This window comes from Mustela nigripes, chromosome 4, assembly GCF_022355385.1.
Source record: "Mustela nigripes isolate SB6536 chromosome 4, MUSNIG.SB6536, whole genome shotgun sequence".
Classification (NCBI taxonomy): Eukaryota; Metazoa; Chordata; class Mammalia; order Carnivora; family Mustelidae; genus Mustela; species Mustela nigripes.
This window is the reverse complement of record NC_081560.1, coordinates 75,772,163-75,916,341: the sequence shown is the minus strand read 5'-3', so window position 1 is coordinate 75,916,341 and position 144,179 is coordinate 75,772,163. Positions and strand designations below refer to the sequence as shown.

At 39.8% G+C, this 144,179-nt stretch overlaps 2 protein-coding genes across 8 annotated transcripts; one reads left to right on the top strand and one right to left on the bottom strand.

Moving 5' to 3' along the window:
* The first annotated feature begins 43,375 nt into the window (after positions 1 to 43,375).
* On the top strand, positions 43,376 to 87,671 carry DMTF1 (cyclin D binding myb like transcription factor 1). Of its 4 annotated transcripts, none has more exons than XM_059396930.1 (18): positions 43,377 to 43,504; positions 53,616 to 53,738; positions 55,139 to 55,255; positions 56,996 to 57,118; positions 61,664 to 61,758; positions 65,691 to 65,805; positions 67,063 to 67,139; positions 72,411 to 72,568; positions 73,712 to 73,744; positions 74,650 to 74,759; positions 76,668 to 76,896; positions 78,139 to 78,290; positions 79,550 to 79,759; positions 82,333 to 82,418; positions 84,684 to 84,839; positions 85,359 to 85,733; positions 86,269 to 86,416; positions 86,596 to 87,671. In XM_059396930.1, exons 3-18 carry the CDS (start codon positions 55,147 to 55,149, stop codon positions 86,703 to 86,705), a joined length of 2,286 nt encoding a protein of 761 aa, XP_059252913.1. In that variant the 5' UTR covers positions 43,377 to 43,504; positions 53,616 to 53,738; positions 55,139 to 55,146; the 3' UTR covers positions 86,706 to 87,671. The 4 variants fall into 4 exon arrangements, with proteins under 4 accessions (XP_059252916.1, XP_059252913.1, XP_059252914.1 ...); XM_059396931.1 differs by having other exon boundaries at positions 53,599 to 53,738; XM_059396933.1 differs by lacking the exon at positions 79,550 to 79,759 and having other exon boundaries at positions 43,376 to 43,504.
* Positions 87,672 to 87,761: 90 nt separating this feature from the next.
* Positions 87,762 to 108,106, bottom strand: TMEM243 (transmembrane protein 243). 4 transcript variants are annotated; one of them, XM_059396934.1, is made up of 5 exons: positions 107,692 to 108,080; positions 106,720 to 107,027; positions 90,758 to 90,808; positions 89,680 to 89,784; positions 87,762 to 88,371 (listed from the first exon to the last, which is right to left on the bottom strand). In XM_059396934.1, exons 2-5 carry the CDS (start codon positions 106,795 to 106,797, stop codon positions 88,249 to 88,251), a joined length of 357 nt encoding a protein of 118 aa, XP_059252917.1. In that variant the 5' UTR covers positions 106,798 to 107,027; positions 107,692 to 108,080; the 3' UTR covers positions 87,762 to 88,248. The 4 variants fall into 4 exon arrangements, with proteins under 4 accessions (XP_059252917.1, XP_059252919.1, XP_059252918.1 ...); XM_059396936.1 differs by lacking the exon at positions 107,692 to 108,080 and adding an exon at positions 107,490 to 107,662; XM_059396935.1 differs by lacking the exon at positions 107,692 to 108,080 and adding an exon at positions 107,302 to 107,483.
* Positions 108,107 to 144,179: the final 36,073 nt, after the last annotated feature.

The window sequence follows — 144,179 nt, the reverse complement described above, 5'->3', positions numbered from 1 at the left end:
GCTTCCCTCCCTTTAATCTGTACAAGGCCACTGTGAAATAGGTGCAATTATTATTTGTATTTTTCAGATGAGAAAATTGGATTGCCTTGCTTTATATGTGCATGCACTCACAAATAAATACCCACACACATCACCAGTCAGGTCACCATTATGCCTTACACTTATTTCTGAGTCTTTCTGACTTGCCAGGTAGTATTTTTTTTTATATCTGACACGGCCACCATGTACTGATTTTGTAGAATAAAGCACAAAGGAAAATACCAATTTCCATTTCAAAAAATCTCTTGGGTGGGACCCCACTCTTGCTGCTATATACCTCCTAGTCACCACTGATTACTTTTTCCCTTTAAATATGCTATTTTATAGACTTCCATCTGGATCTAGCTTGTTTGGCTTTGTGATGGGCACACCAAGGTATGTGTCCAGAAGTTTGACCAGTGGGGTGTTTCCTACTCCAGGACTAGGCACTCTTGGAGGCAATGTGGGAACAATTTTCAGTAGCCATCTCATGTTGTAATAATAGAAATGTAGTAATAATAGATCAGGCTCTTCCGGGCATTTGAAAGCAGACCTGACTCCTTTGGAATGTTTTCTTTAAAAAAGTTGATCAATTTTTCTATACTTAATGCCAATGACTGTGTCAGCATTGCTGATTCGGAGGCTAATTACATGATTTCATAGCTATTCTGGGAAAACATGAACATACTGGAAATAGAATGAGGGAGGGTATGAGAGTGTTGACCTAAAAATGGAGACAAGCCAAACTGTTAATGACTTCCATGGTGCTCAGCAGAAATCATCTCTCATGGTGTGTGTTGATATAGTTAGAATCTAGGAATTACAGATTTTCAAGTTACGGATCACTTAACAAGTGGCTATAAGAAGTCATCAAAATCCTAGAGGAGACCACAGGCAACAACCTCTTTGACCTCCATCACAGCAACTTCTTGCTAGGCATGTCACCAGAAGCAAGGGAAACAAAAGCAAAAATGAACTATTGGGACTTCATCAAGATAAAAAGCCTTTGCACAGCAAAGGAAACAGTTGACAACACCAAAAGACAACCTACAGGATAGGAGAAGATATTTGTGAATGTCTATCAGAGATAAAGGGGTAGTATCCAAGATCTAAAAAGAACTCATCAAATTCAACACCCAAAAAACAAATTATTCGGTCAAGAAAAGCCTGAGTCAGAAGGCATGAACAGACATTTATCCAAAGAAGACACACAGATGGCCAAAAGACACATGAAAAGATGCTCAATATCACTCCACATCAGGGAAATACACATCAAAACAATAAAAAGCCACTTTATACCTGTCAGAATGGCTAAAATTAACAAATCAGGAAATGACAAATGTTGAGAGAGAGAAAGGGGAACCCTCCTACACTGCTAATGGGACTGCAAGCCAGTACAGCCACTCTGGAAAATGGTATGGATATTCCTCAAAAAGTTAAAAATAGAACTATCCTATGCAATTGCACTACTAGGTATTTACCCAAAGGACACAAATGTAGTGATCTAAAGGGGTACCTGCACCCCAATGTTTATAGCAGCAATATCCACAACAGCCAAACTATGGAAAGAGCCCAGATGTCCACCGACAGATGAATGGATAAAGAAGATGTGATATACATATGTATACACACACACACACATATATATATATACCATGTGGTATTATTAAGCCATCAAAATGATGAAATCTTACCATTTGCCATGACGTGGGTGGAACTAGACAGTATTATGCTAAGTGAAATAAATCAATCAGAGAAAGACAATTATCGTATGATCTCATTCACATGTAGAATTTAAGAAACAAAACAGAGGATCATAGGGAAGGGAGGGAAAAATAAAATAAGACGAAATCAGAGAGGGATACAAACCATAAGAGACTCCCAACTCTAGGAAAGAAACTGAAGGTTGCTGGAGGGGAGGTGGGGAGGGTAACAGGGTGATGGCCATTAAGGAGGGCACATAATGTAGTGAGCACTAGGTGTTATACGCAACTGATGAATCACTGAACTCCACCTCTGAAACTAATAATACAGTATATGTTAATTAATTGAATTTAAATAAAATTAAGTTAAAATTTTAAAAAGAAGACATCTCCTCTTATAATTAAAAAAGAAATTAAGGTCTGCTTTTAAGATAGTCATTATTCAACAACATTTTATCGACAATTTTTAGCTTGGTCCCTATTTGAAGGAAGTACAGTGTATCTCATATAAAAAATTACATGTAAAGACATAGTAATCTTTGGAAATCCTTCAAAATTAAGTCAGACATAATAGAAGTTAGGGGACATCTGGGTGGCTCAGTCAGTTAAGTGGCTGCCTTCGGCTCAGGTCATGGTCCATCGTCCTGGGATTGAGACCCACATCGGGCTCCCCGCCCAGCAGAGAGCCTGCTTCTCCCTCTCCCTCTGCTTGCCACTCTGCCTGCTTGGGTTCTCTCTCTATCCCTCTGTCAAATAAATAGATAAAATCTTTTTAAAAACAACAACAACAAAGAGGATAGAAGTTAGGAGAGATGAGAGCAGAACAACTCACAAGGGTTAAGGAACTCAGACCAACCAATTTATGTGGCTCCTTCCCAGGCCAATATTTATATACATGTTTTAAAATGTACATGTTAAATAATTTACATACATGTTAAATTTATATACATGTTAAATATTTATATACATGTTAAGTTATATAACATGTTAAATACATGTTTATTACATGCATTCTTAAAGTAATTAAATTGTTGAATCCATTAAGCAATAGGTATATATGAGACAAAAACCTACTCAAATTGGTTTTAGCAATAAAGGAGTCTATGTGATCAAAGGCTCCATTTTCTCCCACTCTGTCTTTTGTAACATAAGCTTTATCCTCAGAATCTATATAATGGCCTTCCAGTGAAGCCTCATGGTTTCACTGCTGGTGACAGTAATACAGACACAATAAAACCAACTTTACATGTTATATCTCAGCATTTAGTACAAAACGAATATATTCTCTGCCATTTTCCACAATTGAATTTTTTTTCTTTACCTTTCTTTTAACAAGATAGCTCAGCAAGTGTGATCTTAGATGTCATTGTTCTGATCTGGTTATACACCCATGTCTGAAAAAAATCACTGTGGTTAAAGGATGGGATGCAGAGATTGGCTTAAGTCAGCACAGCCCACATGTTCCAGAACAGAGTGATGTACCCAGCTCTACATTCATGAACCTCCAGATTTCCATTAGCAGACACGTTCCCTCCTTCCCCAATCTTTAGCAAGATTGGGATCAACACCACTCATTTAAGATTTTTATAACATTAGGCCTCAAAAGAGAAGGGTTGATATTTCAATCACCACTCTCCCAGGAAGTGTCTCTTTTCACATAGGAATCAGTTATCTCAGGGGCCAGCCCTTCATACCACAGAATCATGGGAGAGACTGTCCTTGTAAGTCCTTATTTCCTCCAAAGAAATGGGTTCCTATTGGCTTATCTCTGAATAACTTTTAGTCTGGACAAAAGGTAAAAGTTCTATTTCTTGATCCAAAGAAAGTCAGTTATATTCACTTTTAACTTTCTGATAAGTATAACAAATTAAAAAAAGAAAGATGGACAAATCACAGGCATACAGCTAAATAAATTTCATTAAGTGAATATACTTTATAACCAACATCCAAATCAAGATATAGTACATGACTGTCAGCCCAGAAGTCTCCCCTCAAGCCCCTTTCAGTACCTAACCTCTACCCACCAAGACTAATCAGCATCCTACCTTTTAACATCACAGATTGATTTTGCCTCTACTGACTTTATTTAAATTAAATCACATAGCATCTATTCTTTTCTACCCAGGCTCTATAGCTCAACACTGTTGTTTTAGGTGGTTAAAGTTCCTTTCATTCTTACAAATATATTGTAAGAAAGAAAAGCGAATGGTGAATTTATCATTTCACTCACAGAAATAAACGGGATGCATTTTCAAGTTATATAAGCATCCCTCAAAGATGTGGCATGAGGTTTGATTCCAGAGACCCAAAAGACTTCCAGGTAGCCAAACAGTGATAAGCATACCCACTCTGATTTGACCCTGACAAAAAGAACATTTAGAAGAGCAGCCAGATACTATACTAAGTGTTTTATGTGGGTTTTTTAATCTCCACAACTTTATGATGCTTTATATTTAGTAGATGAAGAAATTGAGATCTTATGTTATGAAACTTGTCTAAGGTCACAGAGGTAATCATATTACAACAGTGCAAGATTCTGGATATGAATCCACTGTCTCTGGAGCTCATGTTCTCAGCCACTAAGCCATGTTCTCCTCTGAGACACAGAATAAAATAATTCACATTATTCAATGTAATGTGCATATCTATCTCCAGTATGCTACAAATACTACTTCACATCAATAATAATAATAAAAATAAAAATATTTTAGATGACTTCTCCTTACTGTAAAAAACATTGTCTGTAAGTTAAAGGACGGTATTTGATTAAATTGACCAATATGTTAAGGAAATTATAGACTTGGTTTGTAGCCTATAGTGGGCATTTCCTCCTTCTTTCTCCTCCTATAGAACCACAATTTTCATTCCAGTGTCTTACTTCTCTCATTCATTCCATATATTTCATGTATATACACTGATGGGTTTAAGCCAAATGGTACACTCCATTACCTGGCCACAGTAATTAATTCAGGGAAGGGCTCATGAGGCAATTCACATCAATGAAAAAAGAGATATTTGCTGGAGGTTTTAGGGAAGAGAGCATCCTTACTTTCCTGCTGAAGCTACTTGAAGATATACTTTGAATTATTTTGATCAGTGGGTGTGTGGATGGGGGATCTAGAACTGTAGCTGTTTTTCTATCATAAGGAGAATCAGCCCAAGAAAAGAACCAAGACACGAAGGAAGGAAAAGCCAAGAGAATCACTGATGAATAAAGACCCCTGATAAAACCACATGTGGAGGGGCACCTGGGTGGCTCAGTTGGTTAAGCATCCAACTCTTTATTTCAGCTCAGATCATTATCTCAGGGTCATGAGATGGAGCCCAGTTTCGGGGCTCCATGCTGGGCACGGAGCCTCTTAAGATTCTCTCTCTGCCCTTCCTCCTCCCTTTTTCTGTCTCTAAACAAAACAAAACAAAACAAAAACAAAAAACAGGAGTGTTTGAGTCCCCCCTCAACACCACATAACGAAGTCTCAAGACCACACTACTGTGGTTCACTGATAAATTCATCTGACACTTTCAGTTGTATCTTCAACGATTATCCAACTAACTGCCCTGCTGCAAAACTAACACTCTCCATGTATTCTACAATCTTCTTTAAAACATACTTACTAAGACCCTTGTCACACTTTATAATCATCGCCAGTACCTCCTCCTTTATGCCCACACACTTCTTTTCCCACCAGTTGAATTATGTTGCCAACAAATCAGTCAGGTTTGCTCAAACCTGCTTATTCCAGTTGAGCTTATTACTATAAACATATAACTCAGATGGATATCACCAAAAAAACAATTAAAAATAACTGAAAAAGCAAAGCTGTTTTAATACAAATTAAGTTAAATATTTCAGAAACTCCAAGTAATAGAATTATACCGTGTCCTGCACTTTAGTGAGTCAATAAAGGTGAAACTCTAACAACTACTGCCTTTGAATTACAAATTGAACAGGCACTCCAAAAGATAGGTGAAGAAATCTCAAAAACAGAGGAGCTTCCTCACCATTCATTTTATAAGTAGTTTCAAGTTTCCATCCCATTTTTAGGAGACATAACTGGGAATCAAAAGTGATAAAACTACTGTGTTATCATGTATGTCTGAAAGAGATTACAGAACTCCGATCATGAGACCCATGTGGGGGAAAAAGAAGGCCATAAGTCTATTCCAAAAACTTGACAAAAGTATACATATTTACATTTTAGGTTTGAATTACACATTTAATATGTTAATTTTTAAAGATTCCCTTAAAAAAGGGAAAAGAAAAAAATTAAGAAAAGATTCTAGATTTTAGCCATATTGTTGATTAGCCAACGGCTATATCAGGTAAGAATGTTTCTATGTTTCTGCCATTGTTCAAAAGCAAGAAAAGTTGTGCAGTGTACCAGGGTTCCCCGCAAGTACCTTGGGTCCAAAATGAGATGGAGAAACTAAGTGGGATTACCACAAATAAATCCAAGTTTATACTGAAAACAATGCTAGCTTATGGAGTCATAGCATCTTTTATTATCTCATATGCCTAAGAACTACAACAATGTCACAATAGGTGATCAAAATATTCTCGTTAAACTATTTTTCCTGGAAGTATTCTAATTTTATGGAAGACTGTCCTTTCAGCTGTGGGATATTGCTAAATGATTGTCAATGATAAATCATTCCTTACTATCATACTCTAAGGGGTCTAAGATAATTCCTTATCACTTTTTCAGAAAACTAAAGAACAAGATAAAGTCAACAAAAATATATCACACTCATTCGCTCACTCATTATATTCAACCTCTCTATTAGTCTTTAGTCCTGTCCAGATAAAATCTTTCCAATGGGCTAATTATTCTAACATGCTCAACGTTCTAATTTCAGTGAATTGTCTCACTTGATATTGAACTAGTTAACAGCTACAAATTATTTGTCTATATTTCCAGGAAAGTGCTGTTTAATTTATTTTTATTTTATTCTGAAAAGTAAAGGTACATAAAGATACTACTACATTTTTTGCTATGTACAAATTACTAAAGTAAAATGCTTTTTCTTTATTGTTTTTATCATATATTTTACTTATTTTTTCTAGTTAATTTTGTCCACTAGTTAAATGTTTGAATTAAAATTTAAAGTTCTGGGATAGATAATTCTCAAAGTAACTAACATAATATTGAATGTGGATAAAATGCCATACCCTTACGAGGAACAGTACACAATGCATGCATCAAGGGGCAGGCCAGAAAGCAGAATGGGCAGACCCTAGCCCAGCTTCTGCCCTCATGAGCTTTCTTGATTCTAGCATAACAAAAATAATTCATGACAACTTGTTACTATTGAATGACTATTACTTTAGATGGAAAGTTTAACTTTCTCAACATTAACAAAAGTACAAGTCCACCTGTTCTTGCAGTCATCCCACATGGATTTCTTTCTCGTGGTAATGTTTAGGAGTTTCATTTCTGACAGTAATCTAAGTGTATTCTCCCACGTGAGTATGGAATGTGAACCTTTCAAATACCCAAATAATCATCATCAATGATTTAAGCCAGCAAATATTTTACACTTAGATGATGGGAAACAGAAGCCTACACAATTTAATCATGGTCATAAAATGTCACTGAATAGTACAGCAACATAGCCAAGCTAATTACTTCGGCAGTACAGATTATGACACTGAAGAGAGTGGGTGGTAATCTACATCACAGCCATTAAAACCGTTACACATGATGATTCAGATGTTTCCATGGAGAAAGGCTGAGATAAAAGGAAATTACCCAGGTTTCTCTTATCAACATGGAGTCAGAAATTAAGCAAAACTCAGGGGAGGTTGCCTAAATTAAATAAATAAGCACATCAATTTCCTACTTTCTCACCTAACTTTGTGAGAGAAATCCCAACCCTCAAACCTAAATAGGAGCTAGCATAGATCCTTGCTCAGAAGAATAAATTTAATAATCAAGTGGAATAATAAACTTTAGGATCTGTGGACTAGACAAAACAGAGTGGCATTATCAGACCCAGCTCCTTTCACAAGGGGGGAAAAAAAAAAAGAAAGAAAGAAGAAAAGCAATTTCAGGCAAACTGGCATCTGAACTTTTTTCCTAAAGTAAACAAATAAATAAAATTACATTAAAATAAATATAAAAAAGAAACAAAATTTTCAAAGCACACACCTGTTAGGAAATTCTTCCTTTCATCTAATTTCCCCTGGTGGGGTCATAATATCCCTCTGTTTCCTGCTGATACTTTCACCCTGAAATGGAAGCAGGAAGGAGACGGTGAAAGTACAGAGATACTAATGTGCCACTAATACTGACACACTTGATTAATCTGAGTTATATAGGCCAGAAATCTGAAGAAAATGTGCTCACAGGCATGGCAGTGGTTGGAGGAAAGATGACTGGGGAAGAGGGGTGAGCTACCCATTTAGCTCCTGGTGGGCTGGCATTACCTTGATAAATCCCTCATAGGCTTGGCTCAAGAGCCTCGAAAGCTCATAAACTTGATGTCTCAATTCACCATGCATCATCCCACTAATCCAGCACACAAAGACTGATATGTAAACTCAATTTCAAGAAACTGATTTGCAAAGAAAAGCGCTCACTGTTACTCATTGCTATGGCCCATGTACTCTTTACCTGCAGGACCACTGTATGGGCAGCTAGATTATAATCAAAAGGTTTCCTGGGGATCATAACCTCACAATGAGTAGTATCAGTTCTATACTTCCTCTAGGTCAAGGACTCTTTTCCCTGGATATAGTCAATCTTTGTCCCCGTGATCTTTCTTTTTCTGAAATTTCAGGGCTAGCCAAAGCCCCGCACCATCTGACTGACGCTATTTTCTTAAGCTACTAAATATATTCAATCAGGTTACAGTTCAATGTTACCTGCTGAGCCACCATTCTTTCGCTTTAGAGAAGATTTTGCTATTCTGTCCTGTGATCCTTTTAAACTTTTAATTCTCAACAGACAATCTAAAGTCTGACTGAAGAGGAAAGGCATTCACCTTCACCTTCAAATATTCACAACACATAGTAATGTTGAATTTTTAAAATTCCTCTTTAGTTAGCCTTTCTTCACACGTCTCCAAAGTGTCATCTGGTCAAAAGACTGTTTCAAGCAAGAATAGCTCTGTGAGGGAAGGGGAGGTGACTGAGAAGTGTTAGTATTCGGATACTTGGATATGGGAATACCAATTTATTTTAGCCATTGTCAGTTCGCAGACCAACCTGTCAGAAGCTCAAAATCATATCTAAAATAAAAGTAAGGACAAGAAAACTAAGATGAGTCAGAAACAAAAAAAAAGCAAACAGAAACCACAGTTCAGCAACAGTGAACCCCAGAATAGGCTCGGGCAGAAAATGGGTGCTGGTGGGACATAAAAGAGTCAGAGGAGAACTGGGGTTGCCTCATTGGACATCCCAGAGGGTACCTTTCATACCCCCATGCACTGTAAATGCTGCCTGCGACACTGGCCACACACATGCACAGCATCTTCAGAAGTTCTAGATCCCAGATCTCAAGAATAAGGAGAGCCAAGGGAACCAAAAGGGGAGGGCAAAGCAGGCAGGATAGAAGATGGGAGGCCTCTGCACTAAGAGGCCTTTAAAAAATTAAAACTGTCTCAGGGAGCTTTTCTATAGTTCTGGCAAGATAGGAAACACATTCGTTTTTTGTTTTTGTTTTTGGTTTTGGTTTTATCTATTTATTTGACAGACAAATCACAAGGAAGCAGAGAGGCAGGCGGGGGGGGGGGGGGCAGGCTCCCCGCCGAGCAGAGAGCCCGATGTGGGGCTCGATCTCAGGACCCCGAGATCATGACCTGAGCTGAAGGCAGAGGCATTAACCCACTGAGCCACCCAGGCGCCCTGGAAACACATTCTTTAAGTGGGACTGGTCTAGGACAGCAAATTGAAACAAGTTACACACCCTGCTCATATAGGGAGGGGTAGGTGGGGAAGATGGCAAAGCCCAAGAAGTACTGTTTCCAAGTTACACACTTGATGGAGGATGGTGTTTCCAAACATATATTCCAATACAGCCAGGTGCACCACTGAGAAAAAGCTTGGGTAGCCAAGAAATATTTGTGAAATGAGTAGAGTGTGTTCCCCTGGTGGGAATTTACAATTTTCAATAATTTATAACAATTCACATATAAAAGGCTCATCTGGTTGTTGGTTGTTGTTTTTTGTTTTGTTTTGTTTTTTTAATATGGAATTTCTTCCTGTGACATGAACAATCTGTGGAACATGCTTTAGGAACAGACAATTACTGTCATATGAAAGAGCTATTTAATTCTCCTTCAGGACTGATAGTACATATAGGTTGAGAAATACTGTATTTCTAACCAAATAAGATGAGAGATAAAGAGATCAGGTGAGGTAAAGTGGTTAGGGAACGGCTTAGGCTGGTCGAACTGAGGCTCAACCATAATGACAAACCATTAGGCTCTCAATCTCTCTCTCTCTCTTTCTTTCTCTCTGCCTCTCTCTCTCTCTCTCTCTCTCTCTCTCTCTCTCTCTCACATACACACACATACTCTGGAACTGCACAGTCTACAAATGCTATATGGTCCTACAAAGTCATAAAGAACTTAAACTCTATCTTTTTATTCTGCCATTCTTTTTTTTAAATATTTTATTTATTTATTTGACAGACAGAGACCACAAGTAGGCAGAGAGGCAGGCAGAGAGAGAGGAGGAAGCAGGCTCCCCGCTGAGCAGAGAGCCCAATGGGGGTCTCTATCCCAGGACCCTGGGATCACAACCCAAGCCGAAGGCAGAGGCTTCAACCCACCGAGCCACCCTTATTTTGCCATTCTTAACTCGTGGTTTCCATGCTCCAACTTACATAACAGGGCATAAAGTCAGCCCACCACCAGTTTTTTTTTTAATTGAGTTAAAATTTATATACAGTGAAATGCACAAATCTTACATGTACAGTTCAATGGGTATACTGTTAGAACTAACACCCCAATGAAGAGAGAAAATGTTTCCACAATGGCAGCAAATTACTTTGAGTTCCCACTCTATTCCATTCCCTATAAGCAACCACTGTTCTGGTCAGTTTCTGTAGGTTAGTTTTTCATGTTCTTGAACTTCATATAAATGGAGTCATAGAGAGTATTCTTGGCTGTATCTGGATTCTTTCATTCAGCATGATGATTTTGAGATTTATCCATGTGATAGCATATATCATTTGTTCTTTCTTTCTCCTTAAAAAAGCATGTTTGTTGTGCAGTACTTTATTGTATAAATATACCACAGTTTTCATGCACTATCCTATCAGGAGATGTTTGAGCTATTTCCAGCTTTGAGCTTTTATGAATAAAGCTGCATAACTATTCTTGTATGAGTTTCTTTCTGAAGACATGTATTCACTTCATATTCACTGAGAGGCCTGGAAACAGCAATATTCCAATAGTTATAACCACACCTGGTACCCAGCTATTGATTTCTAAATACCATCCTGCACTAAAATATCACAGTGGGAAATAGATACAAAAGTAATCAGGGGTGAGCTATATCATGTTAGCAACTTACTCTCAAATGGCTTAGGAAAAAAGTTGATTATACTTACTGCCAAGTATTCTGTCAGTTTGAGATTGCTACTATTTTACATAAAAAATAAAACCAGGGAGAAAATCCTTTACACACAGATTACACTTAAGTCTTTAGAACACCATGAATAAAGTTTCTAGTACATATTAACCTGCCAAGGACAGGTAAGAGCACATGACAGGAGATAACATTAAATAAGAGATGCAAACTTCTGGCCCAGATTTATAAAGATTGTTCCCAGCAGGAAGACAACTATGACGTTATTTTGGGTCACTTTAAATTGTCCAGTCTTCATCTCAAAAATTTCAGATGTTCCTGTCTTCAAAGTTGAGTTTAAATCCAGTTTCTGATTCTATTCTCATTGTGCTGCTCAAAGAAGGCAAATAGAGATCTTTGATCTCTTTGGGTATAGGTCATCTAAATCCAGTTCTCCAGTGGTGGTAGGGAGAAGCAGGGGAGAATAACAGATGAAAAGTAAAGCAGGTTATTCTTTTTTTTTTTTTTTTCAATGTAATTCTGTCCCTGCTTTTCAGAACATTCTTCCTACCTTCCATTTCTTCCCTAGTGAAAACCCAAAGTCACCAAAGTACCAAAATATTTGGGCAATGTACAATATGGTAGAAGAAAGAGAGAACCATCATATTTCCCCCTCCCCAACCTAAGAAAGTATAATGACATAGCCCATATATTATATAACTTTTTCACATATTGTAAGAAGTCATTCACATTATGACTTTTCATGTGAATATTTGAAGTACCAACATTTCTAGTACTCTCTGATGTATTACGTAAGATCCTCGTTCTAATTTAACGTCCTTCCATTTTTGTCAACAGCTCATCAAAGTACTGACAGCTCAAACAGGCAGCATATGCTCTTCATTCATTCTTGCCCCAAATAATTATTTGAGCAAACAATTATTAGTTGCTAATTTACCATTTGCCAAAAGATATTTTTATTCATTGATTTAACTATCAAATCCCTTGTTTGGAGCTCAAACTGAGGTACTGCAACATGGGATAAGTACCCTTTATTCCTAAAGCTAAATCTCTGTCTTTCTCCCTCCCTTTTTCACAGCCCTCTACTTCTGCCAGACACGTTATTATTTCCTCCTATTGCATTCTATTGCATCCCTGTTCAGCTGTTAAAAACTCTCTGTACCTTCAAACTTTTCCAGAAGTATTTTTTTGGTTATAACAACATAGTCAACATCTGGCTTTTCCCTGATGATATCTTCAACCTTGAAATCTGCCAAAACAGATTAATTCTTCTTATTCCTTCCAACTCAAAGAGGGTTAAACCTTAACTTACTGCCCACCATCCTTCAGTTGTCCTCATGCAAACTTCCCTTTCTGCCTTCCATATTTTATGCAATCTGCTTCTGTTACATGTGCAGCCCAGTCAACATCAGCCTACACTGATAGGGACACTTCACTGCAAATACCTCCTGGTCATCAAAGCTGAAACAATTTGAGCAAGAAAATAAAGATCAGTATTAAATTACATCATGAGTCCATACTGATATGGACTCATACAGATACAAATAAATTATTGAATAAATTACAGTTGACCCTTGAACAATATGGGTTTGAACTGCATGGTTCTACTTATATGTGGATTTTTTCTCTGATAAATATGGTACTGCAAATTTACTTTTTCTTGTGATTTTCCTAATAATACTTTCTTTTCTCTAGCTTACTTTATTGTAAAAAAAAACAGTATATAATACACATAACATACAAAACATGTCTTAACCAACTATTTATGTTATCAGTCAATAGTAAGCTATTAGTAGTTAAGTATCTGGGGAGTCAAAAGAAATACATGGATCTTCAATCGTGTACCTCTAACCCTCACATTGTTTCAGGGTCAACTATAATAAGTGAGGAAGAAGAAATAAATCTCCCATGTAGAATATAATTCCAAATAGTTTACATAGACACTCTACCTTCAAAAAGGGGGAGAATAATAATCCACTCCTTAAGTGTGGTTTGAGCATGGCAACTTTCTTCCAGAATATGTGGTGGGGGAAGGGGCAGGAGTAATGGGTAATAGGACAGAAACTTTACAGGGAAGAACCTGATAAAAACTACCTCAACCAGGTGATCAAGATTCACATTAACAGTGGGAAGCAGTGTACCTTTGATATAATATGATGAAACTGGCACTTTATCTTTGCGGTCTTCCTTCTAAAAACCCATAATCTGAGTCTAATCATGAGAAAAACATCGACAAATTCCAATACATGGGCATCCTACAAAATACCTAATCAGTACTCCTCAAAATAATCCAGGTCATTAAAAACAAGGAAAGTCCAAGAAAATGTCATAACTGAGAGGGGTCTATGAACACATGACAACTAAATGTAATATGGCATCCTGGATGGGGCCTTGGAAGAGAAAAAGGACATTAGGTAAACTCTAATAAAGAAATCTAGACTCTGCTGGGAAGATGGCAGAGTAGGAGGGCCCTAAACTCACTTTGTCCCACAAGTATAACTAGAACATTCATATCAGCTTAAATAACTCCCAAAACAACCTGGAAACTGGCAGAACAAACTCCACAACTAAAGGGAGAAAAGAGGTATCATCAAAGAAAGTAGGAAGGAGGTTGCCTAGGTGGTTCACTTGGTTAGGCATCTTGATTTCAGCTCAGGTCTTGATCTCAGGGTTGTGAGTTCACGCCCTGTGTTGGGATCTGTACTTTGCATGGAGCCTGCTTAAAAACTAACAAACAAACAAACAACAAAAATTAAAAAGATTTAAAAGAAGGTAGGAAGGCTAAAGACATGATCTGAGAGCAAAATGGGCCAGGACCACCAGCAGTGGGTAGGGAGCCCTGGCATGGAAAAAAACAAACTTTCACATCAGAGAATGAGAATGCACAAATGAAGAGGATGAATCCCTGTAACATTTCCCTTTGAAAGTGAGGGGGGGGGGCGCCTGGGTGGCTGAGAGGGTTAAGCCTCTGCCTTCGGCTCTGGTCATGACCCGCATTGGGCTCTCTGCTCAGCAGGGAGCCTGCTTCCTCCTCTCTCTCTCTCTCTCTGCCTGCCTCTCTACCTGCTTGTGATCTCTGTCAAATAAATAAATAAAATCTTAAAAAAAAAAAAAAAAAAGAAAGTGAGAGGGGCTGCATTTTGTGAGTTCTTACAACTAGCAGGCCTTAAAGCCCAGAACTTTAAAAATCAGAGGGCTGAGGACACCTGGCTGGCTCAGTCAGCAGAACATGCAAATCCTGATTTTGGGGTCATGAGTTCTAGCCCCATGTTGGGAGTAGAGCCTACTTAAAAAAAAAAAAAAATTGCTGGGCTCAACTCTGGGAGAGCCTAAAGAGCTTTAGGAAGTGCAACCCCAACCCCTAAAGAGACAGCACCACAAACAAGCTGGGCAGATACAGCATAGAACCAGCAGTTTGAAAAATGCCTGGGGAAGATGGAAGAGAGAGTGATTTGTTCAGCTCAGGGCATGGCCCAGAGAGATAGGGATCAAAAGGAGATCCCTCCTGGAACAAAGGAGCTGGCAGGCACCATTCCCTCCCCCACCCACAGCATAAACAATAGCCACCTCTGGGAATCAGCAGAGTGCCTACACTGGATACATAACTTACATACACCAAGTCCCACCCCACCTCCCACCTCCACATCACCTGCCTCACCCCTACTGCCCAGCTGTGCTTCTGTGGATCTGCCCTTCCCATGCATGCTTCCCACTGCTGTGGGCCCATAACACCACATGTCCCAGCCCATGTATCTTGCAGGATGGTGGTTCCAGCAGCAGCAGGGGCAAGTCTCATTTCATAAGCAGACCACCACACATCTTGTTAAAAAGTACTCCACTTCTGCTGGCAACCAAACATTGCCCACAATAGGCAAAGAAAACCTCAGCAGACAACTAGGTTGAAGGAAAAAGAGGCCAAGAATCAACAGAGAACACGTGCAACACATAGGAGACATTCCCCAAGGCACCAGGCCTTGGGGAACAGGGGAAACTGCAATGCAGGGCACTATAGTGATGTCGGAAAAAAAGACAGGAGAAAAATTATTAAATTTCCTTACTATCTACAGCCCATTGACAAGACCTTGAAACAGGCAGAGTGACGTTCTTCTAGGGATTCAGCTGCCTCAATGTTAATATTTTGCTAAAGGCAACAGGTAATCTTAGACCAACCCCCAGGATCCTGTAAATTTACTTTAACATATAAAAATTCATTAAGAAACTTTATCTCTACCCACCCCTGCAAGATACATGCTGGCAATCATCCCCCAAGGATATGACCCACTGATATACAAGGCTTTCATGACTCAGGTTTTATTAGCCAGTAATAAGTGATCCTTTCCTAACAACACCTAGCCTCTTAAAGGCCCTGGAAATCTTGCTTCCAAAATTCCTTAGAGACTTATGCTATCCCTAACTCCCTTCCAACTTGAAAGTACATAATGGACCAGTCCTCATGAATCCAGTACAGCTCTTTCTGCCCACTGGTCCTGTCCCTATATTTCAAAAACAAAAACAAAAACAAAAACAAAAAACACGTTTTTGCACTGAAGACATCTCAAGAATTCTTTCTTGGCTGTTGGCTTCAAACCCTAATATCTTTCCTACAACATGTAAGACCTCTTCTTCATAAGGCTATTATGGTTAAGAACAAGAGAAAAGACTGACTTTCTTAACACATAGAAACAGACACAGAAAGTCAGACAAAATGATGAGACAGAGAAATGATGAGACAAATGAAAGAACGGGATGAGGGGGCAAAAGATATAAGTAATATCCCTGATAGAGAATTTAAAGTAATGATCATTGGGGCACCTGGATGGCTCAGTTGGTTATGCTTCTGCCTTTGGTTCAGGTCATGACCTCAGGGTCCCAGGATCAAGCCCTGCATAGGGCTCCCTGCTCAGCAGGAGCCTACTTCTCCCTCTGCCACTCCCCTTGTTTGTGCTCACTGTCTCTCTCTGTCAAATAAACAAATAAAATATTTTTAAAAATAAAGTAATGATCATAAAGATACTCACTGGACTTGAGAAAAGAGTGGACGACAACAGTGAGACCATAAACACAGTGAAGAAAAAGAACTAAGCAGAGATCAAGAACACAATAAATGAAATTTAAAACATACCTGATGGAATAAATAGCAGGCTAGATGAAGCAGAGGAATGAATTAATGACCTAGTAGACAGAGTAATGGAAACTAACCAAGCTGAGCAAAGGAGGCAAAAGAAAGAAAATTACACAAATTGAGAATAGTCTTAGGGAACTCAGTGATTCCGTTAAGCATAATGCCATCCACATTATAGGGATCTCAGAAGAAGAAGAGAGAGGAAAGGGGGCAGAAAATTTATTTGAAGAAATAATAATTACAAACTTCCCTAGTCTGGAGAAGGAAACAGATACCCAGATCCAGGAGGTACAAAGATTTCCCCCCCCACCCACAGAAAAATCTCAACCCATGGAGCTCCACACCAAGACAAATAGTAATTAAGATTTCAAACATAGTGATAAAGAAAAAATTTTTTGCAGCAAACAAGGACAATTACAAAAAATGGAAACCCCATAAGGCTATCAGCAAATTTTTAGCAAAAACTTTGCAGTCCAGAAGAGTGTGGCAGGATATATTCAAAGTGCTGAAAGGGAAAAGTCTGTAGCCAAGAATACTCTATGCAGCCAGGCTATCACTCAGAATAGGAGAGATAAAGAATTTCTCAAAAAAAAACACTAAAGTTCATGACCACTAACCCAGCCCTGCAAGAAATATTAAAGGGGACTCTTTGAGAGGAAGGTAAAAAGTATAAGAGCATAAAAAGTAAAAAAAAAAAAAAAAAAAAAGACAGTAAAAAGAACTATTTCTATAAAAATTAGTAAGGGGATTCATAAAATAAAAGGATATAAAATATGACCACACATACCTAAAACATAGGGGGAGAGGAATAAAGATTGGGTTTAAGCTTTAGCAATGATCAACTTAATATAGATTGTGATTTGCAGAAGATGTTATATATAAACCTAATGGTAACCACAAATAAAACCCAGTAATATATATACAAAAAATAAAAAGAAAGGAATCCAAGTATATCACTAAAGAAAACGAACAAACAATGAAAGAAAGTAAGAGAAGAAAGGATCAGAGAAACTCTATAGAAACAACAACAAAACTCTGTCTGTCAAATAAATAAAAATAAAATCTTTAAAAATGGATATATATATATATATATATATATATATATATATATATATAATTATTTTGGATGAAAATGAACTAAATTCACCAAACAAAATACATAAGGTAACAGAGTAGATTAAAATACAAGACCCATCTATATATATGTGCATATAAGAGACTCATTTCAGGCCAAAAAACACCTGCAAATGGAAAGTGAGGGAAAACAGTCATCACGCAAATGGGTGTCAAAAGAAAACCAGGGTAGCAATATTTATACTGGACAAAATAGACTTTGCAACAAAGACTGTAATAAGAGAGAAAAAAATGACACTATATAATAACAATAAATAATAAAGGAGACAATCCAACAAAAGGATAAAGCAATCGTAACTATTTATTGCACCCAATACAGGAATATCCAAATACATAAAATATTTAATGACAAACATAAAAAAAAATCAGCAGTAATACAGTAATAATACGGAACTTTAACACACACTTACATTGATGGTCACATCATCCATACAGAAAATCAGCAAGGAAACACCAGACATGCTGGACCAGATGGATTTTACAAACATATTCAGAACATTCCATCCTAGAACAGCAGAATACATATTCTTTAGAAATGCACATAGAACATTCTCCAGAATAGATCATCTATTAAGCCACAATACAAGTTTCAACAAATACAAAAAAAGTCAAAGTCATACCATGTATCTTTTCCTGACCACAGTGCTATGAAACCAGAAATCAACCACAAGAAAAAAATCTGGAATGGGCAGAAATACATGGAGATTAAATAATATGCCACTAAACAATGAATGGATTAACCAAAAAATAAAAGTAGAAATCAAAAATTACATGGAAACAAATGAAAATGAAAATACAATGGTCCGGGGTACCTGGGTGGCCCAGTCATTAAGTGTCTGCCTTCAGCTCAGGTCACGATCCCAGGGTCCTGGGATTAAGCACACCTCAGACTCCCTGCTCAGTGGGAAACGTGCTTCTCCCTCTCCCACCCCAATCCCCACTTGTATTCCCTCTCTTGCTAATTTTCCCTCTCTGTCAAATAAATAAATAAAATCTTTAAAAAGAAGAGAAAAGAAAAGAAAAAAACCCAAAATCTTGGGATATAGCAAAAGTGATTCTAAGAAAGTAGTTTATAGCAATACAGGCCTACCACAAGAAGCAAGAAAAGTTTTAAATGAACAACCTAACTTTCTACTTAAAGAAACTAGAAAAAAGAACAAATGAAACCCAAACAATAAAATCCAGCAAAAGGAAGGAAATAATAAATATTCAAGCAGAAATAAATGAGGTAGAAACTAAAAAACAACAGAATAGATTAATGAAAGCAGGAGCTGGTCCTTTGAAAAAAGCAACAAAGTTGATAAGCCTCTACCAAGACTCATCAAAAACAAAAAACAAAAACAAAAGAGACAGAGAAGATCCAAATAAAGATAATTACTAATGGAGGAGGAGAAAAAGCCACCACCACCACAGAATATTATGAAAACCCATATGCCAACATATTGGTCAACTTCAAAGAAATGGATAAATTTCTAGGAACATATAACCTACCAAAACTAAAGCAGAAGAAATAGAAATTTTGAACAGATCAATTACCAGCAATGAAACTAAAACAGTAAACAAAAACTTCCAACAAACAAAAATCCAGGACCAGACAGCTTCCCAGGTGAATTCTACCAAACATTTAAGGAAGAGTTAATACCTTTCTCCTCAAAGTATTCCATAAAATAGAAAGGGAAGGAAAACCCAAATTCATTCTATGAGGCCAGTATTACCTTCATACCAAAACCAGATAAAGATACCACAAAAAAAGGAGAACCACAGATCATTAACTCCAATAAGCATAAATACAAAACTTCTCAATAAAATACTAGCAAACCAAATTCAAAAATACATTTAAAAAAATCATTCACCAAGATCAACTGGTATCTATTCCTGGGTTGTAAGGATGTTTCAATATTTGCAAATCCACTAACATGATACACCCTATCAATTGAAGAAGGACAAGATCATTTTGATAGACACAGAATAAGCATTTGACAAAGTACAACATCCACTCTTGATTAAAAAAAAAAAACCTTCAACAAAGTAGGTTTAGAGGGAACATACATCAATATAATAAAACCATATATGAAAACCCACAGCTAAAAATCATCCTTAAAGGGGGAGAACTGAGAGCTTTTCCTCTAAAGTCAGGAAAAGACAAGGATGTCCACTCTTAGCACTTTTATTCAACATAGGACTGGAAGTCCTAGCCACAGCAATCAGACAACAAAAAGAAATAAAACGCATCCAAACTGGTAAGGAAGGAGTAAAACTTTCACTATACATAAAGGACATGATTCTATATATAGAAAACCTGGAAGACTTCATGAAAAACTGCTAGAACTGATACACAAATTTAGTAAAGTTGCAGGATTAAAAAAGTCAATGTATAGAAATCTGTTGCATTTCTATACACCAATAATGAAGCAGCAGAAAGAGAAAATAAGAAAACAATCCCATCTATAATTACATCAAAAACAATAAAATATCTAGGAATAAACTTAATCAAAGAGGTGAAAGACCTGTATTCTGAAAACTATAAAACACTGATGAAAGAAATTCACAAAGAAATGGAAAGACATTGCATGTTCATGGGTTGGAAGAACAAATATTGTTAAAATGTCTATATTGCTCAAAGCAATCTACAGATTTAATGCAATTCCTATCAAAATACCAACACATTTTTCACAAAACTAGAACAAACAGTCCAAAAATTTGTATGGAAACACAACAGACCCCAAATAGCCAAAACAATCTTGAAAAAAGAAAAACAAAGCTGAAGCTATCAAGTTCTATTACAAAGCTATGGTCATCCAAACAGCGTAGTATGGACATAAAAATAGACACATAGATCAACAGAACAGAATAGAAAACACAGAAATAAACACACAATCATATAGCCAATTAATCTTTGACAAAGGAGGAATGAATAACCAATGGGAAAATGACAGTGTCTTCAACAAACGGTGCTGGCAAAACTGGACAGCCACATGCAAAAGAATGAAACCGGACCACTTTCTTTCACCATACACAAAAATACACTCTAAGGGATCAAAGACCTAACTGTGAGACCTGAAACCATAACAATCCTAGAAGAGAGCACAGGCGGTAACATCCCAGACTTCAGCCAAAGCAACATTTTCCTAGATATGTCTCCTCGGCAAGGGAATAAAAGCCAAAATCAACTACTGGGACTACATCAAAACACAAATTTCTGCACAGTGAAGAAAACAATCAACACAACTGAAAGGAAACCTACTGAATGGGAGAAGATATTTGCAAATGACATACCCAATAAAGGGTTAGTATCCAAAATATAGAAAGAACTGATACAACTCAACACCCCCAGAAACAAATAATCCAGTCAAGAAATGGGCAGAAGGGGCGCCTGGGTGGCTCGGTGGGTTAAGCCGCTGCCTTCAGCTCAGGTCATGATCCCGGGGTCTGGGATTGAGCCCCACATCAGGCTGTCTGCTCTGCAGGGAGCCTGCTTCCTCTTCTCTCTCTCTGCCTGCCTCTCTGCCTACTTGTGATCTCTATCTGTCAAATAAATAAATAAAATCTTTAAAAAAAAAAAAAAAAGAAAAGAAAAGAAATGGACAGAAGACCTGAACAGAGATTTCTCCAAAGAAGACACACAGATGGTCAACAGATACATGTAAAGACGTTCATCACTTACCATCAGGGAAATGCCACCCCAAACTCCAAGGAGGTATCACCTCACAGCTGTCAGAATAGCTAAAATCAACAACCCAACAGACAACAGGTGTTGGGGAGGATGTGGAGTGAAAGAAACCCGGGTGCAATCTTGGTGGAAAAGCAAACTGGTGTAGCCACGGTGGAAAACAGGATGGAGTTTCTTCAAAAAATTAAAAATGGAACTACTGGGTGGCTCAGTGGGTTAAGCCTCTGCCTTCAGCTCAGGTCATGATCTCAGGGTCCTGGGATAAGCCCCACATTGGGCTTTCTGCTCAGCAGGGAGGCTGCTTCCCTCTTCCCCCTGCCTGCCCCTCTGACTACTTGTGATCTCTTTCTCTGTCAAAAAATAAAATCTTTGGGACGCCTGGGTGGCTCAGTTGGTTGGACGACTGCCTTCGGCTCAGGTCATGATCCTGGAGTCCCGGGATCGAGTCCCGCATCGGACTCCCAGCTCCATGGGGAGTCTGCTTCTCTCTCTGACCTTCTCCTCGTTCATGCTCTCTCTCACTGTCTCTCTCTCAAGTAAATAAATAAAATCCTTAAAAAAAATTCTTTAAAAATAAAAAATGGAACTACCATAAGATTTAATAATCACACTATGGAGGATTTATCCAACAAATACAAAGACACTAATTCAAAGGAATACATGCACCCCTCTGTTTACTGCAGCATTATTTGTAATAGCCAAACTATGGAAGCAGCCTAAGTGTCCATCAATAGACGAATGGATAAAGAAGGTGTGGTAAATATATATATATATATATATATATATATATATATATATATACACACACACACATACATACACACATATACACAATGGAATATTATTCAGCCATAAGAACGAATGAAATCTTGCCATTTGCAATAACATGGATGGAACTAGAGAGTATAATACTAAGTGAAATAAGTCAGTCAGAGAAAGACAAATACCACATGTGGAATTTAAGAAACAAATGAACAAAGGAAAAGATAAAGGAAAGAGAAACAAACCAAGAAACAGATTCTTAACTATAGGGAACAGATTACCATTTGTTAACCAACTGTTAACCTATCTCCCCTTTACCAGAGGGGAGACAGGTGGGAGGATGGTGAAACAGGGAGTGGAGATTAAAGAATGGACTTATCATGATGAAATAAAATAGGACAAAATGATAAAAAAAGAAATCTACATAAAGTAGGTATTAGCTAATAAAAATGTATCAATATTGGTTTATTAATTTTACAAAATATATCATATTAATATGTTATTAATAAGCGACACTGGGTGGGGGACAAATGCGGACTCTGTACCATCTTTATTTTTCTATAAATTTAAAAATGTTCTAAAACATAAAGACGATTTTCTTTTTTTTTTTTTAATTTTATTTATTTCTTTGACAGAGACAGATCACAAGGAGGCAGAGAGGCAGGCAGAGAGAGAGGAAGGGAAGCAGGCTCACTGCCAAGCAGAGAGCCCAATGCGGGGCTTGATCCCAGGACCCTGGGATCATGACCTGAGCCGAAGGCAGAGGCTTTAACCCACTGAGCCACCCAGGCGCCCCAAGACTATTTTCAAAAATACAGTTTTTGGCTACATCTAGGATTTATCTCTATGTCTGTGCCCTTCCTTCCTCACTGTCTACCAATTAAAAGTCTAAATTTCTTAGCTTAGTATCCAAGGTCCTAGCTGACTGCAAAATACTGTCCCCTGGTAATTTATAATTCTTCCTATCAAGCGGTGAAATCTTTTCCTCTAACTCATATATGGACTCAGTGAGTGACTTACTTATGTGAAACAATTGGAGGCTTAGAAAGTGCTTGAGCATTGGGTCTTACCTTCTTTGCTGCTCTTGGAATGCAGTTGCTAGATGAAAAAGCCCATGGTAGACAGCTGATTTGACAACATGGGGAACTGAGACACATCAGCCATCAACCTGGACATGTGAATGAAGTCATCCAAACCCAGCTGATCATTCAGCTGACTTCATCTGGATGAGTAAACCCAAGGAAAACCGCTAAAAAACTAACCAACTGCTGCCAGCCCCAACTGCAGACCCATATAGTAGCGAGTAAATAATTGTTTTTAACACATTAAAAGTTGATTGTTTGGGGGGAGGGGCAGTGGGTGGTGTTCTTACATGACACATCAACAAAGATGAACCGATGCATGCTTCCATTAACTTAACCCAGCCAAGTCACATTTCCAGCTTTGCTTTCCAGAATTCCCCTATGCGCCTCCCAAACTGCATGTTTTTATTCCTTAGAAATTATTTGCACTTTCCTAAATATTTCCTAACAACATCTTCCTCCACCTGAAGTGCCTTGACTCCCATATCTCCACCTAAAGAAATAGCACTCATACTCCCCTTGTACAGAATGTTTCATATATAAATAAAAAGAGGATGAGAAAATTTGGCTCACCAAAGTTCCTCTGAGTATTCTTAAGAAAGGCCTTGGTGAGAAGGGAGGGAGCTTGAAGGGCATTGCAAGGATTAGAATATAGACTCAGCTGCAGAAAGAGAAACTCAAAATATAAGTGGATTAAAAAGAAGACAAGGGGGCGCCTGGGTGGTTCGGTGGTTAGGGCCTCTGCCTTTGGCTCGGATCATCATCTCGGGGTCCTGGGATCGAGTCCCGCATCGGGCTCTCTGCTCAGCGGGGAGACTGCCTCCTCCTCCTCTCTCTCTCTGTCTGCCTCTCTGCCTACTTGTGATCTAAAAAAAAAAAAAAAAAAAATCTTTAAAAAAAAGAAGAAGAAGAAGAAGAAGAAGACAGGAATGCCTGGGTGGCTCAGTCCGTTAAGCATCAGCCTTGGGCTCGGGGTCCTGAGATGAAGCCCTGTGTTGCGCTCCCTGCACAGCAGAGTCTGCTTCTCAATCTTGCTCTTCCCCTCCCCCTGCTCATGCTCCCCCTATTCTCTCTTAAATAAATAAATATAAAAAGAAGATAAATGTTTACCTCTCTCTCAGGGCATAGTTAATTAAGGACTGCCATCGCATCAGTATATCTGGTTGCTTTACTATTCTTGACATTCTTAACTGCAGAGTTCAAGATGACACTTAGCGTCACATCCATATCCCAGCCAGAAGGAAGAGGGAAAGTGAAAAGGAAGGCAGGCTCATTCCTTTTGGGAGGAAAAACCCAGACGGTGTATACTTCAGTTCTTGCTAACATCACATTGGCTGGTGATGGTCATATAATTATACCTGGCTGCACAGGAAGCTAGGAGACGTATCGCTACCTTGATATTCAAATATACTACTAATACTATGGATGAGAGGAGGAACAATGACAGGGATCAGTAGTAGCCTCTACTGCAAGTTAGATCATAGCCTGCTAAATAGCTATGTATGAGGCAAGAAGAGAAACTGGCTTTGCTCCTAAAAGGTAGGAAAGGTAGGAAAGAAGAGGAGAGGAGAGAAAGAAGCCCGAGAAATGGTGGAAGGCTAGGACTCCTCTCTGAAACTTTTAACTCTCCCACAAAGCCTCTTAATTCTTGGAAAGAGAAACCCTGTGATAACGGGTGAAGAGATTTGTTTCTTCAAGGTAAAACAGAGTGTATGTCTGGATGCATGAATGAGAAGAAGAGGGAGCCGTGGAAAACTCTGAGAACATGCAGGAGAGTATGGAAAGGTCTGAACCTAAGTGGACTTTGGAAATGAAGCAACCTTACATTGATTTCACGAGATGGGAGATAGGAGGCCCCGGCATGTGAATACCCCACCACAGCTCCTCTTAAATTCCACAACTTTTAAACAAACAGGGTGCTAAGAGCAGAATTAAGCACAGTTAAAAAAAAAAATAGCCAAAAAGAAATCAGTATAATTCCTAATTATGGTACTTATAGCAACTACAAAGTTGGCAAGTTGAAAGCACCTTACTTAGACTTAACATAGTGTTGAGTTTTAACTCCTGGAAATAAATAAGTATGAATCACTTTTTTTAACTGAAAACTAGGCTAAATGTAGCCATCGCAGATTTTAAGAATTTCACCTAAATTTTTTTTCAACCACATTTTGTGTACTGACACTAACACATCAGTGAAGGAAACAGGATGGACTGGCCAATTTCTATCTTTCCAAATGGACTCCGTAATAGTATTGGAAATGACCCAGCAGATGGACAAACTGAGCATTTCTGACAGACTGCCACAAGACTAATTACAAAACAATTCATTGCTGAAGAGAATTCATCACCATTAGAAGCTGTCATGGAGAAAGATTATTTAGAACCAAATAAACATAAACCAACAGTCCTCAGGAAGCCCTATGTGAGAATCTAGGTGTCATTTTTCACAGAAAGTGATCTTTCTGTGTTAAAAGTGATCTTTCTGTGATGTTAGCCAGGTACAATACAAGAAGGCCTTCTTAGAAGAAATTCCTTGTTGAATAATATAGTCCTGTCCTATGTAAGCTTGCTGGGGAATGTCATCAAAGATATGACCACCGATTGACCCATGGGCAAGACCCTGGCACCTGGAGGTTCCTCAACCCTTCTCCTATCCTTAGGATGTGGGTTTTGCTTACCTTTCAGCTCCCACAGGCTGTCCTTAAGAACAGAGGCTTGAGATAGGGATATGGCATAGAAAACACTTACATAATATATGTAACTGAGCACAGGTAGGCCCTCTTTCTAAACTTTTAAAATTTGGAGTGGGGGCAGTGCAGGGATTCATTCATCTTGCTGCTGCCCAACACAAGCCTCATAGGTAAGTTCCTTTTGTTTATTAAAACTGCCACCTACCAACCTGGAGTAGTCTGCCTCCTTGGTCTCTCCTTATCCTCCTCCTACAGGGGCCAGTTTCAGATCAGACCTGGGAAGCTCCTTAGTGAGTTTGGAACTAATAAAGCTGTGTGAAAACAGAAGATGAAAATGTCTGATCAGCTGGAAATGCAGAACATGATTCTGTCCTATTTGAGGTTGTGATGGGTATTTCAGTGTTCTGCCCAGATCTTCAGGTTATCTCTATGTTCCCAATTACCATCTTTCCAGTGCTGTAAAGGACTCATGTGGATACATCTCTTCTTACTTTTTGGGACCCAGAAGTATCTCTGTAGTCTTTGGAACGTGCTCTGCTGAGTTGCTTCTCTCCTAAAAATGCTGGTAGTTTCCAGGTACATATTTCCTTCAGTTGCCATTTTCTATGGTAGAATGTTGTAAATTAGAATTCCAGTTCTGGCTATGAATTCTGTATCTCCCAAATTCCAAAATCCATCATTCATAAATACAGAACTATAACAGGTATACATATATTGTGCAAATTTTTATTATTTATGTAAAATCAAATAGCACTTAACATAAATTCTATATGTCAAGTATTCTTTAGTATAATAATAATTTTGAGCAATTAATGGGCTGTTGTTTTTTCCTAAAATTTCCCATACCTACTCTCCTTCATAAAGGCAACTTTGACAGTTTTCTCTATATTGCCTCAGAAGAGGAACATACCTATAGACTAGGAACATACCTATAGACTGAATGGATTTGTACAAATATATATGAGACAACACTGAAACCCAGAGTCTTATCTTTAAGAGCCAAGAACTATGGAGGGGAAAAAAAAGGTTTGGGGGATTCTGAAAACTTTCATTTAAAAATTAACAGAAGAGCCTAGACCACCTAGGTCAGAGTTTACATCATGAACCAGAGCATGGGAAGAATGTTGTTTATATAAGAGCTATTTTCCCAACCAAAAGGAAATGAAAATTTTGACAAGAGAACAAGCAGTAGTAGGTGAGAAAGAACCTCATACACTATTCCCTTCTCAGAGTCAAAATCCTAGGTCAGAGGATGAGAAAGAAATAGAAACACCAGAAAAATTGGGGGGGATCCCAGAAAAGAATGGAGTAGCTTCTGGCATTCTAGGGTTTAGTCCAAAATACTCCATGTTCTGATTAGCTGGCACTGAAGAAAAACATTTACTCCAAACCACAGTGGCTTAAAACAACAATAATCATTATATTATTGCTTATAGTTTCTATGGATGAGGAGTTGGGGAATGACTGGCATAAACAGTTCTAGCTTGCAGCTCTCTCATGCTTTTTTAGTCAACTGTAAAAATGGATGGAAGGTATCCTCAAATCCCTTCAAAAGGTAGAGCCCAATCCCTACCCCCTTAAGTATAGGCTGACCTGAGTGACTCATTTCCAGTGAATAGAATAAAATAGAAGTGACAATGTGTAACTCCTGAAACTAGGTCATAAAAGGCATTTGAAACTTCCTCACTCTCAGGTCTCTTGTATTTAGGGAGGCCAGTTGCCATGGGCTTAAGGACAATTGAGCAGCCCTATGGAAAGGCCCACATGATAGGAATTGAGTCCTCCAGCCAAGAGTCAAGAATGGAGCTTCTCGCCACAGCCTTGGGAGTGAGCCGTCTTGGGACCAGATGACTGAGCCCCACTGAAATCTTGCTTGATTGCAACCTCATAAGATTCCTTGAGGAAATCACCCAGCTAAGCCACTCCTGAATGCCTGACCAGCAGTAACTAAGAGGTAATAAATGCTTGCTGTTTTAAGCTACTACATTTTGGGATAATTTGTAATGCAGCAATAGATACCTTTTGGAGAGGAGATTGGAGCAGCAAGAGGCTCTCCAGTCATACTTATCTTTTTACATGGTGCCTCTTCATGTGTTTTTTCTGAATGGGCTAATTTGTGCTTCCTCACAGTATGGCAGCTAGACTGCTTATATGGTGGCTGTTTACAGGATGGCTGATGGGCTTTGGATGACCTATCTTCAGAAGTCACATAGCACCACTTTCTGCACACTCTATTTGTTAAAATATCCACAGAAGCTATGCCATTGCAATGGAAGGAGTCCCTTCTCTTGATGGGAAGAGTGTCAAAGCTGTATTGTGTGAAGAGCACGTTGGATGAGAAACACTGTTACAGCTGTCTTTGGAAAATACAATCTTCCACATTTAAGCCAAGTGCCACATCCAACAGGGCATGGGAATAGTAGATCAATGGAGTTATAAATGTAGGGGTCATCAGTGTATAGAGAGCAGTTGAAGTCACTGGAGTGGATGAAATCACTTAGGAAGACAGATTAGAAAGAGAAAGAGATTACCGATCACTATGAAGAACTCTAAAATTTAAAAGTCAGGCCAGCCAAGAAGTGCTTAGAGAGATAGAATGAATTTCAGAGCAACTTAAAAGTACCAGCCATTGCATGCTGTCTAAAGTCATTTATGATGAAATATAACAAAATATAAACCTTCCTAAAAAAATAAACAAGCAACTAAAATACCTTGTTGAGAAGGAAAAATATATGCATAGCAGATTCATGCCTATAGCTTAAGGAGTGTCCTTTAAGTTTTTAATTCTTTCTTCCTATTGTTCTTGCCATTCAAGGAAATCTGTACTTATTATGGCCAGTAGTATCATTATTGCTTCAAGTATAACTCTCTGCATCATGCTAGGCTAAATATTAGGTAGGCATCTAGTGTTGATACAATAAAAGACTGTGTTCTTCATTCCTGGGGGGAAAAACACATGGACTGGAAGAACACACATTGTTAAAAAGTCTATACTACCCATCGCAATCTATACTTTCAATGCCATCCCAATCAAAATTCCACCAGCATTTTTCAAAGTGCTGGAACAAACAATCCTAAAATTTGTATGGAACCAGAAAAGACCCCAAATTGCTAAGGAAATGTTGAAAAAGAAAAACAAAGCTGGGGGCATTATGTTGCCTGATTCCAAGCTTTACTAAAAAACTCTGATCACCAAGAAGACATCATGGTACTGGCACAAAAACAGACATATAGACCAATGGAACAGAGGAGAGAACCCAGATATGGACCCTCAACTATATGGTCAAATAATCTTCAACAAAGCAGAAAAAAATATCCAGTGGAAAAGACAGTCTTTTCAATAAATGGTGCTGGGAAAATTGGATAGCTATGTATAGAAGAAGGAAACTCAACCATTCTCTTACACCATACACAAAGATAAATTCGGAATGGATGACAGGCCCCAATGTGAGACAGGAATCTATCAAAATCTTAGAGGAAAACATAGGCAGTACCCTCTTTGACATGGGCCACAGAAACTTCTTTCAAGACGTGTCTACAAAGGCAAAGGGAAAAAAAGCAAAAATGAACTTTTGAGACTTCATCAAGATAAAAAGCTTCTGCATAGCAAAGGAAACAGTCAATAAAACAAAGAGGCAACCCATGGAATGGGAGAAGATATTCGCAAATAGCACTACAGACAAGGGCTGATATCCAAGATCTAAAAAGAACTCAAAGTCAACATCCAAAAAACAGATAATCACGTCAAAAAATGGGCAGAAGACATGAACAGACACTTCTCCAAGAAGACATACAAATGGCTAATGGATACATGAAAAAATGTTCATCATCATTAGCCATCAGGGAGATTCAAATCAAAACCACATTGAGATACCACCTTACACCAGTCAGAATGGCCAAAATTAACAGGACAGGAAACCACAAATGTTGGAGAGGATGTGTAGAGAAAGGGGAACCCTCTTATCCTGTTGGTGGGAATGCAAGTTGGTACAGCCACTTTGGAAAACAGTGTGGAGATTCCTCAAAAAATTAAAAATAGAGATACCCTATGACCCTGCAATTGCACTACTGGGTATTTACCCCAAAGATACAGATGTAGTGAAAAGAAGGGCCATATGTACCCCCAATGTTCATAGCAGCAATGGCCACAATCACCAAAATGTGGAAAGATGCCCTTCAAAAGATGAATGAATAAAGAAGATATGGTCCATATATACAAAGGAGTATTATTCCTCCATTAGAAAGGATGGATACCCAACTTTTGTATCAACGTGGACAGGACTAGAGATTATGTGGAATGAAATAAGTCAAGCAGAGTCAATTATCATATGGTTTCACTTACTTGTGGAGCATAAGAAATAACAGAGGACATTAGGAGATGGAAAGGAAAAGTGAATTAGGGGAAATCAGATGGGGAGATGAACCATGAGAGACTGTGGACTCTGAGAAACAAACTGAGCGTTTTGGACGGGAGGGGTTTGGGAGGATGGGTGAGCCTGGTGGTGGCCATTAAGGAGGGCACATATTGCATGGAGCACTGGGTGTGGTGCATAAACAATGAATCTTGGAGCACTGAAAAAAATTTAAAAAATTTAAAAAACACACACAAAGTATTAGATCTCCAAATTTAAAAAAGAGTATTCAAAGAAGGAAGTGGTAGTCATTTCAGGAGTAAAGGCTGCTGAAAAATTAAGTTAAGTGATAATAGAATAGTATTCATTGGATTTAGCAACATGAAGGCCATTAATGATTTTCAGTGGCATGCTGGAGGCAGAAATCAGACTACAGTGGTTAAAAACATAAAGAAGGAACAGGCACAGTGCTGGGAGGAGACAGATTAAAAGTACAAAAAAAAAAAGGAGATTAGCCTTGAATAAGAGACTGAACACCTCTAGAATTGTAGAGAAGGAGGTTAGATTAACACAGATGACCATATAAGTGGAAGCAGCTCACCGAGGGAGTTCATACTTATAAGACTCCATAAAGGTCATTTGTTGAGAGAGAGGTGGAATAAATGGCTATTGGGGTCTGAGGAGCTCTCTGAAGGCTTGTTACTGAAGAAATGATAGATACATTCCTTGCAAAACTGTAGAGTATGATCTACATCTTTAAATTTCTCATTAGGAGGACTGAGTTTCAGCTTTTATTTGTTTAAACAACAATAAGAAGTAAAATCAACCATTTTGTTTTCTATTTAGTTTTTTAAGTAAAATATCTAATATTATATATTACTACCAAGTCCAGATGAGAATGGTAGGAAAACCCTGGTCATTTGTTGCATCCTACCAGCAGTTATAAGCCACTTATCCGAGGAAAATCTAATTTTTAAAATTTTCATCCAACTGACTACTTTCTCAAAATGTAGTTACAGGGAAGGGAGAGTAGGAAAGGCCTAAAAGCAAAAACTTCACATTCATTTTTCTTTTTAGCCACTGCAAGAGACAGATTGCTTATAGAGTACTATATTTACTATGACCTTTTCAAATAACATAGTTATTTATAACATTATGTATGAGATATTGTTGCGTCGTATATTTTTCCTGCAACTGGTCTACAATGGCAAAGCAGCATGGGTTCCTTCTCAAAGGAGATACTTGTGAAAATTTATTATAGGCTCAAGATCAAGAGTGTTCTCTCTCAATAATGATTTCATGGCAGATGGCTCTTTGGCAAAGGAAAAGAAAGAAAAGACTGCCACGTCATATGAAAATGGGCTCTTGTTCAAAAAAAAATAGAGCTTATCCAGTTATAATGGAAATAGAGAAAGGAGTTTCACCTTCAAAGAATGGCTGTAACAGCCTTAAGTCTTACTATACCAGGTTGAACTAACACAAACCAAAGTTAGACATAAATGTAAATTTCTGGTAAGAAATAAACAGCGGAGAAAGACATTAGTGATACTGTGACTGTGGGAGCCACATATCTTCCTTATTCTAGGTTTGCTGGTATCAGTATAATACTGCTACAGTGGCTTCAATTCTAACACAGGATGATGTGTAATAATATTTTTCACCAGTCTGAACAGATGGCCCACAGAGCTCTGCTTTCCTAACCCTGTTATTCCCAATCTCATTAAATTAAAAATTATATATTACATGTTTCTACCGGGTCTGCCCACTTAAGATGTAGTCATTATAACAAAGGTATTATGCTCTGGAATTTAATTTGATATGGCTATATTTAATCCATTGTAGATGTTCTTAAATTGGGTAGGTATTAAAAGGCTAGGTTGGTATTTCAGGTAATTGTTTTTGGAGGAATTGCTTCTTTGATAAACAGTGTTTTCTGTTGAGTTTGGATTTTAAGTCTAACTATTTCAGGCCAAGACCGACCTTTAGCTTGCATCTGTTTACAGGCATCTATTGTACACATGTTTTAAAGTATCCAGTGAAGCTTAGTAGCAGGGGTTTCCTCAAATAAGTGGCCATATCAATTTCTTCAGTGCATAATGTCCTTTGCCCAGACACATGAAAACAGGACTATTTCCAAGGAGTTTCAGAGAAACAAAAAACCCAAAACAATGCAATTTATAATATTCCTTTCCATATCTATCAGAAATAGACTGAATTTTGGAAGGCAGTTTAAAGTAAATTAAAAAGGTATCTAAAAACAAACTACCTGTTATCTATTTTTATTTCAAGATAGGTATTTTTTTCCAATACAAATCTTAAAGAGTACTTTTTTATATCCTAACCCTCTTCACTGAGATACAACTGTTTCCCTAATAAATCCTACTCGCTAGTCAAATAATACGATTCTCTCTTGTTTTTTCATTTTTTTTTCTTTTTAAAGATTTTATTTATTTATTTGTCAGAGAGAATGAGCACAGGCAGACAGAGAGGCAGGCAGAAGCAGAGGGAGAAGCAGGCTCCCTGCTGAGCAAGGAGTACCATGTGGGACTCGATCCCAGGACTCTGGGATCATAACCTGAGCCAAAGGCAGCCACCCAACCAACTGAGTCACCCAGGAGTCCCTTGTTTTTTCATTTTTTTGTTGTTATGACGGGCAAGACAAATAATACTGGACATTTTGGAGCACTTACTATTTGCCAGATATTGTTCTAAGTGCTTTGACAGGAACAAATAATGTCCAACTGTCTATACTGCCCAAAGCAATCTACAGATTTAATGCAATCCCTATCAAAATACCAACACATTTTTCACAAAACTAGAACAAACAATCCTAAAATTTGTATGGAAATACAACAGACCCCAAATAGCCAAAACAATCTTGAAAAAAAAAACAAACAACTGGAGGTATCACAATTCCAGTCTTCAAGTTCTATTACATAGCTATAGTAATCAAAACAGCCTGGTATGGACATAAAAATAGACACACAGATCAACAGAACAGAATAGAAAACACAGAAATAAACACACAATCATATAGCCAATTAATCTTCGACAAAGGAGGAATGAATAACCAATGGGAAAATGACAGTGTCTTCAACAAACGATGCTGGCAAAACGGACGGCCACATGCAAAAGAATGAAACCGGACCACTTTCTTTCACCATACACAAAAATAAACTCTAAGGGATCAAAGACCTAACTGTGAGACCTGAAACCATAACAATCCTAGAAGAGAGCACAGGCGGTAACATCTCAGACTTTGGCCAAAGCAACATTTTCCTAGATATGTCTCCTCAGGCAAGGGAATAAAAGCCAAAATCAACTATTGGGACTACATCAAAACACAAATTTCTGCACAGTGAAGAAAACAATCAACACAACTGAAAGGAAACCTACTGAATGGGAGAAGATAATTGCAAATGACATATCCAATAAAGGGTTAGTATCCAAAGTACAGAAAGAACTGATACAACTCAATACCCAAAAAAACCAAATAATCCAGTCAAGAAATGGGCAGAAGACCTGAACAGAGATTTCTCCAAAGAAGACACACAGATGGTCATCAGATACATGAAAAGACATTCATCACTTACCATCAGGGAAATGCCACCCCAAACTCCAAGGAGGTATCACCTCACAACTGTCAGAATAGCTAAAATCAACAACCCAAGAGACAACAGGTATTGGTGAGGATGTGGAGTGAAAAAAACCCAGGTGCAACGTTGGTGGGAAAGCAAACTGTGTAGCCACGGTGGAAAACAGGATGGAGTTTCTTCAAAAAATTAAAAATGGAACTACCATGGGCACCTGGGTGGTTCAGTGGGTTAAGCCTCTGCCTTCAGCTCAGATCTTGATCCCAGGGTCCTGGGACCAAACCCCACATTGGGCTTTCTGCTCAGCAGGGAGACTGCTTCCCTCTTCCCCTCTGCCTGCCCCACTGATCTCCCTGTCAAAAAATAAAATCTTTAAAAATAAAAAATGGAACTACCATAAGATTTAATAATCACACTATGGGGGCACCTGGGTGGCTCAGTGGGTTAAGCCTCTGCCTTCAGCTCAGGTCATGATCTCAGGGCCCTGCGATCGAGCCCCACATAGGGCTCTCTCTGCTTGGCGGGGAGCCTGCTTCCCACCCCCACCCCACCTCTCTGCCTACTTGTGATCTCTTTCTCTCTGTCAAATAAGTAAATAAATAAAATCTTTTAAAAATAATAATAATCAGGGGCGCCTGGGTGGCTCGGTGGGTTGGGGCCTCTGCCTTCGGCTTGGGTCATGGTCTCAGGGTCTTGGGATCGAGCCCCGCGTCGGGCTCTCTGCTGGGCAGGGAGCCTTCCTCCACCTCTCTCTCTCTGCCTGCCTCTCTGCCTACTTGTGATCTCTGTCTGTCAAATAAATAAAATATTTTTTTAAAAATCACACTATGGAGGATTTATCCAACAAATACAGAGACACTAATGCAAAGGGATACATGCACCCCTCTGTTTATTGCGGCATTATTTATAATAGCCAAACTATGGAAGCAGCCTAAGTGCAGCCTAAGTGTCCATCAATAGATGAATGGATAAAGGTGTGGTAAATATATATATATATATATATGTATATATATATATGTATTTGCATATATATATGTATGTATTTGCATATATATATGTAGACACACACATACATAATGAAATATTTATTCATAATAATGAAATCTTGCCATATGCAATAACATGGATGGAGCTAGAGAGTATAATGCTAAGTGAAAGGAGTCAGGTAGAGAAAGACAGATACCATATGACTTTACTCATTATGCAGAATTTAGGAAACAAAAGAAGTGAGCAAAGGAAAAGAAAAACAAACCAAGAAACAGACTCTGAACTATAGAAAACAAATGGTGACCAGAGGGGAGGATGGTGGGGGGACTGGTGAAATGCGTGAAGGGGCTTAAGAGTACACTCATGAACATTAAGTAATGTGTAGAAATGTTGAATCACACTATATTGTATGCCTGAAACTAATATAACACTGCCTGTTAACTACACTGGAGTTAAAAAAACTTAACAACAATATTAAATACAGAGCTGTATGTAATTTAGAAGTGCTTTGATGAAGAAAAACCAATAAGCATTGATCCACCTTTCCTAATATTTGCAATTCACACTAATTTGATGATGCCAAGTGATTTGATTCATATTTTGTCTTGATCCCTCTTTAAGTTAATAATGAGGAAGTTTTACAGGCAGTTGAAACAATTCAGTAAATTGGTACTTTAACCAAGAGGGTTTTTTTTGTTTTATTTTTTTACAAAGACACATTGAAAAAAAACTACTATAATGTAAGCTCCTCCATTAGAAAATAAGTTCTTTGAGGGCAAGGACATTATGTCTCTTGATCCCTACCATATTTCTTCTGCCTAAAATAGTGCTCAGAAAGGTCTGCAGAACGAAGCCAGTGAATAAGTGTACCACAGATGCACAAGCGCCTGAAAGCTAGAAGCCACACACATTCCTTATTTCCTTCTCATTTCTTTCACTGTGTATTCTGTGCAAGGAAATTAAAGGTGCACTGAATAGGGGATACATCAATGACAAGTCTTTGAATGATAGAAAACCTTTCACATTTGGATTTCAAAGCATATCCCTTTGGTTTTCCTATTGATGAGGCTTATCATTGGTCTACCATAGTGTAACAGGAACAAATTCAAACCACAGAATTCCCCGACTCTTGAAGCTACTATTCTGGAAAGAAAAAAAAAAAAAAAATCTTGCTAAACAACAGGGACATCTGCTGGTTAAAATGTAATGAATGCTTCTACCCTTAAAATATTGCATCCAAATGGACAAGGAGATTTGGGCAATAAAGTAATTCTGAACCTTCTGTTAGACAAATGCTCACTTTTAGAGAAGTCTGTTAACACAAAAAACAAAAAACAAAAAAACTCCTTGCACTATAGTAATAATAAAAGGTAGTATGTATTTTATTCCAGAGTTACACAAATAGTGATGCTATCTGAAAAAACCAAGCTAACGGTGGTCAGTAACTATTGCCAAAGAAGAGAAATGACTATCTTCCTGATGTTCTGGCTTAAGACACTGTTGCTCAACTCAACAAACATTTAAGAGTCTATTAAGTTGAAATACTGCGCCATATGCTGACAAACTGAAGCAGTAAGGCAAAGCAAAAGTTGCAGATGGTCCAGCCACTCCTGGGCATATGCTGACCTCCAATCTTAGAGGAGAGGACTTAAAAATGAATTAACATTGCAAGAGAGACTGAGCCTACTCCTTACTAACACTGTGCTCTTTCCCTTTTATAAACATTATAGAGGCCAGTTGCTTTCTACAAATACACTCTTTCCCATATTAACTCGACAAATGTTCTCCCACCTTTTACCCCTATGTTCATTTCTTGTCATCTTTCAAGTCTCTCTTCAAATGTCTTCTCAGAATGCTATACTCTGAACACCCTATGGAAAGCTCACTTTCAGAGCATTCAATTTGTGTCCTCCTTATAACTTGCAAAATTGGCAATGATTTCCTGGCTTATTGGTATATCTTCCTTCTTTCTCCTATGACAGACTGTAAAGGAACGGGTCTTTGAATCTGGGTCCAGACATTCTCCCAGTTATTAGTCAAGTAACTTAACTGTTTTATTTTGCACAAAAAAATGTCAAGGACAGAATGAAAACTTTTATCCTCACTTGCTGGGAGTACCCAAAGTCTTGGTTCTCCATTTTCCTAACTGAAAGAGAAACCAAATTTTTCTAATATTCCATTAGTAAGTCTCAATAAAGACCTACTGCAAGAGAAAAGGTGAGGAGCGTATAAAGAGGTGGTGGCTAGACTGAGAGATTTTAGAAAGTGTGGAAATGAGACACTGATCCAAAAGGCAGGGCAGAAAAAGGAGTATTAGATGGAATACCATAAGCCCCGGAGAAAAGCTTAGAGGAGAAATGTGAGATGGAGGAGGACCTGGAAGAGCCTGATGTGTGGGCCTAATTAGGGACAGTTTGTTCTTTCCCCTATTAGCATAGGAATCCCCATCAGATGCCCAGAACTTCTTGAAAGCCTTCCAGTGTAACCCACAAACTGTATTAACATGACTCAGAAACTGGGTAGAAAGAAAATGGACTACTCAGTAATTGCATTTTTCATATACTTTGAACAAAAGCTCTTGCAAACATCTCTTTCACATCATCCAAGATACAAGAGGATCACGGAACCACAGAGCCTGTCTCTCAGTATATGAAACACCTTTTGTACTCATATATCATCCTTTCATAAAAGAAAGCTAATTTCATCAATATTCTATCATGATGAGCTTTAAGAAAGTGTTATAAAAAAAATCTAGAGTCCAAGAGAGTTATTCATAACTAGCAAATGCAGCAAATACCGTAACTCTGCTGTAAATACTTTTATAATATAACTTCTATTTGGGATAGGACTATTTCTCATGATTTTTCTCAAAATATTTAATTCCTAATTAGGTAAATCCTAGGATAATATTAAAAATCTCTTGCATTCTGTAGGTACACAGTTACAAAGTACTAAGGTAGAAATAACCTAGAACCTAACTACAGAAAGTTGCCCTAGTTTTCAAATTACATTATAGTAAGTCCTTACAATGATTTTGCAAGTTAAAGATAATATGGTGTTACTATAATAAATTTATTATTTTTTTATTTAGTACTAAAAAAAATTTTAAGTACATCCATTTCTCCACCCTATACCCATCACCTCTGACAGCTATCAATTTGATATCTATACCTATGCTCTTCGGGTTTGTTTTGGGGTGGAAGGGGCATTTTGTTGCCTTTTTTTTTTTCCAGTTTCCACATATAATCATATGGTATTTGTCTTTCTCTGACTTATTTCACTTAACGTAAAACCCTTTAGGTCTATCTGTATTGTCACAAATGGCAAGATCTCCTTTTTTTATGGCTAAGTAATATTACATTACCACATCTTCCTTATCTATTTATGGACACTAAGGTCATTTCCATAGCTCAGCTATTACAAGTAATGCTGCAATTAATATGAGGTGCATGGATCTTTTTGAGTTTGTGTTTTCGTTTTCTTCCAATAAACACCCAGAAGTGGAATTGCTGGATTATATGGCTATTCTATTTTTAGTTTTTTGAGGAACATCCATACTGTTTTCCATAATGGTTGCACCAATTTATATTCCCACCAACCATGCACAAGGGTTCTCTTTTACCAACATCTTCATCAATGCTTTTTTTTTTTTAATCTTTTTGATAATAGTCATTCTAACAGTGTGAAGTGATATCCCTTTGTGGCTTTGATTTGCATTTCCCTGTCTGGTGATGTTGAAAATTTTCTCATGTATTTGTTGGTTATCTGTGTCTTCCTTGGAACAATATCTATTCAGATCTTCTACCCATTTTTAAATCAGATTGCTTTTTTGCTATTGAATTGTATGAGTTTTTCACATATTTCGTGTATTAGCCCCTTATCAGATACATGATTTACAAATATTTTCTCCCACTCAGTAGGATGCCTCTTCATTTTATTGATGGTTTCCTTTGCTGTACAGAAGACTGTTAGTTTCAGATAGTCCCATTTGTTTATTTTTGCTTTTGTTTTTTTTTTTTTTTGCTTTTGGTGTTAGGTTCAAAAAATCATTGCCGAGACGTATGTCAGGGAGACTACTGCCTAGGTTTTCTTCTAGGAGTTTTATGGTTTCAGGTCTTATGTTCAAGTATCTAATCCATTTTGAGTTAATTTTTATATATGATGTAACATAGTAGCCCACTTTCAATCTTTTGCATGTGGCTGCTCAGTTTTCCCAAAACTATTTATTAATGAGCCTGTCCTTTAAACTTTGTATATTCTTGACTCCTTTGTCATAAATTAATCGACCATATATGCATGGGTTTATTTCTGTACTATTTTGTTTTATTGATTTATGGGTCTGTTTTTAATGCCAATACCATACTGTTTTAATACAGCTGTGTAATACGGTTTGAAATCGGAGAGCATGATGCCTCCAGCTTTGTTCTCTTTCTCAAGAATGCTTTGGTTATTTGAGGTCTTTTGTGGTTCCACACAAATTTTAGAATTCTTTGTTCTGTTTCAGTGTAAAATGCCATCAGAATTTTTAAGGGATTTCAATGACTCTGTGTATTGCTTTGAGTAGTATGGACACTTCAACAATATTAATATTAATCCTTCCAACCCATGGAATATTCTTCCATTTATTTGTTTTAAGTTCTTTCATTAGTATTTCCTAGATATCAACACACAGGTCTTTAACATGCTTGGTAAATTTATTTTTAGGTACTTTACTCTTTTTGATGCAGTTGTAAATGGAACTGTTTTCTTAATTTCTTTTTCTGATAATTTTCTATTAGTGTATAGAAATGCAACCAATTTTTATGTGACTTCGTATTCTCCAACTTTACTGATTTACTAATTCTAATAGTTTTTTTATAGTCTTCAGGACTTCATATATATAATACTATGTCATCTGCAGATAGTGTTTTACTTCTTCCTTTCCAAATTAGATGCCTTTTATTTCCTATTCTTGTCTAATTGCTCTGGCTAAGACATCCAATACTAGGTTAAATAAAAGTGGTAAAAGTGGGTATTTCTGGTCTTGTTCCTGATCTCAGAGAAAAAGCTTTCAGTTTTTCACTGCTGCGTATTGGTTAACTGTTGGCTTGTCATATATGGCCTCTACTATGTTGAGGTACATTCCTTCTAAGTCCACTCTGTTTTTATCATAAATGGATGTTGAATTTTCTTTTAAAATTATATATTAAACTATTATTAAAATTCATTTGTCTTGGGGCGCCTGGGTGGCTCAGTGGGTTAGCCACTGCCTTCAGCTCAGGTCATGATCTCGGGGTCCTGTGATCGAGTCCCGCATCGGGCTCTCTGCTCAGCAGGGAGCCTGCTTCCTCCTCTCTCTCTCTCTCTCTGCCTGCCTCTATGCCTACTTGTGATCTCTCTCTGTCAAATAAATAAATAAATACATCTTTAAAAAAAAATTCATTTGTCTTCCCCAAATATTTACTAACTGACTTTGGAAAAGGTAGATATGAAAGAAACTCAGCCAGAAAGGGAGAATTAATTATGAGGATGGGCTTGACTTTTTCAGGGAGTTAACAGCAGAGTGCAGCAGAGTGCAGGCTGCAAATTTTTGCAGAAGACAATGGACAGACTGTTATTCAGATACCACTCTGTCTTGCCTTGAAAAAGAATCCTAGATGATTATGCTTTATTTAAAATGTAGCTAATTAGGAGCCACTTCCTCATAAATGTTAATGTTAACAATTTTACATATGTAGTTATTATTTCATTAAATGAAATAATTGAGAGTAATTGCTTTTCTGGCTCATTTTTAAATGCTTACTACACATGTCAGGCTCTGTGCAGTGCATACCTACATTATTTTGGGAGGTAAATTTTATTATTCCCATGTTTTGAAAGCAAATGAAACTGAGCAGTGAACTATCATACCCATTACTAAGCAATTAAGCCAAGATGCATACTCAGGTTTAACTTCAACATCTATTCCCCAATACAATCCTACCTCATGGTTTTGCTTACATATTACTTATGTACTCATTTAAAAATGGAGTGATATATGTAGTAACTAAAAGGATACAGAGTACCTCATATAGGTAATAAAGTTAGATGGAATAAAATGCTGCTTCTGGCATTTATTTTTGAAAATTGGTCAAACATGTCCACAAAGATTGTTGCCAAAGTGTACTTTGTGAAGGGCAAAAGAGTACTAGTTCGAGCATGGGCTGTGGAGCTGAGGATTCAATTCTGAATCTATTGCTTAACTGCTGTGCGACCTTGGACATTTTTTCACTTGTTTTTGGTTGTCTAAAATAGGATTCATTTGTAATAACTGTACTGATGCATCTAACACCTGTGAACATTAAATGAGTTTAATACAGGTGAAGCATTAGACACATAAGCACTCAAAAAATGCTGGCTCATGTTGTCCAAGTCCAAAGGCTTATTTCGCACTTCCATTCTTTCTTTTTTCAAAGAGACCTTTTTTTTTTTTTTTTCTTAGAGGTGTTTAAGATGCACAGCAAAACTAAAAGGTACACACTTCCAATATACTACCTGGTCTACACATGAGTAGGCTCCTCTATTATTAACATCACCCACCAGAGTAGTACATTTATTACAAATGAAGAACCAACAATGAGACATCATTTTCACCCAAAAATCATAGTTCACATTAGGGGTTCACTATTGGTGTCGTAAATTTTGTGGACTTTAATATAGAAGCATTTTTATCTACCATTTTAATATCAATATCCTCTGCTCCATCTATTCCTCTCTCCAGCCCTAAATCTTGGCCGTTACTGATCTTTACTATCTCCAGTCTTCCCCTTTCCATAATGTCATATAGTTTGAATCATACAGTATGTAACTTTTTCAGATTGACTTATTTTACTTGGTTATGTGCATTAAAGCTTCTTCATATCCTGTAATGGCTTGATAGTTCATTTCTTCCTAGCATTAGATAATATTCTATTGTATGGATGTACCACAATTTATCCCCATCACCTACTGAAGCACATCATCGCGTCTTTTCCAAGTTTTAGGCAATTATCAATAAAATCACTATAAATATCTGTGTGCAGGTTATGTGGACACAACTTTTCAACTCATTGGGTAAATATCAAGGAGCAGTTGTTGGATTTTATAGTAAGAATTTTTAGGTCTATAAGAAACCGCCAGGGGCGCCTGGGTGGCTCAGTGGGTTAGGCCGCTGCCTTCGGCTCAGGTCGTGATCTCGGCGTCCTGGGATCGAGTCCCGCATCGGGCTCTCTGCTCAGCAGGGAGCCTGCTTGCCTCTCTCTCTCTCCCTCTCTCTGCCTGCCTCTCTGTCTACTTGTGATCTCTCTCTGTCAAATGAATAAATAAAATCTTAAAAAAAAAAAAAAAAAGAAAGAAACCGCCAAACTCTCGAAGTGACTGTAACCTTTTGCATTCCCACTAGCAATTAATGAGAGTTCCTGTTCCACATCTTCACAAGAATCTGGTGCTGTCTGTGGTTTTTATTTTAGTCACTCTAGTAGGTATATAATAGTATCTCTTTATTGTTTTACGCTCCTTTTGTGAAACCCAACATTTATGACTGAGAAATTCTTTCACCCCAAAGAACAGCATGGTTATGTGGACTACTGCTGAAAACTATGTACATCTGGGTTAAAATCTAAATATTTATGTTTCTAAGCCCATTTCATTGTGCAGTTTTTTACCACCACACCCCCATGTTTGTGAATTACTGTCTCTTCCACAAAGTCTTTTAACAACATTTTGTAGTCAAAGGAAACCACAACTGCGTAGAAAAATCAAAACAGGCTAAGATAATCGGGGGGATTATTAAGTATTATTAACCTCATTAGCTACTTAGGACCAATTTGGGAGTACCTTTTCACATTCTCCATAGCCTTATCTGACCTTTACGGACTACATTACCCTTGTGACAACATAGTTTGAGTCTACACATAGTTGTTGGAAGCAAGAACATTAGTTAAGTCTAACTTTTAAACTTCTGTCAACTCAGTACAGAAAGACTACAAGAATCTAGTTTCCGAAACAAGTAAAAATGAGGTTGGAATCCTATATAGTGGTAACAGGTTCGGACCATTCCACCATAAGATTTCCAAGGCCTTGACTCTTTAAAAACACAATCTCTGCCTGGGTCTCACGGAGCTTCTAAAACACTGGTCCAGAGGATGGGCCCGAGTATTGGTCCTTCTTAAAAGTTTCCCACGCAACTGAAGAGCAGCCCGCTTAGAAAAAAAAAGTGGTTTAAGACGGCCTGTGCCCTAGAGGAGAATCTTATGCTCACAGAGGATGCTTTTGACTAGAACGGCACCACACGCCCAAAGCGCCTATATGGTAATGCACACTGTGAGGAGCCAAACAAAATACCCGGCTTTCTTTTGCATCTAGACAAGGCTCTTATTCCGTTCCACGCCCGGCCGTACTGGCTCCGGAGCACGGCGAATTTGCGAAATGCCAGCTGGGCCCAATTGCCCCCCTGAGCCAGAAAGACCACAGTTACGCCCAAGAAAGATGGACCTCCTTCACAGCATCAGCGGCGGAACTGTAGATACCGCGATTTCCTATGAGAAAAGAAGGGCGGACCACAAAGAACCACCACACAACCGGTACCAAAGCTCCCAAAACTCGGGACTTAGAGCGCTCCGACTTGGCCGGAAGTGACGCGAGCAGCCAACACGCAGGGCAGTCCCAAGGGAGAGGAGAGCGGGAGGGGGAGCGTGCGGGGGCTGGGGGCGGGGCGCGGCCGTAGCTCCGTTTCCGGTGGCTCGTCGCGCTCGCTCACTCCAGCTGCAGCCACTCTTGCCCGTGGCTGCTTCCTCCATCCTGGTATTTTTTGGAGCCTCCATCCTGGTTCTTCCAAAGTGCCCGGACCCAAAACAGGAAGTAAGTGCGATGGAACCTTCAGGTCCCAACCGCCGCCAGGGCCGCTCCGCCCAGTGGAGCCTGTCCGGCCCCCTTGCTGCCAGCTTGTTCCCGCCGGCCGGCACAGGCTGTGGGCACTCGGGCACCGCGGGCGGGGTCGGAGCTGGGCCTTCATGACGCTGAAGCTGCAGTCCCCGCACGCTCAGGCCAGGGCCTCCCTCTCAGGGCCCGGCCCGCCTTGGTGGCTCGGGCTACAGAGTCGGGTAGTGAGCGGCCGCCGAGGCGCAGCAGCGATCCGGCGGGGGCGGAAAATGGCGGCGGCTTCGGTGGAGCTAAATGGCGCCGGGACCCCTGGGGGTGGGGTGGGCCGGCAGCTTCGGTAGAGAATTGGGCACGAGCATGGGGAGAGTAAGGAAGCCTTAGTTGCTTTCTCGTGGTGTCCCTTTTGGGGTTTTTTTGGTTACCTTTTCGGTTTTATGTGGTCTAATGAAGGAGAGGTGGGCTTGAGAGAGTTGGGCGGGTCTCGTCTCCCCCCTCCCCCCTTTTTTTTCTTTTACCTTGTTTGCGGCTTAGACTCTTCCATGTTTTGGGATTCGTTCTAGCTCTGCTGTTCAAGCCCCATGCGGAGGCAGGCGAGGTTGCTGGCCGCGGTAACTCGGTCAGCCTCTCTTAAAACGAGGCACTTGGACTGACTGCGGAGGGGAGAGTGTCCTAGTCGAGCAGAGAACCGTAAAATGCGTCTGCAGAGTAGTAGTTGTCATATTTTGCTGAGTCCTGAGGAAGTTTTTAAATTTTTTTAATCTTCTTGTCCTTTACAATAGACTTTGTTTTGACCCAGTCTCTGGCGTAGATTTGGGAGGAGAGGTGGCCAAGGGCCGTTCCATGCAGTTGAATGATACAGCATCTGTTTTTATAATAAAAATACTCGGCGAAGATGAGGAGAGGGTGATAATTATATGAAATGTGAGTCAGTAGTCCCTCTCTTTTTCCACGTTTGAATCTGGAAATTCAAATTCAAAAGCAATTTGATTCATCGTCGTGTTCCTCTTGACAGTAGGCGAGGCTGCTTGTTGGGACATCCGACAAAATTCATCGTCTGTAGGGGGACTTTCGAATATGCCGGGTTTTAAGAATAGAATAATACCATTCCGAAATGTTTTTTATCTTTTCCTAATTTTATTTTTATTTTTAATTCGTGCAAGGCGATTAACCATTTACAGCTTTTAAGCTCCAGCCCAAGTAAGAAACTATTCTTCCATTGTGTTGAAAGTTTTACAAACGAGGTGTCTTCTTTTTCTTTTTTAAAGGTTTTCATATTTTTCAATGGTGGTTTGATCCGGCTTTAAAGTTGTTTCTAATAATCTTTTTAGTATTACTGTTTTGTTTTGTTTTGTTTTTTGTAATTTGAATAATTACCACCACTTTCACATTTAAAGATTCTTTGGCGATAAATACCAAAAACTTAGCGTTTTACTCTGGTGGTGTAGTGATAAAAGCATTTATTAGGTTAAGATTCAGAAATGTAGTTAAGATTTAGGAAAAAATAAATATTCAGTTCCTTCCCAAAAAATAGGCTGTCTGAGAAAAATTTGGGATGAGAATAGTTCACCAGGGACAAAACAGCTTGAATTTGTATGGAAAAAAATTACAGTTATGAAAAATACATTTCATGTTTATCTCATTATTTTTACTTCCATATACTTTTGTGCCACCAAGAAGCTAATTTTTGTCTTTTTAAAATTTTTAAATTTTTTCTACTAGTTTAGTTGCTAGGCTTACCAAAAATACGCTTTTGGGGACTGATCGAGAATCTGCCTTTTCTGCGTGACTATCTGACTATATTTGATTGCAGTTGAGCTAGATGATGGGGCCAAATGCTATTGCCCTGTCTTCATCAGTAAGTACCGGGCATTGCATACTTGCTTAGAACTTTAAGTTCATACTTTGAGCAGTTAGACAAATAAATACATATCGTATAAGTATTTTCCTCAGAACGTAAAGATTTAGAAATATTTTGAGGGGAAGCAGTCACAAGAATGTTTTGGAGTTAGGATTTGATCTTGGAAAGCAGAGTATGGCTGGGATGTGGTTACTAATAGAGAATTCTATCTAAAGAAGGTGGATGTCCTTGAATCTTTTTTTAAGTTCCTTTTTTTAAGGTTTTTGTTTGTTTAAGACAGCAGGTTTATTTGATTTCACCCTGAGGCAATGGGAGAGAGAAGTGTCTTTGTAAGTTTAGATATTGCTGGTTAGAATTGAAATACAAACAGCAGAAGCTTATTTTTCTTTTTTTTATTCCTTTCATTTATCTCTCCAGCATCTACAGACCCTAGTTTTTATTAACGTTGTAATAAAATTGTATGTTCTGACAATAACTCCACCTTATTATAAACAGTTGGCTTTTGTCATGCTCCATTAAGTACATTGGCTTAAGTTAACACCTGTGAGGATGAACACAGTAATGTGAAACACTAGCATCCCTAGGGGTTTACAACCTGGCATATTGATGTTAAAAATTGAGGAGGGCTGGGAAGTGTTTTTTGAAACACTGAGCTTCTAGATCATTTTGAACATACATTTGTAATTGTTGCAGGGACAGCAAAACTTTAGAACACTAATGAAGTTTAGGAAGAGTTGTACTTTTTATGTCTTAGATGCTACTAATGGGATGTTTATGTTCTCAAAATGGAGCTCTGTTTTTAATAGTCAGTCTCCTCTTACTGCCCTAATCTGTAACTTTTTTTTTCCATATAAAAGGTTTGCCTAGCAATTGGTGTACCTCTAAATGCTGTGCAATTTCAGTTCCAAAGCTTTTTTTAATCCTCAAATGATAGGAAATGACCTGAGAAAGTTAATAACTTTATTGCTTTGTTAAATGATCATTTATTAAATGTATGTGGTATTTGTTTGCTTTCATATCATTCTCCCCCTTCTTTTCCTTTTGTGAAGAGAATTCTTGTAAGAGAAATCACAAATAGGTTTGGTTTTGCTTTGATTCCATAAAGATAAATAAAAGAAGGAACCTGTTTATCATGTCTGCTGCTTCCAGTTTGTGGAAATATATCCCATTCCATGACTGAATTCCAGAAAGAAGTTGTCAGGAAAAAGCACACTGGAGATAGTTTTTAATTTTTTTTAAGCTGTCATTTTGGTTAAGTACACTCTTGTCAGGCCCTTCTTCCAAGCACTGGATTGTCTACACTAATCTTTATTTACCATCACATACTATGTAGCAAAAGAAATGCCCATTATGTTTATGTATTACTGCTTATTTGTATGTTACTTTCTGTCAAGAAAGTGTGCTTTAAAACTAAACATCAGTGTAAATCAGAGGACTATGGAGATAATTTGATATATTTCCATTTAAAGAGTTTCTGATGGTTCCTTGCATAAAGTGCTCAGTTTTGAATGGATAATATTTTTAAATGTAGCCAGATACACATGATTATAAGCTCTTAAATCATGCAGTTCATGAAAAAGTCTTTCTTTCTAATCAACAATATGATTTTATTGTCAAGCCATGTATGAAATGCTGCACTTTGAAATGAACCATACTACCAAGTAATTTTCTTTGATAATAACATTGTTTTTCAATAGTTGGTTAATTGTGGGTGCCTGGGTAGCTCAGTCAGTTAAGGGTCTGCCTTCTGCTCAGGTCATGATCCCAGGTCCTGGGTATTGGGCCCTGCTCAGTGGGGAGTTTGCTTTTTCCCTCTCCACCTGCCGGAGTCTCCCCCAGCCTGTGTGCTCACTAACTCACTCACTCACTCTGGCTCTCTCAAATAAAATTTAAGAAGAAGATAGTTGGTAGTTGAAATCATCAGCTTAAGCAACTAAAGCCTTTTATAATAAACTGAACAAATAATTTTGACATGGTGTGTAGTCCTATTTTGCCACCGCAAAACTAAGCTGTTAGGATCATTAGTTACCTTAGTCTAGTATGCTTTATGTTCTTTATAGCTTTGCTTCTCAAAGCTCTTTATAGCTTTGCTTTTCACAAAGTGTATAGAAGAGCAAATCCCCAGGGGCCTGGAACCACCGTCCAGAGCATTCAACCTCAGTATGAAGTGTCCTATTCTGTCTTAAAACAGTATTCTGCATCTTTCTCTTCTGCCAACGATCTGTGTACCCATGTTCAAGATACAGGCATTTGATCTTGATTCTCTTTCACTAAGACTTTCTAATTAGCAAAGAGTTTTATTTCAAAATATCTTAAAACATATCTTTTAATTATTACATACTTCAGAGGAAATCCACTTTATAAGCATTTCCTAAGGCATTAATTACACGCAATGATAGATGTGGTGGTGGTCAGTACGGGGTCTTCATAATAGCACAACCTCAAACAAAAGTTCATTTATAGGATAATGGTTAGAGAAATTTAGATGGCATGCACCCATTGAAAATGCTATGGAAAAATAAGTAGAACTCTTGGAAAATACTCCCAATAAAGTAAGTGCAGGAAAAAGTTCAAAAGATGGGACAGTATGTTTGGAAGATCATCACAAAATGTTACAGTGGAATATATGAATAACTTTCCTTATATTGGTTTAAGAAAAAACATCCGAAAATTAAATGTGGCCGTAAGCCAGAAACCCTGCATCTGTGTTTTTCAGTCAACTCATTCAATAAAATTTTAGTGTTACAAGTTCTGTAGCTTGCTTGATTTCCTTGTATAAAAGTATCTTACAATGTTTAGTCTTATCATATCTTACAATGTTTAGTCTTATCATATCTTTCAGTGTAGAATCCCGACTCCAAGCTTGTAGGGTCAGCAACTTTTAGCTCCTGTGCTTTTCATGATCTCCACTAAAATATGCCCTCCCACACTTAGATAGTCAGAAACGGATACAAATTTACCTACAAAACTAATTCCCAAACTAGGGAAAAATGCATTTTTCTTGATCGTGGTTTTTGGAAAATCTTGACAGTTTACTTAGCAAATTAGGACCATTAAAGGTATACCTTAGAGATACTGCCAAGTTCATTTTCAGACACTGCAGTAAAGCAAAGGTAGCAATAGAACAAGTCAAATGAATTTTTTGGTTCTCAGGGCATGTGCAAGTTAGGTTTATACTTACTGTAGTTCATTTAAAAGCATGCAAGAGCATGTCAGAGCCAATGTGCAAACTTAAGAAAAAACTTACAAAATGTTATCATCTGAGTTTTCAGCTAGTCTTAATCACCACAACCAATATACAGGTGTTGGGTGCTTAGGGGAGATGGCCCCCTGGGGAGTTGAAAATCCCTGTAGAACTTTTGACTCCCCCCAAAACTAATAGCCTACTATTAACCAAAAGCCTTACCACTAACAGTCAATTAACACTTATTTTGTATGTTTTATGTATCATATACTGTATTCCTACAATAGAAAAATGGAAGAAAACACATTTACAGTACTGTATTGTAAAAAGTCCACATGTAAGTGGACACATGCAGTTCAAAGTGTTGTTCAAGCGTGAGCTGTAATAATGAAAAAATTGTAAATAGTGTGAGAGTTATCAAAATGTGACACAGATGCAAAATGAGCAAATGCTATTGGTAGTGCCAATAGACTTGTTTAACACAGGGTTACCATAAACCTTCACTGTATTAAAAAATTTAATGTATAATAAAATGAGTTATGCCTCTGTGTAGATTTAGTGGATGGAAATACCAGTCCTAAAATAATCCATTGAATGTGAACTTTACATCAATACTGGAGTGAACAGGATGAAGGATTTGTTTCTTTAATTAAATTCTGTATTAAGTACCAGATCCAGAGTTGTTCTTTCGTTCTACATTAAATAGGGTTCTCTTTCATTGGGAGCTCTCAATGAACATGAATACGTTTTTCATTTAAATGTGAATGTAAGTATTTCATTATAATATTTTATACTGCATTTCACATGTTCTCTTGATTTTATTGCTATACTGTCGGTATTTAAGAGACCCACCAAAGGATGGATGGAAATGTACTAAAAAGCCATTTCACCAGTTAAGATGGCTGTTAAAATTGTTTCCCTCTTCTCGTTTCTAGTTAGTATAAAAATAGTACACATGATATAACCCTTTATAGAGAATGAAGGGAAGATATCTTTCTGATAGATTTCCCCTATAAACCAAATAAGGAACAGGTCCAGAAGTTAAACATAGTTTCATGTATAATGAATTAGAATGGAAAGCACTAAAATACTCAGCTTTGTACCCTACTATCACAAGTTTATTCATCAACATTTCTCAGATACTCTCATAGTCCTGTCAGAATACAGTATAGATGTGCTTTTCTAAATAACAGCTTTCTAGATATTACTGTACCTAGTACTCTCACTTGCCCTGAAAGCTAAACCTCATAAAAGACCTGTTTGTCTTGTCTCCCTACTTTGAATTCTCTACGTATTCCAGTAGGGCTGCTGTCCCCACTATACCTCAGATACTTTTGTTAAGGCCATCAGTGTTCTCCATATTGACAGATCAGATCGTCACGTCTCCATGATCTTCTCTCTTGCCATGGTTGACTACTTAATGCTCCTTGAAAAACACTCTGTGTGTCTTAACACCTTAGTTTTCCTTCTCCATCACTAGCTGGTCCTTTTCATTCTCCTTTGCTTGCTTATATATAGCTTGATTTCCACCTGTTAAAGGGTGCTCTGAAACTGGAATCTAAGCTGTTTCACCAAAGCTGTCTGGGTGATACTATGTTTAAAAATTATTTGCCGGGGTGCCTGGGTGGTGCAGTGGGTTAAGTCCGACTCTTAGTTTCAGCTCAGGGTTGTGCAATTGAGCCCTGCCTTAGGCTCTGCACTCAGGTCAGAATCTGCTTGAGACTTTGTTTCCCTTTCCCTTTGCCCTTCCCCCGCCTAAATAAATAAATAAATAAATCTTTAGAAAATGTATTTGCATGACACTAACTTATTTGTCTGATATGTCTAATCCTTGTTGAATTGCAGCTTCTAACAGTCAATGTGATATCTTCATTTGAATACCTTATAATGTTAATTATTCCTACTAATAGTAATAAAAATACATAATACACATCATGTGCCCCCCAAACTCAATCAGCTGTCCAAGCCTAAAGCCTAGGAGTAGGTTTGAGATAGTTCCCCTATCCTTAATTTATGTCATCTCTTCATTGAGCAGATCCCGTCAACACTGCCTCCAAATATATCCTTTGTTCAGTCTCCTTTCGTTGCTTGTTGTCAGTAGTCCAACAAGAGTCCTCTCTTAGACAACAGCTTATCTTCATAACTTGCTTATCCACTCTCCATTCTGCAGTCTAAGTGATCTTTTAAACATGTAAATTATATTCCCCAACTGAAAACCGTCCAAGGATATTTGGAAGGCCGAGGGAGATCTACCCCTGTCTTTATCTCCAACCTTAAATTCAGCTACTCTTCATTATGGAAAGCCTCTGCCATACTGGCTGCGGGGCTTTGGGGGTTTTGTGTTTTTGTTTTTGTTTGCTCTGCAACAGGCCAAAGCAGGCTCCACTTTAGGGACTTTGCTATTATTACTAATCAGCTTTCAGTCACATTCTTGTAGTGGTGTCTCCTTATCTTGCTGAAGCCCTGCAAAGTAGCCATTAAAGTACTGTTCGGTGTTGATTTCTGTAAAAAGAGTATGTGTAGCAGGAAGGGCTATGTTGACTTACATAAGCATCAAATAACTGGAAGGAAGCCTGAGAAATTGATAAGAATTTACTTAAAGAAGAGTTTATTTACTTATAGGGGACCCGGTGACTAGGGAACTGGAGCAGGAAGCAGACTTCCCTGCATAAGCACCTTCATCTTTTGAATTTTGAAGTATGTAAATGTGTTACCTATTAAAATTAAATTTCAAGTAAAACCAGATTAGTTTCTTAAATATTAATAAATAACATTGACCTCCTAGTTCTAACTACAGTGGAGAGTGGGAGAGGCCTCAGGAAAGTGAGTCAAGATCATAGCTAAAGAGACAGTTAATAAAAAATATGGCCCAGTATCCCCAGTGCCTGGAGAGTGCCTAATACATTGTAGGTAAAGGATAAATATTTGTTGATGGAACAGATACGCTTGTTAATTTGCAAAGCACCTTAGAACCATTTACTAAGCTCAAACCTCAGTTGCCAAATTTTTAAAAATGAACCTAGATTTCTGATTTAAAGCTAGTACACTGCAGAGGATTACCTGTAACCAGTGGTTGTCAAGAATTTAATACTTTATTTCAGCTAGCCATTTCGGACTCCTTTTTTCTGGTATTATTTTACCGTATCTCTATATTGTCTTAAATCTACCTTTATTTTTTCTTAATTTAGACTAATTTGGGTCCTGGTGAAATTGATGAAAACACTAAACCATTGACTACTTTGCACCTATCACATGAGCTCTTGTGCTGTTTGTTTTTTGTTTTTTTTTTTTTTTTTTGCTTCATGCTTTCTTTTTATTAAAAAAGAAAAAAAAATGGTTGCCAAGAATAAAGTTCTACCTCAGTGGCTTGGATATAAATTCAAACAACTTTTCTTGAAAGGGAGACTCAAATGGGCAAGAGTCTCATCTTTGTTTGCTGGTCTGGAGTTGTTATTAAGGGCAGTGGTCTGGTGTACATGTCCTCTCAGGTATCCAGGAACTGGTCAAACAGCAACTAGTGCTCAGGTGTCTTCCTTAAGTCACTTAATGGCCCTGGAGCCTGGGGTATTGTCCCCAGTGTTCGGAGTCTGAGGTCTTGGAGAATGTTCCTGAGGACCTCGTCTGGTCACTCCTTAGTTAGATGTTACCAGTTGTGCTGGAAGACTTCAAAGAAATCATTAACTCCTTGACCTCCTTTACAAGGAGGACATACATTGAGGCCTGTATAAGGTAGGGGTACAGGTCCTAGCAAAATTAGAAGCACGAAAAAGAACAAAAGAAACCCCCCCCCCCCCATGAGGTCCCTTACAGTTTCCCTGTCTCAGTGTTACTTAAAGAAGAGTTCCAAGTTCTGGGATGCCTGAGTGGCTCAGTCAGTTAAGCAGCGGCCTTTGGCTCAGGTCATGTTTCCAGATCCCGCTTGCATCTGGCTCCCTGCTCAGTGGGGAGTCTGCTTCTCCCTCTGCCTCTCACCCTGCTCTTGTGCTCTCGTTCATGCACCCTCCCTCTCTTTCTCTCAAATAAATAAAATATTTTTTTTTAAAAAAACTCTAAATTTTTACTACATAAAAGATTCTTTTATGTAGTAATTTCCACTAATTAATACTATTTAAGGAAATAGAGTATATAAACGTTTGAGTATGTTTTAAGGAAATGAAAACTTAGGAACAGCGCAGATGTCCAGAGATAGGGCAATTATTAAATAATGTCATGTTTTTTATGAGGTTTAAGTTTACGTGATTCCGAAAACTTCAGTTAGATACCTAGTTTGGTTTCATCATACTTTTTAATATGAATAAACTCTAAAAAGCAGGATATAAATTGCTTACACACTATAGTGTATACACATTTATAAACACACAGAGTGAACTCTGCTTTTGATAAGTTTGTGGATGACTTTTTTTTTCCCCCACATTGAATTTCTCCATCTTCTGCAGTAAAGTATTACTAATCAACCTTTTAAGAAAATTTAATGGATTCGGGAATAAGAACAACATTGGATTCAAGAGCTTGCTTGTAATTGACCTTTTCTGGCTCAATTGTTTAGGGTTTCTTTTTTTCCACAGATCCATAGACAGGTTTGTTTACAGATACACAGTTTTTAATGCTTTAAGATGAAATACAGTATTATGTATAAAGTGGTATTAGTAAGTTATATAAAGAAAAAATATAGTTCCTGGTAATATTTGTGGTATTCTACACCCGGGGTTAGGTTACACATACTCTGTCTGTAGTTCATAGAGCCAGTAGCATAGTTGAATCTCTTTTTTTTCTGAGAATATTTGCCTGTTGAGGGACAGCTGGGGTTGAGAAACTGCCTATAAATAAGTACAGGATCTCATCATTTCTGCCTTTCACTGGGGAATACTTTCAGAGGCTGATTTGATTTCTAAAATGAAATCTATTTAGAAAAGAATTCTGGTTTTTGTCATTTCATTTCTAGTCGAGACATCACGGAGACTTGAGGCCAGAGTGTCATGAGTGTATTGACAGAACACAATTGTGTGTTCTTATTTAAGCCTTATTGTGTAGCGCTTTTACTTTTTCAGAGTGTTGCAGAGGTCGGAATATGGGAGAGAAGCAGTCTGGATAACATGAAGGTGATGCTGGTGTCTAAGGGAAGGCTACTTGATTCTGTGGGAAGGGCTATACCTGATTCATCTATTTTCTAGGTAAGCCTGCCTTTGTTCCAAGGACTTCACCTGTGTTTTGCAAATTCTGGTGTTAACTAGATCATGAGTTCTACTTATCTTTAATTTTGGAAATGTCATCTTTATTATTGTTAAATGATTGATGTCCATTAAAACAGTAATTTGTAGAGTAAGACCTGAGTGAATCATTGAATCTTTACCATGTGCATGTCAATGGATTTTGAGTTTTTCTGCCAAGGGAAAAGACACTTGAATAAATGGCAAAAATGTGAACAGACTAAGATGTTGTATATAGGAGCCAAATATTGAGAGATTAGTATACATTAAAGCTTATGGCCTCTGTTACTTAGTTGGTAAAAAGTAGGTGGACAAGACCAAAATTGAGTGTTGAGGGAAGAACTTCGTTGAGCATTATAAGGTGAACCCCAAAGACTTCAAACAGGCCCTTGATTTTAATTCAGTACACTTCCTCCTGTCAGCCATCAAGTATTTGTATTGTGAGACTGATCATTCAGTTTGTCTGAACAAGAGGAAAATAATGTATGTGTAAAATAGCAGTCAAGGCACTTTAAACAAAATCAGTTCTCTATTCCAAAAAATGGCTTACCTCCATATCCATTAAAAAAAGCAATTTGGGGCGTGCCTGGGTGGCTCTGTGGGTTAAAGCCTTTGCTTTCGGCTTGGGTCATGATCCCTGGAATTGAGCCCTGCATCGGCTGCATCAGGCTCTCTGCTCAGCAGGGAGCCTGCTTCTCCTCCCTCTCTCTGCCTACTTGTGGTCTCTGTCTGTCAAATAAATAAAATTAAATCTTTTAAAAAAAAAAAAAAGGCAATTTGGTCAGTGATGGATGTATGTGCTTATTTAATATCATGGAAAAAAACATGGTGGGGATAATTCCACAGTGTTCTTAGTTTTAAAATAATAATAAAGCTTAAATACTTGTAAGAAGTGTTTTGGAAAAACACTAATTATTAGATTTATTGTAGATTTTCTAAGATACAAGGTTTAATGAATCTTCTGAAAGAATCAGAAGTTAAACACCTATTGAATATATCACAAAATTGCCAATAAATAGTGGTGAGAGTTTCGCTAATGAGACATAATATTTTATGGATTAAGACAGCTTGGAATAGTCATTTTCATTGGACATGGTGAAACCAAGTCCATTTGAAAAAATAAGTGCTGTAAGTTTTTAATTAGAGAAGTCAGATTCTTGCAGATTATTACATCTTACTCTAAATAGTGGGGATAACCTTTTGAAAAACAGTTTTTGAAGTCTGAACTGTCATTGCAGTTCACATAAAGAATACTGTAGTGAATATAAATTGGGGGGTGTTTTGGTGGGGAGGAGGAGGAAGTTGGAGGCTACTCTCTGTTTGTATTTGTAAATAATGTTTTAAATACGAAATCTGTTCCACAGATTTGAGTATGAGCACAGTTGAAGAGGATTCTGACACAGTAACAGTAGAAACTGTGAACTCTGTGACTTTGACTCAGGACACAGACGGGAACCTCATTCTTCATTGCCCTCAGAATGGTAGGAGAACTTGCTGATGTAGAATTGTGGATTTTTTTGAATTTCTGGATTTTAGGTCACCTTTGATCCCTGTTACCCAGATAGACAGATTAGGCCAGGGTGGTAGAAAAGGGGGTTTTCTCTTTGGATCATGAATTAACCTTAATTTATATATATATATTTTTAATATGTTTGTATTTTTAGAATTTACTGTAAATTTGAACTTTCGGTCTTGTAGCTACTTTATGAATGAGTACAATCTTATGAGCCTACAAAGATGATGATTGATTAACTGTAATATACTTCCTTTTCGATATCATGTGGTGCCCGCAGTGTATGTAGTACATTAGAAAATATAGAAGTAGTCCTGTCAGGTTTTTTGCTGTAGTCTATTAGAGGATTCTATATGACTATTTGAATAAGATTTAAGATGAATATCTGTAAAAAGCTAAGATTCCATAACCTTGAGGCTTGTGATTTTGTTGTCACTTCTCTACTATTCCTTATTTGTATTTATTTTTTATTTTGCTTTAAGTTTATCTTTGCTCAACCTAGGTTTTATCTTCTTTTCTCATTCAATACTTAATTTCTGATTATTTTATTCAATAGATTTTAGTTACCACCTACCTATTAAAATGATTCAAACTTCTTTTTTCTGAATTCTTTGTTTCTCACAGACACCTTAAATTTCACATGTTCCAAACTGAATTCTTTTACAAAATTCCCAGTCCTAGTTCTCTCAGTCAGCTTCATTACTTCATATCCCAGATCATAAATGTGGGTAGGAATAAACCCTGCTCTCATCTCCTATGTTCATTCCATCATGAAGACTTGTTGATAGTATTTTGTTTCTTGAATCCATCGCTTCCTTTGTCTCAAGTCACCCTTTCTTAGTTCAGAGTCTCATTTCTCACCTGGGAGGCCCTCGTAGCCTTTTAATGCATCTCCCCACTTGAATTCATCTTCCCGACTGCTGATGACCTTGCTCATTATACTCAGTGGTGCAGTTTTGTTTGTTTAAGTGTCCCATGGTTCTCAGAGTACAGTGATGGACTCCCATCATCTCCGCTTTCCTTCCAACCCCCACTTCCTGCCTCATTTCATAGATCTGTGTCCCAGCAATTCACAGCTGGCTTTTTTCCTTACAGACCTTAAGCTTTTCCTACCTTGCTGTCACTGCAAATAATTATTCCTAATGCCAGTAATAATCATTTACACCTGGCATCTGTTCATTCAAGTCCTTTCCAGTTTAAGACACCTTCTCCAGGAAACCTTCCTTCACCTGTAGTTTAAATTAGCTGCCTCTCCCCTCATTCCACCTGCATAACTCTTAGAACAGTATTTTGAAATCGTCGTTTTAGTCATCTCCTACACTACCCTGTGAGTTTCTGGACAGGAAGAGTATCTGGCATTGTTCTGTTCCCAGCACCTAGCACATAGTAGGCATTCAGTAAATATTTGTGAGTGGTTTAAAGAACCAGCCCTTGTTTTTACGTGGGAATTATTTGGAAAAACAGGTTGTTAGCACAGAAGCGTGATGTTTAAAAAGTGGCACCCCGGTTCTCATAGTTCTTGCCATAAGAGTAGGAGCTGAGGTTCTGCACTGGGAACGGAGAAGGCAGTGTCATTTGGAGTCCAGCCTGCATAATTGGATTAACTGAGCAGATTGATAAGGTGGTTTTACAGTTACTTATTGGAGACTTTGGGTTTTCCTCATTGGTTTGAAGATTTTGAGATTTTTGTTTTATTTTGTTTCATTAGAAGCTGATGAAATAGACTCAGAAGATAGTACTGAACCTCCACATAAAAGGCTTTGTCTGTCTTCTGAGGATGATCAGAGTATTGACGATTCTACTCCTTGCATATCAGTTGTTGCACTTCCACGTAAGTCACCATGTGTTAAGAACAGAGTTCCCTTTTGAAATCAACTTTCAGCTTGGGAGAGCTCTAATTGGCATTTCAGGGTAGACTTAGACCCATTATTTTTCTCTTTGTTTAGTCAAAACAACTCTTAACTAACATGTAATGAGTGGGCACGGCTCTAAATGCTTTTACATATACTGCCTATTTTAATCTTCTCAGCCTTTTTGTTTTTAATTGTTGTCATCCTCCCCACCCCAAACTTTTGTAGATGTTTTCTCCTGCTCCTGCTCTCCACCATGAAATTGTAATACCACAGATACACTGTTTTTTTTTTAAGTACTGTGTTATGTATTATTGTTTTATTAATAAAGAGAATGCTTTTTTCACCCACACCTTGCCCAGAAGCACGTATGCCCTTGCCCTCATTGAGAAAACATGCCGTAGAGTAGGTATTATGACCCCTGTTTTATAATGAGAAAACTAAGGCACAGAGAGGTATGAGAACTTGTCTAAGGTCATACCCAGCCATTCTGGTTCTTGAGAAATTTACCTTTGCTCTAGGTATCAAGCAAAATCACATCTTCATTCTGTTGGAAAAAACGAAGATTAGGTTTTCACCATGGCAAACCTTGCCTTCACAAAGTCTATGTGCACTTTTTATGTCCAGTTTATTCTTACTCAGTTAAATAGAAAAGAAACCATTTGCTATATTAGTTTACTGTGAGACTTTGTTCCAAGATATTGTTAATGTTAGCATTACTAATACTTACTAATATTGCTTCCAGTGACATACACAAACATAATGTATTTCTGATTAAATGATCTTTCCTTCTAGTGATGATTCATATGATTTTTAAACTCCTGATTTGACCATCATTAGGTTGTGATCCAGTCTTAAAACTTGACTGGCCTATCTGTACACATACAATCCTATATGGACATTTTCTAAGCTAGAATTTTTTAAAACTCAGATATAATTAATCTATAACATTATATTAGCCTCAGGTGCACAACACAATAATTTGGTATATGTATATGTTGTGAAATGAACATAATAATTCTAGTTAAAATCTGTCACCACACATAACTACAGGGTTTTTTCCTGTGATGAGAACTTTCAAGATCTGCTCTCTTAGCAGTTTCCAAATATATGTTTTATATATTTATATATAATATATAAATATTTATATATATATAATATATATAAAAAATATATTTTAGTCACCATGTTGTACATTACATCCCCAGAGCATAAAGTAAAACAAAAATATTTATTTTACTAAGCCAGAATTTTTGAGGGAATTATGACTGGTTAACCCATTTGGTTAAAGTTGAATACTTTGGTCATGATTTTATGTTCAAACTACAGTTGATATTTTGTTCTGTTTTATAGTGTTAGACTGAATCCTTCACACACTCACTTACTTAACTGGGTGGAATAATCTAGCTGTGCTGACCTAAAAGCTCCTGACTGCTTCATGTGGGGTCTTAGCACCATCATGTTTGGAGGACATTCTAGAACCTAATATTCGTAATAAGACTAAATTTATGTATGAAACATGGGCTTTAAGTATTGTTCTCTAATTTGGTAAAAAACATGTTGATAACATCAACTTGGGAAAACTTCTCCATTAAAAAAAAAAAGTCACATAAAAACATGAAGTTCTGTGTCCATCACCATCATGTGGGACTGACTGAATGGGCAAGTCATTGTTGTTGGAGTTCAGGGAAGTAAATATCATTAGCTCTTAAAGACTTAACTTCAAATTTTATTTTAATAGTTAAGTTTTCATTATATGCTTTATAAAGCTGATAAAAGTTTATCTGTCTGCTCCTTAAAAATCCTCTTAAGTCTCATGTTAATTATCCTATATCACTTACTACTTCTTACTGCAATTATGTACCACCCCCATGTACTCCATTCCCTATTCACAGAACTCTTGGTGATTATTTAAATGATTGTTGCAATATCTTAGCCTCTTCTACCTTTTGTTCTCCACACTACCTTGTTTATTTCTCCCATTACCTCCTTTGCTGTTACTTTGTTTGAAGTCCATTTGTGATCGACTTCCAGCACTGCTTCCTATCTTTCCAGATTTCTTCCTCTAATACTCTTGAATGCTTGCAGTCCTTTGCCCACTAGGACCCACTGATCTTAGCACTTTTGCATTGTTCTTTTTCACTTGTACCTTTTGTTTCCTCCATACCCAACTTGTTACATGGTTAATCTTGCATTTACCTGCAGATCCTTTTTTCCTTCTCTCACTTCATTGCCCTTTAGTGAAACCACAACCCTGGTTAAATCTGTGGCTATTTATGTCTACACTGGTATAGCCAATTGGAAAACAGCACAAACAAGCTAAGTGATCTTACTTTAAAGTCATGATTATTAACTTGAAGTGGGCTCATACTGTTGCCTGTGAATCACACCACACTTACCAATGATGTTTCTTCTCCTGCTTAGAAATTACTGTTTTCATACATTCCTGAAACCTCCAGTGTTTTCTCCACCTTCGTTAATCTCAGCAGATAACCTTGCTTCTACTTCCTGAGAATATTGAAGTAGTCCAAATAAGTTTCTGCAGATTTCCACTACTACAAAATACACAACCACATTTAGCTATGTCTGTACATTCTGTCTGTCTTCTAGCTAAAGCCCGTCCTTCGCTTAACTAGATCTCATCCCTTTGACCTACTCAGGGACATTGTTGCTGCATTTCTTCTCCCTCCTTTAAATCAACAGTTTTTCATTCTCCACTGGATCATTCCCACCAGCACTGCAAACCTACTATAATTTCTTCTTTAAAAAGTCCCTGGGATGCCTGGGTGGCTCAGTCGGTTTAAGTGTCTGCATTGGCTCAGGTCACAATCTCAGGTTCCTGGGATTAAATCCTGCATGGAGCTCCTTGCTCAGTAGGGCGCCTGCTTCTCCCTCTGGCTGCCACTCCCCCTGCTAGCATACGCACTCTGTCTCTCTGACAAATAAAATCCTTAAAAAATAAAACAAAAAAAATCTCATTAGCCCACTTTGGACTCCCATCTAACTTATCTCCTTTCCTTTAGAGCAGAATACTTTGAAAGAATTGATATACTTACCTCCATTTCTTCCTCCATTCTTCCTAAACCCACTCCAATCAGGGTTTCACCTCTTAATCATTTCATCAAAACTTCTTCCCATGTCTCCAGAGACTAGCTTGCTGCTAAGTACAGTGGTGATTTTTTTGTTTGTTTCAGTCTTCTTTACTTGAGTTATCCATAGTTTTTAATAATATTTATCACTCCGTCTTTTCTGGAACATTTTGTCCTTTGGTTTTCAGGGAACACATTCCTGTAGTTTCTTCTACCTCACTCTCTGTGCCTTCTGAGTCTCTTACGCTGACCTGTTCACATCCCCGGGCTGTAAATTGGAGCAGTCCAGGACCCAGTTCTTCTGCTGCTGCTATTTTGTTTCTTCTCACTTTCTAGAATGTATTTCAAATCCTGTCTCAGGTGATGATGCCAGATTTATTCCAGTCCAGAATTTATCTTAATTCTAGATGTTCAGCCTCAAACTAGTGTGTTTAAAACCAAGCTCCTGAAACTTCTTAAATTCTAACGTTTGCTTCTTCTGCAAATAAAAGTTCATTAATGTCAGGTACATTCTTCCACTAGGTCAGATTTTTAAAACTTTCATAACATCCTGGACGTTATGGTTTCTTTCATGTTTAGTTTATCCACAAATCCTGTTGGTTCCCAAATCAAAATATATCCACAATTTGAACTACTCATCACCCCTCACTTAAGTTCTGCCCTGGTCCAGTCACCAACTTCTCTTACCTGGATTATTGAATTAGCTTCTTAAGTGATCTCACTGTAGCCCTTCCTGCCCTCAGACTGTTGTCTCCTTAGGAGCCAGAGTGATCCCATTAAAATAAAAACCAGATTGTCACTCTGTGTCTTCTAGTAGTTTCCTCTCTTAGTGTTAAAGCCAGAGTCTTTACATTGGCCTTCAAGCCCCCACACAGTATCTTAATGTTCTTGTTTAGCCTTCTCTGGTCACACTGCCCTCCTTATCATTCCTTTGAACAGTCCAGGTCTGCCCCTATCTCAGAGTCTTTGCTCTTGGCTTTCCTTCCGCATGAAGTGTTCTTTCTCGAGATAGCTGTATGACTAGTTCCCTTTGTCATTTGGATTCAAATCTTTGTTCCTTTTCAGTTCCTAAAATTTAGTCTTTTCAGACTAAAATTTCAGTCCCCTTCCCCAATACATTCCCTTTTCTGCTTTATTTTTGCTCATTATTCATCAACATTTGACATAATAGGCTCATTTTGTGTCTTTCCCCTACTAGAATATAAGCACCACGAAGGTAGGACTTTGTTTCATTTGCTTACTGCTGTCTTCCTGTTACCCAAAGCAATGCCTAGTATGTATATCAGGTACACAATAAATTTTTGTTAAGCATATATGGCAAGGAATATATTGGGAAATTAGATGATCACATATTTTTTCCCATGAATTTCTTTCCTTTTTTTTTTTTTAATTAGAATCTGCTACTATTCTGGAGTTGAATTGTTGTTTTTCTTAAAGTTTCAGAAAATGATCAGAGCTTTGAGGTGACCATGACTGCAACCACAGAGGTGGCAGATGATGAGATTACTGAGGGAACTGTGACCCAGATCCAGGTATAGTGAGTCTTTTTACTGACCGCAAGAGGATTATCCTTAACACATACCTTAGGTGGTAAAATGATGAGAACATAATTTGTCTGACAAAGGACAGAATTGAGGTAAGAATTATTATTTCATTCAGGTTTCCAGTCCCCACTTATACGACTCTCAGAATAGTAGGCAAAGATAGAGTTTGAAAATTCATTACCTGTAGAGTGGTTCACATCTGTTGAGACAGATGGTGCACGTGCATTCTTTATCTACATAAGATGATCTCATTTGAGCTATTAAATAACCTTAAATCTTATCTTACCAGTTATATAAGATATTGGTATAAAGCTTTTTAAGTGTTACCCAGCAGTATCTCTGGTGACTGATTTAGAAGGGCTACATATGTGTTGCTTTTTAGTATGAATGGAAGCTATTCATTTCACATGGATTTTAATTTTAACAGTTGTAGTCCCTTTTGGTCCTTCTAGGACTAAGATACATTTTACCCTGAGTTAGGTGGTTGGATAACAAGCAGGTCCTACTGAACTTCTTTGTATCTTATATATGACTTGTTTCTGGGAAGTGTAATCAGAATTCTTTGCTCTCTTAGATAGCCTGGAGCTTAAATCTGTTTTACTTTAAAGTTAACGTCTGGGGGCGCCTGGGTGGCTCAGTGGGTTAAGGCCTCTGCCTTCGGCTTGGGTCATGATCCCGGGGTCCTGGGATCGAGCCCCGCATCGGGCTCTCTGCTCAGCAGGGAGCCTGTTTCCTCCTATCTCTCTGCCTGCCTCATCTCTCTTGTGATCTCTGTCAGATAAATAAATAAAATCTTAAAAATTAAAAAAATTAAAAAAAAATAAAGTTAACGTCTGGCTGATTGTGCCTTTCTTTTTAGTATCTTGTCCTTTTGCTTCATTTCTTTATTTAATAACATATTTTTGAAGTAGATAATAGAGACATTATTAGGTCATTATTTTTCCAATGACCCTTCAGTTAAGTGTAAAAGTTACGAGTTGATACATAAAACATCAAAGAGTGAGGAAATCTCCAGTGGGTGCACTGTGAACCTTCTTGACAGGGAGCTTCACAGTGGGTCTAGAATGACAAGATTTCTAGAGGAGTGAGTCTTTCATGTACATCAAACAGTTTTGAGCCTGCCTACAGATCCTCATAATCTCCTCTTGGATTTGAGTGGGTGATTTTTTTTTTTTTTTTTTAAAGATTTTATTTATTAATTTGACAGAGAGAAATCACAGGTAGACGGAGAGGCAGGCAGAGAGAGAGAGAGAGAGGGAAGCAGGCTCTCCGCTGAGCAGAGAGCCCGATGCGGGACTCGATCCCAGGACTCTGAGATCATGACCTGAGCCGAAGGCAGCGGCTTAACCCACTGAGCCACCCAGGCGCCCCTTGAGTGGGTGATTTGGACAAGAATTTTTTCTAAGTCCTCTGAAGCTATAGAGCACGTTCTTCAAAACTGGGCTTGTCGAATTCATTTCCAATTCAAAGACTGTATAGTCTCACTTTGTTTCATTTTCAACACAGTAAAAATAGCTGTGTATATATACATGTGTGATTTGGTTTACAACCTGCTTGTTAAAAGATTGGGCAATGGCAGTGTGAGACAAATTATAGGGTTGTTTTGTTTGGGTTATTTCTTAAAAGTTAATGAGCTATAATTTGTTATTAGCCTCTTGGTTTATTATTACCATTTTAGTGTATGGAAAACGTTTAATAATTTCTAATACTTGTTTCATAAAAATACCATTAGGTTTGTGAGTGAATGCATAGTTCAGAGTTCAGAACGAGCCTGCTTTTTGTGGTGTCCTGTGCCAAAGCAGGTGTAACTGTTTCACATACCGTTGTAGTTAATGTACTGTCCATTTCAGCATTGATAATTAGAAACTCAAAAATTTCCCAATATTTACAGTGCTTTGTGGCTACAAGAGGTATTTCATGGGGGAATTATTTAGATTTCCAAGTCTGTGTATGTTACAGACATAAAATCCTACAACTACACCAACTCAGAAAGGCTGCATGTCAAAAACAGCAGCATACTAAACATATCTGAGTAATTTTTTAAAAATGAGTTTATAAAGTAGTGAAAAATGGGAGTAAAATACTGTAAAACTTAATAATATGTATATACCAAGTATAGTTAGACATTCTTTGAGGAGCCTAAGTCATCTACAATACTCCATTCATTTGCTATCGGATGGTGTTAAGTTTCATTGCTAAAATTTAATAATTATTGGCTTCATTTGATGGCTGTTTACATGTTTACCATTTACGTGTTTAGTCTTTGTATGTGGTAATTGTATTTCTTCATCAGAGTAATTTGAGACAAAAAGCATTAGGCTTTGTCCAAAGAGAACAGTTAATCAGCATGACAGGGATATTCCTAGGTTCAAAGAGTGGGCTGTATATTTAGATTCACTTTGGGAAATGGTGGTTTTATTTTTTTAACAAGCTGATTAATATATAAGAAGATTATCTCAAGAGAGTATTTTCTACATTACATTTCCTAATAGTGGGTATTGTTTATATGAAGGTCTTCTCACAGCAATCTGTCACCCTTGATGAATAACCTCTGTGTCAAATCATAGACAGTTGGGATGTTCAGAATACAAGAGACCTTAGACATTATCTGTCTAGTCTGTCTCTGTTCTCACCTTTATAGAGGTAGCCTTTTGATCTTTAAAACAAAAAAATCTAAAATGTATGACAGATAAGCATAGGGTGACAAAACTTTTCATACTTACTCCAGTGACTCTAGCTTTTTGTCCATGGATTTAAGAACACTGCTTTTTTTAAATACAACACATTCATTATTTCCAGATTAAAAAAACAACGAGATAACAGTAGAGAGGTGTCTTTCCTCCTCGTTGTACTTCAGCTGTTGACTGACAGCTACCATCTTCCCAAGCAGGATGATTTCAGTGCCTCTTGAAATTAGAAATTCAGTTTCTGCCTACTCAAGAAGTAGTCCAATGTCTGTTAGGACTTACCTCTGGCCAGTGACATAGCTTAGTTGACCAGTCTGGAGACTGAACTGAGCTGAGTGGTCACTGGGCATGTGACTGTCTTCCTGGCCTACATATGATAGGTGGGCTTGTCCCCCGAATGGTAGCCCTGTTGCCACATCTTCCTTACTCATACGATAGCTGTCTTTAGCCCAAGGCCAGCTCTCTTAAGCGGTTTTGTTCCTGCAGAATTTGCTAGATCACATATGTCTGTAATTGAAAATGTACCTGGTGTGATAATCGTATAAATATATTAAAAGCCACTGAATTATATACTTTAAAGGGTGAACTTTATGGTGTGTGAATTATATCTCAATAAAGCTATTAGTTTTTAACTACACGTTTCTCAGTAAAGACTGCTTTAACTGCAATAAGAAGAAGAAGCGATAACACAGTTCTTTGAGAAGAAGGTACATTGATGAGGTTAGGAATCAGTTCTAGAGGCTGGCTAAAACAAACCTGTCCATAAAGAGACCGTGATTTTGCTATGTCTTCTGATTTGGCCTATTAATCCTTTAAATTTAGCAAGAGATTAACATTACAGAAGACTATATTCTGGCAGCAAACTACCTTAGGGACCTGAACAATCATGACAGTCAAATGAAACCTTTCTATTTTGTTATATGTATGAGCTTATTTTACATATATAAATAAACAGATGGCTTTAGATATCTTGTATTTCTTTAAGTACTTACTGGAATTCTAGCTACTATTCTATAGAAGTCATGCCACTAGTACGGAGTTAACTTACTTAAATGAAGGTCATATTTTGTTAATGCTGGCAAGTTTGTTTTCATACTGTCATAATAAAAACAGGAAAAAAAATTGTTTTTCCATAGATTAGAGTTTTTATAATGTTTAGTATTGCAGATAAAGATGAATCAAGTTGTATTAAATAAAGCTATACTTCCCCCCCCCCCCCTTTACTCCTTCAAGATTCTACAGAATGAACAACTAGATGATATATCTCCCTTGGGTAATGAGGAAGTTTCAGCAGTTAGCCAAGCATGGTTTACAACTAAAGAAGATAAGGATTCTCTGACTAACAAAGGTAAGAAGTAATGTGAATTTCAGTGTCCATTGGAAAAAAAAGAGGAGGTAAGAAGAACTCGGAGTCATCAGGATTTTGAGGACTTCGTAATTGTGATTGAGTAGTTAGAGTAATTGAGTTTTTGTGATTGATTAACTTTGGCTCTGAATGAGACCATGAAACCCAACATTTGTTTTTCAATGGTCATAATTCTCTGAGATGCAGTAAATCATAAACAAATGCACAGGGGTGGCATTTAAAAGAAAGTAGTTACTTCACATGGGAGTGGGAAGTCAAGTCTTCAAAACTCTTGGTCTGATAAGCGGCTTAGAGGTTTAAATTGTTTATCGTGCTCTGGAGTTCATGAGGATTGGTGGGGAGCTGCTACAAGAAAGTGGGGATTATGTTTACACCACTCTGAAGTTAAGGAAAGGAATTGCATTCATCCACTGCATAGTAAATACTCATTATAAATATATTATTTGCTTCATATCCAACATAGTATGTTTACCTTGTTCTAGAATCATTTGTGCATGCTCTTTTGCCCATAAAATTTATTTTTTTCATTGGCGAATTTTTTAGACAGTTTTGAGCATGATTTGGCTTTTTGTAATTTTCATATCTTTTAGCTTGCCTGTATTGCTCCAAGAATAAGACATACATAACTGAGAGGAAGTAATAAATTCTTACACTTTTACTTATTATTTTCTTTATTTAGTAGAATTAAGTGTTGTTCATTTGGTTTTTGGGTTTTTTTGGTGTTTTTTGTTTTAGATTTATTTATTTATTTTAGAGAGAAGGAGAGTATAGGAGAAGGGGGGGCAGAGGGAGAGGGAGACTGAATCTCAGAATCTCAAGCGGATTCCACACTGAGCACAGACCCTGACAGAGGGCTCCATCTCACGACCTTGAGATTATGACCTGAGCCAAAAACAAGAGCTGGACAACTTAACTGCCTGAGCCACCCAGGTGCCCTAGGAGCGAATGTATTCTTTCTTACAAACCAGAGGTAATGGGGCACATAGCAGGCTTAGTTAGTAGAGCATGTGACCCATGATCTCAGGGTCAGGAGTTCAAGCAAGCCCCACCTTGGGCTTGGAGTCTACTCAAAAGAGATTACAAAAGCAACTATTGGGGATCTTTCAGATTTCAGATGAATAAAAAAGTAGCTATATTTTGTTCCCATAGATAATTTATTTAATCACAAAGCAAATTTGCAGTATTTTATTCCTCTTGAGGGATAACATTTTCTATAACATTGTTTCTTTTCCCTTAAAGGACATAAATGGAAACAGGGGATGTGGTCTAAGGAAGAAATTGATATTTTGATGAACAATATTGAACGCTATCTAAAGGTATCTTATGGCATTTTTTGTTTGTTTCACAAATTCTTTCATTGCCAATTGCAAAAATCATCAAAGCATCATTGTATATACTTTATAAGGAGCTTTTCAGTAGTTTTTCTAATGGATGATTGGTTAATGTGTCATAGCTTCATAATTTTAAGGTGTATAATTATAGCCTATTTTTAAACGAATTTCAAATTTTTAGTTTAACACAACTTTACTGTGTTAGTCAACACCTGAAATTTAGGCAGATCCTAATAGCTTCTCAGAATCTTAAAGCCCTGTCTTTTCAAGCAGCCTGTAAATTAGTTTATGCTTATATTGTCTAAAGTCTAAGATTCAGGTCTTCTTTGAGTGTATTTACAACATGGGTCTACCCCCTTTTTAAAAAAATGAATAATTTTAGTTCATTTTTCCATTGAGGCTTATATGTGGTTAGCTAAGTCATCCTTTTCATTAAATGTCTCTTGAACATAGTATTTTTGAGGTACTGGAGATATGAATTGCTATAATACACAGTGTTGGCTTTTAAAAGCCAGCAATTCATTTGGGAGTGTTAAAAGCAGGTGAAGAGTAAGGCTTTGTACCATGTGATACATGTTGTGAATTCTGCATGAGATTGGAGAAGGAAGAGTATATTCTTAGGGTTAGGACAGTTATGGAAAATATTTGGAAGAGCAAGGATTTAAGTGGAGTCTTTTTTTTTTTTTTTTTTTAAGATTTTATTTATTTATTTTGACAGAAATCACAAGTAGGCAGAGAGGCAGGCAGGGGCGGGGCTGGGGGAAGCAGGCGCTGAGCAGAGAGTCCAATGGGGGGCCCAATCCCAGGACCCCAAGACCATGACCTGAGCTGAAGGCAGAGGCTTTAACCCACTGAGCCACCCAGGCGCCCCTATTTTTTTTTTTTGAGTGGAGTCTTCAAAGGAAGAGAACTTGGGCTAGAATGGGGCTGGAGGGAGCATGAGCAAATGCTGACCACCAAGGAGTCAAATGAAACTCAGAGCACATTAAATTAGTCCCTTTAACTTGAAACAAGTAATTATCTGGAAACTTGGCTTTGAAGTCCAGTCCAAAGAAGTAGAACTGTCTTACAGAAAATGAGAAAAACTAGTAACTTAGTTGAGTGAGGGATTGGTGGAGTAGATCTGTGCTCTTTTCAAGGGACTTTTTCTAGTAATTTGCTGACCATTCCCTTATTGGAGTTAGCGCATGTTTGAAATACAGACCATCAACATTGTTTGGGAATGGGACGTGTACAGCATTATTTAACCATTCTATTGTTTGATACTTAGGTGGTTGATAAAATTTTTCACTGCTATAAATATATTGGTGTCTAGAATGTCCATATTCCTAAACCTGATTTTAATCTGCATTGTTCCTGAGCTAAGCTCTGTAAACTCTAAGGAGTAAATTAAAAAACTTCAGTTCTTTGTTAATGAATAAAGATCCTTCCCACCAAACTAATATTTTTAGGAGAAACACAAATGCAGTAACCACTAAAAGTGTATGTCCACTGGCCACATAAACTTTTTAGTTAAAGCTTGAAAAATGCTGCAGGTCTATATTAGGGAGTAACAAATGATAAGAACTCTGAACTTTCGGAATTAAGCTGGTTTCTTGTCTAGGGGATTGGAGTTGATGGTTTTCAAGGACCCCTTCAATTCTGAGTAAAGAGCGGGAATGTGACTGATGCGAGATCTTTGAGATCTAAATCTTTTAGACTGATTTGAGATTGCTTGACTGGATGAGATAAGGACTTTGTAAAACTAGAGTGGTGGAAGAATTGGCAGATAAGCAGATGGTCGGTAAGGACACCTGGTGACTGGATGTCAGAGAAGAGGGAAAAGGAGGATTTGGAGTAACTTCAGGGTGTTTTATTTTGGATGCCTGGGAGAAGGAGGAATGGATTGGCAGAGATAGGAAACGTCCAAAAAGGCATACTGATCTTGGAAAAAGATACCTGGTTTGATAGTTGATCATGGTTTTTATTATGTGCTGCTGTTTAAGAACACTGGAGCCATATATATATATATTTTTTTTTTTTTTTTTTAAGATTTTATTTGTTTATTTGACAGAGAGACACAGCGAGAGAGGGAACACAAGCAGGGGGAGTGGGAGAGGGAGAAGCAGGCTTCCCGTGGAGCAGTGAGCCCGATGTGGGGCTCTATCCCAGGATCCTGGGATCATGACCTGAGCTGAAGGCAGCCGCCTAACAACTGAGCCACCCAGGCGCCCCATGTAGAGCCATTTTTAAACCAATTAATTAGACATCAGATAAATGAAAGTATGATACAAGTGGAAAAAAAGACCAGAAGCATTTTCATCTCAGTATATGGTCATCCTGCAACACAGTGCCTTTCATATATTTAGATTTTAAATGTTAGATTTAATTATTTGCAGAACTGGAATAAGAGGATTTTAAATTCTAAAATTTTAGAAACTTGGGGCATCTAGCTGGCTCATTCAGTAGAGTGTGACTCTTGATCTTGCAGTCATGAGTTTAAACCCCACATTGGGTGTAGAGCTGACTAAAAAAAAAGATTAATAGGGGGCGGCTGGGTGGCTCAGTGAGTTAAAGCCTCTGCCTTCTGCTCAGGTCATGATCCCCGTGTGTCCTGGGATGGAGCCCGGCATAGGGCTCTCTGCTCAGCGGGGAGCCTGCTTTCTCCTCTCTCTCTGCCTGCCTTTCTGCCTACTTGTGATCTCTGTCTCTCTGTCAAAATAAATAAATTAAAATCTTTACCCCCCCAAAAAATAAATAAATAATAGAAAAATAAAATGTAGAAACTTTTTCCTGTGAAGTTTTATGCATTTCAAGGAATGTATAAAATGCACATCCGTGTAATTTTACCTCTTTTTGAAATTTATGTAAATAGTTTGATCCTCTGGGTGTTCTATAATTGGCTTCTATTGTTTATTATTTTGCTTTTGTGATCCATACCTGTTAATTTTTTTTTTTATTTAGCTGTATTTCATAATGCCAGTATAGATACTGTAAGTTATCCATGGGCAGTTAATGGTCCTTTGGGGTCTTTCGTTTTTTTGCTATGAATTTAAACAAATTTGATGGGTGTGAATGCTACTTTATTATGGATTTTAATTTGTATTCCTCTGATAACATACTTTTATATGCTTACTGGCCACTTTCTAGGTTTCCTCTTTGAAATTCTTGTTCGTTATTTGATCAGTTTTTTGCAGGGTTATCTTTTTCATTCTCTAGACATTCTTAATGTATGCTGGCTTTTTGTTTATTTGTCTGACAGGTATCTTGTCTCAATTCAGTAGCCTATCTTTTCCTTTTCTGTGGGGGTCATTTGATGAAAAAGAATCTTAATTTCAATATCAAAATCATTTTTTACATTTATATTTTACATGGTTATTTGGAAATCCTTCTCTGCTTCAAGGGCATAAAGATATTGCCCTATATATTGTCACATAAAAGTTCTATAGTTTTGTCTTTCATGTTGATTTTTTTTTTTTCCTAAAGCTCTGAGATAGGGTTTCACTATTGGGTTTTTTTTGTTGGTTTGTTTTGATTTTATTTTTGGTTTTATATGGAAGGCAGTTGTCCCAGCATTGCTATGGAATGTCCGTCTACTTCCAATCTACAGTGTCCATTTTGTTCCAAATCAAGCTTCCACAAATCTTTGTAGGTTTCTAATTTGTTACCAGATTCTGTTTGTTGATACTTGGTACTAGTATAGATGACACTACCTAGAGAAATCACAGCATCTGATAGGGCAAGTCTCTTTATGAATGTCTTGCCCCTTTTTGACCCTTTGCTTAGAATCGAGTTGCAGAGAATGGAAAACTGTTGGAATTTTTATTGGACTGCACTGAATCTGTGCATCAATTTGAGGGTAATTAACATCTTCACAGTATTCCATTTTCCTGTAGAGAACACTGTATACTGTCTGTTGTAGTGGCTTCCTGTTTAATGCCTTTGGTACTTTGTTTTCCTCCATAAAGGACTTGTATAACTTGTCTAAGATTTAGTCCTGTTGCTTTTAATTTTGGTGATACTGTAAATGAGAACTTTTAAACGTTTTTTGATCTTTGTATAGAAATGCAAATAACTTTGTATATTGATTTTGTAATGAGAATTTGCTACTCATTTAAGTTTCTACATATATAACACCTGTAAATGATTTCTCTTTTTCGACCTGTGCTTTTTATATATTTTCTTTTATTAGGTTATCAGCAAATCCAAATTCACTAGGAGTGTAATTATGAATGTTCTATGTTACAAATGTTCTTTCCACATCTATAGCTATTTACACTTTTTCCGTAAATTTAATAATTAATGCTATAATAATATTTTTTTTAATTAACACAAAATTCCTGGAATAAGCTTACCATCTGTATCCATCTGTATTGATTACTGACCTTCTTATACATTGCTGGTGCTCAATATTTTAGGGACTGAGGGATCTGTGTTAGAGAACAAACTTACCTAAAAATTCTTTTCTGAAACTGTCCTTGTCTGGTTTTGCTGTTGAGTTTATAGTAGCCTAATAAAATGAATGAGGAAGTGTTCCCCCTGTTTTTTTATACCCTAGAATAGTTTAAAATCAGAATGATGTTTCTCTTGATTGTTTGGTAGGATTTACCTATGAAGTCATGTGGGCCTGGTATTTGCATTGTGAAAAATTATTAATAACTATTAAATTTTCTTGGTGGTCTGTGCTTATTAGATTTTCTATCTCTTCCTGAGTCTGTTTTGGTAAGTTGACTTTTTCTAGGAGTTTATTCATTTTATGTAAGTTTACAAATTTATGGCCATAGAATTTTCATAATGTTCAACTGTCTAATCTCTGTAGCATCTCTACTTAGGCCCCATTTTTTCATTTCCAGTGTTTTGTCTTTTAGTTTTGCCATAGTTTATCTTTTCATATTTTATTAGTCTTTAAGAGTCTTTTCAAAGTACCATTTTTTAGCATTGTTTATAGTTTCTGTTACTTATTTGATTCCTAATTCTGTTAATTTTATTCTTGTGATTTTCTTCTTTCTTTAGATATTAATTTTTTTATAATTTTAAAAGGTGTTGACACAACATGACTATGAATTTAGTAGTTTATTTTTGGAGCATTTAAGTATCACTTTATTATCTCTTGAAACATTTTAAAGTTTATATTGACTTATTAATGAATTAGCAATACATTATTTTTCTAAATGCCATTGATGATCTTGAAAATAAAAAATCAACTTTTAAAAAGCATAGTATATCCATATGCATTTTATCAGAAATCCCTAAATCAAAGAAATGTAACCCATTTAGGCACGCGGAATAAAAGATGCTACAGAAATCATCTTTGAGATGTCAAAAGACGAAAGAAAAGATTTCTACAGGACTATAGCATGGGGTCTGAACCGGCCTTTGTTTGCAGTTTATAGAAGAGTGCTTCGCATGTATGATGACAGAAACCATGTGGGAAAGTATGAAAACTTGTAATGCTGCATGTTTTCATGTAATTAGGAGAAATATTTAAAGAGCTATCTTTTTTAAAAAATATGAGCAGAATTTTAATTGGGAACAGCTATGAATTACTGTTTGCTGTGTTAATATTTTTTTTCCCCAGGTCCATGTTGTAACTATGGAAATCTCATTATAATAAGGCCTCTTAGAACTTAGAATCTCAATCACCTTATATGTCAGAGTTTAGACTTAGCTATCTTCATTCAAAGTCTGCTATATAATAAAGTCACATTATAATAAAAAATATTATAGTGGGTAAAGATTTAGGAGGTGTGAGGAAAAAACCCCTCTAAATTCATTGGTAACATCATTCCTATTTTTTTATAGTATAGCATTTCCTAGGTTAGTGACCCTTTTTTTATCTTTTTAAATAAAACCAGAATGGAAAATAAATAAATTTCTAAATACAATGCCTGGATTTCTGTTATAGGTAACATTTAGGGGAAGGCATCTTTTTTTTTTTTTTTTCAGTGCAATGATTCTTTGGTGTTACTGACTTTTTTAATTTCCCTTTGGGAATTTTAGGTAGTCATAATATGGCTTATTAGGTACTGCTTTTAAAAAGAACATTGCATTGGCTGTATTGAGTACTTACCCTCTAAAGAAAAAGAGCCTTTACATTGGAGCAAGAGTCTGGGAGGTGTCGATGCTTGGGTAGGGGAAATGAAGAGAAGTTTTTTAAATTTTTTGGTGCCTTGTAACAGTTTACTATAGATTTGCATTTTGGCTCTGGGTTACAGTGTCATACATAAGTCTTTCAGAATAACTACAATATTAGAGGGCCTGAAACCAGTTTTCAAATAAAGGAAGACTTAAAGTGGAATAGGAGCAAATACATTTTAAGTGTTGAATTTTCCTAGAGAAAGATGTACATTGCTCACTTTTATTATAGCTAAAAGTATTTTTTTATAAAAAAGAAGATAGAAGCATCAGTTTTAATTTTTAGTAATTTACTTTGAAGTTGGTTACTTTAAAAATATTATCAGTGTGCTAAGTGACTTAACATTTGGGTCCCTAAGTAAAATTCTGATTTTTATTAAGTTTTTTTTTTTTAACATTCTTTGTTTTAATCGATCTTTTTAAAAATTTCTTTAAATTTCTAGATATACACCTGAAGAAATTGAAAAGCTCAAGGAGTAAGTTAAAAATATTTTTTTCTTTCCCTGAATTTTGATAGTTGGGTTTTAACTTTTTTAATACCTTTGTTTTTTCTAAACTTTTACTTTGAAACTGTCAAGAGATTTTTAGTAGACTGGTGTAATTTAATCCTGCTATTAAGCATGCTTGACCATAAAAAGAAATGTTCAGGTCCATACATCCACAGAGTAGCCACGCCCATAAATTTCGTCTTTTCCTTAGTGAGTTGCTGAATTAAGTGTGTCCTCAGACCACTAGTAAGGGTTACAGAAGAGATTAGATGGCCATTCTTGGTGGCCTGAAGACTAAATACTGGGCTTAGAAACCAGGATCAAAACCAGGGCTGTGCTACATGCTTAGTTTAGAATGGTGACTTAGCAAATGTTGCACTTAATGTCTGGGCGGACTCTTACTTTATGAAGGCAATTTTGCAGGAAAAACAATTCTGCTTTGTTGAGTAGGGCCCTAAAGTATGGGTTGATGGATTGTATGGACCATGGAAAAAATTGAAGGTTGATCCTCTTTATGGTGATAGCAGCTTGGGAAACTTTTTCAGATGTCTGAGAAGAGCTTGTTAGGCGTGCTCAAAGGGAACAATCTGGGGATTGCCTGGGAGATTGTGTCAGTAACCTGAGGGGAAATTTGGTCTTTTTTGAACACATATCCAAGTTACTTATTTCTTCTCTGACCCAGGAAAAAGGCAATTGCTGCCTGTTTTTTTTTCACCCACAGACAACTGTGGACCCCAAAAAAAGGCCACACTTTCAAACTTTGGCTCTCAAAGTATTGCTGCCCACAACTTCCAAACCAGTCAAATGGGAAGAAGAAGAATGAAGAATAAATGATGAAATTAAAAGGGAGAAAACAGTTGAACCCAATGCTGATTGGCAGACTCTTGTTTTAGGCTCCGGATAAAGCATGGCAATGACTGGGCAACAATAGGGGCGGCGCTAGGAAGAAGCGCGTCTTCCGTCAAAGATCGGTGCCGACTGATGAAGGATACTTGCAACACAGGTACTATGAGCGCTGCCGCGGGGCCACTCTTGTCTCCATCAGAGCTTCCCGCCCCTTCTCATACTGCTTTCTCTTCTCTTCCGGAAAGCAATTTGTCATTCGCTTGAGTATTTTCTAGTCTTCCTTTTTCTTCGTGCCTTGTAGGCCCGAGTAAGCCTTCATTTTTCTGCCTTTGTGCGAGGTGACATTGTTCACAGGGACACATTGCCTCCGTTTCAGAGGTTTTAGATGTAGCATGTTTCCATTTTGTAGCAATGCAAAACTGCTCCAGTTGGGAAAGTTTTTATTATTAAGGCTTACATAACAGGAAGTTTTAATTTAAACCCATCTAACTGTTGAGCTTCTGTAAACAACACCTTATCAACTTCATGTTACTAGAAAAACCTTTAGTTCCGGCAGTTCCCAGCTTAAGTTACCTTTCAGTGCTATGGCTCTGTTTTGCTTATTTCAAGCAAGTAAGTATATTTTTCTATAGAAAAAAACTTGTCATTAGTGTTTCAGTCTCTGGTACAGACAACAAATGCCTATTTAACTCTTAGTATATACAGATGCACTGATGATACTGTTAATCCTAACCTCTGTGACCAATAACAGTATTGAGGCTCTGGCACCAGCTCTCACATAACTTTCTGAGCTTGAGTTTCCTCGAAAATGAAGAGGTTAGAATAGGTGATCTGTAGTTCTCATATATGAGAAGGAAAGTAAGATAGTTCCATTTTAGCATTAAAATTTTCTGAAGGAGCCACAGTCTGTGCTCAGTCTTTTAGTAAGAAAAGTGGTTCTCAAGTTAAGCTTAACCTTCCTGGTTGTATGTTTTCCGTTTTCACCTCCCTACCCTGCCAGAGTGGAATCGGGGAATATCTCCTGCTTAATCATTGACTCCACCAGCCCTGTGACCTGCAAGACAGAGAGAACATAAACCCCTCCAACTCTGTCATTCTGTGTTAATGACAGCTTAATGAATGAAACAGGAATAGGAGCTCTAGATAATAGAATTAGGCCCAGAGTTTTTAGGTAAGGCACTGTGAGTACCGTTTGCTGCCATGCTAAAGTAGAAGCAGGACTTTGTCTTGAATATATGGTATCCAGAACTGTGCTTAGCGCATAATAGAAGGTCCAATAGGTATTTGTTGAATGAATGACTCCCTGATGCAAGCACACAGCTCTTTTGAAATTTTCTAACCTTTTTAGCTACTAGTAACAAAATGGAAACAGAAGTGAAAGGAGTTTTAAAAAAAAAAAAAAAAAACACACAAAACTGTTTTTATGCTCAAGTTCCTTAAGAAAAGACCAAGCGGATCATTTGGTATCATTACTGGTTTATGGCTTTGGGAAAACCTGGAGTAAAATCATGTGTGAATACCAGTCTCCGACTTCTGTGCTGTCATAGTTTCTTAGAGTTGGGCTGGTAGGGAAAGGAGATGGTATAAACCTAGTTTCCATTTTACTAAAGTGGGTAGGAGCCCATAGGAGTTGCTCCACTTGTCTCATCATTCATTCCTCTGGTGAGGGATCTCTTAGCCACATCACTTCTGCAGAGCAGGGAATTCTAGACAAGACTAAGGAAAAATTTTGTGAGGTTTTGTGTCCATCTTGCCACCATGAAGCTCTTCCCACTTAGGTTTAGTGCATCTGACAGTGTATAATTCTTTCTAGGTATGTACTGGGTAGTTTTTCTTTCCTTAAGGAGTCAGTCAGTTTTTCATCAGGATTCTGTATTTGCTTTTGTATCAAGAACCTTCCTGGCCTAGTGAAACGTAGTTGTCTTAGTAGATACGTGCAGTGTCCTTCCCCAGAGTCATTCAGAAATAACTTACTGGCGGCGTTCTTGCGTACTTCCCATCAGGGCTGCATCTGATTTGCAAAATAGAAGATAGCAGTAATAGTCTGATGATCTCCTTCTTTCAGGGAAGTGGACAGAAGAAGAGGAAAAGAGACTTGCAGAGGTGGTTCATGAATTGACAAGCACTGAGCCAGGTGACATAGTGACACAGGGCGTGTCATGGGCAGCTGTGGCAGAGCGAGTGGGTACCCGCTCAGAAAAGCAGTGTCGTTCTAAATGGCTCAACTACCTGAACTGGAAACAGAGTGGAGGAACTGAATGGACCAAGGAAGATGAAATCAATCTCATCCTCAGGTTTGTGTCCTAAGTCCTTTAAAAGCTGCTTAATAGCAGTAGGTGGCTTGATTGATGTTTCCTCTTTTGGTTTCCTTAGAGATGCCTAATGTCTGAAAAGCATCCTTTCCATAGAGAATGGGTCCACGGAGGATCCTTCAGACCCTATGCATTTCATATTGAGCTCTTTTGTTTTGTTTTGTGTTTGTTCCTTTTTAGTGGATTTAGTGCTCGTGCAAAGTACCAGATTGAAGGCGTGGAGACTGAAGTCCTCTCTCTCCCCACAGAACAGGTATGGCACAGACAGTGGCATTGCAGCCTGCCACTGTCCACCAATGTGCCTCAGTGCTAGCAGAGGGGCACCGTGTGCAGGGGAAGAGGGCTATTCAGTCTCCATGCCCTTCAATCTTGGGTGACTGTGCTAAGATTGCCAAGCAGGGGGCCCAGGTTACAGTTACCCCACACCTTCACACTGGACCCAGTCAGGCGCTTCCATGTCATACGTATCCAAAAATAGCTTTAAGGTAATAATCCTGAGCTTTTTTTTTTTGACTTTTTTTTTCTTTTAAGTTAGTTAGTACAACCATTCAGTGACTCGAGGCAGAAATACCAGCAAGGACATGTTTGAGACATCAAAGTAATAAAAGCTCCTCCCTCCTGAAAATCAACATCATCATGACAGTTGAAGCTGGAGAACAAATATAGATCACTCGTACCCCAAATCTTGTGGAACTATTAAATTAGTGGTTTTTGTTTTGGTTGCTGCTGGAGTATTGTTTTTGTTTTTATCATTTTATTTTGGGTTTTGTTTTTAATATACTTGTTTCAACTAGTCATCTGCAAATAGCTCATTTCTAAATGTTTTTATTTATTACAGATAGGGAAAAGATCAGATCTAGGAAATAACTTGCTATGGCACACTGTAACACATTACAAAACACTTTTCCACTAACACTGTTCTTACCCTGTTCTAACCTTTAGCTACTCCCTTGCCTTTACAGTGTTTCATTGGCTTCTGACCATTTATAGTCTGGCCCATTCCTTGTACCATTAACAAAAGGCTCTTGATAGTGCTAGGTCATAGCTCCTAGCTGTGGGGGCAGTTCTGCACCCTTGCAGTCCTTTCCCATGCAGTTAACAGTAGCATCTCCATGACATAAGCTGCTGTCCCCTTTATTGCCAGTGCCATCATGTGTAGTCAGGGAAGGGTTCTTCCAGAGAAATAAATTAACATCTAACAGATGTTTATTTTGTAACCTGTAGGATAGCAGAGCTTGATGTAGCTGATGAAAATGACATCAACTGGGATCTGTTAGCGGAGGGATGGAGCAGTGTCCGTTCACCACAATGGCTTCGAAGTAAATGGTGGACCATCAAAAGGCAGATTGCAAATCATAAGGATGTTTCATTCCCTGGTAATGTATTTTTTGCTTCTTAAGTCCTTCCCTTGTCTTACCATATTTACTCCTCAGGACTTAGAGGTCAGACGTTCTTTGCCTCAGCTAAAGAGATATGAATCTTAGTAGATCTTCACTGAAACAGCTCTATTTCTTTGGCTAACTGTCTTTCCTTCCCTTGAGAAGAGTTGATGTGATGTGTAATTCTCAAAGCACCTAAGATGAAAATAGACATATTTACATACATTCTTGTTCTCATACAACTGTGCAGAAAATGATTTTACATATTGTGTACAAAAATGTATTTCTGAAAACTTAGGTTTAAATCAACTTTTAAGTGTTGAAGAACTTCACATAATTGGGTTTGTCATTCAGAGATTTTCTTCGGTGGTTTTATAGTATAAAGACTGTAAATTCATAATTCATTAATGATGTAAATCTAGACATCCTAAGTTGGGTTTGCTTAAAAGTGAGGCACAAGCATGTTTGTCCCTTCATTGCCTGCTTTGCACTCTGGTATGAAACTCGGATGTACAGTTCATTTAATTAAAGGCAGTCAAATTCATGCCCCTTGATATAGTGCTCCAACTTCCATTTCTCCAAAGGAAAATTAAATACTGAAGAACTGTGGCTCTATGAAAATAAGATTTTTTAAAAATTAAGTCCATTATAAATAAATCTAACATTAAAACCAGAAAAGTGAATGAATACTAATGTGACATAAACCCACCCGTATTGCAGTTACCACCTGAGAGGACTGATAGGAGGGGGGCAAGTCTAGATTTGACTTTCCTGCACAAGAATTCAAGGTGGTTACATATTACTGTTTGGAAAAGATGAGCCTGCTACTCTCGAGTTGTGAGTTCAACTCACAGCCAGCTGACTAAGGAAGTAAGCTACTTTGCATTAACAGTATTCTCCCAAAATAACAAGAATTTTATCCTGGAGCCCTAAGACATAACAAAGGTCTTATTTTCATGTTCCTCACAATGGCGCCTTTTTTTTTTTTTTTTTTTTTTTTTTTTAATGTATCTTAGGTGGCAAGAATAACATTGTGTTAGGAATTTTTTAAATTTCTTGTGATGGATAATGTTTCCAGAAATTTCCAGACAGGTTATAGCTTTAAAATATTTTTATTGTTATTTTGCTGAGATCTCACATGCAGTGTGCAGTTATTTATTCCAAATACTTCCCCTCCTTACCCCCACCTCCCCTGCTGCTTAGATGGTGGTCTGTCGGAGAATCAATGTTCTTTTTGTCTACCCATCTCCCTTCAGTCTTAATAAAGGGTCTTAAACAGTTACATGAGAATCAAAAAAACAACCCAACGCTTTTGGAGAATAAATCAGGATCTGGAGTTCCAAACAGTAATTCCAATTCCAGTGTACAGCATGTTCAGATCAGAGTCGCCCGCTTGGAAGACAATACAGCCATCTCTCCAAGCCCCATGACAGCCTTGCAGATTCCAGTCCAAATCACTCATGTCTGTAAGTGTCTATTGGAGACTCCTTGCTCTTGGACCTCTATGATTTGGTAATGGCTCTAATACCTTTCATTCTTCCAGAATGTTGACAGAAATTTGTGCAGTTTGACAGAGGCAGTCTAAGGCATTTTATGTTCATTAGCTTAATTAATATTTGCACAAAAGATGAGTGTGTGACAGAACTTCCCAACCATAATAAACCATTTTAAATCCTCTTACTTTTAGAGTTCACAAAGAATTAATGATTAATAGACTACTACCTAAAATCACTTGGACAAGGAAATAGAGTTCCTAAGGTGGCACATCATTTGTAATAATTAACCAGAGACACACAGATTGGGGGTGGATTTGAAGTCATGTGTAGAAGAAATGAATTTGAGGAGATTGAGATTTTCTTCAAGAAGAGCCAGTTTTCCTTTGGGAACTATTTTATCCTTTTTTTTTTTTAAGCCTCTGATATTTTTTCAGTTTAATGAGATTATGAGAACCGAATAGTTGTTACGGGGAAAGGATTTGATAGTTCTGCCTTTTTTCCCATGACAGAATAACAGAAAAGAAGTGCGAATAAAATCCTCAGAACCAGATGATTCTTCACTTTTTTCTCGTTTCTTTTGTCTACCTAAATGCTCTGCCTATGGAAGGGACATTGCCAAAAGTATACCAACTGCTGTATGTTATTCTCAACCAGGGGATTATTAGCATTTTGAGTATATAACTGATTGTTGGCAGTGCTGTCCTACACACTGCAGGATGCTCAGTGTCCCTTGACTCACCCACAAAATGCCAGTAGTGCTTCCTAATCATTATGGCAAATAAAAAACCCAAGGATTTCCAAAGGTACCCTATGACACCATTTTGAGAATCAGTGGGCTGCCTCTTGGTCATGGTGACACTACATACACCCATATATCCAGTGACTATCAAGGTTACCTTGCAGACCTTTAAAATGATCATGCCTGTCTTAAAATTCTAATTCAAGTTTGGTTATTTGCTTTAGCTTTCTACCAGTGTAATAAAGCATGAAGAACTTTTTTTAGCCCTCTGCTTACTTAACTTTATCACCTGAAGAATTGCAAAAACTGGTCCGATATAAATATGCGAGCTACTGTTGGTTATAGATTGTGCACAGAGATTGTTAGAACTTCCCTTGGCTGTTGGAGTGACTGTACTTACTGGGAATGCAGACACTGGTACCTTAATATTCACAGGATGGTTTTTTAAAAATATGTAGAATAATTTTATTTCTTCCAGCAAGAAATGTTAGTAAGAGTTTTATACCGTATCAGTTATTCTTTGCATTTAGGGTTAAATCTCATATGATTGTTCCTTCCTTTGTTAGGAGTCAGGGACTCACAAACTTTAGAGCCAGAATAGTAAATATAAACATGTTAAACTTTGCCGCCCACATAGGTCTTTGTGGGATTTTCTGGGTTTTAAACAATCCTTAAAAAATGTAAAAACCAAAATAATTAAAAATGTAAAAACCATTCTTAGTCTTTGGCCACAATTTGTCCCTGCTCAGTTTGCTTACCCATGACGAAAATTATTTATCTGGAATCCCTTTAAATTATTCTAGGTTTGATCTTAAGATTCCATCAACTAGAGAAATAGTAACATGAATCAAGTGCACTTTTTTGAAAGGTGTCTCATATCCTTCCCACTGAGAAGTATTTTAAGAATAAACACTACACATTGCAAGATGATTCCAAGTCATTTTTCACATGGATTTATCTAGAGGTGCAGTTGAGATCCCATTTCATCCAGTTACTCTTAATTCCTTATAACCTTGATCGGGTGTGACCAACGCTGTTCAGTCTTCCAAATGTGTCCTTCTGAAATAGGACTACCTTTGTTTTGGGTTTTTTTTTTGTTTGTTTGTTTGTTTGTTTGTTTTAAGATTTTATTTGAGAGAGTGGATGCGCACAAACCAGGGGTGGGAGGGGGTGGATTGCAAAGGGCAGACTCCCTGCTGAGCAGACACTTAACCAGCTGAGCCACCCGGGGGGGGCCCTGGAAATATTTCATGTTTGTGGTTCCTCCTAACGACTACATGAGGTAGGCAGGACAGATAAAGTCTCTGAACACTAACACTAGTAGGTTCAAAGCACGCCATTGGCTCAGGTTTACATGGCCCAAGAGTAATGCTGCTAAACTGAAGCCTGGTGTTTGGGGACTCCTGTTCCAGGAACCTATACTGCTTATCAGAATGTCCAGGAAATTTTATTTTTTTACCAAGTTCCTGTTGACTTGTAAATTAGCCTTAGTGTATTACTCTCACTTCTAATACTAGAAATATTTTGTGATCGCTGTCAAGGGTTAGCAGGTACTGTCTCTGAACAGCTAGTCAATTCTGCCTTTACAGTGCAAAAGCAGCTGTGGAACATAAACAGGTATGGCCATGTTCCTGTAATACTTTTCACAAAAACTGGTAGTGGCTGGATTTGGCTTTGAGCCAGCCCCTAATGGGTGCCATCCCAGATAAGATTGCTTCTCATAAGAAATTTAAATGGTTTCTAGGCAAATTATTCACTATGAGATTATGTGTTTTATTTACTGTTGTCTTTGTTCCTACCACAGCTTCAACAGAGTCCCCTGCTGCTACTGTTGACTCGGAAACAATAACACTAAACAGTGGAACACTACAGGCATTTGAGATTCTTCCAGTGAGTAACACTTCACAAAAGAGAAAGTGGTCATTTTATGCATAAGAAAAACCACTGGTTTTAGCACTGTTATCATATGAACAAATGAACTAAAAACATGATTGGCATTCAGTGCAACTATGCCCATGTTTCTGCGGCCAGATGATTAAATGAGGACATACATCAAGACTTTCCCTTTTTTCTTCCTCTGTATAGGTTTAAACCAATAATGTGCTCTTTTTACATATGAAAAGTGACAGGGCTTAATGAGGAGGGTGCATGTATGCCTTTGTATTGATAAACAAATACTATATATAACCAAAAAGTTTACTGTACTGGCAGCCCTTGGGGATACAGAATTTAAAAGTCCCAGTCCTAAATAGTGTAGCTACTTTACAAAAGAATCTTGAAGTTCCTAGAAAGGTAAAAAAAGTATAGTTAATATCTGTGCCACCAATTCTAATCCAAGGTTTACGTAAATGAAAAGAAAACATGTCTGCATAAACGTGTACATGAATGTTCCTCTTCCTAATAATCAAAAAGTGGAAACCCAAATGGCCATCCACTGACAAATGGGTATATAAAATGTGCTGTCACCATACAATTAAATCAGCAGTAAAAAAGAAAGTACTAATACATGCTCCAAGGGTGAACCTTGAAAATGTTATGCTAAGTGAAACTAGCTACAAAATACCACATAGTGTTTGATTCCCATTTATTTGAAGTGTCTAAAATAGACAAATCCATAGAGACAAAAAGAGGAATGGTTGCCTATGCTAAGAGGTTTGAGGGAGCAAAGGGCCAAGATTGCTAATTTGAAGAAAGGGGGTTTCTCATAGAATAACTTTTTAAGTCCTCAAATGGTAATACCCAGAATTAGCTTATTTTTCAGGAAAAAAATATAAAGTAGGTTTTATTTAAATTATGTCAAGGTTTATTTGCTGTGAAAAACAGGGGGCTGTTAGTACAAAAGTTTATCCTCTGCACAAGTTACATCTCATGAGGATAGCCAGTGTGGCTGAAGGTTCTCTTTTAGAACAACTTTGGAATTTCTGCTAGCAGTTTACTTAACCAAAGCTTCCGCTTCCTAATCCTGTAGTCTCCACATTAGGGATGTATAATAGTCTTTGTCACAGGTTGATAACTTTATTTTGTCACCTCCCCTCTTCCCCCTGGCCAAATAATGTAATACATATATTTAGAGTATGTGTTCAGGTTTTTACTTACTTGGGTCACAAATATTTAAAGATTTCCATCCTAATTTATTAATAAAGGATGATAGTACCTCAGCTTCAAAAAAAAAAAAATCATGAACATTAGAGGAACTTAAGTAAATTAAGATGCATATATATAAAGTATTTACTGTCTGACCACATCTAATTTACTGAAGGTTGTGTTGTAAATGATCAGCTTTTACTTTTATGGAGAGGGAGGAAAGAAACTGAATCTTATTGTGTGCCAGGCGCCATTTACTAATAATTTGTAGTGCCCACAACCGCTTCCCTGAGATAGTTATTTATGCCTGCTTTAGCAATAAGGTTCATTGAGCTGGTCCCAGGAGAGCTGTTGTAACATCAGTACACAGGACCACAGGCTCTAGGATTTCAACATCACCCTTTAAGTGCAAATACCTTCCCTTTGGGATAGTAGGATAAACTGAACTCAAATTATCAAATGTAGAAGCTTATGGCGATGAAGGGCTTATTGGCATTGAATAGTTCTGTTACAGTTCTGTGAAACATAATAAGATAAATGTATTGTCCGTCAAATACTTTTTGTCATTCACAACACTAATTACTATCTCTATACATTTCTCCTTAGTAGAAGAAGTATTTCGTAAAATTTTACTATGAAAAAAATCTTTTCAGCGCTGCTGTAGTAGTAACTTTTCAAAAATGGAGAGAGTGGCAGTTCTTTATGTTCTAGGTAGACATGAAGGAAGACTGTGTGTGAGTTACTGCACTGGACACAGTGGCTTATGCTACCATGTCTTGGTGCCTTGAAATAAATGGCTAAGACAGTACCACAGAAATACATGGGAGTGAAGGGCAGGATCAAGGTCTGGCCTTGCCTCTCTGTTAAATCTCTAAGACAAATATAAGGACGTAGGACAAGTCAATATTATACTCTTCATTTTATTACTTGAGGGCACCTTCAGGATTGGGAAGTACATTTGTGCCAAGTATATTAAAGACCCCATTTTGGATATAAACCTAGACTTAATAAATAAGCTTATTTACTCAGTCTGTTGCACCTGTGTCATTCTTAATTTTTTTTTTCCTTTAGTCTTTCCATTTACAGCCCACTGGCACTCCAGGTACCTACCTACTTCAGACAAGCTCAAGCCAAGGCCTTCCCCTCACTCTGACGGCTAGTCCCACAGTAACCCTGACAGCTGCTGCTCCTGCTTCTCCTGAACAGATCATTGTCCACGCTTTATCCGTATGTTACGTCAATTCCTTAATTTTTCTAGTTTCTGTAGAGAAGACTGTATGATGTCACAGAAGCTTTTTGTTTTTAATACCATGAGAGAACCCAGATGCCTTCAATAATAATAGGTCTAGGGGGAAAATGATTATGTTCTCTGTTTAAGTGTTTACCTACATGTAGGGACCAGGACTAATTGATAACAGAGTTTAAGAACCAGAACTAATGTAGTCCATGTATTTAAACAATTTCTCCTACTGCTGTTGTCTCAGGAACATAGTTTTACACCATCACTCTGCCTTCACTGAGGCATAACCCTTAATCCCATGTGTCTCCTTCCATGAGATGGAATGATGGGGATGAGGGGTCCTAGAAAAACAGTGGTAAGAACACTGCAGTTCCAGAGGTAAGAGAATAGGGGAGGGGACAGTAGGGTATCACCTGTAAATTATAAATGATAATTGTCGCTTATAACTAAAGTCTGGTAGGGATTTTCTCATTTTGCCACTGATCGTTTTCTTTGACATTTTATAGCCAGAACATTTGTTGAACACAAGTGACAACGTCACAGTGCAATGTCACACACCACGAGTCATCATTCAGACCGTTGCCACAGAGGACATCTCTTCTTCCATATCCCAAGCAGAACTGACAGTAGATAGTGATATTCACTCATCTGATTTTCCTGAGCCTCCAGATGCCCTAGAAGCAGACACTTTCCCAGATGAAATTCATCAGCCTAAGATAACTGTAGAGCCATCATTTAATGATGCTCATGTATCCAAATTCAGTGACCAAAATAGCACAGAACTGATGAATAGTGTTATGGTCAGAACAGAAGAAATCTCTGACACCGACCTGAAACAAGAGGAGTCGTCTTCTCCTTTAGCCCGTGCTTATGTTACTGAGGTAAGTTGCAATTAAGGGAACAGCCTTCTTGCTTGAGCCTTAAACCTTCAGTTTGGAAAAAGCCTAGCAATAATTTATGGGGTGGGGGGAGAGAGGGTCTCCATTAACTTCCTTTTTCCTCTGGACACAAAATCAAATGCATATTCCACCTGTGACCTCACAAGTATGAGATAGCTGTGTTGCACCACAGCCTTAGCACCAAAACTTTTCCCCCATACCCTTCCAAAAGATTGAGAACTGTTTGTTGGGACCTATGGAACCATTTTCAGGAGAGTGGTTCATAGTAGGTCTTTGTGGTACAGGTTAGTAACCTTCCTTAATAACCTTCCAGCATAACAGCATTGTTCTTCTACATTCAGGCTTCTGTTAAGTTCTGTCTTGTGCATTTTTCAGCTTTAATTTTCTTTTCTTTATTAAATGGGATAATGTTTGAATATGAAGTCCTTTTAAAGCTAAATGTGTGTGGAATCTTTGAAGAAAACTAAGAAATAGGAGTCAGATGTCTTTTTTTTTTTTTTTAATTGCCACTGTTTAGGATCTAGAGTCTCCTACCATAGAAGAACAAGTTGATCAAACCACCATAGATGATGAAACCATCCTTATCGTTCCTTCACCACATGGCTTCATCCAGGCATCTGATGTTATAGATACTGAATCTGTCTTGCCTTTGACAACACTAACAGGTACTATAATAGAATTCCATCATGTGCCTGATAAATCTTAAGGGGAACATCAGGCTACTTGATCCAACAATAACTGGTCATCTTGTTAGATTTTTGTACTTTGATAGGGTACTTACTATACCTTCTTGAGATGCATTAGAGAATACATGTAAACTTACTGAACACTTAACTCATTACAGATCCCATACTCCAACATCATCGAGAAGAATCAAATATCATTGGATCATCTTTGGGCAGTCCTGTTTCAGAAGACTCAAAGGATGTTGAGGATTTGGTCAACTGTCATTAGGTAATTCTTCAGAGACAGGTAGCTCAGGCAGAGAAGCCACACTGTTAATTACAACATCTCCAAAGAAATAGGAGCAGCACCCAAGAGGCTTAATTCACCATTCCTTTGGCTTTTAAACAGCTTCAGTGCTTAAAGCCACATATATGTTGCTGCTATGACTTTTACCTCCTTAAACTATACCATCTGAGGTCTAGTCTTAGGACAGTGTGTAGATGAACTGAGTATGGAAGTCTTAACTGCATAGATCCCTGTGATTCATGTTAACTGTCAGCAGGGAATTTCATTCACTTCAGCTACTGAGAAAAGTTTACAGTCACCAAAGCTTATCTACTCTGTTTTAAAAGCAGTCATATTCATCTCTAAACACCAGACATGGCTCTATCCAGTCTCAAGTAGGCCTGTTCATATTTCAGAAACGTCCCATCGACATGGCATAGAGCTTACCAGTGACACTCAAAATGTTAAGTATCGTTAGTTTAAAAGGTGACCAGCATCCCATACAGAGACCTAGGTGGGGACTGTGTGGCCGTTACTGTTGGTTTACCCATTGCTGGCAGTGGGAGCTGATTCAGGCTGGGTACACAAAGAAGCATTACAAGATTTAAGAACATTCACTACAGGTTTTTATGACTTAGAAAGGGCATATGGAAGAGAATAGCAACACAGCTCACCAGAAGATAAGTCAGAACCCACTGTTGTCAGTTTACAAAGTTAGCACTTTGAAGTATAATTAAACTAAATGGGACAGGAAGGTTGCCTACCCTATACTATGACTCTTAGATGTTTTGCTATACAAATTACCCAGGAAACAGTTGAGGGAAGGTATTCAGAGTCTGCCCCTCACTTTAGTGCATTAGCTGGTGGGGTGCGACATAACTTCTCCCTCTCAGGCAATTTAAAAAACAAACAAACAAAATTTGCTTCGGTTATAAAAGGAAAGAAATCAAGAGTCATTCCTGTATTAGAGAAGGTAAAGCCAAAATTAGCCTCTAGGGTTTTAATGAACATGACCCCTATAGGAAAGTCACCCCAAAAAAAGAAAAAAGAAAAAAAAAAAACCTTGTATAAATTATTTTATTTATTATTGTAATTAGATCTTCACAATCAAAGTTGTCTTTTCACCATCTGTGTTTTGTTAATGTGAAATTGTAGTTATAAGGAAAAGTTGGTTGCCTAGGGAACAATAATTGTATATTCAGTTTAACAGAAATAAAAGAATATTTGTCTTAAAATGCAAGATTGTTACATAGCTTTTCGCCATGCACTTACATTATAAAAATGTCCAATTTCAAAAGTGAAAATTGCTTGTGCCATTTGAGCTTTAAGGGTTGGAATGTTTTAGTGCAACACCACCTCCTTAAAGAAAAAGCAAAGCAATCTAGGATATGTGTCCCCTGCAAGAGGGAATTAAAGATTTACAATTAACATGAAAATCATGTATCAGACTTGTGCAGGAGATTCTTCAGCACAGCTTACCCAGCTCTGATTCACAGTCTCGCGTATAGCTTTGAAGAGACCTGGTCAGTATTTCTCCTTGGCAGCCTCACCTCCCCACGTCATGGAAGTACAGGTTCGCACATATACATAACATGATGATAGAAAATAAGATATAGTAAATTAAATTTCTAAATTTCGGTTCTAAGTCTCCTTGTCGATACCAGTAGATCTAAAAGAAGAAAAAATAAGTAACAGTTTAAGTAATAGCCACTGGGCCTGGCATGAAAATTCTTAAATACAGCGAATTCCTTCAACTATGACCAATTCCATCCATATATACCTCCCCTGCCCAAGCAAGACCATCTTTACATTAGTCTATATTTCTGAAACTAATGTGGCCAGAATGCAGTTTTTTTCTTTATAATTCTAGTAGTACCAAGTTTCCACATTCAGGATCATACCTATTCCTGCTTTCTCAGCTATTGTTTTGTTCAAACCAGTAGTCCGTCATCCAATCACTAACAAGCCATCCAAGAATATCTGCCTCGTATGTCTGTTTTAAATGGATTTGAGTAAACGGTAGAGCTCTCACATTACTGGAAGGGATGGCAACATTTACATTCTTACTGATTACAGAGTCAGATTGCCAATACACTAGGTTTTTATACAAAACTAGATCATGTTAGTCACTCCTGGCTTTAGCTGGGAGTAAGAAGAGCCATCTCTGGTAGCTTTGTTTCAAAAGCTCCAGAAGTGCATGGTCCAACTCTTCCTAAGAGCAAAGGAATAGAGCAGAAATGCATTAGATAAGCACATTACAGTGGTGATTTAAAGCCTTTGTGAGTTGTGAGTCAAAACTTGCTTTTAAGGGTGTATAGTATGGGTTCTACCTCTCTTTGAGGGAAATAAAACATTAGCCAACTAATGAATGACTAAACAACTGGCAAATATCTAAGTGAGGATTTATCACCATCTTTGTTTTCTTTATATAAAGGAAATGCATCTTTATGGTAAAACTGCACATTCTTGGAATAATGACAAAGCTATAGCTTAAGATTTCCCAGGAGAGTCTTGGTGTTAATTACTTTCATTTGGGGAGATAAGCAGAAAAATTAAAATAGACTTAATTCTATAATTAGAATTAAATCGGGAATGGTGTATCTCTTCCCTTTAGAGCAGTAATGGTATTTGCCACATCCTCCTGGGCCTTTATGCAGTCCTTGAAGGAAGATGAATTAGGTCAATTTTAAACCAAAGCTTTTGGCCACCCAAGTCTTAACTCCCCGCCCCCCCGTCCCCCCGTCCCCCAGCAAGCTTTCAAAGGAACAGTGTCCCTTTAGAAATAATGACTCCTGATTCTAGAAACTAAGAAATCTGTCAGTTAATACTGAGACTTCTGACATCCTTTGCATCAAGGTGGGGACGGGTAACTAGATACACCCTTTCTTACAGACCCAAAGCTGGGAATCAATCCTAGGTATACATTGCAATCTTCAGCCCTCAAGGATACTCATTTTAAATTCTAAATAGTACTCACAAGTATGCAGGCAGTAATACTACTCAAAGAGATGCAGACAGCAAAAAATATATTCAACGGTTTTGGAGGTAGTTGAGGGAAAACAAAAGCACTGATCAGCGTGACCTGTATGAAAAGAAATTGTGTCAGGCCTTGGTTAGACTGGAGTTTAAACTATGTCCTATTATAAAACACTTAACATTGTAAAATAGTATCTACCACCAGGTTTGCCTTCTGGGATGTTAATATTTATTTAGTAAAGTATTTGTAAATCTGTTCCAATATGTTACTTGTTTTTAGTACTTCCTTTTCTATACTTTTCCTCTACTGTAAAAGGAGACAAAACATCATGCTCATAAAACTAGCTAAGCTCAAAATAACTTCTTTACAAAAAGATTAGAAAGCATTTAAACCTCATTCCCAGTATTAAGGATTACACTGGGAAAAGTTCTAACCTTTATTAGGTTATTTTGAATACGCCAGCAACAATTAAAACCAAAAAGGTTTTTGAACATTTTGGAAAATACGGAGATAGGTCATTCTTTTTCTTAAGAAGTCATTGAAACTTCATTAAATTCTCTTCAATTTAATGAAAATGTGCTACAAAAATGCCATTTTCAGATTCTGGGAACTATAGCTTTATTTTATAGCAGGAGCATCAAACTACATTACATGGGATAAAAAATAATGACCAAATAATCATTTTAAACCAAAGGATAATGAGTGTGCTTTTAGGGACGAAATAAACTTGAGGGATTAGCAGAAACGGGGAGTTGTGGGTGACACACAGAGGGGAAATGCAGGTGCCACTGAGAAGTTACAAATTTACTAAACATACACTGCAAACTCAGAAAGATGCCTTCATGTGTGCTATTTCAGCTGGGGGGGTGAGGGTAGAAATCTAAGTATTCCCATTGCCAACTGCAGTTTTGTTTAAGCAGTAATAAAACAATACTAGACGATGACTAGAATACCCCACAGGTACACATACTGGCCTCTTATATAAGTCTTTTTTCCGAGTTAAACTGAACCACAGTCCTGAAGCTTTCAAAAAACTTAAGCGAAAAGCCTGGGTGAGACACAAAATAAACATACTTACTAGGATCAACAAGGATGTTAAGCTGCCAACAACTAAATTGATGATTCGATCCTGAAAGAGAAAAGCATTTTTGAGCTCTATCATGGACCCACGGCACTGCCAGGAAGGTACAGTTCTAGCCACTGGGGGGATTTAGAATTAAGAAACTAAGGTCCTGCCCCTCTCTGAGCATACACATACACAGAACTGCCAGGAAGGCAAAGTACCATGCCATCAGAGTGGAGAAGGTACCTTGGGAAGACACAGACAACTAATTAGAAAAGGTTTCTGAAGAGACAGGATGCTTTTACGCTACAGTCTTTTGAAGACTGGGAAGGACTGAATGGGGAAAGGATGCTTATGAATATTCCCTGTGCTACTGGGAACAGTCTGAACAGAGGCAAAAGGACAAGTGCACTGGGATGGTCAGCCATTCACAAACCAGACTACAGATGACAAACCAGGCCTACTAATATGACAGCTCAGGTGTCCTTGTCTAATGTGATTTAAAAGTAGATGCTACTGCTGGAAGGGATCATACAATGCCAGGGCTGGAGGCCATCTCAGATCATCTAGGCCAGTGCTTTTCCAACTTAATAACAAAATAACCATTTGACTGAATGCAGAGCCTGGGGTTACCCACTGAGTCTTATCATTCCCATCCCCACTCCAACCAATTCCACAGAAAGGTCTGGAAAACTCATCTAACTCAATCTTTATTTTATAGATTAAGATAAATTAGTTCCAGTGAGTATGATTAAAATTATTTGCCTAAAGCCCCACAGCAAGTGAGAGTCAACTCTGTAACAGGATTCCCAAATCAAGGTCACTGTCTAGATGAAGTCTCAGCTGTATATATAAAACTAATATAATATTAGTAATATGTAATACATGTATAATATATAGATTTGGTTGAGCTTACAGAACAAGGTCATGATTAAGAAACACTACTTTAAAGGCCACTGAGAAGACCAAGTAGTCTTATTTCTGAGAAGTCAAAACAAATAAAACATCTGAGCAAGGAACAACAGAATATTGACCATGAGTAGTCAATAAACAAAAGCTCACAGACAGGAAGGGCACAGGAAGGAACAAGCACGGAGCAGCAACTGAACACCATTTCCGAGCTATCTACAGTTAAGCTAAGAATCCAAAGAGGCAAGCCAAGCTGAGAGGAAGAGTGAAGGAAAGCCAAGTATCCTGTGCCTGATCTCAACAAGGACAAACCACTCTATCTAGACAAAGGCCACTGCAATTCACATGTTACAGGGACAAAGGTAACAAGTCAAGCCACAAGCCACACCCTTTCTAACCTAGAAGGACTCCAAACAAATCTTTTCACCACCTCAGCTAGAGAAGCCTGCCCAGCCATACCGAGAGTCTAAAATTACAGCTGTGTGTGGCGAAAGAGACCCAAGGGCAAATTCACTAATCACTAGTCACTAGTGTCCACACACAAGACAACTGTGTGTCTCAACCTAAGTTGTACAGTCTATTCTTGGGGCCCTACTGTTTTTACCTTGTGAAAAAGGTTTAACTGAACTCTGGTCTGTTGGGAGAATATCTGCTCTCATCTCTTTAGAGGAGTTCCAGGGACTTGAAAAGTTTACAAAGGTCTACATACTTCACAATAGCTCTCTTACCCGTAGGAAGAAGACAGTGAAGAGGTTCAGGTGAGGTAGCCAAGAAGAATCCCTTATCTCCAAACAGCACAGCAAGATGCCAACTAGGATCAGAGCAGGAGGAAAAGCAATCATATTGAAGGGATAGTAACTATGCCAAGAGCTTTTACATATCTTCTAAAAAAAAAATCCCGGGATGGAATGGTATTGGGACTATTTTATAGGTGGCAAAAACGTGCTCTGGCAAACAGAATTTGCCCAAGGTCTCACTAGGGGTAAGAGAGAGAGGTAAGAAATGGAGATGGGATTCGGTGCCAAAAGAGCAAATCCCATTTATGCTTCTCAATGGAAGAGCAACTTAGAATGCTACTTCTGGTCTTAGCAAAGACATCAACTAGCAGGTGGCCCCTCAAAAAGCCCATTAGCAAAGAACTACAGTGGTGTATCTTTCAGAAATGAAGAGATCCTCCAATGACTTTTTCATGTTGTTAAACTTACATAAGCCTAACTGGTTTTAATCTTTAATGATAAGATACCTAAACTTTAATGAAGACTCCCTGCTTGCCTTCTAGACAGTTCACTGAGTAGAATCCCAAGTCATCTTCATGAGTATCAGTCATTCTATCATAATGCAGCCCCTCTGGGACTCCCAAGATGGGATGAACCATTTAGTGTTTCTCACGGAGTTTTCCTTCTCCAAGCCAAGGACTTGGCTTCAGGCCTTTTGCTATCTAAGTAACTATGAACCAGGCCAAAGAAACACCAGAGTTGACTTAATAAGACCTCACACTTTCAGGCCCTTCTAAAAGCTGGCTATGGAAAGTGTGGTCTGCAGCCTAGCAGCATTTCCCTCACGTGAGAGCCTATGAAAAATGCAGAATCCTGGGCCTTGCCCCAGAACCCACAGAATCAATCTGCATTTTAACAAGATTCGCACATTAAATAAAATGTGAGCAGCTCAGTAGAGAAGAGACCCTTCCCTGGGCCCAGAGAGACAGAGCAATAAAGGCAAATAATAGCACTTCAAAGGGCAGTTTTCAAACTAATATGTACCAAATAACTATAAAGTTCATAAAGATAAGAATATTAAGTTCTCACAGAAACAGTCTCCTCCCAGTTTTATTGTTCTTATTTCTGCCTACCAACACTGCTCCCCTTCCAGACCTTTAGACCTTCTACTGTGCTTTATTTGCACTCCCCATGATAGCTTGATAGGATCAAAATCATCCTTGACCCTTAATTGCAGAGAAGACAGGATTGGGAATTAGGACACCCTAGCACATGAACACAGGAAATGTACAGTTCTCAGAGGAATTCTATATATATTACTTTGTGAGTCATTTATTCATTTGAACATCTCCACTGTATCTCAATAAAATGAAAATTATCATATTCCAGGTGCAAATACAACAATGAATAAAACGGTCTCTACCCTCCAGAAGCTGACACTGTCCAGAGCTCAGGAGGGCACTAAGGAGAAAGGAAGTGAGGTACCTTCATAGGATAGAGAATATAAGAAAGTCAAACCTGAAAGAGGACTAACAGATGAACAAAAAGACACCAAAGAGAACAAAAGTATGGCAAATGGAGATAGCCCATAGCTAAGCCAACTTCATTAGACCTGAGCAAAAGGGCTGGCATCAGCCCAAAGCAGTTAGCTCTTCATTTTCCTTGGAAATGGGGAAGGAGAAAGTGAGGGACCTACATGCCAGTGGCTTGATAGAAGGTAACCCTGTGAATTAAGTAAGAAAACACATCTCCATTTACCAATGGGTAAGTTCAATAATACTGATCAAGGTCATACAACCAGGTAACAGCCAAGTCTATCCAATACTCTTTGCAAAATCCAAGCCAAGAAAGTTTAGACCAATAATATATATGGATCCAGAAATTCGAGTTAGGAGATCAAGCTGCTTATTTCCTTCCTGCTACTGGCTAACCATGTGACTTTAAAAAGATCCCTTACACCATCTGGGTCTATCATACCAGAGGACTGGGCTACATGGTATCTGGACCCTTGCTGCTTTAACGATTTCTAGTTTCAGATTATCAGCTTCAAACTGCACTTGGGCCAGAGTAGAAGGCCTACTCCCCAGCAATCAAACAGCAGAGAAGCCCCCAATCTTTCCTTGTTAGTCATTAGCCAGCTTGATACAAGACAAGAGAACCCCAAACACATGTCAAATGCTCAGGTTTCATAATGGCCCTGGGAAGAAACTGACAGTAACATCCCAAATAAACAAAAACTGGCATTTGCCCTCAGCAACCTGGAAATACCCTGGTTCTAGACTGTTCAGAATGCTAACAAGTATTGCATTTCCAGAGCGATTTATTTTTTGCCTTCTTCCAAAATGGATTTAAGATTTTACTACAGTAAAACCCCAACCCATTCAAGCAACAACAAAAAGACCAAGGCAAAATTTCCAAAGGGGTTTAGGGAGTGGAGTGAGAGGGCAGGCACAAAAACTGGACTAAAAAAAACTCATCTGATTTAAGCTCAGATGTTAGTACTAGACTGCTGGGGAAGTGGGAAGTGCAATAGGGTTTATAACCACTTACTGATTAAGCACAATGGATCATTGGAAGAGGTAAACTTTGGTTGCATGGGTCTTTGCAAATACAGGGACACAGAAAACCACCACCTCACACATAATCGTCTCATACTGACCCCTGAGAAAAAGAGAAGGCGTAATGTTCTCATGAGAGTGAGCTGTGGAGTGGGAGGTGGGGTGGCTAACATGCCACCCTCCCAATTTGAATGCTCACCCTTCAGAGCTCAACTTGAATATCAAATGCACCATAAATCCTTTCTGGGCACCTTCCCCTCAGGATGAGATGCTCTTGTCTCCAGATTCCCAAGAACACACCGTCTGGACTTGCCACTTACTGCTGGTCTCCTCCACTAGGGCTGGCAGTCAGTTTCAGGCCAGGCAGGCGGCCTCCTTGTCTTCCCTGCAGCCTGGCATACCGTTGACTCAGAATTGTCAACAGAAGTGGCAAAACAGTACCTCTCTCCAAGGGCCTCTCTCCAACAGAGGCTCCTCTTATTCATGTGGGGTCCAGCTCCTCGAAATCTCCACTCCCAGGCAGAGCGGCACGTGGCCTCACAGTTCTGGGACGGACATGCCACAGCCCAGCAGAAGCTATGGCCTGCTCCTGCACCCTCAGAGGTTGGTTCCTGGCAGCCACGAAGGCCCGACACCTTCCCAGGTGTCTCCAGGCTAGGTTCCATTAATTCCATGGAAATACATAATACACCATGGGTCAGCTTTCCCTATCTGAGGACAAGCCCAGTTACTGACTTTGGGCTAGAGCAAGACCACACACTCGTTTCAGAGGCTTGACAGCAACTCCTGCCAAGGAGTCCATGCTCTGGCGATGCTCAATACTCCCAGGGAGAAGCAAGGAAAACAGAAAGCTTTGCAGAAGAAAAAAATCCCTGGATGCGCAAAGCCACAGAAACGATCTCTTCTGCCCTCTGGAGAGACAGAGGGTACAAGTCTTGGGGTAAGATTGAGAATTCCGGGGCACCTGGGTGACTCAGTGGGTTAAAGCCTCTGCCTTCGGCTCAGGTCATGATCCCAGGGTCCCGGGGATCGAGCCCCACATCAGGCTCTCTGCTCAGCAGGGAGCCTGCTTCGTCCTCTCTCTCTGCCTCTCTGCCTACTTGTGATCTGTCAAATAAATAAATAAAAATCTTAGGGAAAAAAAAAAAAAGATTGAGAATTCCATTTTTTGGTGTTGCCTCTAATTTTGTGACTCCATAAAATCCTTCACCTCCAATACTATTGTGGGTAGCCCCGCAGACCGACACCCGCCCGCTGAACATTCCACAGGTCTGTCCTCACACCCACACTCGCCAAGTCCTGTGAGCCGTCCCACCCTCTGAAACCCACTCAGGTCAGCCAATGGCTTCGTGGGCTGCGGAGTTCTCCCACGCGCTGCACTTCCCTTGCTGCCTGTCTCTGAACGCTGTCCCCAAGAGAGCCATGTCACCATGTACTCATGCCAGGTTCACGGCTGAGGAATGGGGTACAGGGCATTGCCTACTCCCTCCCTGGGCCAAATGGAGTTAGCAGCTGCAGTAACATCCTCTGCTATGGTCCACGTGTTTGTGCCCCCTAATTTCTCAGGTTCACATCCTACCGCCACAAGGGTAGAACTCCCAGGAATGGGCTGGTGCCCTTCTGGCACCTGAGGGCACAAACACAAGCTACAGTCTGGCAGAGAACCTTCATCTAACTGTGCGGGCATCCTGATTCGGACTTCCAGCCTCCAGAATGGAGAGAAAGCAATGTCTGTTGTTTATAAAATCACCTGGTCCTTGGTCTGTGCTATGTTGGTGTAGCAGGCCAAATGGACTAAAGCATCCTCTTGAAGACCTATGTCCAGTCAACTTCTTCCCCCTCCTCTTCTCAGTTCCTCGATCATTTCTGCACCTGCTTTGGCCAAATCTGTATCCCTCCAACGTTCTGCTCTGCTGCTCCTCAATCTGGTCTTCACCTGCATCCACGGACTAGATCATTCCCCAGCTGTTCCACCGAAGCTCTAACTCGAGGGCCTTCCTCCCGATCTCAGGCCATGGAGTCAGCGGTTTCAGCTGTGCACGAAGACTCCCCAATGGATCTGTTCAACATCTGCTCTTGATGCTTTGAAAACGCAGTTCTGAGTCCCCCTGCAAACCCGCAATGACTTCTGTGCTCCAGCGCTGAGCCTCGCTGTGAAGCCTTCCCACTGTCCTAAGCCCACCCACCAGGTTACACCTATGTCTCCCCCCTCTCCCTTGTAAGGTCTGGGAACCTGAGGGCCACGTCTTCCTTGTCCGCTGTCAGACTGCGGGCCACTTACCACACGGGGCTGCGTGGCTGCAGTCCAGCCCCATGCTTTGTCCTCCCCGCTGAGCACGCTGGCACCAGCCCGTAGCACCCCACAGCAGGAGCACCCTTCTCTAATTCGGACAAAGCCAAGCCATGTGGCTGAGAAAGCTACCAGTACCCAGAGGAGAGAACCTTCTCTGGTTTGTACAATGGTGCCAGGTAGCATGAGTCATGTTGACCACAGTGCCCGGCATCAGATACCCAAATATTCACTCAAATACAGACTAACCGAGTTGACTGCAAATTCCTATTGTCAGCTGAGCCCTCACTGCGTTCCTGTGGCCTCTCATTCCGAGATGATGGTCCCTGCATCTCTCCAGAAACTGGTTTGTAGGTCCACCTCATCTCAGCTACCTGATCCCACTCCTGCAGCCTGTGTATCAGCAGACATCCTTTAAAAAAAATATGCCAAGGAAAAGAGGAAACTCCTTCTCCTCCTATTTCCATTCCTTCCAGCCTGAAGGGGAACAGAAGGTGACCTGCTTCTCTGCCAATCCTGCACCCACTCCCTGGCTTGGTTATCTCCATCCTCATCTGTACGTTGAAGCTCTCCATCATGGAGTCCATCTCCAGCCCACAAAGCTCAATTCCCTCCAGCATCAGAAGAACTTTCCATCCATACTACCTTCCACTTTGATGTTAGGCATTCATTCTCCACTCATCTCACATGCCAAGTGTAAGGAAGTTAGGAAGAAAATAAAACCCGGTAAATGAAGAGTGATGGGGGCCGGGACAGGTGGCAGGGGAGCTATTTATAAAAAGAGGTCAAGGAATCCTTTATGAGGATGTGACCTAAGGAGTGGAAAAGGAATGAGACATGCAAGGATCTGGGCAAAGGGTACCGCCAACAAGCCACTACAGCAAGTGCCAAGGCCGTGAAGCAGAGTAAGCCTGAAAAATGGATTAAGGAAATAAAAAAGGAGGTAGGGGGATACCCAGGTGGCTCAGTTAGCGAAGCATCTGCCTTCGGCTCAGATCATGATCCCAGGACCCTGGGATCGGGCCCTGCATCAAGCTCCCTAATCAGCCGGGAGCCTGCTTCTCCCCCTGCCTCCCATTCCCTGTTTGTGTCTCTGACAATAGATAAACAAACAAACAAACAAATAAATAAATGGCCAGGATGGCTGAAGCTCAATAAGGAAGACAGAGGGAAGAAAAAGGATTGTTTAATGCCTTTCTAACTTCCCTGTAGTGCACACATGCTCCACGAAAAAAGATACACGCACGTCCCAGCACATGGCACACCTCCTTGGAGATAATGTGGTTAGTAAATGAATACAAGAATACACGTGTGCACACTCAATAAGCTATAGCCTCCAGAGGGAAATCATACTCACTAGCACAGCATTCAAGGTTCCCACCCAGCCATTCCCAGCAAGCTCTCGAGTCCAGTCAGTGGTACCTGGAGTTCCTTCACCATTCCTGTTCTCTCCTGCTCCCACCCCTTTCACATAAGCGGGACCTCCTGCTTGGGATTCCCTGTCACCTTCTCCTATCAAAAATCCTAATCCTACTTCAAGGTCTAAGACTCAAAAGCCCTCTGATCTGGTGTCCTGAGTAGAATTTTCTCTTTCTTCAGGCTCCCAGAACTTTGCTCATCCTTTCATTAAAGACCTCGATCCCATTTTAAATCCAGAACTTGTCTTCCATAACCCACGAGAGCTTCAGGTCACTGAAGATTATCTTCTCTGGTGAGGCCAAGAGAGGACAGTCCATTCAGCACGCAGGAAATGTCCAAAGGGCACCACTTCCTACCATTGTTAACCTGACTGAGTCAGACCCTTGAGCCACATCCTCCAACTTTGGAAAGTTTTTGCATTTCTCAAACCAAACCAATACTATAAATAAATGGCCATTCTCAGAAATGATTTTCCTTTTATTTCTTCCAAATCTCGGGGGGAAACTTCTTGCCAGGAAAGTGCTGGAAATAGCACAATCAGATGCCTCAAGAGGCAGCACAACCTACTGAGAGGATGTAAAATGTGAGAGGCTGGGGCCCAGTTGAAGCGGGAAATCTCACACCTTGTCAGTGGGTTAACGTGGTTCCTGCAGAGCTACCCAGCTCTAAGCAAGGGCTTCCCCTCATGCTGTCATCTGGGGCCACCCCAGGGACAACCTGCACACGGTAGAAAGCCGGGGGAAAGCTTATCTCACTGGCAAAATGTGGCCAATAGTGAACTTGATCCTAGCTGCTGCTCTTCTAAGACAACCCAAAGAAACACCAAACTTGGAAGGGCGCCAAGAGCAGAAGCAGCATGAGAAGGTGGTCACCAGGGTGCAGGCACACCCACACTTGAAGACCCTCACCCTCAGCTCCCTGTCAAATGCGCCACCATTGGCCGCATGTCCCATCTGAATACCAACCCCCACCCCCACCTCCTCTCGATCTGGACAAAGTATATGCACAGACATTTTCAAAGGTTTCCCTTATTTCACACACCCACGTCTTGAAGCAGCTTTCATTTGTCAGTATTTTTGTACCTCCATCCTACCTGATTCTCTTTGTCATAGACACATGAACTTAAAATAGGTGAATTTCATTAAGGCACCACTTATGCAAATCAGATCACAGTGAAAACAGAAAACAAACTTACTCCATGAGTTTAAGGGGCAAAATAACCCCTAGAATCCCAAAGGAAGGGGTCGTGACCTCTAGCACAAGAAGCACAGTACAAGATTACAAGGTTAGGAGCCTGATGGACAGAACAGATTTATTCTCCCACCAAAAGCCGTCCTGTGGCCTTAGAGGAATCATTCAACTTTGAAGCCTAAATTGCCGTTTTCATACAACCGTCAAACGTGTGGGGCTGCTGAAAGGATCTGGAGGTAGTATCCTGGTAAAGCCCCTAGAACAGTGACAATTCCCAAAGAGTCAGTAAGTGGCTGCTGATGTGGTCAGAGTAGTATTTTTACCTCTAATGGGGTATCTTACCTCAGAGATGAATGGGAGTACAGAGGGCTCATACCCTGGCCCCAATTTCTAAATCAGCCCCAACTTCAAATGCATTTCATCATTCTCACAGGGACATTCAAGTCTGTCAACCCACTGGATCCTAAAACAGCTCAAAAAATAGGACTATACATACACATGGCCCAAAGCCTGACCCTCAGGAAAGAAAGGACTCATTTCAGAAGACCTAGCCTACCACCCCAGACCCGCAAAAGTCCATCTGTGGAGAGGCCCACTCAGCAGGCCAGAGAGCTTCTGAGAGGCCAACAACCTCAGGAAAAGTTTCCAGACAATACAGTATTAGGTTTCCTACCTGCCCCTCAGCTGACGCACAGCAAGGAGATGATCACAGAAGGCCGTCAGCTGGTTAGCTGCCAGAGGGCCTGAAACCCCTTTCCTGTTCTGGTGCCCAGTGTTCCAGGCTTCTCAACACCAGCCCCCTCTTCTACAGTCACCCAGCATGGCCCAAGAATGTAGTTACCCTTCTGGTGATGCTCATTTCTCACATATTCACATGATGTTAATATACTTAACATCAAGAATGGACATTGTGCCCAGGGCCGGAAAGGTTGGAGAAATGAAGCAAATGGCTCTACCCTCAAGGAGCTGACACTCGGGGTCAAGAAGGCAAGATCTAGAAAAATCCCTCACAACACTAGGAGTAAGCGCCAGGAGGCACCTCCGAGGGCCAGGCTCATTGGAGGGCAGCATGGATGCAGGTGGGGTTTTAAGGAATGTTCTCAGGCGGGGATTTAGACTGAAGAGAATTCAGACATTTGGAGAAAGGAGGGCACTGGATCCAGGGAATAGGTTTATTTGTTCACTTAAACCTTTACGAGGCTCTCCCTCCATAATAACTTCAGGGGCTGCAGACCGACACATTCCTTCACCACCCTGCAAAAATCATCAACCCTGTCCTTTTATTCTTTTTCCTGAAGTTAGTTAGAAAGCAGGGGTGGGATGCCAGTTGATACGTCTTATACAACCGGCTAACACATCACAAACCAAGATCCCCTGGCTGGCACCTGATGGGAGGGATAGCACATCATAACCTTGAGAACTTTCAGGGTCCACCCGGGTCCTGCTCGAACTGCCACATACGTTGCTAACCACAGATCAGCCGTTCCTCGGTTCCACAGACAGGGCATGCTCTCCCTTGCTTTCTTATGGGGCTGCCCTTCTGATAATCCATCTTTCTCTGCTTCAAACTCAGACACCCAGAGACTGGCCTACGACACATCCCGAGTCTGGTTTGAGGGTTCAGCAAGAACACTACAGAAAAGGTAAACAGAATCTGCCAAAAGCAGGCAGCAGCTAAAGGAAACAGGTCCATGGAGAGGTTCCAGCCAGTCCTGGGCTTCCACACAGCATGGGTTAGACCATGGCAATCAGCCCTCTCTCCACGCTCCAGTGTCCTCTGAGGGGCTTTCTAAAATTACAAATGCCTGAGCCCAACCGGCAGAGATCCCCAGGCCTCTGGTCTGTGGGTGGGAGAGAGCAACTAGAGTAAGAAAGGAAAAAGGCATGGCATGAGTCATGCTCTACTACGTCCAGCACAAGAAATCCCAACTCAGCGTGGCTGGTCAGTGGAAGAGAGGCAAGGGGCCAGCAGATCTGGTACCTCAGGCTACCAGATCCCCTCTGAGGGAGACAAGAGTTGTGATCAGAGGATCATCCAGAAGCTGTATCAAGAGGAAAGCTAGAAGCCTGCACCTCTCAGAGTAAAGACTTCAGCTTTCTAGGCAGAGGGAGGGGCAGCAGACAGACACAATAATCTTAATCACAGTTTTGTTATTAATTAAGCAGCAACCCTTAAACCTCCTCCCACAAAAAGCACAAAATAACTCTCTCTCAAATTAACTCTCTCATTTTCTGCTAAAATCTGCAGAAGCTAAAGGCCCCAAATCAGAATTGCCTTCATTGGAGTAATGGCCATAAAAACACCTTCTTTTCCCGATCTGTTTGTTTTGTTTATAGGAAGAAGAAAAAGTACTTTTGTAACTGGACCTTCTGCCTTTGGAACCAAAGATCTGAGCCTTGGGACCCAAGAACATATCCCTACACAGACCCCACACCCCACTCCTATTAGCTGAGTTCAGTGATGTACCTTCACCGAAGTCACTCACCTTCTTCTGTCCCATCCAGGTATGAATGGAGGGGCAACCACAGTCACCATCCGCCTTAAAAGATCAATCACTCATTTTTGGAACCAGCGACAAAGCAACCCAGCAGGCTGGTCCCGAAAGCAGTTTACATGACCTTCCACCAGGGGTAGCGTTCCTGCTTTCCCAGTGGTGCTAACTGTGGGGTGCTGGTTTGCCTTCTCTCCAGAGAGAACCATCTCTCCCTCCCATCTTAGATTCATCCTCCAGACTGGAGGGCACTGACTTGAGATGACTGGGCAGGCAGCCAGCAAACCAAAAGAGGATGGACTCACAAGCCCTGAGGTTAAATTAGGGTCCCTCCATTACTCAGAAAGATAGCCCCAACTATGTGTGGTGCTAAGGCAAATTTTTAAAGGCAGCCACAGACAAGAGAGGAGGAACTTCTCCAGTTTTGGTTCACATTAGGGTAGGGAAGGGAGGAGCAAAGGAAGAGGCTTCCTACAGGAACATTGCCAAGTGTTCTGTGGAAATTGGGCTCATGAATGCTCCCATGAGGGGAGGGAAGAAGTCCATAACTCATCATGTCCCTAAAAGGCTACCTTATCAACAGTCCACAAGTGCTACTTACCCACCCTCTCCAACCAGAGTCCTGGTGAACATCTGCTTGTTAAAGGTTCTAGCAAGTCCCCCAGAGAAGGAAACTTTCTTCTGAGAATGACTATGGAAACAGCGTAACTAAGAACTAAGCTGCTTCAGAACTGTGTTGTCCAGTAAGGCACCTGCAGCTGTTTGTGGTTACTGAGCACCTGGAATGTGCTCGTCCAAAATGACACAGGCTTCAAGGGAAAACTACATGCCGGATGTCCGAGGCTTAGTCCCGAAATGTCTAAGTAGGTCTGCTTTTGTATGGATTAAACATCCAAATTTATTATTTTTTTGTTTGACAGAGAGACAGCACAAGCAGGCAGAGCAACAAAGGGAGAGGGAGAAGCAGGCTCCCCACTGAGCAGGGAGCCCAATGCCGCGGCTCGATCCCAGGACCCTGGAATCATGACCTGAGCCGAAGACAGACGCTTAGCCAACTGAGCCACCCAAGATGCCCCTCAAATTTATTTTTGGTGGGAAATTAAAATGTATTAAAATTAATTTTACCTGTTTAGTATGGTTACTAAGACATTTAAACTCACATATATGGCTCAGATTGTATTTCTACTGGACCATGCGTCTTTAGAAAATGCTAAACTAGAGCATGGGCTTGGCAACCCGGATATGTCCATCTTGGCAACTGCGCCATATTTATGCTTTTCCTTCGAACAATGTACGTAAGTACACCCCAGACTTTGGGAATGGATAAAAACAGCTGAAAACAACATTCAGACCAGGATGCGGAAGCTAGCCCACCCAGCAATTCGTAATTCTAAAGGAACAACAGACGGGTTTCCTCTTTTGTCCATCATCCGAGATATTAATGCAAGAACAGAATGGTTTCACTTTGCCTTTCCCTCCATGGCTCTGAGAAAGTATTCCTAAGTGTCATGCTGAAGTCTGACTATGTTTGATCATGTTTGGTAAATGAAAGAAATATGTGCATTCCATACAGGTGAACATAAAAGAGACTTCAGAGACTTGCCCACAAGGGAGATGCTCAAGGCCCACTGGGTTATGTAACTTCTGTCCTACAGTAGATTCTGGAATCTTTCACTCACACCCTGACTTCAGATGAATCCGCTTCCTGGGACTGGGTAGCTGGAATGTAAATGTCTACAGTGCTTTCCAAAGTATGCAGACAGACTGCATCATTTACTATCTACTCTCAGTGGCAACTCCTGAAGGGAGTTGTTCAAACATTACCAGGGAAGAGCTAGTGGTGTGACTGAACAAGCAGCCTGCCGTGGGGTTTAGCTTCCTCAGTTACCCAGCAGCAGTCACAACACACACCTTACAAAGGAACTGGATGACCCAACGGGGGAAAGGCTGAATGCCTAGCATGTTGCCTAGCACTGAGAAAAAGCAGCTTCCATGGACACTCTTCTCTGCTCTGGGGGCTTTCAGTCATCTTTGCCTTAGAGGTGGACACTGGACCTAAAGCTCTAGATTTAAAATTGGGAGACTAAAAAAAAAAATAGAGATCAAAGTAAAATTGAGAGGCTACATATGGTCAGTTGTTGTACGGCAAACAAGATTACTGAAAGTTCAGAGCATCTAATAGAGTAGGACAGGAAGTGGGCTTTCCCCTTGCTGGGTTTTCTCCTCAGAAACGGTAGCTTGTTAATACTAAGTTTCACGGTGACGTGGCTTTTGGGTCCAGTTTCCTGGTATCTGAAAAGAGAGCAGGCTGGGGAATACCTGCACAGAGAGTCCAGTGAAAGGTTTCTCCGGGTCACCAGGGATCCGGCCTGCTCCGGCAGTGACTGCTCTCCAAAGAAATGGCTCCCCTGCAACTTGCCCAGCCCAGTTCCTGGGCCTGGTCTTCTGTACATCCTCCAATAAAACCACCTGCCGTCCTTAAAAACCTAGGTCTCTCCTTCAGACTGGACATCTCAACTTGCAAGATGCAGGATGTTTTCTCCCATTCTCAGACCAATGGTCTCTTTCTTCTCAGTTCTGGATAATTTCTCTATGTCTAGTCATTCTGCCAGCCTCACAGAGGGAACTAAATTTTGATATGTGGAATTGTACCTCATTCTGAGTCTCTGAGTACCTGAACCTACTGTTATAAGGCCCAAAATTGCCTAAGTAATGCTAGGCCTATCTGCTCTTGGAAAAAATAAGCAGGCAACAAAGAGAAACATTTCGAATAGTCAAGTTCTTGGATAGGTTTCAAACTGATCACAGGCTATAGAAAACTTGACCGTTTAGGCCCAAGCAAGTCAGAAAACATCAGTATTTCTCAATGTCTCTGTAAATCAAGCCCATTATCAAGTCATCTACCTCAGTGTTAAGGTGCTGTGGGGATTAAAGGAGGTCACAAGTCTACATCACCCAGAACCCCAATCTGTGCACATGTGAGGGAGATGCTGAACCTCTTAGCTCTTGGCACAACTGGACAGTCAGGTGCCCCAGGTCCAACACCTTCATGCAGGAAGCTGCCTCCACTCTCCAGGCCCCAAATCCTCGTTAAACCCCAATTTAGGGGCATTCATATGTGCAAGCCCAAGGCTGTCAGAAACCAAGATCTTCCCCAACAAAAGTGACCAGTTTCTCCAGCACACCCCCTCCATGTCCTATCATAACATAGATCCAATGCATCACATTTGTCTATTTCACCCAACAAACTGTGTTCCTTGGACCATGAGGACCCTCTCACATAATACTTAATAACTGCAGTAGAAATAGTAACATCTAACCAACTAGAACCACACTTCTCAAACCTTGTGCACTGTGAGCCGGGATTATGCAAAGCCACACAATAGACAAGGTGCATCTTCCTAGAGATCAAGCTTAAAACATTTGCTTGTTAAGCAACTCCACAAAAGAATACCCCCACACAGAGTTTAAAGAAATCATGGAGTAGTCCTGCAGAAGGCCTGCAGCTTCCAAATTCAGAGTTACACCCCACTCCGCCAGGTGTACAAGTTTCCTATCCTTTCTGTCAGAGGTCCCCCCAAAGCTGAAAAACCCAAGAAGTTCTGCACTCCACATGTGCCATACTTTTTGAGAGGCTTAAAAGGACTGTCACCTCTCTCCCCCTCCTGCTTTTGCACTCCTGCACCATCTCTAAAAATAAATAAATCTTAAAAAAAAAAGGACTTTGTAGGGGTCAAAGGTCACCAATAATAGCCTGGGGTGGGGGGAGACCCACAGGCTCATTTTGCCAAAATGACTCCGAGTTAAAGCAGAAGAGAGAAAAAGAGCTCTCCTCGATTACTGGCCCAGAACATCCCAAGATGAAGGCTGTAAGAAGGCATTATACTTTTTGTATTAAAAAATAAGGTCCTACAGCTTGTTTAGATCCAGAGACCCTCTGATCTCTTCCCGGAATGGAATGCCATCAAAGAAACCCTCCTATGGAGCCTCTTTGCTTGGCTGGCTCAGCAGTAAACTCTTAATGGTTCCATGTAAATACTCGTCAGAAGCACCTCTCCGGGGTTTTCTTGCGGAAGCTTTAGTTGCACACCTGAAGCCTCCTGAAGGTTAACACTCCAGCGCCACCTCCCCTTCCGAGAGGGGCTGGAGAGGGGCTTCCGTACACCCCTGAAGGATCCCCAACAGCCCGGAACTTTCTCAACTTTCCTCCACGCCCGCCTTCAGGGCTGCGAGGCCAAACCTGTCCGAAGCGAACCGAGTGGCAGGACAAACATCTTAAGAGGGAAGTAGGATTGAAGAACCAGCTCTCTCTTCCTACAAGTACCTTCAGGGGCCGCAGCCAGGACTGCGGATACACACAGAAACACACACATCCCAACTCGGTCTCCAGGGCCGCACTCACCTTGGCCGACGTCTCTCCAAACAGAGGTCTGTTGTCCAGGCCGCTGGTGCCATAGGTCCTGGTAGAAAAGTCCTCCATTTTAGGGTTTCTTCGCTCTCCCAGGCCACTCAAAGCTGAGCCGGCATTACCTCCGGAAGGGTCAGGTCCACCACTGCCCACGCCGCGCGCTCACCGAGAGCTCATGGCCGGAAGCGCAGGTGGTCGGGGACGTCCCCGCGGCGTCGGCGTCGGCGTCGGGTGGGCGCTCAGGCCGGAGGAACCCGGCCGCTCCGCCGGAGGCCCGCTGCCCTCCTCATCGCGAGCAGCTGCTGCAGGAAGTGAAAGGAAAGAGGCACGGCGTGGCGAACTCTCTCCGGGACGCCCCGCCCGCGCGGCTCCCACTTCCCCAAATCTCAGCACTCAGCCGGGCCGGGCTCGCGGCCAGGTCTGGGCGCCGCAGCTCGCGCCGCAAGCAAATCCGCGGCCGCGCGCTCCCGGGGGGACCCGCGATTCCCACCCCTCACCGCGCGCTCCCGGGGGGACCCGCATTCCTTTACACGATTGTTTCCCAAGCCTTCTCAGTATTCTCTTGGGCACCAATACCTCCACGCTCGAGAAGGAGGGGGGTTCCAGTGAAGACTTCATTACAAGCCCCTCTCCAAGCCCTCGGCGCCTCCCCTCCCCTCCAATTCTCGAGCGGCGGGAAAAGTGAAGTTGCCCGAGCCGAGCGCTCCGCGGGCCTCTCCCCCAGCGCTGCAGATGCACATCGCAGCCGCGGCCGCGCCAGGCACCTCGGATCCCCTTCCATTTGCCGCAACTCCGCGCGCACCGCCGCGCTCTCCGCAGCTCTCCTCGGCTCTCTCCCGCAGGAGCCCGGGCTGGCGCACCCGCCCGGGCGGAGCGAGTCGAAGAGAAAATCCCGCCTCGGTCGCGCGCAGATTGGCCACCCTCCCGGGAACCGCCCCGCGCCCGCCCCGTGCCCGCAGGCCAAACCTCGGCGTCCCCTGCCACCCCCGCGCAGGGGAGTCCTGGCGGCGCGGGGGTCCGCGGCTCCCGGGCTCACACACCCGCCGGAATTCGGTGCCAAAGACTCTGGGACGCGGGCGAGACGTGCGGAGAAGAAAGAAACCTTCCGGGCTGGCGGAGAGCGGGCTCGAGTGCCAAGCGCGGGGCTGCGGAACCCCTCTCCTCGGCTCCCCCGGCCGGGACCCGCGGCCTCTGTCGCAAACCGACTTGGCCCGCCCAGGCGACGTCACTGCGGGGACAGCCAATCCCGCGGGTCGCGGCGCCGCATTGGCTGCGGAGCTTTATTTCTGGAGGTGCCAGTTTATTCCCTCTGGGGCGGCCAATCTCCCTGGCTGCTTGTTTCTCAGCCTCTTAGTAATTAGCGTCTGCGCGAGCCACGTGGGTACAGAACCTCTCTGAAGATAGCTTTGCATTTGGCTGAAAAGATCTTTAAAACAGCCAGCCTGTTCTAACCGCAGCAGTTTTTGCACGACTAGGACGCAACGCGAGTCTTTGAGAAATTGGTTTAGGGTTGTTTGTATGTTTGTCTTGTTTTGTTCTGGGATAGAGATCCTGCGGCGTTTGAAGAAACAGTGGGCACGTGACACTGGCAAAGTACCTCTTTGACTTGCACACTCATGCTGTTAGTGATTGCGCTGAGTAAGCATGTTTGCAGCCACAGAGAACGCTTCGTGTGTCAACCTCTTTTCCGGGGGATAGAGCATAGCGAACTGGAGGTGGACAGGCCTTACAGGCAACATAGTGTCACCGCATTTGGAGTCATAAGTATTAAGGAACAAACGGAACCACGCTAGGTTTGCTGGACAGTGCAGCTCCGAGATTCACGACCGCTCTGACAATGCTTGTATGCCGGGAGAAAGCGCGTTGGAACGCTGTGGCCATGTAACATTTACAGCCCAAGCAAAGATTCCAGGTGGTCTTTCAGCGGCTTAGATTAAGGGATTAGAACAGGGGATGGACTAAGAACCACAAATCCATCCATCTGAAATTTGCAACACTGAGTAGAGTACAGTGTGTTGCATATCTGATCTACTAGTTATATATTTCATAAATGATCCTTTTGTGCAGGATTTTTTTTGTTTTGTTTTAACAGGAATGCTAGACAATCCTGCATCCAGTTCTGATAGAAGATCTATACGCTTAACAAATAACCTCAGGCACTCACATTCAGCCACGTTCATTCAACAAATACCTCTGAGAGCCTGCTCTGTACCTGCCAACCACCAGATAGGGTAATTTGGGGATGGAGAAAGAGACAGGCAAGATACATTGGCTGAGAACACAAGTAGGTCATATCTTCCCTCGATGGGTTTTTAGAAATTAAAAAAAAAAAAAATTTATGGGCACCTGGGTGACTCAGTCATTAAGCGTCTGCCTTTGGCTCAGGTCACAATCCCTGGGTCCTGGGATTGAGCCCCACATCGGGTTCCCTGCTTGGCAGGAAGCCTGCTTCTCCCTCTCCCACTCCCCCTTCTTGTGTTCCTGCTCTTGTTGTCAAATAAATAAATAAAATATTTTTTAAAATTTAGTAGAGAATATACAAGACATCGAGCAAATAAATATCCAAATGGTGGTTGTCATAATGGTGATGAATGCTATGATCAGGACTCCTGGGGGTGCTATAGGAATACACAGGAGGGCACCCACTGGCTTCACCTGACAGGGAAAGCTTCCTCAAGGATTCTTCTAAATCAAGACTCAAAGAGGAGTATAATTTACCCAACGTGAGGTGAAAAGTCAGGAAGGCAGGCCAGAGAGGCCAGATATTCCTGTAGGGTGCATTTGAGGAGGAAGGTTGAGTTGGAGACAGTGACCCCTTTACTCTAGAGCTTCTTGTTCTTTTGTCTCACTAATTTTCTATGCCTCTTCTACTTCATTTTCCTAAGAACCAGCTTCCTCATCTTTACTACTCCCCCAAATTTCCAGTGACATAAGGCCTAAGTTTGTTTTGCTGCTAAACTTGGGGAAAATAGATTCGTAGAGCCACTGCCCACCACTGGTTTGCAGCTTAGTATCTATTTTGTTAGTTCAGAATCTCATGAGAAATTTCAGTCAGCTGAGTTCAGGTTATGGGTGGTTTCCAGTTGCCTCAGGTCCTCCACCCCCAACCAGCCAACGGGTAGGACCAGGGACAAGGGGTATCTTCTAAGGTCCACCCCCTTCCGCAGAGCGGGGTAGAGGGTTGCTTAAATAAAGAGGAGAGACTGTGATGGGGTTATCTAGTGTCTTGCCACTCAAAGCGTGGTTCCCGGACCAAGAAATTATCATCACCTGGTAATTCATTGTAGCCGCAGGGTTTCAATCCTCACCCCAGAGTTACTGAATCATAATCCTCATTTTAATAAGATCCCCAGGGGATTCATATGCACTTTGAAATTCGAAAAGTACTTCTTTCTCCCACTTCCATTTTTATAAGTTGTTCGTCAGGCTATTACATGACCCTTCCAATACCATAGCTTTTCATTTCTTCATCTTCGTTGTCCTTAAGCCACTCATTGTAACACAATGTCCTGGATGTCATCAACATGCATTTTTGAAAGAAGCCAGCCCATTTACTAAGCCTTATCCTCCAATGCTGCCAATTTATTCATTCTACATCAGTCCCTCAGCCACTTCAGTGTCTCTGATCCTTTGGTCTCTTGAATTTCTCCCATTGGGTCTATTCACGTCCTTCCCATTCAGATTGTGTGTGCTATCAGTAAAATTGCTCTTTTGACAATAGATTCAGTTCCCTTGTTCCGTTTATTTTATCACCTGTGCAGAAATCCCCCGAGATAGTCATCATTCTGCCATCTCAACACTCATGGCCAGGTGTCTAGTGCAGCTGGAGCCAAAAAAAAAAAAAAATCAAGAATGTCCCTAATTAAAATAATTTTAAATTCAGGACAGCCAACCTCAACTGCGCCCTTAAAACCACCTGGAATTCCTGTGTTACCTAGGCAACCCTCTCTTGTGTCTTGTGTCCCGTACCATTGGCAGATAACTCAGCCACCCACGTCGCAAGGAAGATCCCAAAGCCATCCCTGGAGATCCCCTCCATTTCCCAGGAAAACAAGACATGTACTGTATCCACCCTCTTCATTTCTTTTTCCCTCCAATTAGAATTAAAGAGACCCCGTCCATCTCTTGTGTTCTACTTCCCATGCATCCCACCATCATGGGGTCTCTCTATTATGATTATGTTTCTTCTATGAAAAGCATTTAAGCACACCCAGCTTCAACCATGTTGAAAAAAACAATCAGAGAACTTGCATTATGCCGTGTCTATCTCTGGCTACCATGCTCACTTCATACTCTAAATGCAACTCTTGGGGTCACCTATAGTGCCATATTTTTCTCTCTGTCCCCTGCCCCACCTTCTTCTTTGAAAGCAGAAACTACCTTCCAATATAAAGGACAAAAACGCTGGATGTTCACTTGCTGACAATCCCTTGTAACTAGGGGAGGGGTATGTGAGTGTTAAGGGCAATGAGTCACTAGAGCAAGTCAGCTGGGGGCTTTCAGGAATATTTCTTCCCTAATAAAAGAAGAAGCAGAAGAGGAGACCTATCCCTTATATGTTGTCATGTGAGGACGTCATATTTGAAGATGCTTCTACCACCTCATGACCACAAAGGGGGGGTCCAAGATTATCCCAGAGAAGCCAACTAGAATCTGTGAACCACCCTCCCCCTGGCTTCCTGTTACATGGTGTGTGTGTGTGTGTGTGTGTGTGTGTGTGTGTGTGTGTTTGGAACAGGACAGCCTCTATTGCCTTATTTGGGCACTTTTATTTGGGTAATCCCATGCTTACAGCGGAAAACACACTGTTACATTTTTAAAGCCAAGATTTGAGTAGAAGTACCCATATAGATTGTATCCACTTCCTTACCTCCCACATTTGCCTCAGTCTCTGGAATCTGCCTTACCCACATGGCTCCCCCGTGTTCTCCCGTGAACTGTAACTGTCCCTTGAGGACTTGGAGCTGATTCTGTGGGTTTTTCAAGGCCTGCCCCTACATGGCCACTTGGCAGCACTCAGCATTTAAAAATCCTGGAAGTAGACCGCTCTTCGCACGGTTCTTAAATATTACACCCCCTTACCCCGCCCCAGGGCTCTGTTCTTATCCTTTTTCTCTGTCCCTGTTGCAAGAGCTAGCTCGCCTACAACCACGGCTTCACTTCTAACTTAAACAAATAGACTACCGCAATGTGGCAGGAGACATTTAACTTATGAAACCATTTTTGAAGTTAAATAACTCATTTATTTCACTTATCATTTGTGTTTCTCCTCTTCTGTTGTCTCTACAGTGAAGTTGTCAGAGAGTAGCTGGAATTAAAACACTTGGAGTTTTGGAGTTCCCTGATGCCTGGGCCCACACCCCAGGCCAGTTACATCCAGATCTCTAAGATGAGGTAGCAATAGTTCTAGAAGCTCCCCAGATACGTTCTGCTGGACTGCCAGAGAACCACAGGTTTAAGGGCAGAGCATTGGACTAGGTAACTGGATCGGGAGGTCCACTGGGTAGCCTCACCCTAGTATCTGGAAGGCTAGACCTTCAGGAGTCCACACACCCTGATTTGAATCCCAAGTTACCCCCTCACTAGGTGCATGAATTTCAGAAAGTTACTGAAGCCCTCTGAGTTTCAGTTTTTACTTTTGTAAATAAGATGAAATGAGCAAAACAATACTTGCCCTGTAGAGTTTTGTGGGAATGAAATAACATATTTTAAACACTGGACACATAGGCAATACTCTGTAAATTATGCATATGATGCATCTACTAAAATAAACATAATGAAGACTATAGCAAAATTTTAAAAACACACATGATTTAATGTTAAAGGGAAAAAATTAAATATAAAGTAGAATCTGTATAGTATATTTGTTTAACTTATCTACACATGTGAACCAAGACTGGGAGGAAACATAAAAAATGGAAAAACATGAAAAATAATGAAAACCTGGCTGGCTCTGTCAATGGAGCACATAACTCTTGATCTCAGGGTCTTTAGTTCAAGCTTCATGTTAGGGATAGAGATTACTTTAAAAAATGAATAAAATGTTTAAAAAAGAAAAATATAAAAGCGGAATTGTTATTTTTAAAACTTTCTCTCTTTTCTGTGATGGTTTTTCAGCTCTATGCCTTTGCCAGAAGATGGGAAAACTGGCAATAATGCATTTGTGTTCTGTATTGTTTTCCTTTCTTTTTTTTTTTTTTCTCTTTGTATATGTTCACTGGCATCACATGATCTTTCAATAGCCTAGGGCAACAGTTTTCAGAAACCAACACTAGAGGTCAGGAGAGGGTGAGGAGAGAAGCAGTGCTCACAGTCCAAGGGTAAGAACAGACTTGAAGGAAAATTCGTTTTCCAACACCTGTTCAATGAGGGGGCTTGCAAAGGGAGTAAAGCAGTTAAACACATTCAACCTTTTCCGGGGAATAGAATAATATTAATAACTTCACTTGGGTTGGATCACAGAGCAGAATTTTGAAGACGTGTGCTTCTCGTTGATCCCAGAGCTCAAAAATGAGGTGAGCACGCCAGGTTTATTGTACCTGAGTCTTACTGAACCGGGATGTCTCTTTTTAAAAATATTTTATTTATTTATTTGAGAGACACAACCGAGAGAGAGGATAGGCAGGGGAGAAGCAGAGGGAGAGAGACAAGCAGGCTCTGTTCTGAGTGTGGAGCCCTCCTCAGAGCTCAATCCCACAACCCCAAGACCATGACCTGAGCTGAAATAAAGAGCCGGATGCTTAACCAACTGGGCCACCCAGACACCTCTAATTGGAACAGGTCTCTTAAATCATAGGGGTGAGGAGAAGCACACATCTTCAGAATTCTGCCCTGAGTGCTTCCCTCACAGCCTCACTCCATGGACACAAGAAGAAAAGGAAGTGGGAAGAAAGAAGTCAGCAAACTCAACACCCAAAGAATAAATAATCCAATCAGGAAATGGGCAGAAATGCTGTGGTACCAACGAAAAGCAACCAGAAGCAAGAGTAAGAGAGCACATGTCTTCTAACATCCAGGGGTCAGATGGCAGGAATTGCTGGGGGCCTTTACAGGTGCACATAGTTTGAACAGTCATGTGATAGGAAGATTGATTCACAAATATAATGAATTTAGGCATTGCAACAGAGTGCACCTATTTCACACAGGCCTGCAAGAGAAGATAAGCTCTGCGGTCTTGCTGACAAATTTTTTTGAATCCAAGTATGTGATTTCTACACGTGCTGTGCAAACCAGGCAGGTGTTGTGAAAGATCCAACTTACTCATTGGGAATGTGGTCTGGTCAGTTTTGGAAAGTCAACTTGAGCACCAGTTTCCTTCTATAAATGGAAAGGTTGTATTCTACCCGGCCAAATCTAAAATGCTAATAAACTCTGAGACTAATTAGAGGAGCTCTTTTTAAATCTCTCTAAGTTTTGTGGGTTTTTTTTAAGATTATTTATTTATTTGCTTATTTGACAGACAGAGATCACAAGTAGGCAGAGAGGCAGGCAGAGAGAGAGAGAGAGAGGAGGAAGCAGGCTCCCTGCTGAGCAGAGAGCCCTACATGGGGCTCGATCCCAGGACCCTGAGATCATAACCTGAGCTGAAGGCAGAGGCTAACCCACTGAACCACCCAGGCACTCCTAAATCTCTCTTTTTATTTTAAATTAATTTTTTAAATTTTTTTATAAACATATAATGTATTTTTGTACCCAGGGGTACAGGTCTGTGAATTGCCAGGTTTTCACACTTCACAGCACTCACCATAGCGCATACCCTCCCTAATGTCCATAACCCAACCACCCTCTCCCAACCCCCCTCCCCCCAGCAACCCTCAGTTTATTTTGTGAGATTGTCTCTTATGGTTTGTCTCCCTCCCAATCCCATCTTGTTTCATTTATTCATCTCCTACCCCCAAACCACCCACGTTGCATCTCCACTTCCTCATGTCAGGGAGATTATATTATGGTTGACTTTCTCCAGCTGACTTATTTCGCTAAGCATAATACCCTCTAGTTTCATCCACATCATCCCAAATGGCAAGATTTCATTTCTTTTGATGGCTGCATAGTATTCCATTGTGTATATACTCCACATTTTCTTTACCCATTCATTTGTTGATAGACATCTAGGTTCTTTCCATAGTTTGGCTATTGTAGACATTGCTGCTATAAACATTCCGATGCATGTGCCCCTTTGGATCACTATGTTAGTATCTTTAGGGTAAATACCCACTAGTGCAATTGCTGGGTCATAGGGTAGCTCTATTTTCAACATTTTGAGGAACCTCCATGCTGTTTTCCAGAGTGGTTGCACCAGCTTGCATTTCCACCAACAGTATAGGAGGGTTTCCCTTTCTCTGCATACTTGCCAGCATCTGTCATTTCCTGACTTGTTAATTTTAGCCATTCTGACTGGTGGGAGGTGGCATCTCATTGTGGTTTTGATCTGTATTTTCCTGATGCCGAGTGATGTGGAGCACTTTTTCATGTCTGTTGGCCATCTGGATGTCTTCTTTGCAGAAATGTCTGTTCATGTTCTCTGCCCATTTCCTGATTAGATTACTTATTCTTTGGGTGTTGAGTTTGCTAAGTTCTTTATATATTTTGGACACTAGCCCTTTATCTGATATGTCATTTGCAAATATCTTCTCCCATTCTGTCAGTTGTCTTTTGGTTTTGTTAACTGTTTCCTTTGTTGTGCAAAAGCTTTTGATCTTGATGAAATCCCAATAGTTCATTTTTGCCCTTGCTTCCCTTGCCTTGGCAATGTTCCTAGGAAGAATCTGCTGTGGCTGAGGTCGAAGAGGTTGCTGCCTGTGTTCTCCTCAAGGATTTTGATGGATTCCTTTCGCACATTGAGGTCCTTCATCCGTTTTGAGTCTATTTTCGTGTATGGTGTAAGGAAATGCTCCAATTTCATTTTTCTGCATGTGGCTTTCCAATTTTCCCAACACCATTTGTTGAAGAGGCTGTCTTTTTTCCATTGGACATTCTTTCCTGCTTTGTCTAAGATTAGTTGACCATAGAGGGTCTATTTCTGGACTCTCTATTCTGTTCCATTGATCTATGTGTCTGTTTTTGTGCCAGTACCATGCTGTCTTGATGATGACAGCTTTGTAATAGAGCTTAAAGTCCGGAATTGTGATGTCACCAACTTTGGTTTTCTTTTTCAATATTCCTTCGGCTATTCGAGGTCTTTTCTGGTTCCGTATAAATTTTAGGATTATTTGTCCATTTTTTTGAAAAAAATGGATGCGATTTTGATAGGGATTGCATTAAATGTGTAGATTGCTTTAGGTAGCATAGACATTTTCGCAATATTTATTCTTCCAATCCAGGAGCATGGAACATTTTTCCATTTCTTTGTGTCTTCCTCAATTTCTTTCATGAGTACTTTCTAGTTTTCTGAGTATAGATTCTTTGCCTCTTTGGTTAGGTTTATTCCTATGTATCTTATGGCTTGGAGTGCAATTGTAAATGGGATTGACTCCTTAATTTCTCTTTCTTCTGTCTTGTTGTTGGTGTAAAGACATGCAACTGATTTCTGTGCATTGATTTTATATCCTGACACTTTACTTAATTCCTGTACAAGTTCTAGCAGTTTTGGAGTGGAGTCTTTTGGGTTTTCCACATATAGTATCATATCATCTGCAAAGAGTGATAGTTTGACTTCTTCTTTGCCGATTTGGATGCCTTTAATTTCTTTTTGTTGTCTGATTGCTGAGGCTAGGACTTCTAGTACTATGCTGAATAGCAGTGGTGATAATGGACATCCCTGCCGTGTTCCTGGCCTTAGCAGAAAAGCTTTCAGTTTTTCTCCATTGAGAATGATATTTGCGGTAGGTTTTTCATAGATGGCTTTGATAATATTGAGGTATGTGCCCTCTATCCCTACACTTTGAAGAGTTTTGAGCAGGAAGAGATGCTATACTTTGTCAAATGCTTTTTCAGCATCTATTGAGAGTATCATATGGTTCTTGTTCTTTCTTTTATTAATGTATTTTATCACATTGACTGATTTGCGGATGTTGAACCAAACTTGCAGCCCTGGAATAAATCCTACTTGGTCGTGGTGAATAATCCTTTTAATGTACTGTTGGATCCTATTGGCTAGTATTTTGGTGAGAATTTTTGCATCTGTGTTCATCAAGGATATGGGTCTGTAATTCTCTTTTTTGATGGGATCCTTGTCTGGTTTGGGGATCAAGGCAATACTGTCCTCATAAAATGAGTTTGGAAGTTTTTCGTCCATTTCTATTTTTTGGAACAGTTTCAGGAGAATAGGAATTAATTCTTCTTTAAATGTTTGGTAGAATTTTCCTGGGAAGCCGTCTGGCCCTGGGCGTTTGTTTGTTTGGAGATTTTTGATGACTGTTTCTATCTCCTTACTGGTTATAGATCTGTTCGGGATTTCTATTTCTTCCTGGTTCAGTTGTGGTAGTTTATATGTCTCTAAGAATGCATCCATTTCTACCAGATTGTCAAATTTGTTGGCATAGAGTTGCTCACAGTAAGTTCTTATAATTGTTTGTATTTCTTTGGTGTTGGTTGTGATCTCTCCTCTTTCATTCATGATTTTATTTATTTGGGTCCTTTCTCTTTTCTTTTTGATAAGTCTGGCCAGGGGTTTATCAATCTTATTAATTCTTTCAAAGAACCAGCTCCTAGTTTCATTGATTTGTTCTATTGGTTTTTTTGGTTTCTATTTCATTGATTTCTGCTCTGATCTTTGTGATTTCTCTTCTCCTGCTGGGTTTAGGGTTTCTTTCTTGTTCTTTATCCAGCTCCTGTAGGTATAGGGTTAGGTTGTGTATTTGAGACCTTTCTCATTTCTTGAGAAAGCCTTGTATCGCTATATATTTTCCTCTCAGGGCTGCCTTTACTGTGTCCCACAGATTTTGAACCATTGTGTTTTCATTACCATTTGTTTCCATGAATTTTTTCAATTCTTCTTTAATTTCCTGGTTGACCCATTCATTCTTTAGAAGAATGCTCTTTAGTCTCCATGTATTTGGGTTCTTTCCAAATTTCCTCCTGTGATTGAGTTCTAGCTTCAGAGCATTGTGGTCTGAAAACATGCAGGGAATGATCCCAATCTTTTGATGCTGGTTGAGACCTGATTTGTGACCCAGGATGTGTTCTATTCTGGAGAATGTTCCATGTGCACTAGAGAAGAATGTGTATTCTGTTGCTTTGGGATGGAATGTTCTGATATATCTGTGATGTCCATGTCCAGTGTGTCATTTAAGGCCCTTATTTCCTTTTTGATCTTTTGCTTGGATGATCTGTCCATTTCAGTGAGGGGAGTGTTAAAGTCCCCTACTATTATCGTACTATTGTTGATGTGTTTCTTTGATTTTGTTATTAATTGGTTTATATAGTTGGCTGCTCCCACTTTAGGGGCATAGATATTTAAAATTGTTAGATATTCTTGTTGGACAGACCCTTTGAGTCTGATATAGTGTCCTTCCTCATCTCTTATTATAGTCTTTGGCTTAAAATCTAATTGATCTGATATAAGGATTGCCACCCCAGCTTTCTTCTGATGTCCATTAACATGGCAAATTGTTTTCCACTCCCTCACTTTAAATCTGGAGGTGTCTTTGGGTCTAAAATGTGTTTCTTGCAGGCAACATATAGATGGGTTTTGTTTTTTTATCCATTCTGATACCCTGTGTTTTTTGATCGGAGCATTTATCCCATTTACATTCAGGGTAACTATGGAGAGATATGAATTTAGTGCTGTTGTGTTGCCTGTAAGGTGACTGTTACTGTATATTGTCTCTTTTTCTTTCTGATCTACTACTTTTAGGGTCTCTCTTTGCTTAGAGGACCCCTTTCAATATTTCCTGTAGAGCTGATTTGGTGTTTACAAATTCTTTCAGTTTTTGTTTGTCCTGGAAGCTTCTATTTTCAATGATAGCCTAGCTGGATATAGTATTCTTGGCTGCATGTTTTTCTCGTTTAGTGCTCTGAAAATATCATGCCAGCTCTTTCTGGCCTGCCAGGTCTCTGTGGATAAGTCAGCTGCCAATCTAATATTTTTACCATTGTATGTTACAGACTTCTTTTCCCGGGCTGCTTTCAGGATTTTCTCTTTGTCACTGAGACTTGTAAATTTTACTATTAGGTGACGGGGTGTGGGCCTATTCTTATTGATTTTGAGGGGCGTTCTCTGAACCTCCTGAATTTTGATGCTTGTTCCCTTTGCCATATTAGGGAAATTCTCTACAATAATTCTCTCTAATATACCTTCTGCTCCCCTCTCTCTTTCTTTTTCTTCTGGAATCCCAATTATTCTAATGTTGTTTCGTCTTATGGTGTCACCTATCTCTTGAATTCTCCCCTTGTGGTCCAGTATTTGTTTGTCTCTCTTTTGCTCAACTTATTCTCTGTCATTTCATCTTCTATATCACTAATTCTTTCTTCTGCCTCATTTATCCTAGCAGTAAGAGCCTCCATTTTCTATTGCACCTCATTAATAGATTTTTTCATTTCAACTTGGTTAGATTTTAGTTCTTTTATTTCTCCAGAAAAGGCTTTTATCTGTCTGGAGAGGGTTTCTCTAATATCTTCCATGCCTTTTTCGAGCCCGGCTAGAACCTTGAGAATTGTCATTCTGAACTCTAGATCTGACATATTACCAATGTCTGTATTGATTAGGTCCCTAGCCTTCAGTACTGCCTCTTGTTCTTTATTTTGTGGTGAGTTTTTCTGCCTTGTCATTTTGTTGAGATAAGAATATATGAAGGAGCAAATAAAATACCAAAAGGGTGCAAAGACCCCAGGAAAATGTACTTTAACCAAATCTGAAGAGACCCCAAATCATGGGGGGGAGGGAGAAAGGGGATAAAAAGAAGTTCTGAGAAAAAGAAAAAAATTTTAAAAAAAACAAATAAAGAAAAAATATAAAAAGAAAAATATATATGTATATATATATTAGACTGGTGACTAGAACAGGGTCACCCACTTAATTTTGGGAGTATTTTGGTCTCTTAGAAGAAACTACCTCCCAAAATTTTAAAGAATGAAAAACATATATAAGGGTAAACACAATGAAGGGATGGAATATGCCTATAAGGATGAAAAATAATTTTTTTTTAATTTCCAAAAAAGGAGTTGATAAAGTAAGTTGGTTGGGAGAATAAAGAAAAAGAAAGTGGAGAGAATTTGCTAGGGCTGGAGACTAGAACAAGCCCGGAGCTAGATTTAAGGTATATTCCATCTACTAGAAGAAGTTGTACCCCAAATTTTTAGAAGAAAAAACTCTATGTGTATACAAAAAATAAAGTTAGATACAATGAAAGATAAAATATGACTATAATAATGAAGGTTCAAAAAAGATTTTTTAAAAAGATTTTTTAAATAAAATGTATTGTTTAGATAAACTAGTTAAAAAACGTTAAAAGAGGAAAGGGTAAAAGTTAAAAAAAATTAGCAGAAGAAAAAAATACAATGAAAAAAAATTAATGAATTGCAAGACTAAAGAACCATGGGGAGAAAGCCATGAATTCCATGCTTTGCTTTCTCCTCCTCTGGGATTCCGCTGTTCTTCTTGGTAAGTGAACTTGGTCTTGGCTGGATTTCTTGTTGATCTTCTGGGGGAGGGGCCTGTTGTAGTGATTCTCAAGTGTCTTTGCCCAAGGAGGAATTGCGCCGCCCTTACCAGGGACCAGGCTAAGTATTCCGCTCAGGTTTGCTTTCGGGAGCTTTTGTTCCCTGAATGCTTTCCGTAGAGTTCCGGAGAACGGGAATGAAAATGGCGGCCTCCCAGTCTCCCGCCCAGAGGAGCCGAGAGCTTGGGGCCCCACTCCTCAGTGCACCGTCAGAGAAAAACACTCAATCACTCCCATCTCCCTGGCCTCCAGCCGCGCTCCTAGCTCACCAGGCCTGTGACAGGTTCAAGGTAACCCCGAGTTGAGAGCTCAATCCTCTGTCTCTGTCTCAGTCTCTCTAATACCTGTGAGCTCTGCAACACTCAGACACCCCCTATCCTTCTGCATGGGCTTCACCCCGGTTTAGCCTCTAGAGCAATGTCCCTCAGTGGAGCCAACTTTTAAAAGTCCTTATTTTGTGCTCTGTTGTTCTGCCGCTTGCCGGGAACCAGCCCCTCCCCCACGGTCTATCTTCCCATCGCTTTGGAGTCCCTTCACCACGGTCCTTCCTTTCAGAAAGTGGTCAATTTTCTGTTTCTAGAATTGTTGTTCTTCTTCTCTTCGATGTCCTGTTGGATTTGTAGGTGTTCACAATGGTTTGATAAGCTATCTAGCTGATCTGCTGCTACCTGATGTCGTCTTAGCTTGCTACTTCTCCGCCATCTTGAATCCTCCCCTGACAGTTCCAATCTAAGTTTTGCAACACTTTGAGATTTCCTGAAAAGTTATAGAAGTGCTACGGAGAGTTTCAGTCTATATTCTTCATCTGCTTTTCTCCAATATTAACATTTTATACAACTATGGTACATTTATTTATCAAATCTAAGAAAATTAGCATGGGCATAATACTGTTACCTACAGACACTTTATTTGGAACTCTATTTTTTTTAAAGATTTTATTTATTTACTTGACAGACAGAGATCACAAGTAGGCATAGAAGCAGGCAGAGAGAGAAAGGAGGAAGCAGGCTCCCCGCCAAGCAGAGAGCCCGATGTAGGGCTTGATCCCAGGACCCTGGGATCATGACCTGAGCAAAGGCAGAGGCTTTAACCCACTGAGCCACCCAGGAGCCCTGGAACTCTCTATTTTAAATAAGGCTGATGTGTAATAGAGAACTGTGACTTCGAGCAAATCTCAGAGGCTCAGTTCTACATGTGCAAAAAAAAAAAAAAAAAAGAAGAAAGAAAATAAAATCCCTCTCAGGATTGTTGTATGAGAATTATGTAAGATATGGTGGGGGGAATTGATTTTTATACTCTGGAGTGTTATTTGCTGGAATGAGTTACAACTGATAAAAAGTAATTTTTAGGGGTTTTCATAATGAATTTAGCACTGTTACTAAAGTGGATAAAATCTGAGGCAGTTGTTTCTTGCCCACAGCTGAAACACTGTACTGAATGTGAAAGTGCAATTTGCACAGAGAAATTGAATTAAACAAATATGCTAATTTATGCCAATCCTCTCCAACAGGAACAAAAAGAATTTTAACTACAGTGCCTTCCGGGTTTCACATTATGCGCGTGGTGTGTGTGTGTGTGTGTGTGTACATTGTTTTTAATTCTATGAATTAGAAATCAGAAAATAAAGATGTAAGGACCAAGTATTTTTCAGGTTTTGAACTATAATATATCTCTTTTAAAAACTTAGGAAAAACTGCTGGGAATGACATTTACTTTTTGTAATCATTTCATATGAGATTTAGAATATTCCTGATAATGATTCTGAATAAACTGTTTAAAGTTCAGGCATTTAGGTTCAGGAGAAGTGTGTGCCCGGCAGAGGCTCTGTCACTAACTGTGTCACATTCAAGTATTTATTTAACCTTAAGGCTTTCTATTTCCTCACTGTGAAATGACAACAGTAGAATAAGCAACTTTTTAAAGGTCTTCAGCATGAAAATCATGGGATTTTTTGACCAAAAATTAAAGGGGAGAAAGAGAAAAATATAAATAAATAAATAAACGTTCACAGTGCAATTTTATTAGCTTTTTATGCAGTGAATTCAGATACTTTGGGCTTTTTTTGGTGGGGTAAGATCTTTCTCACAAAGGTAGTTTCCCTGTGATCCTCAGATATTTTTAGTATGAATGCAGAGCACCACACAGTCTAGTCCAAACCTGCTAGCCTTGCTGAGGCGCCTGTCTGTACCACTTACGATGTTGTCTAAATAAACGTAACAGTGCAGTAGTTGCACTCCTTTTCTTAGAATAGCATCACTTTCATTTTTTTAAAGATGCCTGGACAGGAACACAATTGTTTAGAAATTCAGGTTCAGGGGTGCCTGCTTAACTGTAAGCAGCCAACTCTTGGTTTTGGCTCAGGTCATGATCTCCGGGTCATGGGATTATCAGGCTTGGGGACCTCCACACTCAGCAGGGAGGCTTCTCACTCTCTGCCCTTCCCCGACCCCACTTGCACACTTGTGTGGTCCCTCTCTTTCTCTCTCTTTCAAATAAATAAAAATAAATCTTTTTAAAAAGAACAGGTTCAGAATGAACAATAAGCATCTGAAGAAGTAAATGGCATTGTTTAAAATACCTCTGATGTCTCTTGCTAACTATGAGAAATTTACCAAATGAACTTTTTCACTGTAGACACAGAGAAAAAAAAACCCACAAGAATTTAAAAGTTCACATGTTGTCATTCTCACCTCTGACTTTTTCAATAAAATACACAGAATAGGTTAATTTTACAGGAAAGAACTTGTTGTTGTTGTTGTTGTTTTAAAGAAAGATATTAAGATCAGGAAGAGAAAATTAAATAAATAACAACCAAGATAAAGAAATTCTTTTACAATCTGTCCACCCAACAGTACATTTATTTTTCCTTCTTGGAGAGTCATTTATATTCTCCCCAGTGAAAATATTAACACCACCTCCTGTTGGCTGGCTTCCTTGACAATCCCTATGGTGAGATCAGACATCTGTTACTGAGCCTCTATTTGGGGAAAAGCCATTAACTCTCAGAATACACAGATGAAGAAATCTCATCTCTAATGCCCCAGCATGGTGTTTTTCCACCCCACCCACTAAAAGAGAGATATGAACAGAACCTCTGAATATCGAATGTCATTAGCTCTCCACTTAACCACATCTTTTGTTGCCTCCTGTTAGCAGATTGAATTGTGGACTCTCAAAAGATATGTTTACCCAAAAATCTGTGACTGTTACCTTATTTAGAAAAAATGTCTTTGCAACTGTAACTAAGGTAAGATTCTCCAAATGAGAGCATCCTGGATTGTGGAGACCAAGTCAGAGCGAAGGACTGCCAAGGGTTGTTGACAGCTCCTAGAAACTAGGAAAGACACATGGAATGGATTCTTGCTCAGAGCATCCAGGAGGAAAAAACCCTTCTGACACCTTGATTTTGTACTTCAGGGCTGCAGAATTGTGAGAGGATTGATTTCTGTTTTGTTTTGTTTTGTTTTTTTAAGATTTTATTTATTTATTTGATGAAGAGAGATCACAAGTAGGCAGAGAGGCAGGCAGAGAGAGGTGGGGGGAAGCAGGCTCCCCGATGAACAGAAGGCCCGATGCGGGGCTCAATCCCAGGACCCTGGGATCATGACCTGAGCCAAAGGCAGAGGCTTTAACCCACTGAGCCACCCAGGTATCCCAATTTTTGTTGTTTTAAGGCACCCAATTTGGTGTAGCAGTCCTATGAAACTAATACAGGTAACTGCTACCTCCTTCACTAGAGATATTGCAAAGATTTATTGATGTTGACCAAGCTCTCTCCTGTGATAAGTCCTCAGAAGAACCACTTGCTCCAAAGTGAAAACGATCTTAAGAAAATCACTAAGTCAGAGTACAGAGAGGGAAGCCTCTCATCTGTCTGGCATGAGACCTGAATGTAAGATAAAGACACTGAATTTTTAATAGACACACAGAACTTTAGCGTCATCGTACAATGTATCCTCAGACGTTACACCTGACTCCAGGTGCCAGCCTCACTCATGCTTGTGAAAGTCCTCCTGTCATTGAACTTAGAACCTGATGGCAAGTTGTACTAGTTAGTGTTCACTAGAGAAACAGAGCCTATAATAATAATATACATTATTATATATGTTAAATATTTATATAATTATATAATATATATGATTATATAGTATATTATAAATGTATATGATACATGATATTATAAATAGTAACATATAATTAGCATATATAATATGTTGATGCATATTAATTATATATCATATATATAAAATAAAACATAGGCTCGTGCAATTATAAAGATTAAGAAGTCCCCCAATCTGCTGTCTGCAAGGTGGAGACCCAATAAAGCTGATGCTGTAAATCAATCTACATCTAAAGTCTGAGAACAGGGGCGCCTGGGTCACTAAGTCATTAAGCGTCTGCCTTTGGCTCAGGTCCTAATCCCAGCATCCTGGGATCAAGCCCCACATCGGGCTCCCTGCTGTGCGAGGAGCCTGCTTCTCCCTCTTCTACTTCCTTCCCCTGCTTGTATTCCCTCTCACTGTCTCTCTCTCTCTGTCTCTCTGTCAAATAAATAAATAAAATCTTAAAATAAAATCTGAGAACGGGGAAAGCTAATGGTGTGGGTTCCAATCCAGACTGAAGGCACCAGGAGTGCCAAGGGCAGAACATCAATGTCCCAGCCCATGTACTTGAGAAGGGCCAAATCCTTCCTTCACTTTTTCATTCTCTTCAAGCCCCCAACAGACTGGATGATGCCTACCACACTGGAGGGGGTAAATTGCTTAACTGAATCCACTGATTCAAACATTAATTTCATCTGGAGCCAGATATCTGGATGATCCAGTCAAATTGATGCATTAAATGAACCATCACACAAGCAGTGTCAACAAAACAATTTCATTCATTTATAGTCACAATGTCAATAGTAATTTCCCATCTTTGTTCTTTGACAATATAAATTGCAATGACAGAGACCAAAGGTGCCTGGGTGGCTCAGTAGGTTAAGCATCTGCCTTTGGTTCCCTTCATGATCCTAGACTCACAGAATCGAGGAATCGAGCCCCACGCTGGGCTCCCTGCTCTGCAGATCTCCCTCTGCCCCTCCCCCTGTTCGGTCTCTCTTCCACTCTTGCTCTCTCAAATAGAGAAATAAAATCTTTAGAAAACATGACAGAGACCAAAATTGAACTTGAATCCATGTGACCTTTAAATTTTAAAAAGTACATTTCTGTGTGTGGGGGGGGATATCCTCCCAAAAGATGAAGAAATATCACTTTATTCCCACCAGCCTGGCAAAAATGAAAAATCTAACAATATTATTTTGAGCAAAGGTATGAAAGAAACATTAGGAAATCTGAGATGCTGTGGCTGAAACTTCTACTGGAACAACTATTGTAACTAGTCATGTGGTAAAGAGTAAGATGTGAATACTTCCTACCCCACCAGGTCTAAATTTAGGTGTAGAGGAGAAGCTCTTGACGAGGCCAACAAGAGACTTGTGAAAGAAGGTAACAGTACTTCGGAGAACAAAAAAGTGTAAACAGCCCAAATGTCTGTTAACTAAAGAAGGGATTAAAAAAAAAGAAGAGATAAATAAATGGAACATCATCCTAGAATGGAATGTAGCAGTGAAAATGAACGAACTACAAATTACACATATCAGCAGGCCAGCGGGGATGAATCTCACGACCACAGTGGTGAGCAGCAAGCAAAAAAGCAGCAGATTGCAGGATTATTCACAGAGTACATGACAAGATACTAGAAGCTCCCTGCTCATATCCCCTTAGGCCTGACCATGTCAGCACAGGCCAATCCAAGCCCTGCGTCCTCTGCCAGGGGAGTTTCTTTCCAAAGCTCATTCTGTCTTCACACAAGGCAGGCCAGAGTGCTCAGGAATGAACATGATCTAGGAGCCAGGCCTCGGCCCACGAGGGCCACGAAATCTTGTATTAATACTCTGGTTCGCTCCCCCCATTCGGTGGGATAAATCTTTAGTGTCTGTTCTACTCTGGCCCCTTACTGTGATTAAGATGTAGTTGCCCAAAGTGGTAACCTCTTTGTTGGCTTTTCCTTCCTTGTTCCAGTTTTCCAATCCCTTCCTGGGTTTTTGTGGCTGTGCTGGTTAATTGTATATGTCAACCTAACTGAACTAAGGAATGCCCAGAGAGCTGGTAACAACACTTCCAGGTATGTCTGGGAGAATGTCTCTGAAAGAGATAGATGTTTGAATGGTAGCCTGAGCCAAGGAAATTACCCTCACCAATGTGGGTGGACAGCATCCAACATTTCGAGGACCGAAACAGAACAAAGAGGCAGGTAGAAGACAAATTTTCTCCCTGTGTGAGCTGAGACATCTGTCTTCTCCTGCCCTTGGACATTGGTGTTACTGATTCTTGGACTTTCAGACTCAGGATTTACCCCATTGGGCCCTGATTCTTGGGGCTCTGGACTCAGACTGAATTATACGACCAGCTTTCCTTGTTCTAGAGCTCGCAGACAGCAGATGGTGGGACTCTAAGCCCCCATAAGTGTTGAGCCAATTCCTATAATAAAAATAAATCTCTTCTTATATCTACCTATGTATATCCTATCAATTCTATTTCTCTGGAGAATCCTAACTGATACAGTGGCTCACCTCCCAAAGAAACTGCTCTCATTAGAACCCACATCTGGGAATGCACTTCTGGACAAATAGAACTAACACATCGGGATTCTATTTGTACATGATTCAGAAATAAGGAGAATGACAATCTATTATTAAGCGGGGGTAAAATAACTAGTTAAGGGTACAGAAGCTAGAGCAAGCTGCTGGGGTTTGAAACCAGGGCCTGCCATGTGTTAGCTGTGTGACTTTGAGCAGGTCACTTAACCTCTCTGTGCCTCAGTTTAGTCAACTGCTGAACTGCGATGTTAATAACTATTTACCCCTTCTGGTTGTTGTACGGATTAGAATTAAATACATAAAGAATTTAGAAAAGCATCTTACAAAGAGCAAGCACTCAAAAAATATTAGATGTTACTATTACTATTTAAAAAATATTTTTTTAAATATTTTATTTATTTATTTGACAGAGAGAGATCACAGGTAGGTGGAGAGGCAGGCAGAGAAAGAGAGGAGGAAGCAGGCTCCTGCTGAGCAGAGAGCCCGATGTGGGGCTCGATCCCAGGACCCTGGGATCATGACCTGAGCCAAAGGCAGAGCTTTAACTCACTGAGCCACCTAGGCGCCCCATTACTATTACTATTTTTAATTAATTAATTTATTTTAGAGAGAGAGAGCAACTCTGAACACAAGCAGGAGAGGCAGAAGGAGAGAGAGAGAGAAAGAGAGAAGACTCTCCATTGAGCATGGAGCCCAAGGCAGGGCTTGGTCTCAAGACTCTGAGATCATGACCTGAGCTGAAACCCATGGTCAACTGATCGTGCCACGCAGATGCCCCTAGCTATTACTGCTGTTATAAGGTCGTATACATTTGCAGTAAAACTGCAAGGGTCACGTTAAACACAAAATTCAGGAGAGTGGTTACTTTTGGAAGGGCAGGAATTTGATGGGTTCGGAGAGGGGTATATGAGGCCCTCAAAGGCATTAGTCATGTTCTATTTTTTAAGCTGGATAGTGGATTTTTTTTGTTGTTTAATTACTATGCTTCATAACTTACATGTAAATCGAGTCACTTCAAGTATCTATCAAAAACGGCATCATTTTTAGAATTCTGAAAAGATAAAGCAATTTCTATCAAATATATTCAAAGTATTGTATCCTTTAAGAGCTCAGGGTGCTCTCTGCTTCAGCTATTGTCAGCCCCCCACCATTTTCCCAGTATTCCATGGGGGCACTAGCCTTTCAGACTTTACTCAGAGTGGCCCCTTTGAGGAAAGTTCCCAGGACACCTGTACCCTGAAAGGCCTCTGGGACCCAGCCCAAATCACATCATCCCTCGGAAGACATTCAGCAACCCTGTCCTGTTGTCATGATGTAATGAGCACTGGGTATTACACAAAACTGAGGAATCACTGACCTCTACCTTGGAAACTAATGATACATGATATGTTAATTAATAGAATAAATAAATAAATAATAAAAATACAAAAAAAATAGACATACTAAAAAAATCTTGTTTTTTAAAATTCCTTCTTTCTTTTTAATAAGCGTTGCACTTAGCACATCAATTAGTATATGATTATTTTAAAAAAATAGTATGCTCACAAATCATCATTCAGCTGTAACCACTGTCAGTATCTTGACGTATATATACCCTTGAAGATTTGTGTTATATATTTTAAAACAAAATTACCTTATAAAGAAATGCTCTACAGTGATATCTTTTTTTTTTTTTTAACTTAATATGGGAACCTTTTAACTTAATCTGGGAACACCTCTCATTTTGCTTTTTTTCAGTTAGTCTCCTTTGTAGGAATAAAGCTGGGTCTGCTGCTGGGCGAGCAAACCGAGAAAGCATATGCTATAAGGATGCTGGGAGCTCAGGAATAGAGGGATCCAGGCTCCTAGAAAGGGAATTCCAGAACGACAGGGCTGCAGAGAGCTAGAATCTCCTGGGACACCCGCAGCACGAGTGTGGGAGCCACCGTCCGTGTGATGACACCCCCGTGTACACTGATGCTATGAGTCTATCTCCTCTTCCTATCGGCAGCTTCCCTGCTCCAGGTATCTTTTTTAGCTCCTTCTATCGTCCTGTTCAGTTTCATCTTCCAAACATAACTTGAACTTACTGAAACTTTGGCTTATTTACTGACCCATTATTACCCTCCAGCTTCTTATCATCTCATGGATTTTCATCTTTACTCTGCCAGTCACTTATATCTGCAGTTTCCATGTCAGGTGCATGTGACTGAACCCCTGACAGTCTCCACAGGGATTATTAGGTTATTAATAATCTAATAATAATAATAGTAAGTCTCCACAGATTATCGTTTCATGCCTTTCGATAAGTTCATGGTCCAGAGATGAGCTGTCCTTCGGCCAGGTGCCTTGTCCCTGGTCCACTGAGTTGTGTCCAGCAAAAGACAACATCCCTGCCTTCTCTCCATCCCCAGCCCAGGGAGCCTTTGGTGTAAACTTGCCTGTCTAGAATTGTAGTGCTTTCTTGTGGACACTTTAGGTATTACAAGCACTGTGATTTTCTTCCAGAATCAGTTTCAAATCATGGATACATTAATTTAGGATGATGAGATCCACTAGAGGCTGACAACCAGAATCTTAAAAATGGAATAGAATAGAAATAAAGGGAAAAAATAAGACTGCATCACACTTAGTAAGACACTTAGTAAGAGTGTGGTTTTCATGAAACTTCTATTTTCAGATGTGTGTGTGTGTGTGTGTGTGTGTGTGTAAAACAATGTACATGATACTCCAAAAATTTAAGAACTGCCATGACATAGGAAAGGAGACATGCACCATATACAACTAGCACAGTTGTCCTGGTGGAAGCCAGCTTACCCCCCACCTGTCATAGATAGGCATGTTTGTGATGCAAAATGTTTCTTTCTTCCTTTGTTTAAGATTGATTTACTTATTTGAGAGAGTGGGGGGCAGACCGAGAGAGGAACTCAAGCAGACTCCACACTGAATGTGGAGCCTGACACAGGGCTCGATCTCACAACCCTAAGATCACAACCTAAGCCAATACCAAGAGTCGCACAACCAAGTGACTGCATTACCCAGGTGCCCCAAATGTTTATTTCTTAATACAGGTCATGTCAAGAGAATATTAATGACACTGTTCTAGAACACAACTTGATGCAGGCAGACCTCAGAGTAGTCTGGAACCTGGTTTGGACCAGGTTCCAGACTACCTGGTTTGGACCAGGTTCCAGACTACTGCAATAAAGCAAGTATCACAATCAATTGAGCCAAATGACTGTTTTAATGCTCCAGTACATATAAAATTTATGTTTATACTCTACCATAGTCTATTAATTGTGCAACAGCATCATGTCTTTTTAAAAAAGTACATCTTTATTAAATAATACTTGATTGCTAAAAAATGCTAACCATCATCTGAACTTTCAGCAAGGTTCAATCATTGGATCACAGAGTACCATAAAAAATAGTATTTTATTTTATTTTTTTTAAGATTTTATTTATTCATTTGACAGACAGAGATCACAAGTAGGCAGAGAGGCAGGCAGAGAGAGAGGAAGGGAAGCAGGCTCCTTGCTGAGCAGAGAGTCGGACACAGAGCTCGATCCCAGGACCCTGAGATCATGACCTGAGCTGAAGGCAGAGGCTTTAACCCACTGAGCCACCCAGGCACCCCAAATAATAGTATTTTAAAAGTTTGAAATAGTGTAAGTTACCAAAAGGTGACACAGAGACACTGAACAAATGCTATTGGAAAAATGGTGTTAATAGACTTGCTGGAAGCAGGATTGCCACAAAACTTTAAATTTTTTTTTGAAAAATGCAGTATCTGTAATCAACAGTAAAGCAAGGTATGCCTGCATCGTTTGCATTACCATTTTTAATAATTGCATTGTGTTAGTGTACATGTGCTATAATTCATACACCGTCTCTTTCTTCCTTCGCCCCTTCTCCTTTCCCTCTCCTCCTTCTACTTTCCCTCTCTCTCTCTTTCCCTCTCTCCTGCCTCCTCACACCCACACATGTTGAACATTACTGATTTTAATGATAGCTATTAATGGTTGTTTAGTGTGGGTGGGAGGTAGAAGAATGGTTAAGAGCGTGGACACTAGAACTAGACAGCTGAGACTAAATCAGACTCTTCCACTTACGGATGACCAGATCACATAACCTCTGTGGGGCCTCAGCCCATCATCTGTAAAATGGGGATGATGATAATAATAGTATCTCCCCCATATTGTTTTTTATGAGGTCTGCATGAATTAAGGTGGGTGAAGTGTTCAAGCAAGGGTCTAGGACATAGAAAAATACTCAATTAAATGTTAGCCATTATCATTATTTAGATTGTGTCCAGTTTTTCACTATGACTAGTAAAATACTGATACGATGAGGATATTTGTAGTAAAATCTTTGGAAAACAGACTTGCTTAAGTCTACTTGTAGAAATAGAAATGCTAGATGAAGTATGCACGTTTTTAAGGTTTTAAAAAATTTTGCTAAATTAGCACCTGAGAGGATCTACTACAGTGTTTGAGAGCCCAAACTTAAGTCAACACTGGATATTACTATTTAAAACAAAAAACTTTGCCAATTTGATCAAGGAATAATGATCTCTATTACTATGTAAATTTGCTTGTCTGTGATTACTAGTAAGATAGGATAATTTTTCAAATGCTTTCTATCATTAATATGACTCTCCATTAGGGCAGCTTGACAGTCTCTCTCTCTCTCTCTCTTTTTCTCTCTTTTAAGATTTAAGGAAAGAAAGAGAGGGAGCGCATGGGTACATGCACAGGATGGAGGGGTTCAGAGAGAGAATCTTAAGCAGGCTCCACACCCAGCACAGAACCCTACACAGGGCTCAATCTCACCACCCTGAGGTCATAACCCTGAGATCACGACCTGAGCTGAAACCAAGTGTCAGACACTCAACCGACCAGAGCCACCCAGATGACCTGACAGTGTGTCCTCATGCAGAGTTACTTTTACATGTGTCTTTCCCAATTAAACTGTGAGGCTCTCACTTTCTCCTCTTCCTCTCTGGCTGAACACAGGACTGCACACAATTGGTCCCAAACATTTAACTGAACTAGGGATCAAGGTCTCTACATCTGATCTCTGCAGTGAATTTTTGAGCAGAATTATCTGGCAGTTAGAAAAAGGAAGACATTACTGATCTCCTCTACTCTCTTCAAATGGCCTTGGGCAAAGGGAGGCAGTACCTTTTTTTGTGCTCCTGAGAAAGGTTTGACTGCGTAAGAGTGTTTAAATGCATTTCTGTTCTATTATTGCTTCTCTTTGGTAGTTATATGTTCAAATGTTCCCCTCCTCTAAGAAAAAAGAATTGTTTTCATATTTGAGACTACACAAATGCTGTAGTTCCAAATGGGACTCCCCTTTCGTCACCAACAAATATTTCTAAAACTAGACTGGGTGGGAGGCAGGGGAAGGATATGCTTGTCGGGGGAGCTGGAGGGAATGGCTATGTACACAAAACTTCCACAGGGAAGTTAGCGTTTAGTTGATGAAGGAAGCAGTATATAGTGTGGCAGGATGATGCTGAAGAGGCATCCAGAAATTGACATTCTGGGGAACCCTGGGTGGCTCAGCCAGTTAAGTATCTGCCTTTGGCTCAGGTCATGATCCCCTGGTCCTGGGATCGAGTTCTGCATCCTGCATCAGGCTCCCTGCTCAGTGGGGAGCCTGCTTCTCCCTCTGCCTGCCACTCCCCCTGCTATGCTCACACTCCCTCTGTCTCTGACAAATAAATAAATAAATACATAAAATCTAAAAAAAGAAAGAAAGAAAAGATATTGACATTGTGTACCCAGGCTGCTATCACTGACTGTGTAAACTTGCCTAAGTCCCTCAGCCTCTCTGCTCTTTTGTTTCTTTACCTGGGAAATTCAGAACAGATTATGTTTCTAGCATCTTCCTGGGAGCTATACTGTCTAAGGGATAAAGGGACAGAACCAGAGAGACATGGGAAAACTCCTAAGCGGTCACTGTCAGGTAAGAGAGGGAAACAAGGGAGAAGGGTTTAAAGTGAGGGCTATGACATATCCAGTTAGTTGTGACAATCAAGAGAGATTTGTATAAGGGTTAGACTCTGATTTCAAGCTATGCAACAAAGCTGTGGTAATCAAAACAGTCTGTTACTTGCACCAAAAAAGACATATATAGATCAGTGGAACAGAATAGATAGCCCAGAAATAAACCCACCCTTATGTGGTCAATTAAATAGTGACAAAGGAGGCAAGAATGTACAATGAGGAGAAGCAGTCTCTTCAATCCTGGGGATTGGGTCCTGGGGAAACAGGACAGCTACACACAAAAAGAATGAAACTGGGCCACTTTCTTATACCATACACAAAAATAAACTCAAAATGGATTCAAGAGTTAAATATGAGACCTGAAACCATAACACCCCTACAAGAAAACATAGGCAGTAATCTCCTGGACATTGTCAGCCTTGACAACATTTTTCTAGATATGTCTTCTCAGGTAAGGGCAACATAAGCAAACATAATCTATTGGGATGATCTCAAACTAAAAAGCTTTTGCACACCAAAGGAAACCATCAATATCATAAAAATGTAACCTAATGAACGAGAGAACGTATTTGCAAATAATGTATCTGGTAAGGGGTTAATATAAAAAAATATAAAGAACTTATGAAAAATTCAACACCACCTCCCCCCCCAATAATCCAATTAAGAAATGGGCAGAGGACCTGAAATAGACATTTTTTCTGAAAGAGATATATAGATGGCTAATAGGACCAGGAGACGATGCTAAACATCACTCAACATCAGGGAAATACAAATCAAAACCACAATGAAATACCACCTCACACTAGTCAGAATGGCTAGTATCAAAAAGGCAGGAAGTAACTAGTGTTGGTGAGAATATAGGAAAAAGGGACCCTCATGCTCTTTTAGTGCCCATCTAAATTGGTGTAGCCACTCTGGAAAACAGGCTCCTCAAAAAAATAAAAATGGAAATACTATGAAATCCAGGAATTTCAGTGCTGGGTATTTACCCAGATAAAATGAAAACATTAATTTGAAAAGGTAGAGCACTCTTATATTTATTACAGCATTATTTACAATAGCCAAGATATGGAAGCAACCTCCTTGCCCATTGACTGATTAATGGATAAAGAAGACGTGGGGTGTGTGTGTGTGTGTGTGTGTGTGTGTGTGTGTGTGATGGAATATTACTCAGCCTTAAAAAAAGAAATGATATCTTGCCGTTTGCAGCAACATGGATAGACTCACAGGGTATGATACTCAGTGAAGTAAGTCAGACAAATGAAACCAGACCCCACAGTTACTGAGGTTGAAACAAACAGGAAACTTAAAGCTTATTTTTCAGAGATCTGTTTCTCTCTCATCAGCTACTGTTTCTTTTCAGACTCCACTAAATTAGGTTCCAGCCTATGAGTAAAGGGTTGGTCCTGCATTCCTTATCTTAGATTAATGAGCCCCAGACCACATCCGGTTTATACAGGCTCTGGGAGCATATCTGGAGCTCTCTGCTTGTCCTAAAATAACCTCCTGATGTCAGAAGGTGAATTTTGCCACCTTACGTGTCCACCCCAAAGCGAACATGGGGTGCATTTTACATACCTGTTTGCACAATGCACAAATAGTTGCACATAAATAGTCATACATTTCCTCACAAATAGTCATAAATTCCTCCACCTTTTTCATCAATATGTACATAATTCCAACCCCAGGATTATAAAAAATTTGTTCTAATCTTAGTCCAGGAAACAGACTTGAGCCAGCCTCCTGTCTCCTTGTTTGGCTATCTCTAGAATAAGCCCTTCCCTTGCTACATGCTCGATGTCTCAGTGATTGGCTTTTCTGTCCATGGGGCAGGTGAACTTGGGCTCCATGACACCGAATACCATACGATTTCACTTCCATGTGGAATTTAAAAAACAGACAAACAGAAGCAGACTCTAAATATAGAGAACATACCAGCGGTTGCCAGAGGGGAGCAGGTAGTGGGACGAGTGAACTAGGAAAAGGAGATTAAGAGGTACAAACTTCCAGTTATAAAATAAGTAAGTCACGGCGATAAAAAGTCCAGCATGGGGAATTTAGTTGATAATATTGTAATAGCATTGTGTGGTTACAGATGGCAACCACACTGACTGTGGGGAGCACGGCATAATGTGTGGAGTTATCAAACCCCTTTAGTGTACAGCTGAAACTAACAGAGCATTGTATGTTAACTGTTTTTGGTTTTTTTTGTTTTTAAAAAAAAAGAGGAGTTAGAATCTGAGCTGGACCTGGCAGGGAAGAGGGTTCAGCAGGTAGAACAGGGTGGGGCCTGGAAAACAAAGTTTGAAAAACAGCACGAGCAAAGAACAAAAGCCAGGGTGAAAAAACGCCAGACATGTCCCTGGGAGAGGGAATAGAGCCGTTTGGTAGAACAGAGGGCTCATGCAAGTATCCACGAGATTCCACCTGAAGAATGAAACCTCTGTGGAGGGAGGCCTTGACCCTGCAGTGCAGGTATTGACCCTCAGGCCTCTAGGTCACAATACAGGAAGGGTGTTTCCTCTGTGCACCTGACTTGGTGGGGTGTCCAGAGCACTAGAGAGAAGAGAGAGAAGACAGCTGTGGGCTGTGAGGGCTGCACACTCTGCTAAGACTGAGGGACAGGAGTGGGGCACAGAGGGGCTCTTCTGTGACCTGTGCTTGTCCATTCCAGCCCTAAGTCCTAGGAGGACTTGAAGGTTTCAGAACAGAGTCCCCACAAGAGCCATGTTTCAGCACAAGGAACCATGTGATATACAGATTGGTCTATAGAAATAAGAGACTGGAGGACAGAACGGATTAGAAGGCTACTATATATTCAAGGCATCACACCTAACTGGGGACGAGCGGTGAGCTTGAAGACATTATGGCTTCAAGACCTGGTTGCAAGGAATGGCCCATAGGAAACTCCCAGCAGGAAGTGGGCAACCCAGGCCTGGAAGGCGAGGGAGGGAGGATGGTGTCCAGCGAGGGACGGACAGTTAGAAGCACAGAACAGAGGAGCGGAAGAGCTAGCAGGAAGAAGAGATGCCGAAAGGTTCCAAGAAGAGGAGGAGCTTATGCGTTTGGTTTTTCTTTTCGGTCTAGTACATGTGGCGGGAGGCAATCTACTGCCGTGGTCAGAGGCCAGAGCTCTGCAGCCAGACACACGCGGAGTGATTTTTGGTCCCGGAAGTTCAGTCAGTGGCCCCACCACTGGTGGCACCTGTGATTACCTACAAGTCCCTTTGAGCCTACCTGAGCTTCTGTTCCCTCTCTGTGCATGTAACCCCCCCTGACTGGGCCATGAGGAAGGAACTCACCCGGAACAGAGTAAAGACAATAAACCATAGCTATTGGTAAAAGTATTTTTATTTTCAAATATTTACACTTGTATATGTACCAAGAGTAGAAACTTTCCACACTGTGGCTAGTGGCTATATAGTCCAGTCCTTGAGGGGAACAGAAAAGGGAGGCCTCTGATGATAAGACCTCTGGATTCTCCTTTTTTCTGCCCCTCCTTTTTTTTTTTTTTTTTTTTGTTTTTAGGATTTTATTTATTTATTTGACAGAGGGAGAAATCACTAGTAGGCAGAGAGGCAGAGAGAGAGAGAAGGGGAAGCAGACTCCCCACTGAGCAGAGAGCCCAATGCGGGACTCGATCCCTCGGACTCCGAGATTATGACCTGAGCTGAAGGCAGAGGTTTAACCCACTGAGCCACCCAGGAGCCCCTTTTTTCTGCCTCTTAAGAAAATTTTATTAAGGACATTTTCAAACAAACATAAAAGTAGAAGGTGGAGTAGAAATTCCTTTGTACCTGTCACCCAGTTTTGCCAATCTTGTGTGGATTTGGGGGGCGATGGAATTATTTTAATGCAAATCCCAGTTATGATTTCATATAATCTTCTAAAAAGAATACATGGGGGAGCCAGGGTGACGCAGTCGCTTAAGCGTCTGACTGACTCTTGGTTTCAATTCAGGTCATGATTTCAGGGTCATGAGATAGAGCCCCGCACCAGGCTCTGCACTCAGCAAGGAGTCTGCTTGAGTTTCTTTCTTCTCCCTCTGTCCCTTCTGCTCATGCTCTCTCTCTCAAATAAATAAGCAAATCTTTAAAAAGAAATAACAAAAAATATATGAAAAAATACACAAGTTCATTTTCCAACAGGATCATGGATGAGGTATCATTAGGAAATACCACACCAAATATTTTTTCTAATGCTGGATTAAATTAAGGTGGAAGATCTTTTAAAACGCATTGATGAGTCAGCAAGAAAACAAGGTATTTTCAGAGGCAAAAAACCTGAAAGTAAAAATGAGAGCAGGCAGAGAATTCCAACTGGCTTTCACCTTGAAGATTTTAACTAAACTCAGATGAACTTGCATTTTCATTCTTTTTTTTTTTTTTAATTTATTTGTCAGAGAGAGCGCGAGCGAGAGTGGGCACAGGCAGATAGAGTGGAAGGCAGAGTCAGAAGGAGAAGCAGGCTCCCCGCGGAGTAAGGAGCCCGATGCGGGACTCGATCCCAGGATGCTGGGATCATGACCTGAGCCGAAGGCAGCTGCTTAACCAACTGAGCCACCCAGGCGTCCCTGCATTTTCATTCTTAATGGTATCTATGGATTCAGGGGACAGAGCCCCAAAACTAGAATCGACAACAGGCGGAGAGCTTAGTAAGAGCCTCCCGCACTTACGGTGGGTGTCAAAGGGCTGCACCCTAAGGGTGAATGCAAAGTAGAAATAATGAGCTTTTCATGGAGCAACAAAGAAAACTGATTGTCTCAAACCTTGATATTGGGTGAAGATAAAACAGCAGAATTATAGACCACAAATGCACTTGCAATAGAGCTCAGCTCCCACACAGTGCTACGAGAGTGTTCTGGAAAAAGAAAAGCCCCCAGGGTGAGCATTTAAAGTGTCCCTGGGTTTGTAAGCCTCCGGAAAACAGATATTCTCCCTGGAGGAAAAACACTTTAAAGTCGGACCCCTGAGCATTCCCAGAGAAAGTTCCAAGAAATCCGAACTCACTGCAACAATCCCAGGGCTCAGAAGGAAACAAACAGCCATGAACAAGAGCTCAAAGAAACAGCAGGCACCAGAACTCAGAATCGGAACCACACAAAATATCAGAACATAAGATTCGTGTACAGAGCAGTGGAAGCTCCAGGAAATTAAGGAACTCCCCCGAGGGCCGAGCTTGCCAGTGAAAGAGCCCAGAGATTTTAGCTACAGTGCGAAATCAGGTCTGTCAAATGCTGAAGCCTTTTGGTTTTTTTCTTAAAGCTGTTACTGAACACATTATATACACACCGCCCCTGAGCTTTGCCAATGCTTGGTCATGTTTCCTGAATATGTAACCGACAACATGGAAGCCCCACGTGTAACCCTTCCCACAATTCGTTTCCGTTTTTCTCTGCCCGGGGTTTTGTAATACTTAAGCATACTTATGTAATTCTGCAGCTCTTCCTTTCACCTGAATCTTAAATCTTGAGGATTTATCTATACTGATACATGGAGCTCATCTAGTTCATTTATTTAGCTATTGTTTGAAGATGTACCACTATTCATGGATGCATTTTCCTATTAATACCAATTTAGGTTTTGAATTTTGCACCGTATGTGCGAGTTTCTCTGGGACATACCAAGGGCAGGAACATATGAACATCTATAACCTTGACAGATATACCCAGATGGCTTTCCAAAGGGTGGCACACTTCCAAGCTCTCACCAGCTCTGCAGGTGTGACTTTAGCTCTACATTCCTATGGTGCTCGGTATTGCTGGGTGTCTACCTTTTTGCCAGTATTATGGGTCCAAAATTGTATTTGTATTAATTTGTATTTTCCTGATTACTAGTTAGACTAAGCATCTTTTCAAATATTTATTGGCCTTTGGGTTTTCCCTTTAGTGACTTGCCTGTTCAGATCTTTGCTTATTTTGTGAGCAGCTTCTTTGCCCCTTTCCTTATTAAATTATAAGCATTCTCTGGTAAGTTCTGGACACCCATTCTTTTTTAGGTGTTGTGAATGTCTTCTCCCAATCCATGGTTTGCCTTTTCACTTTTTGAGAGGTATCCCATGATGCACAGATGTTTCAATTTTGACACAATTTACGAATATTTTACTTTGTGATTTGTTTTCTTTATGTCTTGTACAAAAAAGCATTGTATATAGGGAAGCCTGTTTTATGCTTTGGAAACTGAGCAAACAAGCCTGCTTTCACAAAGAGAATGCCTTCGATTTTTCTCCACTGTCTTCCTTTCCAGATATTCAGGGTTGAGCATTTGTGGGTGCTGCTCTGTAGGGAGAGCCTTCTGCCTCTGTGTTTCCCATTCTCATTCTGTGTGTCCCATTTTCCTTATTGCCACACTCATCAATTTGCTTTTGTGTGAAGTCCTTCTTTGAAATGTACCTCTCACTGAGTACCTATTACAATGTTTAACTCATACTCTTCAGTTAATATTTGCTGCATGAGTGCCTTAGGTGAACCAGGTGCTTTCTTCCTATATTCACCCAAGGATCACAATACTCAGAAAGCAGTTAGGCAAAAGGGTATTTGGAATCACACAATACATGCTACAGAATGCAGTCCCCATGATCATAAACAAGGGCAGAAATAGATTCTGGGAAATATATTTTTTCCCGCTTATTGAATAACTTACTGGAAAAAGAAGATGGTTCTATCTCAGTTGCCAAAGTCACACAAGAGTGTCTGGCAGATGCTTGACAGCAAGAGAGAGGCACCTAGCTAAAAACACAGGAAGGGTGGTCACCGTCCCCCAGCCTGGAACAGAGTGGTTGACATGCCACAAAGAGAGCATTTTGGAATCCAGGCTGCTTTCAGGAATATCTCCATGGATTCTTTGGAGCCCGTTTTCAGAATAAGTCACACAGATTTCAAAAAATGAACTGCATAAGTCCAAGATGGCAGAGGAGTAGGAGACCCTAGTTTCGTCTGGTCCCTGGAATTCAGCTAGATAGCTATCAGATCATTCTGAACACCTGCGAACTCAACCAGGGCTTCCAGAAAGGAGCTGCAGCTCCACAAATAGTAAACCAACAACTTTCTGCAAGGCAGGAGAGGTGGACAAGTGAATCTGAGGAGATAAAGAGGAAGATAAACCATGGAGAGGAGGGAGTCTCCATCAGACACCAGAAAGTGATACAGCAGCAGAGCACAAAATTAAACTTTTAGAAGTCTGCTCTGGTGAGGGACATCCCTGCCTGAAAGGTGCTCGGGTGAAGAAGTGGGGTGGAATCCTAGGAGAGACAGAGTGGTCTCAGGATCCCTGGGGTCATAGGAAGATAGGGTGGGGGTGGGGAGATCATGCCTTAGTGCAGCAGAGCTCCCAGGCATTGGAGCAGGGGAGCCGGCTTCAAACTGAGCCCAGGTGGGGGCTCTCAGCTCGGGTTTGCTATAAACCGTGAACAACCACTGCACGGTCTGGCGACTACTCTGCAAGCAAGGGCCCAACAAGTTACAAAACCAGCAAGACCCCTCCTCCTCCCCCCATAAGGAGCACCACAGGAGTGAGCCACAGGAGCCTGCAGGGTTTGGAGACTTGAAACAGAGTCCCGTGCCTGAGATACAAATACTCTGTCACAGGCTGGATGGAACAGAGTGTAGACTGAGACCAGGGAGATAGGAGTGACTGACTGCTTTTCTCTGAGGGCACACTGAGGAGTGAGGCCCCAAGCTCTTGGCTCCTCCTTTGGGAGACTGAGAGGCCACCATCTTCATTCTCCCCCAAGGGTTCAGGGAAAAAAGCTCCCTATAAGGAACCCGAGCAGATTACTTAGCCCGGCCCCTGGCAAGGGTAACGCAATTCCACCTGGGTCAAAGACATTTGAGAAGCACCTCAACAGTCTCCTCCCCCAAAAGACAACAAGAACATCCAGCCAAGACCAAGTTCACAGATCAATGATAATGTCGGAACTCCAGCAGTAGGAGAATATAGCATAAAGAATTCCTGGTTTTCCCACCCATGATTCTTTAGTCTTCCAATTTTAATTTTTTCTTTTTCCTTTTTCACCCAATTTCTTATTTCTTATTTTAGAAATCAATCTTTAAATCATTAAAATTATTAAATTACTAATAATTACAAATTAATTATTAATTATCGATAAATAACGATTGATTAGTAATAAAAATTTAATTATAAAAATTATTTAGTTATTGAAATTAATAATTTTCATTTTCATTTTTACAGTTACATTTGATTCTTTCATTGTATTTAATTTTATTTTTGTATATGTATAACTTTTTCTTTCTTTGTAATTTTAGGAAGCAGTTCCTTCCTAAGAAGCAGAATCTAGTGTATGGCTCTGTTCTCATCACCTGATCATATTCTGTCTCTCTCTTTTTTTCTCTCTGTTTTATTCAGACTTTAAATTTTCATCTTACATTTACATTCTCTCCTTTAAATGTATTTAATTTTATTTATGTATATATGTAAGTTTTTCTTTCTTTACAATTTTGAGATGTAGTTTCTTCTAACAAACAGACCAAAATACACTCAGGATATAATGTATTGCTTTCTTCTGTGTTCACTTGTCTGTTTCTATTCCTCCTTTTTTTTTCTTTTTCTTTCTTTTTTTGTCTTTTAATTTTCCTTTTTGCAGTTACATTCTATCCTGTATTTAATTTTATTTAATTTTATTAATTTTCACTGTATTTAATTTTATTTTTGTGCATATATAAGTTTTCCTTTCTTTATAATTTTGATATCCAGTTTTCTAACAAACAGATTGAAATACACCAGAATCCAGTGTATTACTCTGTTCTGTTCACCTGTCTGATTATATTTTTTTAATTAAAAAAATTTTTTTTGATCTCTTCTGATTTATTTAGTGTATATTTATCTGGGGTCATTGTTGCCATTTTAGTATTTTGTTCTCCTGTTCATCTATCCTTCTCCAGACAGAATGACAAAATAGAAAAACTCACGTCACAGAAAAAGAGGCAGTTCTGAGTGTCTGGGACATAATCAGTATGGAGATATCAGTATGGACATAAAGTATATAGCTATACAAGCCTTTCTCAAGAAACAAGAAAGTTCTCCTATACAACCTAACCTTACACCTAAGGCAGAGAGAGCGGGGGAGGCAGGCTCCTGCTGAGCAGAGAGCCTGATGCGGGGCTTGACCCCAGGACCCTGGGATCATGACCTGAGCCGAAGGCAGAGGATTTAACCCACTGAGCCACCCAGGTGCCCCTGAAGTGGTTTCAAAAAAGTGAAATGGAAGGAAAACTACCAAACTCTTTCTAGGAGTCCATAGGATCCAACAGTACTTTAAAAGGATTATTCACTACAACCAAATGAAATTTATTCCTGGGCTGCAAGGATGGGTCAACATCCACAAATTAATCAACGAGATACAACACATCAATAAAAGAAAGGACAAGAACCATATGATCCTCTCAATAGATGCAGAAAAATCATTTGACAAATATAACATCCTTTCTTGATTAAAACTCTTCACAGTATAGGGATAGAGGGAACGTAGCTCAAGATCATAAAAGTTACTCATGGGGGCACCTGGGTAGCTCAGTCTGTTAAGAATCTGCCTTCAGCTCAGGTCATGATCCCAGGGTCCTGGGATCAGGGCCCACATTGGGCTCCCTACTCATCAGAGAGTCTGCTTCTCCTTCTCCCTCTTCCTCTGCTGTTCTTCCTGCTTGTACTCTTTCTCTCTCTCTCTCTGTCAAATAAATAAATAAAATAAAAATTAATTTAATTTAATTTAAAAAGCCATATATGAAAAGCCCACAGCAAATATCATTCTCACTGGGGAAAAACTGAGAGCTTTCCCCCTAAGGTCAGGAGCAAGGCAGGGATGTCCACTATCACCACTGCTGCTTAATAGAGTACTAGAAGTCCTAGCCTCAGCAATCAGACAACAAAAAGAAATAAAAGACATCTGAATTGGCAAAGAAGAAGTCAAACTCTCACTCTTTGCAGAGGACATGATACTCTGTAGAAAACCCAGTAAGACTCCATCCCCAAATTGCTAGAACTCCTACAGGAATTCAGCAAAGTGGCAGGATAAAGATAATCAATGCACAGAAATCAGTTGCATTTCTATACACTAACAATCAGACAAAAGAAAGAGAAATTAAGGAGTCGATCCCATTTCCAACTGCACCCAAAACCATAAGATGCTTAGAATAAAACCTAACCAAAGAGGCAAAGGATCTGTACTCCAGAAACTATAGAACACGGGGTGCCTGGGTGGCTCAGTCATTAAGCCTCTGCCTTCGGCTCAGGTCATGATCCCAGGGTCCTGGGATGGAGCTTCGCATCGAGCCCCGCATCGAGCCCCACACCGGGCTCTCTTGGCGGGAAGCCTGCTTCAACCTTTCCCACTCTCCCTGCTGTGTTCCCTCTCTGTGTCTCTCTCTGTCAAATGAACAAACAAAATCTTAAAAAAAAAAAAAAAAAGAAAGAAAGAAAGAAAAGAAAACTATAGGGTACTCAGGAAAGAAACCAAGGAAGACACAGAGTAATAGAAAATCATTCCATGCTCATGGGTTGCAAGAACAAATATTGTTAAAATGTCTTTTTTCACAGAGATGGAACAACCAACCCTAAAATTTATATGGAACCATAAAAGACCCCAAATAGCCAGAGGAACGTTGAGAAACAAAGCCAAAGCAGGAGGCATCATAATGGCAGATTTCAAGCTCTGTTACAAAGCTGTGATCATCAAGACAGTATGGTACTGGCATAAAAACAGACACATAGATCAATGGAATAGAACAGAGAATCCAGAAATGGACCCTCAACTCTATGTAAGTTCAAGTAATCTTTGACAAAGCAGGAAAGAATGTTCAGTGGAGAAAAGACAGTCTCTTCAACAAATGGTGTTGGGTAAATTGGACGGCCACATGCAGAAGAATGAAAATGGACCATTTCCTTATACCACACACAAAAATAGACTCAAAATGGATGAAAGACCTAAATGTGAGAAAGGAAATCATCAAAATCCTAAAGGAGAACACAAGCAGCAACCTCTGTGACTTCAGCTGCAGCAGCTTCTTGCCAGGCATATTTCCAAAGGCAAGGGAAGCAAGGGCAAAAAATGAACTATTGGGACTCTATCAAGATCAATAGCTTTTGCACAGCAAAGGAAACAGTCAACAAAACCAAAAGACAACCGACAGAATGGGAGAAGGTATTTGCAAGTGCCTTATCGATAAAGGGCTAGCATCCAAAATCTATAAAGAATTTTTCAAACTCA

Bases quoted from the DNA above. Each gene is read 5' to 3' on its own strand.
- TMEM243 (XM_059396934.1), bottom strand. From the start codon at position 106,797: ATGGAGGACTTTTCTACCAGGACCTATGGCACCAGCGGCCTGGACAAC. The intron at 90,809-106,719 runs GTGAGTGCGGCC...TTTCTCTTTCAG, and splicing joins TTGGAGAGACGTCGGCCAAG to GATCGAATCATCAATTTAGT. The intron at 88,372-89,679 runs GTGAGTACTATT...TTCTTCTTTTAG, and splicing joins GTATTACTGCCTGCATACTT to ATCTACTGGTATCGACAAGG.
- DMTF1 (XM_059396930.1), top strand. From the start codon at position 55,147: ATGAGCACAGTTGAAGAGGATTCTGACACAGTAACAGTAGAAACTGTG. The intron at 65,806-67,062 runs GTAAGAAGTAAT...TTTCCCTTAAAG, and splicing joins GGATTCTCTGACTAACAAAG to GACATAAATGGAAACAGGGG. The intron at 85,734-86,268 runs GTAAGTTGCAAT...GCCACTGTTTAG, and splicing joins CCCGTGCTTATGTTACTGAG to GATCTAGAGTCTCCTACCAT.